This window comes from Quercus robur, chromosome 9, assembly GCF_932294415.1.
Source record: "Quercus robur chromosome 9, dhQueRobu3.1, whole genome shotgun sequence".
NCBI lineage: Eukaryota > Viridiplantae > Streptophyta > Magnoliopsida > Fagales > Fagaceae > Quercus > Quercus robur.
In genome coordinates this window covers 25,387,343-25,521,190 of record NC_065542.1, presented here as the reverse complement: position 1 = coordinate 25,521,190, position 133,848 = coordinate 25,387,343, and the positions used below count along the sequence as shown (strand labels likewise).

Sequence of the window (133,848 nt, the reverse complement as noted above, 5' to 3'; positions counted from 1 at the left end):
TTTAATAAATTTTTATTTTGTTTAATTAATTTAATTCTTTAAATTTATTCTTTAAATTTTATTTTTCTGAAGTGTATTTTTTGGCCTGTTAATCATTGACGTGGCCAATAAAATTTAGACATATCAACATTTTATTTAATCTTTTAATATTAAATGTGTCAATTGTGCAATCCGTTTGCCATATAAGCATTTTCTATTAGAAGTTAATGATAGGCACCAAATTGATTACAAGTTGAAAATAACATGGACTAAATTGATTATTACCAAAATGTAGGGACCAAAGTGATTATGACTTCAAAATGTAGGGATCAAAATAGTATTTTTGCCTATTTCATTTTTTTGAGAAGAAAACGAGTACATTTTATTGAATAAGAAAACAAAATTAGCCAAATTGGTTAGGAGAACAAAATTAACATATGGTGGAACACCCTTCATCTACACCATTAAATTTTAATAATACTTAGATACGTAGAAGATTGTTTTGTTTTTTTTTTTTTTTAAAGTATGCCTTAATTTCAAAGCAAGAAAGTCTTGGCCTTAGAGCATCTCCAGCAGTCTCTCCAAATTTTTGCCTAATTTTTGCCTGTTTGGAAAATGAACAGTGACATTTAGTTTTTAGCTATTCACTTTTTTAAATACACTTTCCAACAGACTCTCTATCACATTCTCTATCTCATTTAAATATTATATCTTCATTCATTCTTTATCCTTTTTTTATCATCATTTATTCTTTCTATATTCATTACCAACAATTATATTTTTCAATGAAAAGTATTATATTCACAACATTTTTCACAATATTTTCACAAGAATCACATCAAAATCTTATGTGAAAAGTTGTTACTAGTTCTAATTTGAACCCACTATTTAAATTATTTTTTTACTCACCAATATCAACTAATAATAATCTGACACTTAAAATTTATTGTGAAAATACCGTAGTAATGTTACTCAATTTTGATTTCTTTTATTCCTTATATTATTTTCCTTTCTTTCATACTTTTTTTTATCATCCATACATTTTTTTTTCTTTTCCTTTTTCTTGTTTTTTCTCCTCCACACACGTCCACCTACCCCCAATATCTATCTTCACTCTTTGTTTGACCTTTTGTCTTTCTAGTTATCTCCAGAACATTTCTCCCTTCTCCCTCTCTGTTTTGTTCTCTTTCTCTTACACACACACACAAATTTCTCTCCCTCAATCTCACACAAACAAACTCTCTTTCAAACACGAATAGATCACCGGCAGAGAACAAAGATTAGAGTCCTCCCCACTTCTAAGAACATGCAGCTTAATCACCATATTGGTTAGATCGGCGTTCTACATGGTTTTCTTTTTTCTTTTTTCTTTTTTTTTTGGTTCTGGTTTGATTAGTTTTATTTTATTGTTCAGATTTCATTAGACTTATGAGAAAGATTGCTTTTGTGTTTCAAATCTTTCGATTGGGTTTTGGTTTTGATTGTGGTATGTTTTAGATTGTAGTCGTTGAGATAGAGAAGCACAAGAGAGTGAAGATTAAAGAACGAAAGAGAAAAGGGATGAGAGAGAAAGAATTATTTTTTTATTCAACCAGGTATTATTTTAAGTGTGAATATTCTTTAGATATGCTACAGTGCTCTCCAGGCCTGGAGAGCTACTGTAGCAAATCTAAAAAAAAAAATGGAGATGCCGAGTCTGTTGGAGGAGTGATTTTGCGTGAACAGTGGCTTTTGCTCTCCAAATTTTAGAGAAGGCTAGCCTGTTGGAGATGCTCTTAGTTCTTTTGCATATATAGTTTGCACAAACTTAGGAAGGGTCCAATAATAAAGTTATTAGGAAGGGATCCCTTCCAATTACCACCAGTACTTTTGCACAGTTTGCCCTAACTTAGGAAGGATATAATAAATCTAAGCTAGAACCCCAACTATCACACATTCTTGATGTGATTATCACTCCATAGGTACAAAGTTTTTGTGGAGTGTAGGAGGGCAAGGTTCGGGGTTTAAGTCTCTAAGAGGGAACTTCATACATGCACACACACACATACATACATATATATATATATATATATATATATTTAGATTAGGTTAAAGTAGAATTTATATCTTGTATAAATAAATAAAAAGAACTCAAACATATTTTATTTTGTTATACTGTCAAGAAAATTATCTTAGCTTGTAATATTCAGATGGATTTAATACACTAAGCATGTAGAGATGGATTTTCAATTCAGGCGGAGAGGGAACAGCTATTAAAAATTCCCTCCTCCTCTTGCAATTTTCATGAAAAAAAGAGAATATATATTTATATATAAAAGCTTAAATTAATCATTTCTCTCTTCTAAGTTCTAACTTTAAATATCATTCTAAAAAAAAAAGTTCTAACTTAAATATAATTAATTTTAAAACGGGGCGCCCAAAATAAAAATTCTGCTCCTGCCGGTAAACCTTAAATAAGTCTGCACCTAACAAATTTGTGAAATGTAGTTGTGAGTCGTAAGCGAAAATTTTAGACTAAAGAATCCAGTTATGGTTGCAGACTTGCAGTTGCCTACATTTGGTACTCATAGATAGACGAGGGAGGGAATGGGCTGAAACACTTGCATCTTCTTAATTAATTTCTTTTATATCATATGTAAAGAGAGAAGAAATTATTAGCTTTAGCTATGTGATTATGAAAGCATATTATGTGTACTACTTTTTATTTTTTTTATCTTTTTTAATTACCAAAACCCAAAATTTATAATAAATTATTATAATGATTGAAAATAAATACGCGATTTCTTTTAAAATTCTTCAAATCTTTAGTAGTAAAATTTTATTCAGAAATATATTTTAAAATTTTTGAAAATAGTAATATAGTTTCATATAGTATAAATTATGTTAGTGATTTTTAATGCATTTACAATGAGTCACATGGTAGAAGCACGTTATACAATTTCTAATATTTATTTGGAGAAAACACAACATGCATGCCATGTGTAATGATTACACAAAATCACATAACATGAACACAAATTCAGGAATAATAAATATTTAATTTATTAGGTGTAATGCATATTTTTTTAAAAAAGAATATCATACTTATGGATAATTCATTTATTTGCACACGTAAATTGATTGTAATTATGTGTGTTTTCTTGATATTTATGAACTATTTGACTTTATTTTTTCAAATAAATAATATTTTTATTTAATGTAATATTGAATGCTAGTGTAAAATTCTATCTCAAATAAAATGAAAAACAAAAGTATCCATTCACATGATTGTAGTGTATGTGGTTCTTTGTTGACAAAAACATTTTCATTAAATGATGTTTTTATATATTTTGGAAAAAGAAAAAGGTTAAACAATGCATAAATATCACGAGGACGCGTAAAATAAATTTGTGCATATGAACTAATGAATTGTTGACAAACATATATATATATATATATAGATGTATATATAACTCATAATTATGTTATTTTAAAACCAGCCATCTTTTCTTTGTTTAATGTTTTTAACCTGTACTTTTAATCACACGTTAAGAAAACCTTTAAATAATAACCTAGATTAACCAAGATCTACCATTAATAGAAAGAAAGGAAACAAGGCAAGCGATCACAACTTCACAAGTCCCAATCAAACAGAAATTTGTGATTTCCTTCACGGTTCAGGTTATATATCTTTTAACCAAAAAAAAAAAAAAAACCATTCAAGGAAGAAAGAGGGAATCACGTAACTAACATATAATTTCATTTTCTATTTCGCACGTGGACTGCTATCCATGCATTTTAAAATTAAGTAATGCAAAAAAGTTCAGCCCCAGCTGTTTTAATTATATATATATATATATATAATTTTTTTTAGAGTACTCAATTAAGTTGTTACTTGGACGCTTCAATGGGATCCCCACATACGCAATTGATAGGGCAAGCATTAAAGTCTAATGGGGCCGGGTTAGAGTTCCATGTCATGGACAATTAGCAAATACCATTTAAAAAGCATGAATAATTGAACAAAAATGATGATGATAGCCTTAAGTATGATAAGCATGCTACCTCATACTATTATTATTGCTTATCTACACTAAGGATTGGCACTAATGTCCCACCCAATTATTCATTATATACACAAGTTGAAATATGTGCTACTTAGTGGTTAGCCCCCCACCCCTTTTGTTAGCTTAATAACAGTATGTGGAGCTTTTCTGATAGAGAAGATATCTCATGAGATGGGTTTTTACGAAACATCTCTCTCATAACATATGAAACTTACGTATCACTGAGAGAAATGTCTTAATTACAAAACCATCTCATAAAATAATTGTTCTTGTTGATCAACTTTTGTCCTTTACGAATCATGTATGATGCACATGGAGCACTGACTAAGAAAGCTAGAGGAGTTGGGAATTATTATTGGCCCACAAATATGCCAAATTAGCCCATTAATCATAAAATAGTCAATGTTTTATCTTGCTACGGCAAGTCTAAAACTTTATGGTCAAGAAATACCAAAGTATGACTGCTTTCGGTACCATGTGTTTGTTTTTTTTAGACCCCTTAAAACAAATTGTTTAACCTAATATATTAGCCAAGTGATTACTTAGGTTAATTATGAGACCTAGTTTAAACAAGGAGAGATCATATCATGCACAGCAGCAGTAAAATAAAGAACACAATGATATGATCACCTAGGAAAATTAATGAAACGAACCATCTCAAGGTAAAAACCTGGGGAGGATTTGACCTAACTATCCTCAAGGTAAAAAAACAAATTCACTATAAGAGAATTGAAGTTTTTACAATAAGATTTAACCCTAAATCTATTGCTACCTCCAGTAGTAACTTACTTTCATGACCACGTGCAAGCTCCGAATCCACGGACTCCTTCTCTCTTGGATTTGCAGAACACAAACTCCCATGTTTGTGACTTTGAGAACCTACTCAAAGATTTCAGGTCACGGCTTGTTGATCTTGCAGCAACTAGATTCTTCCAGCACTTGATTGTAGATCTTATTTCGGTAGACATATGTAGAGTTAGAAGATACAGAACCTCTCAGATCTCACAGGAGTAACTCACAAGTTTACCAACTGTCTTCAAAATATAGCTAGGGTTTTCCTTTTATACTTAGGAGTGTTGGATTGAAACCCTAAATGTTTTCGCAAGTTGGACCTGTTTTAAAATTTTGTAGAATTTTTGTTTCTACGATACTTGATCGGTCAAGCTTCATTCTTGATCGGTCGAGCTTCACAGAATTTTGATTCTTTTTTTTTTATTTTTTTTTATTTTTTTTATTTTTTTACAGCTTATGTATTCTTGAGTCTTGACTTGAACCACTTTGAGCAATGTCTAGCACCTATCCTAGACAAATTGAGTCTCTAAACATTTATACAAATTGAGTCTCTAAACATTTAATCCTAAATCTTTAGAACCTAACAATCTCCCCCTTTGGCAATCCGTGGCAAAACACACTTTGAGCAATGTCTAACACCTATCCTAGACATGTTTTTGTTCTTGGTTTGTCAACATATACAAATTGAGTCTCTAAACATTTAATCCTAAATCTTTAGAACCTAACAATCTCCCCCTTTGGCAATCCGTGACAAAACACACATATATATGAATTGCTCAACTCAAGAATTAGCCCAACTTACAAATTGATGCCTAAATACAATTCCATCACAATCCACTAACTATTAGTTGCTAGAATAGATAGCAGATGAGAAAGAATTAACTTGTAAATTCCTAAAACACTCAAAACAAACCACAAAAGCATGAGTGGAAATTACAGTATAAATTCAAAATTTAAAAACTGAATTTGAATTCACAAAATATAAAAGATAGACAAAATATCAAATGAATAATCATTAAATAAACCATCATAGTCAATCATAAACCATCAATGTTTGTGAAACAAGAACAATAGAAGAGAATATACATCAAAATTGAGAAAATATACATCAAAAACTCTCATCATCAACTAAACTAATCCCCCTAAATATAAAAACTCTCTAACTCTCCCCCTAAGTACAAGAGTAACACATCTAAACCAACTCCCCCTTTTTGTTACGCATTGCCAAAGGCAAGATCAACGATCAGAGGGTGGAGGAGGTGGAAATGCACTCCTATACTCAGCAAAGTTAGCTCTCTGGGCAGCAATCTCAAAAAGTAGCTCATCAATGAGTTGTCCATGAGCTGCCTAGGTGTCTTGCTTTTGTGGAGCTTGAAATTCAGCATCCATAGTTTCACACCACTTAGGGTATTGAAAGGCAATTTTGTAAGTTGGAGGTTTTGTGTAAGAATAGTCAATAACAACCTTGTAGCACATTTTTGGTTTGGTAATACCACTTTTAGATCTAGTCTGCATAGGATGCTGATTGTGGATTGTGCTAGTGGAAGAGGAAATAGGAATGAGATCAGTGATAGAAGTAGAAGCAGGCACTATAGAATTGGGGACTGTAGAAACAAGAATTGTAGAATTGGGGATTGTAGAATCTGTTACTACAAAATTTGATGCAGTAGGAGTGGAAGTGTTATGTGGAAGAGAGTTAGGGAGAGGAACAATGGGAAGCTTAGTGATGGTAGGAGTGAGATTAGATTGGTTAGAGGTAGTATGTGGAGTATAAGACCCTAAAAGGGAAGGTTGATTAGTGGAATGGAGATAAAGGATGATAGGCCAAGAATGTATTGATCCATTGTGATGAATTAATTGATTAATTAGTTAAGTTTATTAATTAATCGAATTAACATGCAAGATCCATGGTAGCACAAACAAATCACCAATTAAACTAAATATGCAGTAGAAAATAAATTGACATGGTGATTTGTTTACGAATGGGGAAAATCTACATGGCAAAAACCCCATCGGGTGATTTTAAGGTCACTACTCCCAAGAATCCACTATTATCAAAACAAGCAGTTACAAGTAAATGAATTCCAGTACCTTATACCAATCTATAGTTGAACCCTTACCCCAATACCCAATTGGACTTGTTCTGTAGTGACAATCTTTCCTTTTCAATACGCAGCTTCCAGTATGTGACTAACCAATTGCGTGGATTTCAGTACGCGACTTAATCACCAACTTGAGAAAGATGTTGGTTGCAAAGTTCTTTAGTTCATCACACGATGAAGATCAAGAAGCTCCTTGGTCATAAAACCCTAAGGTCTACAAACACAGCAGCTTCTTCAAAAGAAAGATGAATTAGGGCAAATTCTGTCTCCGGTCACAATTTGTATGAACAAAACTTTGCTTCACATTTGTGCAACTATGCAACCTTTTACGACCCTCAAAATAATCCTTATATATGTTTATGGTTATGAGAAAAGAAGGCCTAAACATGTACTCACGGATTGGATGAAAAATCAGCTTGAAAAACTGAATTTCATAAACCTCGACAGATAGGGTATCTATCGAGCTAGTTGTCGAGCTTCGAGCTTCACAGCTTTTTAAACCTCAATAGATGCTAGCTGTCGAGATTTAAAATCCTGCACTTTTCTCACTTGATTCTTGGACAGAGTTGCATGGCTTTAACACTTGAACTTGAAACTTTGTTTCTTGAAGCATTAAACACATCCTAGATCTACCCAATTACAAGTAAAGCGCATTTTGTCAAAGGATTAGCCAATTACATAAAATATTGACATATGTTCCTAACATTGAATTGCATATGTCCTAACAATCTCCCCCTTTGGCAATTCGTGACAAAATCACAACAAACAAATGAACATCTAAGAGAAGTTATAAATCACTCAACTCATATTCACTTGTTGAATACAATAAAATCTATCCTAATACAAACTCTTGAAAAACTTTGCAAGAAGAGAGTTTATGGCAAGAAGACTTTTACAACCTGTATTTCTGAAACACTTTAAACAAAACTCATCAAGGCATCTTAGTGTGAAACAGAAATATAAGATTGCATAAAAGATATAAGAAACATGTGTATAAAGAAAGAAAAGAAACAACACATGGAGAGATAGGTGAATAACATACATCAATATATAAACCAAATATAAGTACAATGTATGTCAAGTGGTCACATGACCAATATACAAAGAAATAATATATCTAAAATAAAAAGAAAAGAAAAGATACAAGAATTCTCACTACATCCCTCAAAGAATATGAACACCCCCCCTAACAAAAATCTCCTATACTAACCCTCCCCTTATGAGTATGAATACTCTCATCTCAAAACTACTTCCCTTTTTTGTCACAAGTGACAAAGGGTAAGTATATCAAGTAGACATCTCATCATCACTGGGTGAGCTAGCATCCCCTTCCTCATCATCATCATCATTGTTGGAGTCATCGTCATCGTCCTCGTATGCCTTGGGAGAAGGAGAGGGAGACGCCATGAAGCCACCAAGGCGAGCCTGTTGTCTGGCAATACGACCGACATGGGTGTTCACCTGACATAACTCATTACTGAGTGTGTCAAGGCGAGCATCCATGCACTGTAGCCTCGCCATGACCGCCTCGAGGGTCACACCACTCGCTGAGGAAGAAGTTGCGGATGTTGAAGGAGTAGAAGAAGTGGGAGGAGTTGCTTCTGTCTAGGGCTGCCGCAATCTGAGCTTTGCCTCGCTCCATTGAAAGGTAGCAGCATTTATGGCACCCATCACGGAAAAATGAGGAGAAACGGAAAAGGGAATGGAAAAATGGCGAAGAATCAACATGATAGTCGAAGGAAAAATGAGCTTATCACGGGTGACCGTATCCCTATAGACATCTATGAGGGATAGGATGAAGTGAAAAGGAAAGTCAATAGAGATATCCTCTAAGAGGGATAGCAAAAATCGAGCACAAGGCTTCGTAATAGAGTTATAGTGAGACAAAGGATGAAGAATGAATGTCATCACCATGTTAAGAAATCTCAGACCTTTTGCAAAGTCCGAGCAAAGGGTGTTTTGACGTTTACCCCAAGATGAAGGTGTCTCACAAAAGCGAGATGAGAGTTTATCTTTGGACACTGTCCTTAGATGCTCACAGCCAGGGTAGTTAGGATACGCTACCCTAGAGACGTGTAGTACCTCGAGGACAATCTCCGGAGTAATTACAATGCGTGTACCTCGAACACGAGAGAAGAAATGAGGTACAGAAGTATCGATTCTGTGCATATTGGAGTAAAACTCCTGTATGATCACGGAGGGACAAGTGACCGGAATGCCATAAAGTGACTCCCAACCCCTATTGTGAATGATAGTGAGTAGGTTAGTGTCAAAAAAATCTGACAGAACGACATGGCGTTCAGAATGAATGCCTCGTCTACAAAAGTTCTCCGAGAAGTCCTTATGGGCGTTCTCATCACGGAATCGAACAGAATAAGGAGTAGGGTCAGAGGAAGAAGATGCCCCAAAATGCAAAGGGTTCTGGGATGGAGTAGATTTGCATTTAGGTTCCATAAAAGCAGACTAACGCAAGAAAGAGAGAGAGAGAGAGCCAATCAGAAAAGCACCCACAATAGTATATCACAATATAAAGAATTGAAGGTACGTATGCATAAAAATGCATGAGCATGTAACATGCAAATTTAAATGCATCATGGGCTTAGCCCAATCCAAACCTACCAACACACAACATAACAACAAAGTAAACACACATCTAAATGCATGAAACATTGCTATAATATGAGTGTGATGCAATGCATGAGGTTTTAAACTCATTTAAGCAATACCCATCCCAAAAATTGCACAAAACCTTCATTAATTTTGAAAAAAAAAAGTTTATCAAAAACCCAAAACCTAAATCTAAATGCATGAAATGCGTGAAGAATGAGAGATAAAGAGATCATACCAAGTGATTAGAGACAAGAAAGGGCCGAAAATCACTTGGAGTGAAGGTTTTGAGAGAGAAGAGTGTGTTTGGGAGGTGAAAAGGCTTAAAACAATCGAGAGAGATCAAGGAGAAGTGAGGAAAAATCGCACGGAAGCCTTATATAGGAACTTCATAAATCTCGACAGATTGAGATGTGTCGAGAGGTGTCGAGATTTAAAATGCATGTTTTAGCTGTCGAAAGGCTGTCTAGGATCTATCGAGAGGTGTCCACAATGAAGGAAGCTCGATGGATAGCCTAGATCGAAATAGCTATCGAAGAGCTATCGAGCAACTAGAAGGTTTCTTGATGGATCGAAGTAGCTGTTGAGAGGTATCGAGAATGCGATTAAAAGCAACTGAAGAGTCTTGATAGATAGCCTAGCCGTCGAGAGGTGTCCAGCAACTGTCAAGATTGCTTAAAAACAGTTTTTCAAGAAGAGAAAAACATATATATGAATGCAATCAAGCATGCTATACAACTAATGATCCAAACAACATTTTAAGCTCTCAAAATCATCTCTCAACAAGAAAAAAAATGTTAAGCACATAGATCCAAAACACACATACACACACACACACACACTAAACACGTCTAACCAATTTTATATTTCAAAAACAAGTTAAAACAATTTAGTGAGTATACATTTACATGTGCAGGTATAATGGCCAAATCACATTGTACCTGCACATGTATCAAGAGTAGCAAAGAATATTGCATGTTGTGTGTGAAAAATATCGCAAGATTGCATAAGAGGCTACATGTTATGACAATTTGAGATATGATAAAATCACTTTAACTCACACACAATCATAACTGTTTGATGGGGACTATCACCTTCGAGGTACATCCTATAACTCCCACATCTCCTAGAATACATGTTTGTAATCATATATAAAGCATATAAGAGAGAGAAAAGAAATACCCAATGATGTTAAGCATTTGACATTCCACTTTTGCTATGTCGAAGCATACAAATGTCATTTCATAATTGGTAGGCAACAGTGGTGAGATGGTTATTTATGCCTTTCTCTTAGAATTTTCTAGTCTTTCTCGTAAAAAAGAGTGATACGAGTGTTAAGTACAATAAATTACTTAATCTTACTCATCACAAACATGAACTACAAAGCTCACTTGCCTAGTTGTGCATAGAGATGCTCATTTAAGTTACAAATGATACAAAGTTTAGAAAATTTTGTTTCAATGGCCATCCAAGGTACACAAGTACCAATGTACACAAACACACTGTTTTTGTATTTTTCTGATTTTTCAATTTTTTTATTTTTTATTTTTATATGAAAAACAAAATAAAACAAAAATGAAAAGTAACCAAACAAAAACATGTTAAACAAGACAAAGCAATGCATGAAACTAGACTGACTTAAAACATGAAAGCAAAACACACAAGTAATGCAAAAACAAAAACACGAAGGGGAGAGAGAGAGAGAGAGAGAGAGAGAATAAGTGACAGAATCACTTGGAGCCCTTTTCCTTCCACACCTTGGAAGAACATTTCTGTTTAGTAAACCCTTAATTTGGTGGTGAGGGGAAAGAATTAAATCCATTCAAGTTCAAAAGGAATATGAGGGCTTTGAAAAGATCTCCAAGAGAAGCAAAGAAGGATGGAAGCTGATTTTGGTTTCCCGACGCGATCATGCTGTTGCTCTGTTGAGTGACTAACCACTTATAGCAATTAGGTCGAGTATGACTATCTGCACCATAGTGATGACAAAAATACTGCTTTTTTTGTTTAGGCTTTTGAGTATTTCCTTTCTTAGCCCTAGGGTTTTTAATCTCTTTCTTATCTGTAAAGTTGTAATTTACAACTATGTTTTTGTTGGCTTTTATTCCGTGTTAAATTTGATTGTAATTATGTTCAATCTTATATACCCTGTATTTCATGTGGGTTTTATTTGTAAGGGTTGTGTGTGAGAGAAAGTGTGTGAAGACTCAAGGCTAATTGAAGACTGAAGCTGTTTTCATGGGTATCTCGCGAGTAAGCTTCCTTCGAAGTGATGCATGTGCCTTGCACATGATTGGAATGTGAAAAGTCAGGACAGGATGGAGACAGCTGGTTTTCGCGAGTGTTTCGCTGGTAAAGCCTTCCCACGAGACACCCGCGAAACATTCTGTTTTGCTGAACTGTCATTTCTGATACACACTATCTGTACCCATACAATATATACCCACATTACCCACAAATGTTTAAGAGTGCTTCTGAGAGAAAACCCTAGCCACAAACACTGAGAGTTAGAGATTGTAATACCCACAATTCTCTACACAATTACTTGTGGATTTTCCTCACTCCTACCTCTCCATTTCCATACCATTGAAAGGTTGATAGCCCAAACACTTACCACACCCTTTTAAAGTGTCAAGTGAGGTTTTGGTGCTGCTGGGAAGCATTGGAAGAAGCCAAGTTTTGGCGGATGCAATCGGACATATTGCGGGATCCGGAGAGCTGGACAAAACATGGTTCCGAGAAGCCTTGTTGGAATAAGAGTTTGGAGGGCTCAGGTGCATTGGGTAAACTAGGCTTGGAGGGTCTTTTGCTATTCATGTATCCCAACTGATTGCCTAGTGAATCGATTACTGCTTGGAGGGCGGCAGAGAGGTTTTACGCCGAGTATTTCGATTTCCTCTTCGATAACACATCGGCATGTTATCTTGTGTTTGCATTCTGCTTCCCTACTCTTTTACCTTTCATTTTCTAGCTGTGTTATAATGATTATGGGTTAGAGTAGTGTGTTTGTTTATCCGCTCGCATTTACTCTTTTCCACACTTTGTATAAGTTAAAGTAAAATTAAGCGAGCTGTAATCATTAATTTGGAGGTCTAAACAGCTCTTGTGTTTTTAACACATTTTCAAGCTGTCATTATCAAGCATAGGGGATACTTCTAAGATAGATTTACCCTTGTTTATGTTCTCATTAGCTAATTCATTTTTAACATTATTGTTCTTAGATTCAATATTATTAGCAAGAGGAACAAAAACAGTAGTACTAGTAGAAGCAACACTAGGAGAAGAGAAATCATATCCTAAACCAGTTCGATTGGAAGCATATTTCTAAAGACTGAGCATCTCATCGAGCTTAGCACTTGAAATTCTTTCCAACTGAGCTCTAGCTTGGAACAGTTCTGCCTCAAGCTTCTTAGTCTTCTTAGCCAAGAAATTATTCTCAAATCTCAGTGCTCCAATAGTCTGATTGGCTTCATCAAACTTTGTAGAGATTTCTTCTCGCTCAAGCTCCACATCACTAAGCTTCTTGGTGGCCAACCTATACAACTTCTCATGCTTTTTGGAGACCTTGTATAACTTTGCATAGGCTGTGTGGATGTCATCTTGTTCATCTATCTTCTCAAACTTAGACTTCACCAATTCCTCTTCTTCATCCACATCTTCAAGAATCCCCTCAGTAGGATTTACAGTGGCAAAGAAGGTATTTAAGATTCCATCATCCTTATTATCGGAGTCATCCTTAGGCTTAATGTCGCTTAAGGTAGTAGCAAGTGCCTTGCTCTTCCCAATGGTCTTGAGATACGAGGGGCACTCTTGTTTCATATGGCCGAAACCTTGACACCCAAAGCACTTTGGTCCTGAGGGAATAGTGTACTGACTACCATCCCTAGCATCCTTCTTCCCTTTGTCTTGGCTTTTGAATTGTGAAGAACTGGATTGCTTTTGGTTCTTGTCAAATCCTTTCTCGTTGTCATTCTTCATAAACTTCTTGAATTGCCTCGTAATATAGGATTTTATCTTAGAATTTTTATTGTCTGAAGACTCATCAGTGTCACTGCTCTTGGCTTTCAAAGCCATGCTCTTGCTCTTGCTTGATTTCCCTATCCTCGTCAAACCCAACTCATAGGTCTGCAGATTTTCAACCAGCTTAGTCAAAGGAATTTTGTTGATGTCCTTTGATTCCTCAATGGTAGTGATCTTGGCATGGAATCTCTCGGGTAGAGATCTGAGCACCTTTCTCACAATCTTGGGTTCAGGAATGGTTTTCCCAAGATTAAAGGCTGAGTTCACTATGTCTTTGAGCTTGGCATAGAACTCATCAAACGACTCATCCTCCTCCATCTTGATCTCTTTAAAGGTTGTATTGAGCCTCTGAAGTTTTGAATCCTTGACAGCCTTGGTTCCTTCATAGGTTGTCTGGAGAATGGTCCATGCTTCCTTAGCAGTTTCAGTAGAAGATATTTTCTTGAATTCCTCATTAGTGACTGTACTGAATAGAGCATTTAGTGCCCTGCTGTTAAAGTTTGCCGCCTTGATCTTAGCATCATCCCAGTCGGCCGACGCTTCTGTAAGCTTAGTCCAGCCTATCTCTACAACTTATCACACTTTGTCATTTAAAGACTACAAGAAAGCTTTCATGTGTATTTTCCATTATGCATAGTTAGTGCTATCAAATAAAGGAGGTATAATAAGAGGCTGTCCTCTATCCATGACAACAAGGGTCAATGGATCACACAGCAAAGATTAACACCTAATCAGAGTGTGCTTGCTCTATACCACTTAATAGGCCAAGAATGTATTGACCCCTTGTGATGAATTAATTAATTAATTAGCCAAATTTATTAATTAATCAAATTAACATGCAAGATACGTGATAGCACAAACAAATCATCAATTAAACTAAATATGCAATGGAAAATAAATAGACACGATAATTTATTTACAAAGGAGAAAACTTATATGACAAAAATCCCACCGGGTGATTTTAAGGTCACCACTCTTGAGAATCCACTATTATCAAAACAAGCGGTTACAAGTAAAGGAATCCCAGTACCTTATACTAACCTACAGTTGAACCCTTACCCCAATACCCAATTAGACTTGTTCTGTAATGACAATCTCTCCTTTTCAATTGACGACTCCCAGTACGTGACTAACCAATTGCGTGGATTCCAGTACGTGACTTAATCACCAACTTGAGAAAGATGTTGGTTGCAAAGTTCTTCAGTTTATCACATGATGAAGATCAAGAAGCTCCTTGATCACAAAACCCTAAGGTGTACAAACACAGCAGCTTCTTCAAGAGAAAGATGAACTAGGGCAAATTTTATCTTCGATCACAATTTGCATGAACAAAACTTTGCTTCACACTTGTGCAACTGTGCAACCTTTTATGGCCCTCAAAATAATCTTTATATTTGTTTAGGGTTATGAGAAAAGAAGGCCTAAACATATAGTCACGGATTGGATGAAAAATTAACTTGAAAAACTGAATTTCATAAACCTCGACAAATAAGGTATATATCGAGCTAACTGTCGAGCTTCAGGCTTCACAGCTTTTTAAACCTCTATTGATGCTAGGTGTTGAGTTTTAAAATCTTGCACTTTCTCACTTGATTCTTGGATAGACTTGCATGGTTTTAACACTTGAATTTGAAACATTGTTTCTTGAAACATTAAACACATCATAGATTTACCAAATTACAATTAAAGTACGTTTTGTCAAAGGATTAGCCAATTATATAAAATATTGACATATGTTCCTAACATTGAATCACATATGTCCTAACAAAGGAGATTAGATAACTACAAGGGATCAGAAGTCGATAATGATGAAGAGGAAGACACAAAATTGGTGGAAGGAGTGGTGGAAAAAGGAAATTTGGACTCATTAAAGACAACTGTTAGGTTCTAAAGACTTAGAATTTTATGTATTTAGAACTCTAATTTGTATTGTTGGCAAACCATGATCAAAATAATGTGTTTAGAAGTGTTTTAGTCTAGCTCAAAGTTGTGCATTTATGTAAAGTTGGAATCGAGTTAAAGCAGGAAAGCATTGTGCCTTTCGGCTTGGCTCGATCGATCGAAGCTCGGGCAGAATGATTTTCTGCAGATTTTTCCAACTCAGCCCTAGGTGTTTTAAAACTTTTTTAGGGTTTCTTATTTGTCTTAAGTATAAAAGGCGAACCCTAACCACGTTTTAGTGTTGCTCATATTGCGGTTTGTGTAAATCTCTTGTGAGATCTAGAGGAGCTTTCCTTTACACAAACTTAGGGTTTTAAAGGAGAAGATTTATCTACACCTTGGTGAGCAACTCAGTTGCTGCCATTGAAGCTTAAAGAAAACACAAGTGGGTGTGCTTGTATCTGGTGGTGAATCCAAGAAAGAAGGAGTCCGTAGATTCGGAGCTTGCACGTGGTCGTGTCAGTAAGTTCTACTGGTTGGTAGCAATAAGAAGTCGAGGGTGGGGGCTTGTAAGTCTTATTGTATGAACTTCGATTCTTTCAAGATAGTGGATTCATGTTTACCTTGAGGATAGTTAGGTCAAATCCTCCCTAGGTTTTTACCGGTTTGGTTTCCTGGGTGATCATATCTTGTGTTATTTATTTTCCGCTACTTTGCATGATTTGATCTTTGTTATTGTGATAACCTATACTTGTTTAATTGAACTAAGTAACAACTTGGCTAATTACCTAGGTTAATTCAATTGTTTTAAGGGGTCTAAAAACTATCAACAACATGTCTAGAAGTGTATACCTGCTTAGTAATAAGGTCAAGATAGAGATAACCTTTAGAGATTGTGGAATAACCTAGAAAGAGGCATTCTTTAGATCTAGGTCCTAATTTATGGGAAGTATAGGACCTGAGACAAGGATAACATGCATAACCAATGACCTTGAGTTGAGATAGATCAGGTTAGGAGTTATACAATTTATGCCAAGGGGACTAAAAATTTAGGACAGAAGTGGGAAGTAAATTGATTAAGGAGACTTTTGTTTGAACAGCAAAAGACCAATAGGTAGTTGAAATGGAAGCATGAGATAGAAATGTGATTGTAGTCTCAATAAGATGCTTATGCTTTCTTTCAACTAAGCCATTTTTATGGAAAGTGTATGAACATGAAATCTGATGTATGATACCATTATGAGATAGGTAAGATTTGAAAGTGGTAGATGTGAATTCCCCACCTCCATCAGACTTGAAGGTCTTAATTTTGGTAGAGAACTGATTTTCAATAATATTTTTTGTTAAGACATATGTGAATCATGTTAGAAACATATGTCAATATAGAATTGGCTAATCCTTTGACAAAGTGCACTTTACTTGTAATTGGATAGATCTAGGATGTGTTTAATGCTTCAAGGAACAAGGTTTCAAGTCTAAGTGTTAAAACCATGCAAGTCTGTCTAAGAATTAAGTGAATAAGTGCTGGATTTTAAATCTTGACAGCTAGTATCTATTGAGGTTTAAAAGGTTGTTTAAGCCCGATGCTCAACAACTGCTCGATAGATAGGGTATCTATCGAGATTTAAGAAAATCAGTTTTTCAGATCTGATTTCACTCCAATCCATGTATAGATGTTTGGGCTTTCTTTTCTCACAACCCTAAACATATATAAGGATTGTTTCAAGTGCAGTCAGAGCTGATGCACATTAATGCAAAAGTTTTTCACAAGCATAGTGTGTATTGGAGACATATGCCTTAATTCATCTTTCTTTTGAAGAAGCTGCTGTGTTTGTACACCGTAGGGTTTTGTAACCAAGGAGCTTCGTGATCTTCATCGTGTGATGAACTGAAGAACTTTGTAGCTAACATCCTTCTCAAGTTGGTGTGTAAGTTGCGTACTGGGATCCGCGCATGAATTGGTTAGTCAAGTACTGGAAGCCGTGTATTGAAAGGAGAGATTGTCATTACAGAACAAGTCTAATTAGGTATAGGGGTAAGGGTTCAACTGTAGGTTGATATAAGGTATTGAGATTCCTTTACTTGTAACCGCTTGTTGTGATAATAGTGGATTTTCGGGGGTGGTGACCTTAAAATCACCCGATGAGGTTTTTGTCGTGTAGATTTTCCCCATTCGTAAATAAATCATCGTGTTAATTTATTTTCCGCTACATTTTAACTTAGTTGGTGATTTGTTTGTGCTTCCACGTATGTTGCATGCTAATTGAATTAATTAATTAACTTAGCTAATTAATTTGTTAATTCATTGTAAGGTTGAATTTATTCAACCATCTAATTGGCTTTATTCCGTGCCAAATTTGCTTGTAATTCAGCATTTAGTAACCCTGTATTTAGGTGGGATTGTTGTAAGGGTAGTGAGTGAGATAGTGTGAAGATTGCTCAAGAGTGTGCAAGAAAACAGAGTGTCGCGGCTGGGACTCGCGGCTTCAACCCGCCAGAAGATGCACACGTGCCAAGCATGCTGGAAGATGAACAGTCATGCTAGCTGGAGCACTACAGGACAAAACAGGACAACTGGCCATACGGTTAACTCGCGACTGGAACTCGCGACTTAGTCAAGCCGCGAGGTCAAGCCGCGAGCCACCCCTGTTTTGGAAAAACCTGACGTTTCGCATTCCTCTTCACTCCAGTATAAATACCCTTTTAACCCATGATTGAAAGAGAGCTTCCAGAGAGAATTTTGAGAGAGAAACCCTAAAGAAAAACCAGATTGTTTCACCCACAATCTCTACCTTAGAGTCTCATCAAAATCCCTCACTCTCTTCCTCTCCATTGTCAAATCCTTGAGAGGCTTTATACCAAACCTGGTTTTCACCAGTATCATCTCTGTGAGACAGACGTTTGGAGTTCTGGGAAGCAGTTAGGAAGGAGCCAATATTCATTGGTTGATGCTACGGTGTAGTAGCGGAATCCGGAAAGCTAGAAAAGAAAAAGGTTCGGCGCAACCTCGTTAGAGCAAGAAGCTTGGAAGGCTTAGGTGCATTGGGTAGATTAGGCTTGGAGGGTCTATTGCTGTCCTTGTATCCCAACTGTATTTTCTAGTGGATTGATTACCGCTTGGAGGGCGGCGGAGAGGTTTTTCGCAGAGGTCTTCGGTTTCCTCTTCGATAACATATCTGGTGTTATCGCTGTGTTTGCATCTTCCTTCCTCTCTATCTCTGCCTTTACATTATCTGCTGTGGTTTATTTTGTTGTGGCTTAGATAGTTGTTTAATCAATTCCATGTTATAGCATATGTTAAGTTTCCGCACACAAGTTGTTTAACATATTGCGTGTGTTGATTAAATTGGTTTTTGGGGGTCTAAACGTTCAAAAGTGTTTTTGTACACGTTTTTGAACTTTCAATTGGTATCAGAGCGGGTACACAGCTGTTTGGTTTCATTACCATTTGTGTGATCCTAGACCCCTGAGTTGTGGTTGTTGTTTTTGTTTATACCATGCTGAATTGTAACTCAAGTGTTTGTGAAAATGTCTCTATGCATATGACTGAAAGGTGTCTTACTGATGACCTTGTAGAGTTATTAAAAACTAAGAAACATGCTAGAGTTTTTGTTCACATGCTGAAATTTCTTGAGAATCAGAATCTTGTCTTACACAGTAGCATATCTGAATCAAAATCATTGATTAAGAAATATAAAAGAAAAAATAGAATGTTGTGTGAGATGATTGAGAATCTGAAAATGAAAAATCAATCTAAAAGTAGCATGAAACCTGATGATGAGTTTGTGTTTGAAGGTCAAGATTGTCTGTCACATGTGAACCTATTTGTGCATACCTCATTAAAGGTGTTTAATGCATGTTTGTGGTATCTTGATAGTGGGTGTTCTCGCCATATGACAGGGGATAAGTCATTGTTTAAGTCACTCAAAGAAAAGGTGGGTGACTATGTGACCTTTGGGGATGGAAGCCATGCTCAAGTCCTAGGCAAAGGAACCATCGAGATACCCGGTTTGCCTCTGTTGAAAGATGTGCTGTTCATAAAAGGGCTGAAGGCGAATTTGCTGAGCATCACTCAAATTTGTGATGACGACTTCCTGGTACAATTCTCCAAGAAAGGATGTTTGATCATCAATAAAGAGGGGATTCAGGTTTTGGAAGGAAATCGGACTACGGATAACTGTTATGGAATAGTTCCCACGGCACCAATATCATGTAGAAGTGCTCGGGTGGATATGTTGGAGCTGTGGCATCACAGATTTGGGCATGCCAACTTCAAACAAGTAGCCAAAGTCTCCAAACTTGAAGCAGTCGAGGGACTTCCTAAGTTTGGAAAAGTAAAGAAGACCATTTGTGGTGCATGTCAAATGGGGAAGCAAACTAAGGCAAGTCATCACAAGGTAAATGTGATAGCCACCTCTCGTTGTTTGGAGTTACTTCATGTTGATCTGATGGGGCCCACCAGAACTGAAAGCCTAGGGGGAAAAAGATATATTATGGTCATTGTGGACGACTACTTAAGATACACTTGGGTTGAATTCCTTAGAGAAAAATCAGAAGCTTGTGAGAGGCTGGAGATTCTGTGCAAGAAACTACAAAATGAAAAGGGGATTCCGATAGCTAAAGTTAGAAGTGATCATGGGAGAGAATTTGAGAATGCAAGATTCGAGTCCTTCTGTGAGAAGAATGGTATTAAAAGAGAGTTTTCAGCTCCCAAAACTCCACAACAAAATGGAGTGGTAGAGAGAAAAAATCGTGTGATTCAGGAGATGGCAAGAGTCATGTTGCTTAATAAGCAAATACCTCAAAATTTTTGGGGAGAAGCTGTCAACACCTCGTGTCATATTGGCAATAGGATTTTCTTTCGAGCTGGTACAAAGAAGACTGCATATGAGATATGGAATGAGAAGAAGCCTAAAGTGAAGTATTTTCGGGTATTTGGAAGTAAATGTTATATCTTAAATGATCGAGAGAATCTTGGGAAGTTTGATGCAAGAAGTGATGAGGGTATTTTTCTTGGCTACTCTACTACAAGTCGAGCATATAGAGTGTTCAACAAGAGAACAAAGACTGTGATGGAATCCATAAATGTCAAGATTGATGATGCCTTACCTAAGGTGGAAATGATTGATGATGTAGAAGGGCCGAGCACCGAAGAGCCTGATGTTGAGGTAGAAGCTTTGGATATAGAAGGTGAAGAACCTATACCAGAAGTAGAATCGACTCCCATCAACCCAAGAAGGGAAACGAGATCGATGTCTAGAACTTCAAGTCCTCTTACTCCTCCAGAAGTTCATCCTCCTATCTCTCGTAGTGATGAAGTTTCCACTTCAAAAAGGCCTTCCTCAAGAATTCTCAAGAATCATCCGGAAAGTAATATCATAGGATCACTTGATGACGGTCTTCGCCTCAGGAAATGAAATATTCTGCTAGCCAATCATGTAACATATCACTGTTATCTTGCACAGTTTGAACCAAAGAGGGTTGAAGAGGCTCTTCTAGATGAGAATTGGGTTGAATCAATGCATGACGAGCTGAATCAGTTTGTGAGGAATGACGTGTGGGAACTTGCTCCACGGCCTGAGAACGTTCATGTTATAGGCACAAAGTGGATTTTTAAAAACAAAACTGATGAAGATGGAGAGATAATTCGAAACAAGTCTCGGTTGGTGGCTCAAGGCTACACACAAGTAGAAGGGGTGGATTTTGATGAATCATTTGCTCCGGTGGCAAGACTCGAATCCATTCGAATCCTCATGTCCATTGCGTGCACTTTGAAGTTCAAACTTTATCAAATGGATGTTAAGTGTGCTTTTCTGAATGGATATCTAAATGAAGAGGTTTTTGTTGAGCAACCAAAAGGATTTGAGGATCCTCATTTTCCAGATCATGTATTAAGATTGAAGAAAGCACTGTATGGTTTAAAACAAGTGCCTAGAGCCTGGTACGATCGTCTTACACATTATCTTCTAGATAGAGGTTTCAAGAGAGGGTATGCTGATCGAACTCTATTTGTCAAAAATGATGAAGATTATCTCCTTGTGGCATAAGTCTATGTTGATGACATAGTGTTTGGAGCAACTATCGAAGATCGTGCTACTGAATTTTCTGAGGAGATGAAGAAGGAGTTTGAGATGAGCATGGTGGGGGAGCTCACATTCTTTTTGGGTCTTCAAGTCAAACAACAGAAGGAGGGTATATTTGTATCTCAAGAGAAGTATGCCAGAAATATTGTCAAGAAGTTTGGCCTAGACTCCAAAAAACATGCCTCCACTCCCATGAGCTCTGCCACTAAACTGAATGTGGATTCATCAGGAGTTGAAGTAAGTCCCACATTGTATAGGAGCATCATTGGAAGTTTGCTCTACCTTACAGCAAGTAGACCGGACATTGCTTTCAGTGTGGGCGTTTGTGCCAGGTACCAAGCTAATCCGAAGGAATCTCATCTGATTGCTGCTAAACGAATCATTCGATATGTGAATGGTACTGCAAACTATGGTCTGTGGTATTCAAAAGACTCAAATGCGTGTCTTGCTGGGTATTCGGATGCTGACTGGGCTGGCAGTGTAGACGATCGGAAAAGCACTTCAGGCGGCTGTTTTTATCTTGGTAACAATCTTGTTTCATAGATGAGCAAGAAGCAGAATTCAGTGTCTCTATCTACTGCAGAAGCAGAGTACATCGCTGCTGGAAGTTGCTGCACTCAGCTTCTTTGGATGAAGAAATTACTTCATGACTATGGAATTCCTCAAGAAACAATGTGTGTCTTCTGTGACAACACCAGTGCCATCAATCTTTCCAAAAATCCTGTTCAGCATTCAAAATCCAAACACATAGAGATACGTTAACATTTCATTCGGGATTTGGTAGAGGAAAGAGTTGTGTGTCTTGAGTTCATACACACTGACAATCAAAAGGCGGATATCTTCACCAAGCCTCTCGATGGTCCACGGTTTGAATCACTCCGTAAGACCATTGGTGTCGGTACAATTCCTTGACTCTCTTGTGTGTTGTGTGCTTCATTTTTTTTTATATCTGTCTGTGTTGGAGCACACACTTCTTTTTGCAACTTGTTTCTTGTTTGCTTGTTCTTTTGTGTTTGCTGCTGGTTATGTTTGTGTTTGATTCATTCTTTTTGTTTCTTGAGTCAAAAATCCAAAAATTACATAAAAATTTGAAAATCAAAAAGCTTGATTGACTTTGTTGAGTTTTTGTCTTAAAACTCGTTTTGCCTTGTACCTTTGTGCTAATGGCTTTGTGCATTTTCGAGCATTGCTTGTTTTCATGCACTCATATCACTATGGGAAAAATCTTGAAATCTATTTGATTGTTGTAAATAGATCTTCAAACTTGTCATGAATGATTAGTGAATGGTTATGTTGATCTTGAAACATGCATAGACTTGTGTCTATATCTCTTCCCACTTTTTATTCTTTTGCTAAAAAGAGCTCACCAAATGTAAATCTCCAAATGAAAAGAGATATTGAGCTGCAAAAGCCTGTCGCACATTCTAGTATTTGACTAGGAAAAAGGGTAAGCGACCTTATATTAAAAGTGAAATTTCTTTCAAAAAGGCCAAAGGCCTGTTCTTCAAAGAAAAATGTTGTCTATCCCTCTCACAATGAGAGATGATTGCCTCAAAAGATCAAATGTTAAGGCTGAAAGTGGAGTCAAATGAAAAGCTCCAAGTTATGTTATCAAGTTGTGTGGGAGGTCATATATTCATATTTCTATAATTGAGATTGGTCACATGATCTAGTGCTAATTGTGTATGCCTTGGTTGAATTGATCATTGAAGCTTCACATTAGACAAATGACTATCTCAGTGTTGATATCCACACACAACACACAAGTTTATGTTCAATAAATGCCATATTCATTTGTGTGATTGTACTTGATAAAATGTGTTTTCACATGCTCAATCTTTGTTAATTCAAGCACAAAAAGATTTTTGAGTGTTTTAGGTGTTTTTGGAAAGTATTTTGTTGGAAAAATCTGAAAATTTCAAAAATATTGTTTTGCCCTGTTTTGGCGGCTCAGTCGCGGGTATGTCAAGTTGCGAGCCTCAGTCGCATCTTCGCTGGTCAGTTTTGGCGACTTGTTCGCGAGTGGAAGGTCCAGTCGCGAGATTCACTCAGAGATTTTCGCGGCTTAGCTCGCGACTCACTCGTGGGTAGACCTTCCAGTCGCGAAAAACACTTAGAAAATTTTTTTTTCAAAATTTTGTTCTTGAGTGATTTGGCGGCTTGATCTGGCGACTATGTGGCGACTTACTCCAGTCGCGAAAATCGCGTGTTTTGGACATACAGGGGCAGTTTTTAAAATTTTCTGTTTTCCCTCGATCTTTTTGTGACTGTTCATTGTTTTTTTTTCTTCTGCACTTTCCCTTTCACACCGTGCCTCCATTGTCGATCTCCATTGTTTGCTTCTTCTCAGCTAAAAATCGTCGACTAACAGGTATGGTTCTCTGTCTTGAACTCTAATTTTCCTATTGTCATGGTTTGTCCTCTGGATTAGTCACGTTTGAGTGTGGGTTTTGTGATGGGTTTTGTTGTCATCGTTGTCCTTTCTTAGCTTATGGTAACCTGTGCTTCTGGTTTTGAGCTAATTTATTTTGTTGGCTGTGTTCTTCATCATGTGCTTAGCTAGGGTTAGCTAATTTTTGTCTGATCTGATGTTGCTATCATGTTTCACTTTGATCTTGTGTGGTATCTTGTTGATGTGGTGTTGATTTTGGTCCTTTTACAGCTGTTTATGTGGTTATATTTGATCTCTCTACTGTGTAGTTCTAATTTGGGCCTTTGGTGTCCCTCATTGTTACTTTCTGACCATACTCATCGAGCTGTTAGGGTTTCTTCATTGTTCCTACATTTTCACTAACCCACTGCTGATATAGTCTGTTGGATTGTGTTTTGTCATTTCCCTTGTTTATAATACAGACTGGTCATGTCTCCATTCAAAAAGGCTGCTGTGAAAGGAGGTTCTTCCAAAGGGAAGGAACCCGTAATTGATGTTGATGAAGACACACCTCTCCCGAAAGTGACTCGCTCTTCATCACAGCGATTCGATCCCAATAAGTTCAGATCCTATTCAGCATATCAGTCATATGAGAATTTCTTTCTTCATGCCACACCACTACTAGAGAGAGTTGTGGATCTGCCTTCACTTCATAACACTGACATTCCGATATGTTTTGCTCACAAGGATTGGAATTACCTTCTCTCGGATCCGGATATCGTGTATGAAGAGTTGGTTAAAGAATTTTATGCTAATGCAATTGTGGAAGGAGATGAACTTAAGTGCTGGGTTCGGCAAAAGAGCTTTTCTGTCTCTCCTACATACCTGGCAGAAATTCTTCACATCAACAGACCCATTTTTCGTCATTCACCGGTCTATGATGATCTATGTCCTGATGAGGAGCTTCTCAAACAAAGTCTTGGTCAAGACTTGGAATTCTCACCCAATGGAAAATCCATCAGTGTTTCCTCCCTTTCTCCGAAACTGCGAGTGCTTACAATTGTGATGTTTCACAATTTGTACCCTTTATCTAGTACTGGGTATATGAATCTCGGACGTGCTTTGTTTCTTCATGATCTGGTCTCTGATGAAGAAATTGACATTTGTGCTCACATCTTTCATGTTCTGCGCAAAACGGTTCTTCGCAGTGAGTCTCGGATATGCATTCCTTTCTGTAGTCTCATTTCACGGATCTTGAAGCTCAAGGGAATTTATCCAACGGCTGATGAGTCTCCTATCCCCAAACCAAGTCCGATCAACATGCGCACATACAATGCAAGTGTTGGACATAGTCGGAAGAGAGCCAAACCAGAAACTTCTGCACCTCACAGTGACTCTCAGTTCAGCAATCTCTCCCTCGATGAGAAACTTGATTGCATTGTCTCCTCTGTCCACGAGTTGAATACAAAGATGTCTGGACTCACTGCTTCTCTACACCATCAAAGCAACCGATGGGATATGAAGTTTACTTCTCTTCAGACTCAGTTGGATCAAATTCAGAGAAAACTAGAAGAAGATGACTAGCCTATTCCATGACAAAAAGGGGGAGTGATAGGCATAATCAGAGGGGGAGGATATTACCCTAAGGGTGAGTGTCTTTATTTTTTTTGTTTCCTTCTTCTCTTTAAGTTGATATATTATGTTTTGTAAAACTGTTATTCAGGTATTTGTTGGTTTGTACCCATATGCTTTTGTAAGCTTTCAGGGTTATTGTTTTATGCATAGTTTGTAGGCCTTGTGGTATGTACCATGCTTAAGTGCAGCCTTTATGCTATGTTGAAATCAGTACTTTAATCTAAATGTTCTGCATTTTGGTTTATGTACTGTCACTCTTGTGCCCTTGTAGGATTGTTCCTAGATGCATATGCCTTGTGTGCTATGCATTGGTTGAGTGTTGAGCATACAAGTGTCTTGCCTTGTGCTTGTTAACTTGTATGTCCTTGTGTTCATTCCAAGTGTGAATGAGCACTGTGATCACTACCTTGTGGTGTTCACTTGGTTGATCAAGCCATGGTTTGTTTATTAACTCCATTTTTGCTTGATCTCATGTTGCCTGTTTCATATGCATTTATAATTTTCTGCTTACAATGATCATGGTGTATTGTTGTGTTTCAGGAGTTTATGTTCATATGATTCAAGTGCTTCACAGCTTCTAGAGTTAGGTGTGAGTGAGTTTTGATCAACTGTTCCCAACTCACATGTTAAGTCTAGAGTCTGTTTTAGGGTTTTGTCACGGAATAGCCAAAGGGGGAGATTGTAAGGTTGAATTTATTCAACCATCTAATTGGCTTTATTCCGTGCCAAATTTGCTTGTAATTCAGCATTTAGTAACCCTGTATTTAGGTGGGATTGTTGTAAGGGTAGTGAGTGAGATAGTGTGAAGATTGCTCAAGAGTGTGCAAGAAAACAGAGTGTCGCGGCTGGGACTCGCGGGTGGACTCGCGGCTTCAACCCGCCAGAAGATGCACACGTGCCAAGCATGCTGGAAGATGAACAGTCATGCTAGCTGGAGCACTACAGGACAAAACAGGACAACTGGCCATACGGTTAACTCGCGACTGGAACTCGCGACTTAGTCAAGCCGCGAGGTCAAGCCGCGAGTCACCCCTGTTTTGGAAAAACCTGACGTTTCGCATTCCTCTTCACTCCAGTATAAATACCCTTTTAACCCACGATTGAAAGAGAGCTTCCAGAGAGAATTTTGAGAGAGAAACCCTAAAGAAAAACCAGATTGTTTCACCCACAATCTCTACCTTAGAGTCTCATCAAAATCCCTCACTCTCTTCCTCTCCATTGTCAAATCCTTGAGAGGCTTTATACCAAACCTGGTTTTCACCAGTATCATCTCTGTGAGACAGACGTTTGGAGTTCTGGGAAGCAGTTAGGAAGGAGCCAACATTCATTGGTTGATGCTACGGTGTAGTAGCGGAATCCGGAAAGCTAGAAAAGAAAAAGGTTCGGCGCAACCTCGTTGGAGCAAGAAGCTTGGAGGGCTTAGGTGCATTGGGTAGATTAGGCTTGGAGGGTCTATTGCTGTCCTTGTATCCCAACTGTATTTTCTAGTGGATTGATTACCGCTTGGAGGGCGGCGGAGAGGTTTTTCGCCGAGGTCTTCGGTTTCCTCTTCGATAACATATCTGGTGTTATCGCTGTGTTTGCATCTTCCTTCCTCTCTATCTCTGCCTTTACATTATCTGCTGTGGTTTATTTTGTTGTGGCTTAGATAGTTGTTTAATCAATTCCATGTTATAGCATATGTTAAGTTTCCGCACACTAGTTGTTTAACATATTGCGTGTGTTGATTAAATTGGTTTTTGGGGGTCTAAACGTTCAAAAGTGTTTTTGTACACGTTTTTGAACTTTCATTCATCACAAGGGGTCAATACATTCTTGGCCTATCATTTTTGAAATGAACAAACTTATCAAAGACTTGAGGTTTACTTTGCAACAAATAAATCCAGGTGAATCTAGTAAAATGATCAATGAAAAGAACATAATATTCAAAGCCATTCATTGATGTAACAGGAGCTGGACCCTATAAATCAGAATGAACAAGTTCGAAAGGACTCGATGCAGTAAATTGAGACTTGGGAAAAGGAAGTTTATGCATTTTTCCATATAAGCAATGTGTACAAGAGTAATCAGAATTAGTACACTTATTTGATACATATTTGAACTTTGGAAAAAGAACATGAAGAACTTGATCATGTGGGTGACCTAGTCTCATGTGCCAAAGAGTTTTATTGAAAACAGAAGACAAAGCAACATTGTTGCAGAGTTTGGAAGTAAGGGAAAGCTTTGAAGCTTTGTGAGGATATATAGATGGGATAGACACCACCTTCACTCTTGCCCTGGTAGAGAACATTCCCCTTGGCCAAAGCCTGAATAGAAAGGATGTTTTCATCAAAATAACACTAGCAATTATTGTCATGTCAAACTTTATGCTCAAATGCAAGACTAGAAGCAATGGAAGGAACCCCGAGGACATTTTTTAAGATGAAGAGCAAAATAAGATGAAGGAATAGTGGTATTACCAACATGAGTGATAGGCAGATTTTGACCATTGCCAACTATGAGATGACCTTGACCATTGTAGGGCTTAGGAAAGCTTAGATGATTAAGACTTGAGGTCACATGATCTGTGGCTGCATTGTCAGCAAGCCAAGGTTGTTCTCGAGCAAGACATGCATTCGAGGCAGTAGCCATAGCAGCAAGTTTTGTAGGTGGATGCTTTCCATGATAAGCATAGTCCATCCTATGATAGCAATCAATAGCCTAATGTCCAAGTTTACCACAGATTTTGCAAGTTGGCCTCTTTGATTTAGTACCAGAAAACTGATTTTGTGAGAACTGATTGAACTGATTCTGTGGAGTGTTAGAGTTTCTTCCCCCTCGAGCTCCTCTATTGTTGTAGTTGCCTCTACCCCTTCCTCTATTGTTGTAAGACTGATTGTAGGACTGATTATAGCCATTATTGTTGTTTGGCCTTGAGTTGAAAGTAGCTGCCATAGCAAAGACAGGATCTTTAACTTCCAAACCTTCATTCAAGTACTCTTCTTTTGCATTGAACATTGTAGCAAGCTCATCAAAGCTAAGTTAAGTGCTTCTAGTATTTTATAGCAGATCTAAAAGCATTATAGTTCTTAGGTATCCCCTTGATTGCTATATGAAGCAATTCTTCATCATCAACAATTACACCAACAGCTAAAAGCTTGTCTCTAACCACTTTGATTTTCTGTAGATAAATGTCCATAGAATCAGTGCCTTTCTTAATGTTATGCAACTCTTCTTCGAGATTCATTACATGAGACCTAGAAATAGATGAAAACCTATTCTCTAGAACCTTCCACACCTCCATTGCAGTGGTACACTCAACTGTTAAAGCCAAAATAGGGGGAGAAAGTGTGGAACTCATAAAGGTGAGCAAAGCCTTTTCTTTTGACCTCCAATTCACATAATCTGGATTCAGAATTTCTGTGAACGAACTAGAAAGATCCTTAAGATACTTCTCTGGAATCAATTAAGGTTCCTCCAAGAGTTCAAACATCGAGTAAGTTTCTAAGACCATAGTGATCTGGTGCTTCCAAACTATGTAGTTTGTGTTGTCTAGCTTAATAGTCACCAGGTTAGCCACATTAGATAACAACAGCAGAGGTTGATTCATTACACTTACAGTGGAACTTGAAGGAGCTGTAGAGGAAGAAGCCATAGCTGAGCTTATGCTGCCATGGTTGAGCTATATTTGCAGAGATCGAAGGCTCTGACACCATGAAGAAATTCTAACAGAGAAAATCTAACAATGTTTAGCAAGATTGAAGAGCAACAAACAATTACAAGAGAGAAGGAAAGAAAGAAAGAGAGAGAGATATCAAAGAGAAATTGTATTTGATCTTGCTTAATTTATACTGTGCTGCTAGATATAGTATTTAGACAGGTAGACCTCCCTAACTGAATAAAACAGAACTCCTGTAAATACGAAATAGATCCGTAAAAGGTGGAGAAGGTTGATCAAATCTGCCTAACTGAAAAGCCTGCCAATACCAACTAATTCTTGAATCTTCAATATGACACCGTTTGAGCAAAACCAATACAGAAGCCATTTGCTTTAATAAAACGGTGTGTTTTAGTCTATAGGTTTGATGAAACGATGCGTTTGACTGGCTTTGGTCTTCAAGCTTAATGAAACGGAACGTTTTGCTTTATCATCTTCAACATGGTGCACATATATAGTTCTAAATTTCTAATTTTTATTAGAACTTTTGATTCATGGTAGGTAGGTTGCTCATTTAAAAAGTCTTACTTATGTAATGATACAAAAACTCACTACTCAATAGGATTGTTATTTCCGAAAAGTTGTTTTTGATTGAAGAACTTTAATTTTGAATGCCTGCGTTTTTGGAGCTTTGATCTAACACTAAGTAACTATTTTTCTGAAGCCTTTTGTTGTTCTAATTTGCTCTTGCTAGTTTGTCGCTAGTTTCACAGATCTAACTTTTTTGGATCTATGAAATTCCTTTTCCCCTGAATAACTATTTTTCTAAAGAGGATCATATATCAACTATTATTTGATAACATATTAAAAAAATAAAAAAAGATTTAACCAATGCACAAAGCTCTCACTTTTGCATAGAGTCAGAGAGAGATCATGATAGGCAGCCTTACCTCCAATTTCTTGGAGAGTTTGATACCTGGACTCGAGCCTGAAATTTGTTGCTTTGATAGCATATGCTACAAATAATTGTCAAGACTTGTCGACCTTTGAACTAAGGTCAAACATGGTGCTTTAACCCACAACTTGGGTTTGACCTTTCTTTGTTATTTGAAATATGACTTTTTAGTGTTATAGTTCTTCTTTCAACAACTAGCAACTAAATATTTGCTTTTCAATTATAGAGGCCACATTTGAATATCAGAGGATTAGTATGTTTAAAATGTGTTGAAAAAACTGCCTTACCAGACCACATTCACAGAAATGATTTAAGACGGGGAAAGAAATCCATCAGGAAAATAGTATTATATGGTTAGTCAAAGTGTTTTTCCAGATATAGGAATCATCAAATTAGTTTGGTTCTAGCACTCCTACATGGTTTAAAAGAAAAAGGAAGACATATATATGGTTAAAATTTCTAGACAGGATGCAACAAATAACAATTGTGGTTTCAAGGCCCTGTCATGAATATTTGATGAGAGCACAAGAGCAATTATGTAGATTGAGTAGTCAATATTTTTTTAAAAGTTAGACTGACCCACAGATCTTATAATGTTTTTTCTTGAATATTCGGAAAATGAGATGACTGCAAATATTGTTTGGAATTTCCTTATGACATGTCATTTGGGTTCAGTCTCTTTTGTATTTGTTGGCTCATAGCCTGCTTACCTTTATGAGGATGAGTTACTAATTTCTGCTTTATAATAGAATACAGTGAACACAAATTTTCTTTTTTGAGAAACAATGGTGAAAAAGGATGTTGGTCTGTAAGTTTTTTATTGCTTTAATAAAATCTTATGGAAGATGTATCAGGCAGGATTGAGAAAGTTCCAGTGGAATAACAGACTTTAGTCCTCTTAATGGGGGAAAAAGTTTTATCTGATTCTTCCTCTTTGTTTAGAAGTCCTACTTCTCATGATTGGAGCACCTTCAGTGTTAAATGTGCTAAGGATTCATGATATGATCTACTACTTCGAATTATGTACACCTATTGGCTGCAGGCAAAATTAAGGGTCCACCTACTTGAATCCAAAAGCTTTTTGATCTTACATAAATGACTGCTCAACTTTCATTACTATTAACTGAGCAATCCCTTGTTGGCCTTCTAATTCTTCTACAGAAGAACTTTTTTGAGATGTGGAACAATGGTCCTTTACTAAGTCATCTTGTCCAGATTCTTTTTGGTGGCTAATTTAGACATTACAAAGATTAACAAATATATATATATATATATATATATATTTCATATCTTGATTTGGACTGGGTCATGTTGCTTTATGGACTATCCTCTCTACGTTTAAGTTTTGATAAATTGATCATGATCTGGTTTCACAATGAACAGTCTTGATTTAAAAATTGAGGTGTTTGAATAAATCAACCTATCCAAAAACAATCAACTATCACATACCAACTTTGGCTGTTCATTCCTGAACTCTGATCTTATGGTGCAAGTTGCAGTCTGTTATCCCTTAGTGTGGCAACATTATGGAATGATTTAGTGTTCTACATTTCCTTTATCAGCCATTGAACAGTGTCATTCTCCTATTTGACAGACTGTAACAAATTCATCTTTTAAGGCGGAGCTACCAGATTGTTCTTTGGAGTTAGAAGCTGTTCTGTCCTGTCCTTTGGAATTAAGGATTTCCTTTCCTTCATATCATTAAAGACCTCTTGTCTTCATTTGTCCTGCCAGTTGTTGGAAAACGAAATGCTAAACAATCTACTTCAACCTGAACGACCAGTACTTGTAACAAAACTATTTCAGGATATATAACTTAGAGCTGTTCATCTCATGGACGACTGCAAAGGAACATATGGAACTCAAAAAGAGGGACAAATCAAGGCTAATAGTATTTTAACCGAATAAAAAATTTCACACCACACTGTGAAGCACAAAGTATTTTCTTTTTCTATACCCCAAAGAAATTTCTCTATTCCCCCTTTTTTTCTTCTTTAGGAGAAGTTGGTAACTTTTTACACAAATATTGTAAAATAACTCCAATATGTCAATTATTGGGATAGAAAGATCTCTTATGTAACACTATCCATTGGGATGAAAGACGGCTTCCTTTTTCCTTCAACAGTTTTCTTACACAACTATGTGGTCAGAGTGGTAGAACATTAAAGTATAAACAGAATAAGGCATTAGGCAGAACAAGTAATGTACCTAAATAAGCACAAGTAAGGCATTAAAGTTCATCTGGCTTTAAAAATATAGTCACCCCCGTACCATATAATTGAAGGATAAGTAGGCTCTAGTTCTAACCTTATCATCATAAAAATGATAACTAACCTGGTGGCATTGTAGAAAGAAGTGACGTTTGAGCTAGAGCTCATTGGCTCATATGGGTTTGTTTTACGAATAAGTTTTTTCAATCTAATTATTACTAGTCTGGGGCTGCAGCCACAAGCAATTTTGTAGCTTATGAATGTGTTCTGTCTTTTCTTTCTTGCTTCAGAAATGTTTGGATGACCTAGAAATTTTTTTTTGGGATAAGTAAATGATATTAAAACTATATAACAATCACACATCTTGCATATTGTTACTAATCATTTATGGTATTTCTAATTTGTTTAATCTATTCTGGTTCTTAATTAAATGAATCTATTAGATCATATATTACCTTCTTTGTAAATTGAATATAATTTCTGATGGAAACTTGACTTAATTTGGAGGCACTGTGGTCATTTTTCACTATACCTTGAAGCTGTAGCAATCTTACCGCAATTGGTATTAAGGTCAAGGAACGTTGACATCTTAACGGGGGGACTACGTATTTCTTCTTGGGTATGCCACCTTTATTCTTTCTTAGAAGCTGGACTACATTTTTTCTGTCTTGTTAGGATATATGTGAGAATTGTTAGAGACATGTTATGTATATTGGCTAATCTTTTGACAAAACGCACTTTACTTGTAATTGGGTAGATCTAGGATGAGTTTAGTACTTCAAGGAATGAACAAGAGTTCAAGTTTAGTATTGAAGCCATGCAAATTTGTCCAAGAAACAAGTGAAGAAACTGCGTGAGTATACATTAACACATGTATTCCTTGTGATGGCCAAATTACATTGTACCTGCACATGTATCAAAAGTAGCAAAGAATATTGCGTGTTGTGTGTGAAAAACATCGCAAGGTTGCATTAGTGTCTACATGTTATGACGATTTGAGATATGAGAAAATCACTTTAACTCACACACAATCATAACTGTTTGATGGGGACTATCACATTCGAGGTACATCCTATAATTCCCACATCTCCTAGAAGACACGCTTGCAATCATATATAAAGCATTTTGATTCTTTTTGCTTTTATTTTTCTTTGCATATTTTCTTTTAATCATATCATGCATGGGCGTATAAGAGAGAGAAAAGAAATGTCCAATTATGTTAAGTTTTTGACGTTGCACTTTTACTATGCCGAAGCATACAGATGTCATTTCATGATTGGCGGGCAACAGTGGTGAGTTGGTTATTTATGCCTTTCTCTTAGGATTTTCTAGTCCTTATCATCAAAAAGAGTTATACGAGTGTTAAGTACAAGAGATTACTTAATCTTACTCATCACAAACACGAGCCAGAAAGCTCACTTGCTTAGTTATGTATTGAGATGCTCATCTAAGGTACAAATGACACAAAGTTTAGACAATTTTGTTTCAATGGCCATTCAAGGTACACAAGTACCAATGTACACAAACACACACAGTTTTTGTATTTTTTTGATTTTTTCAAAATTTTTTTTTAAATTTTTGAAAAACAAAGTAAAGCAAAACTGAAAACAAACAAATAAAAACATGTTAAACAAAGCAAAGCATAAAACTAGACTGACTCAAAAACAATAAAGTAAAAACACACAAGTAACACATACTCAAAAACAAGAAAGGGAGAGAGAGAAAAAGTGACTAAATCACTTAGAGCCTTTTTCCTTCCACACCTTGGAAGAACCTTTCCGTTTAGCAAACCCTTGATTCGGCGGTGAGGGGGAAGAATTGAAACCGTTCAAGTTTGAAAGAAACATGAAGGCTTTGAGTAGATCTCCAAGAGGAGCAAGAGAGGATGAAAATTGATTCTGGTTTCCCGATGAGATCATACTGTTGCTCTGTTGAGTGACTATCCACTTATAGCAATTAGGTGGAGCATGTCCAGTTGCTCCACAGTAATGATAGAGATGCTGCTTCTTATGTTTAGAATTTTGAGTATTGCCCTTCTTAGCCCTAGGGTTTTTAGTTTGTTTTTTATCAAGTTTAGGGGGTGCTCCTAAGATAGATTTACCCTTGTCTATGTTCTCACTAGGTAAAACATTTTTCACATCATTGTTCTCAAAATCAACATTATTAGCAGGAGAAACGAACACAGTAGTACTAGAAGAAGTAATATTAGAGGAAGAGAAATCATACCCCAAACCAATTTGATCAGAAGCAGATTTTTGAAAGCTGAGCATCTCATCAAGTTTTGCACTTGAAGTCCTCTCCAGCTGAGCTCTGACTTGAAACAGCTTCGCTTCAAGCTTCTTGGTCTTCTCAGCCAAGAAATTATTCTAAAATCTCAGTGCTCTAATGGTCTGATTGGCTTCATTAAACTTCGTGGACATTTCTTCTTGTTCAAGCTCCACATCACTGAGCTTCTTGGTGGCCAACCTATACAACTTCTCATGCTTTTCCGAGACTTTGTATAATTTTGCATAGGCTGTGTGGATGTCATCTTGCTCATCCATCTTTTCAAACTTAGACTTCACCAAGTCCTCTTTTTCATCCACATCTTCAACAATCCTCTTAGTAGGATTTACAGTGGCAATGAAGGCATTTAGGATTCCATCATCCTCATTGTCTGAGTAATCCTTAGGTTCAGTGTCACTCAAGGTAGCAGTAAGAGTCTTGCTCTTCCCAATGGTCTTGAGATAAGTTGGGCACTTTTGTTTCATGTGTCTGAAGCCTTGACACCCAAAGCACTTTGGTCCAGAGCGAACAGTGTACTGACCACCATCCCTAGCATCCTTCTTTCTTTTGTCTTGGCTCTTGAATTGAGACGAACTAGACTGTTTGCGGTTTTTGTCAAATCCTTTAGCATTGGCATTCTTCATAAACTTTTTGAATTGCCTTGTAATGTAGGATTTCACTTTAGAATCTTTATCGTCTGAAGACTCATCAATGTCACTGCTCTTGGCCTTCAGTGCCATACTCTTTCCCTTACTTGATTTCCCAATCCTTGTCAACCCCAACCCATAGGTTTGTAGATTGCCAACCAGCCCTGTCAAAGGAATTTTGTTAATGTCCTTTGATTCCTCAATTGCGGTGATCTTGGCATGAAATCTCTCGGGTAGAGATCGAAGCACCTTTCCAACAATCTTGGGTTCGGGAATGGTTTCCCCAAGATTAAAGGCTGAGTTCACTATGTCCTTGAACTTGGCATAGAATTCATCGAACGACTCATCCTCCTTCATCTTGATTTCTTCAAAGCTTGTAGTAAGCCTTTGAAGCTTCGAATCCTTGACAGCCTTGGTTCCTTTATAGGTTGTTTGGAGGATGGACTATGCTTCCTTGGTAGTTTTGGTAGAGGATATCTTTTTAAACTCCTCATTCATGACCGCACTAAATAAAACATTCAATGCCCTGCTGTTGAAGTTAGTCGCCTTGATCTTAGCATCATCCCAATCAGCCGGTGCTTCCTTTGGCTTGGAATAGCCTATCTCTATAGCTTGCCACATTTTTTCGTCTAATGATTGCAAAAATGCTCTCATGCGTACTTTCCAGTATGCGTAGTTAATGCCATCAAATAAAGAAGGTATAATCAACGATTGTCCTCTATCAATGACAACAGGGGTCAATGGATCATACAACAAAGATTAACCCTAATCAGAGTGTGCCTGCTTTGATACCACTTGATAGGCCAAGAATGTATTGACCCCTTATGATGAATTAACCAATCAATTAGCCAAGTTAATTAATTAATTTGATTAACATGCAATACGTGTGGTAGCATAAACAAATCACCAACTAATTTAATATATAGTGGAAAATAAAGTTGACATGGTGATTTGTTTACGAATGGGGAAAACCTCCAATGCAAAAACCCCATCGGGTGATTTTAAGATCACCACTCCCGAGAATCCACTATTATCATAACAAGCAGTTACAAGTAAAGGAATACCAATACCTTCTACCAACCTACAATTGAACTCTTACCCCAATACCTAATTAGACTTGTTTTGTATTGATAATTTCTCATTTTCAATGCACGGCTCCCAGTACATGACTAACCAATCGATGCACAGATCCAAGTATGTGACTAAACATCAACTTGAGAAGGATGATGGCTGCAAAGTTCTTCAGTTCATCAACACGATGAGGATCACAAAGCTCATTGGTTACAAAACCCTATGGCGTACAAACGCAACAACTTCTTCAAGAGAAAGATGAACTAGGGCATATGTCTCTGGTCACAATATGCTTGTGAAAAACTTTTGCATTAAGTTGTAATCGCTTGCATTAGCTGTGACGGCCCTTAAAATAATCCTTATATATGTTTAAGGTTGTGAGAAAAGAAAGCCTAACCAAATATACACGGATTAGTGTGAAATCAGATCTAAAAAACTGATTTTTGTAAATCTCGATAAATAGGTTATCTATCGAGCAGCTATTGAGTATCAGGCTAAGTTTTTCCTTTTAAACCTCGATAAATGCTATCTGTCGAGCTTTAAAATGTAGCACTTCTTCACTTGTTTCTTGAACAGATTTGCATGGCTTTAATACTTGGACTTGAACTCTTGTTCCTTGAAGTATTAAACACATCCTAGATCTACCCAAATACAAGTAAAGTGCGTTTTGTCAAAGGATTAGCCAATTCTAGATGACATATGTTCCTGACATGATTCACATATGTCCTAACACATCTCATTAAGACAACAATCACCTTGCTGTCTCAAGCTTCCATTCCTACTACCTATTGGCCTTATGCTGTCCAAATAGCAATTTCTCTTATTAATCTTCTTCCTACTTATCTCTTAAACTTCAATTCTCCTTGGTACACATTATATCACTCTCATCCTGATCTATCTCAGCTCAAAGTCTTTGGTTGTGCTTGTTATCCACATCTTAGACCTCACAATACTCACAAGTTATAGTCTAGAATTGAAGAGTATCTTTCTAGGTTATTCCACTATCTCTAAGGGCTATCTGTGTCTTGATCTTTCAACTAAACATGTTTACACTTCTAGACATGTTCTCTTTAATGAGTTCAAATTTCCTTACTCTCTTCTTGCTCCCGTCAAACCTACTTCTTCCAATATGTCTCCCTTTTCTTCATCTAATGCATTTTGGCTTTCCAATTTGCTTTATCTTCATTCTACAAATCAGCCTTCCATCTTAGGTTCCTCTCCATCTACTCAATCTGATTATCGTTCTCCGCCTATTGTTAGACCTACCATTATTCCCACTACTACTCCAGATACATCATCTCTAACAACCCCATTACTACTATTTCCTATTTTGCAGCTCCCATTGTTGTTACTTCTAATTCTACAGCTCCCATTGCTACTTCTGCAGCTCCCACTACTGCTGTTTCCAATTCTGAAGCTCCCATACCTGTTTCACTTCCTCATTCTCATACTTCTACTTAAATCCAACATCTTATAAGGACTAGATCCAAAAATGGCATCACTAAACCTAAATTGTGTTACAAGGTAGTTGTTGATTACACATACACTGAGCCTCCTACCTATAAAATTGCTTCTCAATACGCCAAATGGTGTGAAGCTATAGATGTATAATTCCAAGCTTTACAGAAGCAAGAAACTTGGACTTTGGTTCCTTCACCTCCTAATGTAAACCTTGTGGGCTGCAAGTAGGTCTTCAAACTTAAGCTGAATAATGATGGATCCATAGCAAGGTACAAAGCTAGATTAGTGGCAAAGGGCTTTCATCGACAGGCAAGACTGGATTATACAGAAATCTTTAGTCCTGTAATCAAACTTGCTATTGTGAGGTTGGTTTTGGCAATTGTAGTTAGCTCCAACTAGCCTTTGAGACAACTTGATGTTTCCAATGCCTTTTTACATGGCTTCCTCAAAGAAGAGGTTTATATGTAGCAACCTCTAAGTTATGTTGATTCCAAACATCCCAATTATGTATGCAAGTTGAAGAAGTCCCTTTATGGTTTAAAATAGGCTCCAAGAGCTTGGTTTGAGACGTTTACCTTTCACCTTCTCCATTTGGGTTTTACTGCCTCTTTGGCTAGTAGCCCTCTCTTTATTTTCCAATCCACCAAGACTATTATCTATCTACTATTGTATTGTAGGTGTATAATATCATTATCACAGGCAATAGTTCTCTTCAAATCAGTCATCTAATTATTGCTCTAAGTAACGCTTTTGAGTTTAAAGACTTGGGTCCTCTCTTTTACTTTCTAGGCATACAAATTCAACTTACTAAGTTTGGCCTTACATTGACACAGACCAAATATGCCTCAGATGTTCTTCATAGGCTTCACACGGAGAATGCCAAGCCTACCAAATCACCTTGTTGTCCTTTTGTCAGGTTAATGCCTAATAAAAGGACTACTCTCTCTCTCTCTCTGACCTTACTAAGTATAGACGTATGGTTGGTGCCTTGCAATATTTGACCTTCACATGCCCTGATTTGGCTTTCAGTGTACACCAACTCTCTCAGTTTATGCATCACCCTAATTCAACCCATTTTGAGGCTGCTAAGCATGTCCTTTGATATGTCAAAGGCACTCTTCATCATGATATACATTTCTCACCAGGTCCTTTGACTTTCTTAGCCTTTACTGATGCTGACTTGGCAGGAGATCCCTCTGATCGTCATTCTACCACTGGCTTCTTGGTTTTTCTTGGCTCTAGTCCTATTTCCTAGTCCTCCAAGAAGCAAACTATTGTTTCACGCTCCGCCATTGAAGCTGAATATAGAGCCTTGGCTACCGCAATTGCTGAGTTGGCCTAGTTGCGCATTCTTTTCAAAGAGCTTTGCTTGTTTCTTTTTCATGTTCCAGTGCTCTGGTGTGACAATGTCTCTGCCATTGCTCTCTCTCCTAATCCTGTTTTCCACTCTCGCACTAAGCATATTGAGGTGGATTTCCACTATGTTTGTGAAAAGGTTCTTTGCAAAGACTTATGTGTTAGATTTGTTTCTAGAAAGGACAATTTGGCCGATATCTTCACAAAACCATTAACATCTCCTCTATTTCTTCTTCAAAGTTCCAAACTTATGGTGGATTCCTCTCCCATTCATTGGAGTGGGGATGTTGAAGACAGGCAAAATGACATCGTGCGTTTAAAACAGAGTGGTAATTCAGTAAATCAAAATGCATAGTTTCATTAAACAAAGCTTCAAACGCACTGTTATTGTTTAGCTAGAGCAACGGGCACACATGAGTTACAAACGGTGTCATATTGCTTAGTCATAAAACAGTTGCAAAAGGCAGGGAATTCTGTTTCTCTAATCTAGTTGTTCATCTTATTTTTCACAGATCAATTGCGTATTTGCAGGGATTGTAATTATTATTGTTAAGATGATTTTCTTGTATATATACTAATGTAGTGTTCCTATTGTTAATTAAGCAAAGATCAATGAAATTCTTCTAGATTTTTCTCTCTTCCCTCTCTCTCTCTCTCTCTCTCTCTCTCTCTCTCTCTCTCTCTCTCTCTCTCTCTCTCTCTCTCTCTCTCTCTCTCTCTCATCTTTGCTGTGTACTCATACTATTCTTTGATTTTTACCTCATATTGAAGAATTATCGTAGATTGAGTTTTTCATCAAAAACTAGTATCATGAATGGTTAGAAAATGACACTTGAAATTTATACTGGGACAAAAATGTTTATGCTTCTAGCTATAAGTCCCTGGCAATTATCTCAAGCATCTAAATAGGTGTTAGTATGTAGATTACCTGTTTGTTCGTTTAGACCCCTTAAACCAGATTGTTTAACCTAATTAATTAACCAAGTTGATTATTAGGTTTATTATTCAGATCTAGATTAAACAAGCGTAAATCATATCATACATAAAAGCGGAAAAGTAAATAATACCATGATATGACGACCCAAGAAAATCAATGAAACGAACCATTTCAAAGTAAAAACCTAGGGAGGATTTGACCTAGCTATCCTCAAGGTAAAGTAAATCTACTATAAGAGAATTGAAATTTTTACAAAAAATTTAACCCTAAATTTATTGCTACCTCATGTAGTAACTTATTGACACGACCACGTGCAAACTCCAAATCCAAGATTAGTCCTTATAATCAAAAGAATGTGACTTCAAAATCAAGAGCATGTATTTCAAAACCATAAACAACTCACACAATATAAGCACTACATAGCACAAACTAGCAAAGTGCAGAAAAATAAAGCTCATCAAAGCTAAACAAGGTACACAGTCATGAAATGTCAATTTCATAGGCCAACCTTAATTACACATCTTGAAGATGCATAATACAAAAACCCTTTTTCTGATTTTTAATTTTTTTTTTATTATTTAAAAAAAGGGAAAAACATCAACAAAAAAAAAAAAAAAAAACTTAGAATGAAATGCAAATGCAAACCCTAAAAAAAAAAAAAAAAAAAAAAAAAAAAAAAAAAAAAAAAACAGTTTTGGTCATAAGAGATTGAAAGAATTAACACAAGGACCATGTCAGACAGACTCACTGAGGCTGAGTTTTTTGCATCTAGACTCTCTTAGATGCAAACTTGGAGTTGGGATTTCTATTTGAATTGGCTCTATTTTCAGCTCTGGTATTGGCATAAAGGTTAAGAACCTTTACCAGTTCATGGATGAGTGCCATAGGATCTTGTGCTTTTGACACATGCATTTTTTGTTTGGATGCATGTTTTGAAGCTTGCAACTTAAAGCAATTTGGCCTAGTATGCCCAACCCCACCACAAAAGTGATAAAACCACTAAGGTTTGTGGTGTTTCTTGCTTCCAGATTGATTGGGATTCCTAGGTTTAGACTCACTTAGATCTACCCTAATTCTTCTAGAAGCTAGAACTTCTTCCTTATGTACCTTAACTTCAGACACAGATGGATGAACAACAGAAGAGGATGTAGCATGTACAAATTTGGGAGGATGAACAACAAAAGAAGATCCCTTCTCAATAAACCCTAAACTTGTCTTATCAGAAACAGATTTTTGAATATTTAGCATATCATCTAGTTTAGAAGTAGAAGTCCTATCTATTTGTTCTTTAGCAACAAATAATTCTAATTTTGGACTTTTAACTTTTTCAAGCAAAGTCATGTTCTCAATGTTAACAGAATTCAAGAGTTCATTGGCATCAAACAGTTTTAACAGCAAATTTTTCTATTCTTGTTCAAGAGTGTTTATCTTTTTCAACCATAACTCAACACTTATAGCATCTTTGGCTGCAATCTTGCATAGCTTGTTATAAGCCTCTTGCAACTTAGCATTCTCAGAGAGTTCTCCATCAGAAGGGTTCTCATTAGCAGTCTCAATTTCACTTATTACAGCAGTAGCAGTGAAAGTCATAAAGTTTCTTTCTTGATCACTTTCAAACTTATGATCAAAAACTTCATCATCACTCAGAGTGACAACCATAGCTTTGCCTTTAGATCTCAAAAATGTTGGACACTTAGATTTTAGATGACCATAACCCTGACAACTATTGAAAGACTGGCCTACTTTTACTTTTGATTTTTCAAAATTGTTATTTTTGGCAGTGTCATTCTTCTTCACATTCTTAAGGTCAACATTGTTTCTATTTCTTGCCCTTCTATTATTATTTCTCAAAAAATTTCTAAAATTCTTGGCAAGATAAGCAATCTCAATAGATGAGAGTTCATCATTAAATCCACATTTGATGTAAAATTGAATGTAGAATTGACAATATCATTCAACTTAGTATAGAATTCATCAAAAGACTCATGCTTAGATATTCTAATACTTTCAAATCTAGAGGTTAACTGCTACAATTTATTAATTTTTATTGTCTTAGTGCCTTCATGCACTGTTTATAAGATGTTCCATATAGTGTGAGCAATCTCCACATTTGAGATTCTCTAAAATTCTTCCATAGAAATAGCATTGAATATAGCATTCATAGCCTTACCGTTGAAGCTAGCTACTTCCTTTTGGGCAGTGGTCCATTCACCTATAGCAATGGTTGGTCTTTCCCAACCGTTTTCTACAAATAACCATACTCTCTCATCAATAGATTTCAAAAAGGCTTTCATCCTAACCTTCCAATAAGCATAGTTATTCCCGATAAAGTATGGAGGGATTACAAGAGAGTGACCGTGTTCCATGACAACAGGGTCAATGATCAACTCTAGGTTAAGAAACCTATAAACAAGAGCTAACTCGCTTTGATACCACTTGTTTGTTCATTTAGACCCCTTAAACCAGATTGTTTAACCTAATTAATTAACCAACTTGATTATTAGGTTTATTATTCAGATCTAGGTTAAACAAGCATATATCATGTCATGCATAAAAGCAGAAAAATAAATTACACCACGATATGATAACCTAGGAAAACCGATAAAACGAATCATTTCAAGGTAAAAGCCTAGGGAGGATTTGACCTAGCTATCCTCAGGATAAAGTAAATACATTATAAGAGAAACAAAATTTTTACAAAAGATTTAACCCTAAATCTATTGCTACCTCATGTAGTAACTTACTAACACGACCATGTGCAAACTCCGAATCCACGGACTCCTTCTCTTCTTGGATTTACAGCAACGCAAGCACCCTTACTTGTGACTTTGAGATCTCACTCAAAGGTTTCAAATCACTAGCAGTAATGATCTTGTAGCAACAACTAGGTTCTACCACCGCTTGATTGTAGATCTTGCTCTGGTAGATTCTTGTGTAATTAGAATGTACAAAACCTATGACATCCCAGTCAGTCAGTAACACAAAAAAAAAAGGTCAAGATCAGATTTTTGGGTTCCCACATGCCTCACCTAACCCCACTACCCACCACACAATTCACTCCATCTTATCTCTTCTTTGGCCGGCTCACTCTCTACCTTTCTTTCATTTCATTTTTGTTTTCTTTCATACACTCTCTACTCTTATATCCTCTCTACCCGGTACTTCCACACCACCACCACCATTTCTACCATCATTTTCCTGCAAGATCACCGGAAAATTCTTGGGAACCCATAAACACCTTCACATCTTTTTTTTGAGGTAAAAATTTCTCATCTTTTTGGTGGGTTTTGCACTTTTGCTTGAGGTTATTTTTATCTAAGTTTTAATAATGATACCCATGTGATTTACGAGCATTGTAAGTGATATTTATGTGTTTTTAGGTATGGGTTTTGTATTGGTGGAATTATTTGATGAGTGGGTATATAATTTGTGCTATTGATGACTACTTAAGGTTTATGTATGGTGGAAAATTTAGGGGTTTTAAGTTATAACATGTGATGGTTGGTAAATTTAATTTTTCCATTGCCATTGTGTTTATTTGGAGTTAGTTGAAGTTCTAAGTTTCTTGTCTTGGAGGATATATTGATTTTGCTTTCATGGATCTCTTAATGATGTAGTGTAAATTTTATGGAAGCTAGTCATAATGTTGGAGATGATATTAAATGGGTTAACTTTATAAATTGTAGTTTATGCTTTGTGAATCATTTTGTTGAGAAACTATGGAAGTGGAATATATTATTATTGATGAGGTTATATATTAGGCTTACCTAATTAAGTGATTATTTGGCAATTCCTAAATTGTGGCTAGATGCAATTTCAAGCTCTATACTTATTGTGATAGGTTTACTTGATATTGTTTAGGTTCTAGCTAATCTCTTTGGAGCTTGGAGAATTAGGATTTTGTGATTACGAGGTAAGTAGCTTTTTAATGGGATTTTTTGAAAATAACCATGTTTTATAAATGTTATTTTTGGGTCAAACACATTTTAGAAAATTATATATAGATATATGTTTTCTTAAAAGCATTGTGTTGTGACCCTATTATTTATTATTATATTTGGTATAGCATTTGCGGAAATGCATGAATTGTTGATATGGAAAAATGAGCATCTTTTGTTTAATCTTTAATAAGGAAATCATGAACTTTATGGTATATTAGAAAATTCAAAGATGCTTATCTTGTCTTGTATTATTTGGGAAATTGATAGAAATCTCTTGACAAGAATGAAGTTGAAAACTTTACAAACTTTGTAGAAGTTAGATTATTTAAGGTTTTTCTGAAACTACCTGAATATGAACTATGTGTTTCAAAGTAATGTAACCTGTGAGCTTATGTGGTTTTAACACCATGCCATGTGTGATTTCCCGGTGATCACTCGATTTGGTTTCTGAAGTCTTTGTGACAATGGAATCAAATCCAGGTCAGTGCCCTTTCACTTTGGATGACGCGTTCTTCCCTGCTGCCCATGGGGGGAAGAGGTTCCTTGATTATGTGTGGGTGAGGCTACTGCCCATGGGCCTAAGAGACCACATGTAAGAGAGGTCCTATTTGACGTACTCTCTCTACTGCCCATGGGAGGAGAGAAAAATCTTGAGGGTATGGGTGAGGCTGCTGTCCATAGGGTCAAGAGTCTGCATACTAGAGAGGACAATATCATGCCAGTTGTGAATGGGTGGATCCCTTGACTGGTCTATGTAGTAGTGTGGTATATTTGTGATAATTTATCTTATGTTAGATATTATGGCTTTGGAAATTACATTATTGATGCTCATAGATTATACTGTATAGTTTCAAAGTATTTACTTTGAAAAACTTTGTATTTCATTATTTAATCATTCTTGTCATATTATTATTTTGAAGATGAAACTTGCATTTCCCCCATCCCCATTAAATATGCTACTTATTGGGCTCTGTCTCATTCCATTATTTTATAAACTTTTCAAAGTAGGTAACAATCTTTTGAGACAGCTTTTTAGTGGCTAATAGTAGTTAGACTAACTACTGATAGAGGCTGAACTTTTGTAATGGATATATTAGATGTTGTACATCTTAGAGTAGGCTTGACTCATTCTTTTGTGTATTATAGTGGTTGTGACTTTATTCCCACTAATGGGAAAAGCTGTTGATATGTAATTATTTATTCAGACTTCTATTCTTTTGTGGCCATTGGTCCTTGTAATTATTGCTTAAAACTCTGACTTACTCTGAGAGTATATTCAATGGAATCATTATGATAATTCTTAATGTTGGTATTGGATATGATTTATGTGGATTGGATTGTCAAAGAAAAAAAAAATCTACAAGTACTTTGGGATGTCTTTCTTATGCTTTGGACCCTTTGGGGTTTGGGGCGTGACAAAACCTTTCAGATCTCACAAAGAATAACACACAAGTCTTCCAAAAGCCTCCAAAACGTAACTAGGGTTTCCCTTTTATATGTGGACAAGTTAGAATGAAACCTTAAACGTTTTCACGGGCTTGGGCCTTATTTAAAACTTCTACAGAATCTAATTTTTGCGATTTTTGATCGGTCGAGCTTGACAGAAATTGACTCCCTTTTTCTGCAGTTAGTTGAACTTGAAGCTTGAAACCTACACTTTTAAGCATTGCTTAACATATAGACTAGACATGTTTTGTTCTTGGTTTGCCAACACAAATAAAATATGATTTTAAATATCTATTTCTAAATCTTCAGAACCTAACATTACCTTTATATGCTAGAACCTAATAACATATACAAGAAATATCTTTAATTTTAATCTTCTTTGCTTACAGCTATGGAAAATAAGGACTTTCGCTACTACTGCTGCTATTCCAATGCTTTTTAGTCTATAGAAGATTGATTCACTAGTTTCTTGCACACACAACATGTTCTGATGGAGTCAAAGTTGCATGCATCCCCAAGCATGCTATTTGTGGTCATAACTATAAGTCATAACTTTTTTTATTCGGACGAAAGAGCCTTATGGAACTCTATTTTGCTAACTTCCATAGCGTGGCAAAATAAATATTCCACATAGCTACATGGCTGTTGGTGGATTAATACGACTTTGAATGATCAGTTATGGACTTAAAAAAAATTTTAATTTTTTTTAGGAAATAGAGAAAGCTATTAAATTCATTTTGAGAATCTCAATGTGGTACAGATTTCATTGCCCTCATATGCCATGCTGTCACTCCCATGATTTTGATCAACCATTTCTATAGAAAGTAAATTAATTTGTTGCATCTGACTTGGCATTTCCAAAGTATTTGGTAGCATAGTACAGATGTACCATTGAATTAGTCCAAACTTAGTATGTTGTATGCGAATATTTAGTTTTTTGAAAGATGGAGGGACTGCTAAATAAATGAAGCTATATGACTTTTGGCAGAAGTTTTATGTCACATATTAACTGAATTATCTTTGATTTGAAAGTAGTAAATATGGCTTGCTTTATGTTTGATTGCCATGCATATGGTTTTGTTTGGTAATATTTGTGTCCCATAATCTTTTTTTTTTTTTTTTGATACAAGATAGAATTCTACTCTAGCCTAATCTAAGTGTATATGTGTGTGAAACTCCCTCCTGGAGACTTGAACCCCGGCCCTTGCCCCCCACACTCCACAAGCACTTATACTTGTGGAGTGACCATCACACCAAGGGAGTGCGGTGGTTGTGTCCCATAATCTTGCAGTGTTTACCGAGTTTTATATCTCCTCAGTTGGGTTTACCGCTTCTTTATGGAGATTCACCAAATACGCTGGATACGTAAGTTTGGCTTTGCTTGCATTTTAATTATAGTCCAGCTCATTTTATAGTAATATTTTCTTAATGAGCTCTTGTCAAATGCTAAACACAGCTTGGGTTTCGGGCTTGATTCATACAGCTCTTTATGCCGACTTTTTCTACTACTAGTACTATATCAAGAGGTACTTTCCATTCCGCTGATGTTAAATAAGTTTGTAACACTAAATAATATTTCTTTTCCTTCCTGCTGGGAAATAACTCGGTAACAGTTACATAGAAACAAACTTGGAAAAACTGGCTTCTGCAGGTTGCTTTCTTACTAACTTATATGATTTGTGTTCAGCTGGAAGAACCGTGAGAAGCTGAAGTTGATCTTTCTTGGCCTATTGAGAGAATTTTACTGAGAAGAACAAAGTTACTTCAGGGTGTTAACTTACAGGCTTTCATTTCTTTCCTTTTTTTCTTTTTGATGAATATTTTCTTGTTTCTGGACAGCTTTTATACTTGCTACAAAAATGTTCTTTGAAGAATCACCAGCTTAGTTATAGTTGAATTCCTGTCCTGGTTACATTAATGATAATAATAATAATAATAAAACTGTACCAGTTAATTAATGGATGGTGTAATTTGTAAACTGCTGCTAGTAGCACCGCTGGCTTGGTAGAATTCTGCTTCTTCAGCCTGTAAACATATCTTGTTCCATCATCTCTGCAAGGTGAAATTATTTAGTGCATTGGGTACATTACGCCTTCCTCTCATCTAAGTCTCACCTGTAGATTCCGCACGAGCCTCATCACCCCTTATTTGTGAGCGAGGCAATGAGGCATATTATTTACACCGAGTGTACAAAATAATTTTTCCTTGGAAGATGCCTTTGTAATATGGGATTTTGAAAGGACAAATCTTGTATGAGCACAGACTAGATTCATCTTTTGAAAATTCCAACCGTGAAGGTCCCAAAACGGTCAAATTATACGCTCAGTGCATTCTTGCACTGTACCAAGTTGCAGTTTGCAGGTCACATACATAATGGGCCTAGGCCTTTAGAATTTTAAAGGGCTGTGATTTTGTGGGCTATTTGGATGGATTCCGATACTTAGTACTTTTTATTTTTTTATAATTTGATAGTTGGAAGTGAAAAAATTGAATATTGGATATCTCTGTTAGAAACACCCGAAAGTGTTAATTAGTTGAACTATAAAACTCTTAGCATTCGACCCTTATTGGAATCATCCGATGGGTTTGGACTCTTTTCATGTAAGAATAGTCCACCCTTCACTATAACAAATTATTTTATAAGAATATAATATAAAATTTGTAGGCTAAATAGTGAAAGTGTTTTTTAAAAGGATTTTCTATTTTTATAAGTTTTATGTAATAGAATATATGATGTATTTTGCATTCAACAATAGCACATAATGATATATATATATATATATATATATATACACATAATGTAATTTAAGTCTTTTATTTAAATTACATAATAATTATAATATATTTTTTTATCTAAATGAAGAAGATGTTATTAAAACGACTTTTTTTTTTTGGGTTAAATATATCATAATCAGTTGATTAATTTGAAAATATCTAGAAACATGGGAAAAAAAAAGTAATATTAAGTTTAAATTATTAGATAAGTTTAGAATTGTAGCATTTTTTATTATTATTTCTAAATATAGGTATAGTGTCAATATTATTGAAAATTGTATTTTAAGGTAATCTTTTGGATATTTATCAACATATCTCTAATTTCTAATGCCTATTGGTTTGTATTTTTTACCAAAAAACTAAAGAGTTTGTCCCAAATAGAATCAAATTTCACACTTTTATAACTTTTTAACTAAAAAATTAAGGAAAAAAAGAAGAATCAAAACTAGAAAGGCAACTTACAAAAAAGAATCAATATATGGCCTAGTTAGCCCAAAATGGACTGAATCAGACCAAAATGTACCGAATTGAACCAAAGTGGACTGAAGTAAATCAAATGGAATGAAATGTTATGTTAATGTGGCTCAAAAAGATCTTTTAAATAATACATCTTATGAATGTTTTCATTTAATTTTTTTAATAGTAAAAAATAACATTCAAATTAAATTATTATATAAGTTTAGAATTGTAGCATTTTTTTTTCCTTTCAAAATATAATTATAATGGCTATACTATTGAAATTTAAATTTTATAGTAATTTGTTGAATATTTATCATATTTATTTCTTTTGTAAGGCCATATCTATAATTTCTAATGTCCAATTTGTTTGTATTTTTTTTTTTTTGGCACAAAACAAAAAAGTTTGACTCAAGTAGGTTAAAATTTCATAATTTTCAACCCAAATTAAAAAAAAAATGGAGCCCAAAATTGAAAAGGAAACATACAAAAATAATTAGCCTAAGGTCCAATTAGCCCAAAATAGACCGAAACAGATTGAGTGGACCAAAGTAGACTGAAATATTGAAGTGAACCAAATGGACTGAATTGGAACAAATGGACCAAAATGCTAAGTTGAAGAGGCTCAAAAAGATCTTTTAAATAATGCATCTTATGAATGTTTTCATTTAAATTACTCATAGTAAAACCGAACATTTAAGCGATATCATTTACGAACTAAAAAATTTACAAATGACATGATTGGTTAGTTTCACATCAATAACATAAGAAAAAAATTCTTAATTATTTTTTAGTGATATTATAGTTAGTACAAATTTTACTACATATAAGTCTTATAAATCTATATAATATCTAAAAATTAAAGCGTAGCATTTATAGTTATTTAACATTTTCTTTACAGTTGTCAAACTTGAAAGGGAAAAAGAACAAGATCAAATATCAATAATTGAGAAGACTTTGATGCCAAATTTGATGGAACCTGTGTGTGGAAGGGGAAATGGATAACTACTTCCGTTCTTAGGATATATGATTATAGCACCATGAATAGTTGCTTGCCACCATTCATTGTGACCATGCCGGCGTAAGGTTTCTTCTTCTGTAGAAAATATATTCTTTTGGCTAAAACTATCACCTTATTTGTATTGGAAACTATATGATATATCCAGAACCATCCGACCATGAATTTCTCAGCTGTTTTACATGTGCCATGCCTTCAAAATTATAAGTAATGTCATATAAGATATATATTATATGGTATAGTACAGTTATTTCTTTCATCATTCTGCCTCTCTCACACATACAAACATAGCTGGCTAGGCATGTACGTAGTAGGCACACACATCAGTACACATACAGAACAAAAATGCACACGTCGTTATACTGAATAGTTATGTTAATTATAATGGCCCTTGTGTTGGGAAAAATTCTATATTACTGTGAATAAATTTTAGCAAGTACAGCGGAAGTACAACCACACAAAAACACAAAGATTTACGTGGAAACCCTTTCTTCTTGAAGGGAAAAACCACGGGACAAACTCCGAATAATTTCACTATATAAAATAGAGATTACAACACTTAGAGATACAACTTGAGTAAAAAAAAACTCTCTTTTTCTTTTCACTCACTGCTCTCTTACTCACTGTGTATTTTCTCTTACTCTCTCTATTTTTCTCTTCTCTCTTGCTTGCTCTCACTCACGCAGCTCTTCAAGACTGCACTAGTCCTCACACTTTGGGACTTTCACTTCTTTTCTTCACCTCTGCACTGGCCGAATGGCCTCTCTATTTATTTCTTCATCTTTTCCTTCTTTTCTTCCTTTCACACTCTTCACATCAAGTCACAATAAGTGCAAGCCACTTACTTTGACTTTGCTTCAACCAAAATCTCTTTCTTTAGCTCTCATTGGCCGAATGGCCTTGCTTGTTTCTTTCCTTTTTCCTTTCAGCTCTGCCATACCCGAATGACCATGCCTTTTACTTCTTTCTTTTCTTTCTTCAGCACGTTGGACACAAGTTTAACATCAAATAATCATTTATGTGGCTTGACTTTTGTACATCCCTTCATAAATGTTGATGAACTTTTGTACATAATTATAGAGGAAAAGATGAACCCAATTTCTTCTCTTTCGGACAAGCTACTCCAGCAAGTTCAATTTACTTTGCTGACTTCTTGCCAATTTTTCTACAAGCTCATTTAATGAGCTAAGACAAAGTGTGGGCTGGAACATGGTGCAGCGCACCCAACACCTTGTTATGAACATCAACAATGAATCAAATATGACGTAACAGTCTTTTCTTCCCCAATGGTGTCTATTAATTGTTTCTATTTTAACTGATTATATTACTTTCAATTATCCAGAGACCATGGCCCAACGGCAGAGCCTGGAAGGACCGAGGGAATAGCCCTCTTCCAGTATAACAATTAACAAAGAACCATGTGTCCCCCCACCCCAGCCCATGCATGTATGCTTTGTTATTTGGTCCACAGATTTTAAGCATATAACTTAAACATATATGAATATATTTTCTTTCCATTTTTCAATGAATTGATTTCCCCTTTTAGTTCTATTGAAAAACCCAACTTCTTTTTTAAGGCTTATTATGCTTCCAGAGTAACCGTGGTGGCAAATTTTCCTTTATTTATGGATTATTTAGAAAAGCCGTGGTGGAAATTTAAAACCCGATTAGTCATTGAAAGAACATAAATAAAGAGCACATTAATTAATGTTAATGGATATAAGTCTATTGGGCTCTAGGGCTGGTCACTTTCTTATTTTGCACTACACATATACTTTAACAAAACATATATTTGTAATACAATTTATTTGCATGAAATACAGAATTTAAAAAAAAAAAAAATGATGTGAAGAAATTTCGAGTTTAAACCTTAACTCTGAAGACATTTGACCAGTTCAAATTAATTGGAAAAAAGTTTGTGAATTTGGTAAGGATGGAGTGTAAAATCCATGTTTTACACAATCCAATAAGAGATTGCTAAATCAGCATTTTTCTTAAAATTCAATACATCCTATTACACCTAGTAACATCTCAATAAACTTCCAACTTAATTGGATTTATATATGGGTATTAAAATTGATTGGATGTTGTTTTTATTCTTAAATATGTGATAAGATAATGTAACATGTTGGGATTCGAGTAGTAAAATATAAGTTTTACACTACGTCCTTATAGAATTTAATCTCTTAATTAAGATGTAGTTACCTTTTAATGTATCTAATGCAATTAATTTCTTCTTTTGATAATTAAAGTATTAAGATTCTTTTAATTTGTGTCTTGATCGAAATCTTATTGTACTTTTTTTTAGGGAAATTTTATTGTACTTAGATTTATTAGTTGCGCGCACAAGTTGTTGTTGTTGTTGTTGTTATCAATTAATCGTGGCATGTCAGAATTATTCAAGTGAATCTATCAATAATTTCAGTTAATTATAATGTCTGTATATTACATGCATGTACATATTTTTTGACTATTGGAAAGCGAGTAAAAAGTAAAAAAAAATTACATACTTTTATCTCTTACAGAGCAAATCATTTTAAATTTATTGATTCTTCTTTGATAAGTAGTACTTCACTCACAGTGATGAAATAGATACATTGGGAAAAAAATAGAGACATTAAAAAGTAAATTTTTAGCGATGTCAATTAAAAAAAGAAAAGAAAATATAAAATCCTAGTAATCTTTTTTTTTTTTTTTTTTTTTATGAGAAATCTTAGTAATTTGATCTCTAAACCCTACATTTGGTTCATTGTAAATGAAAAATTCAATAAAATATATAGTCATCGAGGACTTTTCACTAGATTTGCAATTCATTAAAAAAAAAAATCAAGAGCTTTTCCAAGTTAACACGTGAACCTTAATATTTGCGCCACGGTAGATAACCTCCAAAATTCAAATTGCAGTCACAATACATCAACCTCAACCCTGACATCTCACCCAACGCCAACTGAAAAGAATCCTTGCCATAAATGGAGAGAAAGTCTTAAGTCTTAACTTACTACAGTCTCACAGCAGTCTTGTCTGAAATTGGAAATCTAGAATGAAAAGTCAGTTACTTCTCATGAAATGAAAAGAATTTGATTCCGACTCAATTATTTATTGGTTTCCTTGTAGTGCAGCAACGAGACAACTTAGGAGGAATACTTGTTCTACACGTACCGGCTTGGATTGTTAACCACGAATTGCTATACTAACCGACATCAATTCACACACCCATGCTGTAGTTCTTAGCTATATTTCTTGGGGTATATATGCTAACTATGAGTGGGAGAATTTTTTTTTTTTTTTTTTTGGGACAGAAAAATATATATTGATATAGTAAAAAAACAGATTGATTTTGTATTATGACTGTAATCGCTCTAATTTTTTATTGAAATTTATTTTCATTACCACCTGTAGATGTAGGCTTAGCTTAGAATCAAATTATATATATAAATCTTTGATATTCTTCTCTTTGTTTGTAATTGAGTCTTTTTTTTTTTTTTTTTTTTTTTTTTAATTTTGTTCTGTTTCATATTATTTGTTGGTGATGTAGGCTTAAGGTCAAACTAGAAAATCTTCTCAAAATATCAAACTATAAAAGTCATAGTTGTATTGAGATTTCAAGTAATCAATTAATTAAGCTCAATCCCCTTCAACCATTATGTTTAACTATCCCATTAAGGGAGTCCAAATTTTTACAGATTGTAATTTTATCCATAGGACTAATACGACTATTTTGTTACCAATTCATTGGCTAACCCACTCTTCTGCATTCCTTCATTCCAATTATTTTGTTTTTAAGTTTGGAAAGAGAAGAGAAGATATAACTGGGAAGTATGAGGAGAGGAGAGAAGAGGAAATGGGTGGAGAGAAGGGAAGATATCCCTCCTTTATTTTGACATATGAAAGATTGTAATGGATGAGAAGGAAGTAGATACTAGATATCTCTTCCTCTATTTAATTAAGAGTGATGATAGGAATTAATTAGTACCATACATTTTATTATATATTTAACCTTTACAAATTGATGTGTGACCAATCAGTCAACCACTAAAAAATAATTTTGGGCTTCATTTGTTACATTGGTGAAGTGACATCAATTATATTATTGTTAGACAAAATGGGCTTCTGCCCTTTTCAAGCAAATTAATTAGTTTTTTTCCCTTCTTCCCAAACTAAATAGGAAAATACCCCTCTTTTGAAAATCGAGTTTTTCAAAATCGATTTAGGCCCTATAGTGACGTTTTCAAGGACCTATAGTGACGTTTATAAAGACCTATAGTGGCGTTTTGTAACTTGATATCCATGAAATCGAGTTATAGGCAATTTTATTGCATATAACTCGATTTTATGGATATCAAGTTATAAAACGTCATTATAGGTTCTTAAAATATCACTATAGGTCCTTAAAAACGTCACTATAGGGCTCTAGAATTTTTTTTTTTTTAACTCGATTTTGAGAAACTCGATTTTCAAAAGAGGGGCATTTCCCTATTTAGTTTAGGAAGAAGGGCAAAAGGCTAATTATTTTGCCCAAAAAGGGCAGAAGCCCATTTTGTCCTATTATTGTTACATCCGTTTGTAAACATTAATTATATAATAAAATTTGTAATAACTTTAACATTTCCCTTTAACTAGTTATGGGGTGAAAATGAAAGAAAATAATAATGTATAAATAACTTTAACATTTTCCTTTCTCCTCTCCTTGTTCATTTTGATTGATGTTCTCCTCCTCTTTTTTATTTTTTAATCTTCTTTGTTCTCTCCACCTACCACATGAAAGCTTGGCCTTTTGTTTTTCATTAGGTTTTTTCTTTTAAGTGTCAAAATTAACATCACATGAGTTGCTTACTTAGAAGTTAACTTCTTTCTATCTCTCTTGTGTGTATATTCATTTATCAAAAAAGAAAAGAAAAAAATTCTCCATTTTTGCTTCACATGTATGTTTTTTCCCCTTCTCCTCACACACACACACACACACACACACATATATATATATATATATATATATTTTTATTTATTTATTTATATTGGGAAGATAGTGTGGAAGATTGCTCAAGTTGATTAACAAAATTACAAAGCAATATCAATAATATATCAATAAAACAAGATATGTTCAGATTAATTTATAAATAAAATAGACGAGTGTAAAAACGTATAAAATTAAGAATTAAGTAAAACTTATCGCTGAGGCACAAAACTAAATTCGCTGTTCTTAAGAAGCAATTTTGCCCCTACTGGAATGAATCCACTTGTGCAAATAGCTCAGGTGGTTGCTCTCCAAGATACAACGACAATTCTATTAATGTGTACTCACAAACAAATTTTTGAACCCGTCACAAATGCCCAAGAGAAAATTTTTGATATAGAAATAAAGAAGAAAATATCAATGTCGTTTCTCTTTTTTCTTTTTGGAATCAATTTTATATATAAACTAGAATACGCACTTGGAATAAATAAGCTTAAGGTGGTGAAAGATGAAATTGGAGGAATTTGTTTTTCAATCGGTGCCGTGAGTCAAAGTGTATTTTCTTAAAAAGAAGGAAAGATGCTGCATACCTATTGCTAAGGAAAGAAGAGATAATTGTGGGATTTGTTTGCTGCCAATAATACCCACGCAAGCTAAGGAAGATTCAAGTTGTAGATAGTTTGGCCCTTTTCCAACTAAAAGAATTAATGGGCATAATTTATAAAACATACCCGACAAAGAATTAATGGGCTTAATTCTATATATAATATTTTTTTTTTGGAGGAAAAAAATTGCAAATTCCATTAAAGAAAAGTTAAATCAGCTTGAATTGCAGCGTTGAAATTTGAAGGAACATGTTTCATCTAAATCAAAATACCTGTGACATGCTTATCATACTAATTAGGGATAGTAGTAAATTTTCTATTGGGGCCAATATATTGGATAAAGAATATGGGTTTGCATTATCAAAATCTCTTAAATAAAATATGTGGGCAACTTTTAAAAAAATTATATATAGAGATCAGAGAGAATTCAATCTTGATGAATCATACAAATATCTAGCCAATAATAATATTTTATTTATTTCTACGTATTGCTTAATCACACAGCTTTATTTAATTCCATATACAATGTATACCATATACTATGAGAACAAATAAATTACTTCTTCCACAACAATTTCATTATTTTCCTCCACAAATTGTTGTGGAAGCAACAGTGATTGTCATGGTAATAAATCCACAAATTATAATTATAAACAATAGTACTACAGACATACTAAACAAATTAAGAGCACAGTGAAAACAAACAAATGAATGGACTGGCCCATTTCATAAATGCTTATGTCTCCCCTATCATTTGATGTAACTACTCATGAGGAATGAACCAACATGGTGTTTGGAGCTTGCACTAACTTCAACAGGGTGGCATGTCTGGTGGTGGTGGTAAAATATGTGCTTTTCGACCTTTCCCATTTTTCACTACAAATGCCATGTCCATGCCCCATGTCATATGCCGATCAAAATGGCAGTGCAGAAACCAAACTCCTATCATCACAAAACATAAACAACAACATTATCATCATTTTAGTATTAAGTGTGAGGGGCAAAGGTTGCATTCTGAGCATTGGACAGAATACAAGACTGACATGTGGTCAGATATGTATTATATCTAATACTCTAATGTACTGGACACAATTTAAACCTTAATATCCCGAATACTTAACGGAATCCAAAATTGACACGTGTTCAATTTTGAACACGTTCACATTTAGTGTTCCAATGCATTGGACACAAATTGAACCTTAAATGCAAGTTATTTAAAAAGACAAAAAAAAAAAAAGAAAAAAAAAAGTTTTAGTAGTTTGACCAACCAGGATTGTTGGCCCTGAATCTAATGGCAGTCCAGCCATCTAAGGGAACAGCAATGGTGTTCATAAAAGGAGGGTCAACAAGATTATATCTCAATGGGTCCTTCTCCTTGTCAAAGTTTCCAAGACCCATTCCAACCACATAGAAACTATATCCATGGAGATGCATTGGATGATCATTCCCGCCCACCAAAGTCGTGCCTTGAAAGACAAGTTCCACAGTTGTGTTAAACTTCAGTATCTTAACCTTGGTCCCATGTCTAGGTGTCTCTAGGTACAATGGCAGGTCCTCAGCAGTGAAATTAAATAAATATGGTGGGAAATCTGGAAAATTAGTCCCAAATACCCCATTGACATGACCATAATAAGCTTGTAATATATCAATGTATGGGTTCACAAAGCTTATGTTATTGACACTAGTGGCTAGTCGGGTCCCATTAGGACCTGCACATGAATTGTTAGGACATGGGAACGTGTTGATTGAGATTACAAAAAATAAATGTTTGGTTATGTTTATTGGGACACTGACTGGATGATTTTTATTGGCTAAGCTTTTGAGGCTACTTGTGAAACTAACTGAGGCATTGGTATTATTAAAGTAAGGAAGATTATTAGGTAGGGAAGGAGGTGAAGATGGGGTATAGTTTCCATTGTATTCGAGAATAGCAGTGGTGGTTGTGTTATCATAAGCAACACCGGGTGCAGCAGAGTATGCTCTAGCAGCCATGTAATAGTGGTCAGATTTCTGGTTCGCTTTCAGCAAAACATCGATGGTTTGGCCAGGGGATATTGTGACATAACTTGATTCCAATGGCTTGGTGTAACTACCATCTGTTCCCACAACAGTGACATTGTGTTTGGCAATGGCGAAAAAGAGAATATCCATCACGGCAGAGTTGATAAGGCGGAGGAGATAAGTCTTGCCATGATCAACCTTTAGCTTGAATGTGTCTGCAAGTGGTAAATCGTATTAGTAGACTAACACTTTAGCCAAAAAGAGAAAACAGAAGAAGAGAGTTTATGGACACAATTTTTATACCATAATCTTTTTTACTACTTAAAAAAGGTAATTGTGATCATGATATATGGAATAATATTAAGGTATATGTGAAAGTAACTATTCACTATTCACAATTGACCAGTTGTAATAAAAATTGTGATAAATAGTATAGTCCTAAAAAATTTGATAAAAAAGAGAGAATCATTTGATAAAAACTTTTAGTAACTTGACAATTGATTATTGCCTTTCTAAGAAGGATGAATTTTTTTTTCTTTCTTAGGGCTAAGACGATGACTTTATTATTATAATCATCTTTAAGTATTACCGCCACTTGCATCTTATTGGGTTACAGTTAACTGACATTTACCAATTGCAAGTAATTTCCTCAATAAGTCTAAGTATCGTATCAAATGTTATTATTTATCAATTTAAAATATATGGATCATAAATCAATGAGCCTTAATCCTTGAAAAATGTTAATCATTTTTCATAAAAAAAGTTACTCACATTTAAATTAACTAAGTGGCACTAATACTAAGACGCCTTAATTTTGAATAAAAAAAACTACTCAATATTAAATCAAATCCGTGCTATTTTTTGTTGTTGTTTTTTTTACTGAATGATCAACTACTCCATGCTTTAGGTGCTAAAAAAATTTACTAAGAAAAAACCATACTGGGGTTTGAACAATAATGGATAAGAAATATGATGATAAGTATTAGAAAATTGTTAAATAATTAAATTCATATTTTTCCTAACCATTTAAATTTTTAAGTCAATTGATAATTTATCATTTGCAATCAAAACATGATTAAGAGTTTGTTTGGGAGTACTTTAGGCCAAGGTCAACATAACTTGACTTGAATCTTTTATTTTATAGGTTTTTAACTTTGAAATTAATTAAGCCACTTACTTAACCTTAATTATAATTTAGGTGAAGAGGTTTGGACCTAAGGACGAATTGATAGAGGTTCAAAAATCAAAATTCCAGTCATTATGCTTATTAATTCATGTATAAAAGGAAATAAAGTTAATCAAGAGCAAGCTTAAGCCTATATGAAAAACTAATAAACCAAACCCCCATTATATGGGCCAGGTCTAGCTTGCTGGTGATAAGACCATGCTTTAATAAAAACTGATCACCGTGTACATTTTAATGTTCAACCCCTTGGACTAGGATATATACTGTCAAAGACATCGTTTCCTACTTCATTTTTTTTCCTTGGAAGTTGGGACACTGTTTTCTATGGGATTAGCAGTGTGTTTATCGTCTTACCGGTACTCTTCAATCTTCCTCCCTTTTCATTCTAATTAGTAACGTCAATCTTAGAAGCATTTGGTAGAAAATAAATGATTATAAACATTTTATACATATAAAACTTAAGGAATCTTTGACCTGGTTTTGAGCACGGATAAAGAACACCAGGTTGTCCATTGATAGTGTAAGCATCAGAAACATTAGGGGCTCCTCCAGTAAAAATAGCTTCATTATAAATTGCCAATATTTCTTGCTTCCACCACTCTCCTGCATAATCAAAGATTTCCAGTCATTTCAAAAATATTTTTCTGGTCAAATTGTTTAACATTTTCTTTACTTTAAAGTTGCACATACAGCTTGATTCTTCAAATTTGAAAGACGGAAAAAAAAAAAAAAAAGTCCCCATTATTGAGAAGGCTAATTTTATAATACCAAATATGATTGGAACCTCTGCATGAGTATGAGGGAAAGGATATTTGGTTCCCTTCTTGGGATGAATGATTATAGCACCATGAACCGTTGCTCGCCACCACTCACTATGAGCATGCCACCATAGGGTCCCTACTTCTGTGGAAAATATAATTTTTTGCCTAAACCTTCCACCCGGTTGTATGGGGCATTGTGTAATATATTCAGGGCCATCTGACCATGGATATCTCGGTTGTTTTACTCCATGCCTATAAAATTGTAAATTAATATTTCGATTAGCAATTCCTTATATATTTCGATTTCTTCTGTCAAAACAAAAGTGCACGGATCATAATGATACCAATGAATAGTTATGTTAAAATTTCCTTGGTTATGGACATCAACAAAGATAGTATCTCCTTGGTGAACATGTAGTGCTGGTCCTGGAAACTGGCCATTTACTGTCAAGATGTTCTTTGTGCTGCACAGTCTCGTGTATGGAGTTTCTTTTACCTACAATCCAAAGTTTACACATATAGATGCTATAACTCATAACAAAGCATGTGTACATGTTAATAGGTATACAACTACGTACATGCATGCAGTGTGTGTACGTACATATATCTCTATTCATGATGTAGAAAATCAAACAATTGCATTTCATGAAATGAATAGTGAAATTTTATCGTATTAGTTACTTACCACAAAAGTATGATGAACATAAGCTTGGCAATGAATGGCAACGACAATTAAGACTAGCCAACTCAAAAAATTTAGGTTCAACCACATTTTTTTTTTTTTGGGGAGCGGTGGGAGGGGTGATGGAAACCTTTTTATCTTTCTTTTCAGTCTTGGAGTTTTTTAGTGAATTCCTTAGCTAGGTGCCGTTTATATAGAGACATGAGGCTAACAAGAAACATGATTAACTTTACTGGTGAAGGTGGCATGGGACCATTTAGATGCTTAACTAATTGTACACTTCAAAAATTTTAGAAATACAACTAAATCTATATTCATTTTCACAGCTATATTTGATATGATTTATTGTGAATGGTAGAAAAAAAAAATGGTTGATCAATATGAATGTAGTAAATAGCCCATCACAGTTTGCCATATGTATAGGATAGTTGTGAAAATAAGTATGAAATTGGTTGTGATTTTAGAATAACGTTAAGAGAAGCAAACATCTTTTCAATTTCAATTTATCACACAGAGTATGACATATAGCTGTCTTTTCTTCTCAATTGTTTGTTTTTAGTTTAACTTATTGTATAACTTAAATTATTCTAGCTTTCAATTATGTCCAGGGCCGGCTGAATGGTGGAGTAAAAGATGTGGTCGCCTAAGGCCCCAAGTAAAAAAAAGGTCCCCAAATTTTAGACAATAGAGTTATTTATAATCAATAAATAAAATAATTTTTTTTTTACCAAAATAAAAAAAAATAAAAAATAGAGAAAAATACAACGTCCATAATATTTTTCACAACACTTTTACAACTAATGCTAAGTAATAGGTTGTTATAGCCTATTATTGATGGCAAAAAAATATTTATAGTGATATTTTCAAATAGAAAACAAAAAGCAACTTAAAACCTAGGATTTGTTGTAAAAAATATTGTGAATGTTGCACTTCTAAAAAAAAAAAAAATAATAATAAGAGTTTAGTTAGCAAACTTGTACCAGTTTTCATCTAAGTTTACCACTAATACCACTCTTTTACTTACCAACTTACCACTATCAATCTACCACATCAATAAGTATGAAAAATTTTGTCAAATTTTTTGTCTATAAAATTTCTAAAAAAAAAGAAAAAATTCAACGTAGTTCATGTTAATTAGTAGTAATTTTGCAACTAAAATAAAATAATTAATTTTTACCTTAGGCCCCAAAATACATCAAGCCGCCCCTGATTATGTCTAGGTTCTCAGCCCCAAAAATAATCGAACTATGATAGGGTAACGGTACAGGTTGATGATAACTTGTATTTTCCCATGAGATAGATTTTCGTTCTCTTCAAGGTCAAGTTAAAGATATATAATACTGTTGACAACAACATAACGAGTATTTTTTTTTTCTTTAATGTTATCGCATCTTCTAAAAGAATTTCTTTTAATAGAAATATCTTGATTTAATTTCAAGTTGATTTTAGAATTGGCAAACTAATTAATATTATAACTTTGCTTCTAGCTTTTAAATTATGTTTTTTTATATCGATTGACGTTGTCATGCTCCACATGCAATGCATATTGCTCAAAAGTTAGAAGTCATCTGGCACGTGGAATAGTTTTGTTACTCAAAAATCAAAAGTGAATCATTTGGAATGTTCTATCTGTTTGAAGTTTGGCCTTTCGAAAGTCGAATGGGTTGGTGAGTTCCTAAGAAAATCAATCCACGTGCATAGAATAGAATAATCAATTACTTGGGAGGATGACCTTTTTACTCTTATCCTTTAGTTGAGAAGTATGATATAATTATTAGCTTAAGCTATGTGATTCTGAAAGCATATTATGTGTACTGCTTTTTTTATTATTTTTATTATCAAAACCAAAAATTTATAATAAATTATTATAATGATTGAAAATAAATATGCGATTTCTTTTAAAATTCTTCAAATCGTTTGTAGTAAAATTTTATTCAGAAATATATTTTAAAATTTTTAAAAAATAGTAATATAGTTTCATATAGTATAAATTATGTTAGTGATTTTAATGCATTTACAATGAGTCACATAGTAGAAGCACGTTATACAATTTCTAATATTTATATGGAGAAAACACAACATGCATGCCATGTGTAATGATTACACAAAATCACATAACATGAACACAAATTCAGGAATAATAAATATTTAATTTATTAGGTGTAATGCATATATATTTTTTTTAAAGAATATCATACTTATGGATAATTCATTTATTTGCACACGTAAATTGATTGTAATTATGTGTGTTTTCTTGATATTTATGAACCGTTTGGCATTATTTTTTCAAAAAATAATATTTTTATTTAATGTAATATTGAATGCTAGAGTAAAATTCTATCTCAGATAAAACGAAAAACAAAAGTACCCACTCATACGATTGTAGCACATGTGATTATTTGTTGACAAATACATTTTCATTAAATGATGTTTTTATATATTTTGGAAAAAGAAAAAGGTCAAACAATGCATAAATATCACGAGGACATGTAAAATAAATTTGTGCATGTGAACTAATGAATTATTGACAAACATATATATATATATATAACTCATACTTCTGTTATTTTAAAACCTGCCCTCTTTTCTTTTGTTTAATGTTTTTAACCTGTACTTTTAATCACACGTTAAGAAGACCTTTAAATAATAACCTAGATTAACCAAGACCTACCATTAATAGAAAAGAAAGGAAACAAGGCAAGCGATCACAACTTCACAAGTCCCAATCAAACAGAAATTTATGACTTCCTTCATGGTTCAGGTTATATATCTTTTAACCATTGAAGGAAGAAAGAGGGCATCATGTAACTAGCTAACATATAATTTTATTTTCTATTTCGCATGTGGACTGCTATCCATGCATTTTTAAATTAAGTAATGTAAAAAAGATCAGTCCCAGCTGTTTTAATTATATTTTTATTTTATAGTACTCAATTAAGTTTTTACTTAGACGCTTCAATGGGATCCCCACATATGCAATTGATAGGGCAAGCATTAAAGTCTAATGGGGATTAGAGTTCCACGTTGTGGACAATTAGCGAATACCACACAGCAGCCATTTGGTATTGACTATATTATGGAAGCTAGGGCTTAGACTACTATTTAAAAAACATGAATAATTGAACAAAAATGATGATGATAGCCTTAAATATGACAAGCATGCGACCTTATACTATTATTATTGCTTATCTACACTAAGGATTGGCACTAATGTCCCACCCAATTATTCATTATATACACAAGTTGAAATATGTGCTACTTATTGATTAGCCCCCCACCCCATTTGTTAGCTGAATAACAGTACATGGAGCCTTTTTGATCGAGAAGATATCTCATGAGACGGGTGTCGAGGACCATTTTGGCAAAAAGAAAAAACCTAACGGCAAGAAGAAGCCCAACAATATAAAAGGGGTGAAGAAAGACAAATTAGCAAAGTAAGAAAAACCATTAGGCCCGAATGACAGGAATAATGGTATAAAGGCCTACAAAATAGTAAAGGGCCCCAAAGAAAGCAAATGGGCCCAAGGGAGTCCCAAAGAAGGAAGTAGTAAGCCCGTGGGAATCATAAGAAGTAGAAAGCAAGCGAAGATGGGCCAGAGGAGCCCAAAGAAAGGAATTAGTAAATGAGATTGGTTCAAAGTTCAATAAACTTAAAAGTAAAGGATATGGTAATTGGGCCGGGAAAGCTCAAAAGATTTATCAAAAACTCATGGGAATGTAAGAAGTAGAAAAGAATGATATGGGCCAAGGAGGCCTAAAGGAATGAAACGGGCCGAGGATGCCCAAAGGAATAAAATTGGCCGAGGAAGCCCAAGATGATATGAGAACTGACCCAGCAGAAATACTGGGTAATGTAAACTGAGGGAAGGAATAATACATGGCCGGCCCAAAGGAAGCCTAGTGAATTCAAGTTAAATGATATCATGGCAGAAATAATGCAGTGGCGTGACAAGAATACCAGTCAGCCCACAAACTGGAAGTAAGGGGAGACGGGGGCTGAATTAAAGAAGAAAAGGCCTATGCCCAAGCAACACCCAGCCCAAAGAAGAAGCGTGAATCGAAGAATGAAGACCTAATGACTCACCCACGCCACAAAAGGTTAAACAAGCAGCAGAACACGCTGCAATACCAGATAGACACACAGGCAATAGCAAACGCATGAACACCAGACAAGCAATGGACTCATATGAGAGTAGAGCACGCATAAGACTCAAGCCCCACCAACTTGTACCTAGCCAATACAGGGTAGTGGGCCATGAGTCAGAGGTAAGAGAGGGTATAGTCTGATGGTGGGGAGAAAGGGGAAGCCTATTCTAGGGTTCCCACTTAATCTCTTTTGGGGGAAATGTCCTGCTGGGATGACATGCCACCTAAAAGAGGCAAAGATGAGCTGGAATCATTAGGTGTATGCTATAGGAGTTAGTAAGAGAGAATACCTAGCCCTTATTCGGATGGGAATGCCACAGAAAGCAAGAAAATAAGACAAAACTCCTTTTGTTTGTGAATGGAACGTGGCGTAGCCAGCACATGGTAGTGATGGTAGCTAGGCAGCCAATAGACCAGTGGGTAGTCTGAGAAGGACACCCACAACAGGCCAAAAGTAATTGAGGGGTAAACCCGTAAATCTTATCACGGCAAGCAATATAAAAAGGCCTTAGCCGTGCATAGTAAACAACAACAAGGAGGAACAGCAACAAACGTAGAAAAAACAGAGAAATAGAAAACAAAGGAAAAAGGAAAGATAAACAAAAAGAAAGAAAATAAGAGAGTAGAAAGTGAAGTGAGAAAATAAGAGTATGAGGAGCGATAGAGCATGCACCAATAGGCTACTCACTTCTCTCCCTCTCAATAGCCCACTCTCTACCAAGTTAAGAATCTAGAGATTAAGCCATTTAGGTCATTTTTCCAAAGTAGGTAATTTTTATGGTAGGATTTCCCTATGAGATTACCCATATTGGATATTGGTTCCCTTCTTGGACTTAAAACTGCTAAAGAGCTAAGTTTAGAAAACTAGTTCCCTTCCCTCTTTCATCACAATTGTTTAAATACTAACGTTATTTTTTTTCTTGTTACTGATTTATTTCTGCCATACTCATATTAGCATATTTTGCTGTTGCAAAATCATTTAAACATTATCTTTGGTACTTTAGTTAGAATATTTTAACTATCCTGTTGTATTATGTTTCTCTTGCCATAACGTTTTTATGACAGCATTCCCTGCCGTGGACATGTGACCAAGATCTTTGTTAGGGGTCCTAGTTTGTGCACAAGTTGGCTTAAGGTGAGTTTCAATTAAGCCAGTCTCAACTCTCCTACCCCAGAATCATTGGGCCATAGTACGGCAAGAGCAGTCCAGCCTAAGATGATGATGATGATGATAATAATAAAAAGGCCCACCACATTTAAATTGGTGACTCCACTGGGGCGTTTGGAAAAAGACAGCGAAGGTAGATATAGCCCTCACAAGTTATGCCCCCAAGATAAAAAACAATGCAAAATATGAGCACTGTGCCCTCGCAGGCAGAGTCAAGACCCGCAACGCCCCACCAACACCAACCTAACCAAACAAAAGGTATTAACGGAGTGGGAGCTAGACCACAGTGGTAGCAAAGAGCCCCTGCTAATAATGCCAACTTTTTCATCAAGGTGATGTAATCCGTACAACATTCCTAGCAACAGATGATGGAAGAGATTCGCCAGATGAAGGCAGACAAGACGAAAGAAAAAGGAAGCCAGCATGATCCAAAGCATGCGGCAGACAGGGAAGAAACCCCTATAAGGGGTGGTCCACAGAATGTGGAGCAGCGTTTCATTACCATGGCCGAAGTTGCAACGCTTCTAGAGTAAGAAAGGGCCAAAGCACCCAAGGAGAGATTTTATGCACAAAAGCCCCCTTATCCGTTGAGAATACTCAGCAAGCCATATCCTGAGAGATATGAACTGTGAACTTTCGCACAATATAATGGTAGAAGAGGAAGTGCTATCGAACATGTGAGCAAGTTTATTGATACCCTCGGTCCCTACATGGCAGATGAGGACTTGTGTCTTCGGGAGTTTTCCCAATCCCTGTGTGACCACGCGTACACTTGGTACACTGGTTTGAAATCGGGGCCAATCTTGACATGGAACGACATGGTGGACATGTTTTGCACTAAATACTTTCATAAAGAAGAGATAGTAATGCTTGCAACTTTGCAGGCAACCAAGCAAAGGGGCAGTGAAGACTTGATGGAATATATCAAGAAATTTAAAAACATAGCTCTTGAGTGCTATGATCATTGTGAGGAAAAGACATTAGTGGAAATGTGTATGGGTAACATGATTATGGAATATAGTGCTATTTTGGAAAACTTAGAAATCTCCCACTTCGCACAGTTGCTGCAGAAAGCTAGGAAGACTGCCCAATCAGTAAGGCCAAGCTCTGACAGGCCCAAAGAACGGAGGTCCACTTTGCAAGCTATGGCGGTACCTACTGGTGAAAGGAAAAGGAAGACAAATAGAAGGGAGTACGAGACCCCTCCACCATGTACACCGAAGGAGCTAGATCTACTCCTAGATAAATGGATTGCAAATGGGGTCTTCAAGCCCAACCAAGTTTCCAAGGAACCTATTGAAGAAAAGCGGAGAGACCGCGTTTCTGCCGTTTGTACAACTATATGCAACACTTTACCGCTAAATGTTAGGCGCTCCGTAGACTGGTGCATCACAAAATCAAAGAAGTAACTCTCGAATTATCTTAACTAGAAGTCCAAAGAAACTCACTCCCGAACCACAAGGGAAAAGAAGTAGCAGCAATCGATATTTGCGCAGATCTAGGGGAAGACGAAGAGGAAAGGCCAGCCTTGCCTACCGCAGCAATTACCACCTTATAGAAAAGTTCTAGGTTCAAGAATCTGTTTGATTAGTTGGAATTCATAGTAAATGAGCGGAGAATTGCCACGGAGGCTTTAGTGAGCATTTCCTCGGGGGTAGGAGTAGAATGCTTGTTAGCAGAAACCAGAGCTGACAAAGCCTTCTTACAGGACACCAACGAGATCACTTTTAGTGATGAAGACATGGAAGTAGGATATTCAGATCATAGGAGACCTCTTTATCTGGCGGCTTCCATAAATCAAATCCCCATCAAAAGGGCCTTGGTTGATACAGGCACCTCAATAAACCTTATTCCACTTGGCACGTTGCAAGCAACAGGAATTTTAGAAGGAGAAATTCAAGGATGCCTAATGGAGGTCATAGGATTTGGCAAAAGAGGTGAATATATCGCAAACCACATCCAATTATGGTTAAAAGTGGGACCAATAGCCTCCTCGGCATGTTTCCATGTAGTGAAGACAGAAGTCTCATACCACATATTATTAGGAAGGTTGTAGTTGCATAAACATCGATTGGTCCCATCTACCTACCACCAATGCGTAAAAGAAAGGCTGAACGGCAGAATGATACAGATAGCAGCAAACCTGTCACCCTTCGAGCAAGCAGAAGCTCATATAGTAAAAACCATGTTTTACGATGACTGGGCGCCATCAGGTGAAAGGTTGGTGTTCAAACCACAAGGCATCTTCGTCCCTAGATGGGAGGATATTCAGGATGACCTAGAGCCCAATCTGAGAGGTCTGCTAATGTGGCAAAAGGAAGAGGAAGCACCTGCTTTGAAGTCAAGTGACACACCACGATGCGTTAGGGTTTGGACCCTTGATGGAAGAATAGTCTACAATTTATGATGGTGCGCGGGGCCTACCTGCAATGTGCAAGGGGGTCCTAGACAAGGGCCATAACATAAAAGTTAGGTGTGCCGTGTAACCTAAGAAAATACTGAAGAAGAAAGCAATACGGAAAAAGAAGAGGAAATTACAGCAAAAAACTGGTACACAGGTAACGGCAAAAGAGAAGTTAGAGGAAGTTGATTTGGACATCGACCCATAGAAGCCAAGACCCATTTCGATAAGTTCGAAACTATTAGAGGAGGAAAAGTTAGAGCTAATACCATGGTTGAAAGATTTCAGGGATGTTTTCGCATGGGACTACAGCGAGATGCTTGGGCTGGACCCAGGATTGGTAATGCATACGTTCAATGTAGATCCCGAGGCTAAGATAGTGGCCTGCTAATAGACTCTACAACAGGGAACGCCATGTTTTCCTTTGGGTTGGAAGACTATGTGGACCCAGGATTGGTAATGCATACGTTCAGCAAATATGACTAGATTCGAACAGTACCAAGAGATGCAAAGACAACTGCTTTTAGAACACCCATAAGTAATTTCTACTACACTGTGATGCCCTTTGGGTTGAAAAATGCAGGCGTAACTTACCAACGCATGATGACTGCCATATTCCATGATATGATGTATCGTGAGCTGGAAGACTATGTGGATGACATGGTTGTAAAGTCAAGGAAGTGAGAAGACCATGGTAAAATATTAAGAAAGGTGTTTGAAAGATGCAGAGTTTTTAAGTTGAGAATGAATTCGCTCAAGTGTGCTTTTGGAGTATTTACCGAGATGAATCAGGAATACATTGGGGGATGGGCAATGCATCTGCCAGACACCATTTGGGCTTATCAAAGGTCGCCCAAATCTGCCACGGGATTTTCATCTTTCTCCTTAGTCTATGAAACGGAGGTAATGAGTCCAGCTGAAGTGATGACGCCCTCCTTAAAGGTCTTGCAGGCACAAAATAAAGAAAAGGAGAAAGGAGTTTTCACAGCATAAAGATGTGAAGACTTGGAAGGATTAGATGAGAAAAGAGAGGAGGCCCAAGAGCATAGCCGTAGATACAAACAAAAGATGACTGAAGCTTATGATAGGATAACCAAAGAAAGGGTGTTTGCAGAAGGATAGCTTATGTTGAAAACGGCGGACCACGTTAGGTGAGGTATGGCAAGACCATCTAAATTTTCACCAAATTGGGAAGGGCCCTTTGTAGTAAAGGAAGCATATGCAAATGGGTATTATCATTTGGCCTAGATGAATGGAAAAGATCTAATGGATCCTAATAATGGAAAATGGTTAAAGCAATATTATGCCTAAGAAACATTGTGTAGTTACTCATTTCTCTTGTTTATTTATTTATTTTTATTTTTTTTTTCATTTCCTCTAAGTGATCACCCTTACAAGGGATGATGTCACAAGAAAATATTGTAGTATGTTTTCAATTGTAAAAAGTAATGAAGACTATGTAGTATTAGCAAAAAACATATTAATAACCATAGCAGATATAGTAGCAGATGTAGCATAATAGATTACAAGCCCAGAATATATAAGTCATGTCAAACTTATCAAATAAGTGCTAGAGAAAATAAGGAAGTGTACTGGGTAGGATGAAAAGGGGGAAGAAGATAAACATAGGGGAACGAAATAAATAGGAAACTGCATAATGTAATAAGTCTCATCAAAGGCCTGAGATAAGGGTCTGATCTCCAAAGCGGCTAGGGCCAGCAACACTAGAAAGGAGGCGCTCACGACGTGCCACTAGGTCTACCACATCCTTCTTTTAAATCTCGATGCAAGTATTGATGGCATCCATAACAGGCTATACCTTCTTTGTAAAGAAGGATTGAGTAATCTCTTGTAGGATATCCAACAAGAACCCCACAGCAAACCCAACTCTGATAAACTCCTGAACTGCAGCCCTCCATTGTAGGATCCTCTCAGCAGACACAATGTCGATGAAGTTACGCTTGATGTCGTTCATTACGTTCCCCAATAGCTTGAGGAAGTGCTCCCTCATGGATTAGCCAAAAAGAAACCCCTGCATAAAGTCCCCACAACTGTTGTACACTACCTCCGAATAAGAGATGCACTCCCCAAGGACCCGAAAGCCATGGAAATCAACATAAGGGGACCTGGCACCCCAGAAATCCGCAGGATCAAGGTCGGTCTCGGGCTAGTCAAACCAGATGAAGAAGGCAGTAGCCTTACTCGTTGGATCAAGAACTGTGGCAGAATTGCTGCCAACCTTAAACCAAGAGGATGAAGCCACCTCAATAAGAGTCAGACCTGGGAAGAAACATGAAATATAGCATGAGGGATGGACAAAGTGAAGGAATGAATTTGTAATGAAGATTAAAGAAAACATGGGAGAAAGAAAAAAAATACCAAGACCCATGGGAATGGGGGCTACAGGTATGGCAGAAGTGGGGTCTGTAGGCATTGCAGTGTCTGCTGCAGTCTTGGGCTCCTTGGGAATATTTATGGCTAAGGAAAATTAATGTGTAAAACAATTAGAGAATCATACCAGGAAGTTACCAAAAAATTAAAAAAAAAAAAAAAGAAAAAAGAGAGAAGAGAGAGAAGATCTGAAAAGGGCAAAAGACATATACCCATGGCCTCAGTCTCACGCTTACCACCATCATCCTCGTTAGAATCAAAAACCCTCTTCTTCGTGACAAGCACGTCCTCAGAATCCTCAAAGACCTCCTCAGATCCCTCATTAGAAGACAAATCCCCATCAGGCCCACGGGTGGCAGAACTGGAAATAGATGGAGTGACCACCAAGGATGAGCCATCCTTTATGGCCTGAGAGAGGGCAACGAAGGGATCACTAGCAGAGATGACATGAGGAGTGGTAGGAGAAGCACTCCCAGTCTGAGATGCACCCGTAGGAGTGAGTCCTTTTTGAGAAGTAGGAATCTCGGCAAGAATAGGAACAGACTCACCAACCCTTTCGGTCTGGGTACTCTCCTCAATAGGACCAGGTTTAGGTGAAGGAATCGGGGTCTTAACAGGAGCTCCCTATGCAGTAGTAGAAGCAGTGGCCACGGTCTCAAACATAATGTCCACCCTATCAAAGAAACCTTTCATGGGTGTGCCCATGGTAGTAAATATCTCCTCACTCGTGAGGTGATAAATAGAAAAGGGCTCGGGGGTCAGCCAAAAAGCATAAAAGAAGAAAAAAGAGAAAGAAAAAAGGCGGATGTTAAGAAGAGATAAATAAGCATGCAAGAAAAAAAAATGATGAATGATGATGAAAAAGGAGGGAGAACACATGGTAACATGTGGCAATGAAAATGCAAGGGAAGGGGAGGAATGTACCTCCAACTCGAGCTCGTCAAGTAAGATGGGGTAGGTGGTAAAAGTATCCTCCTTATGTTTAGACTGTCAAGAAAAAAAAATTAAAAAAAAAGGGAGGTGAATAAGTGTGCATGTGGAGTTAGCCGCAAGAAGGCCCTATGAATAAGGAAAAATAAAGAAGAAGTAAGGTTAGAGATAACATACTTTCCTCTCAGTAGTGGCAGATGGAGGTAGTGGAAATGTCTTTCTCTTGTAGCCGTGGGTCCCGCTAGAAGGAGGAGCATCTGTGGATGGCTGTGGAATGGAAGGCTTGGGCATGCCTGTACTAGGCTGCCTGCTGGAACGAGTACGAATAGAAGGAGGAGAAGAACCCTTAAGAACTATGTCACCAATGGGAAGAAGATTGCCCTTATAGGGAATAATGTCGGAACAAGTCTCACAAGAATCATCACCACCTCTCTTAGTAGACTTGGGCTTGGCGGACCAAGACATTGAGCCCTTCTTCATAGGCGTAGGAAGGTTCACCACCTTCACCTTTTTCTCCCAACCTGTAGGGTACTCACCAGCATATAAATACCATCCTTTCTCCTTTGCCTACCACTCAAATATAGCAGACCGACTTTACTACCTAGCATATACCACCACAGACTTGGTAGGAAGCAATAACCACGGGTTAGCAGAAATGATGGCATGAAGACCATTAAAAGGAATGAGAGAAAACCCATGGCTACACAACAACTCCTTCTTAAATGAAGTCATCATAGCTTGCCAATACCAATGTATCACAGCTGTGCAAAGACCCTCTCTCTGTGAACCCAAAATAGTAACTACTGTGAAATGCCTGCCCCAAAATTTAAAAGCACTAGGCAGCAGGAATGGTCAGATAGAAGTAGCGGACTCTAGAATGGTAGAGAAATCATCAGGTATGTCTTGATCTAGCCAAAATTGCCTCCTCACTCTGTTGGCAGAATAGTGCACAAATCAGATGCCCTCATCAGCAAGGTAAGGCAGCCACCCAGCATTAGTGGCTGCTAAGTATGTAATCCCCCTCTCATCATAGGTGATAGGCCAAGAATATATTGACCTCTTGTGATAAATTAACCAATTAATTAGCCAAGTTAATTAATTAATTCAATTAACATACGATATGCATGGTAGCACAAACAAATCACCAATTAAGTTAATATGTAGCGGAAAATAAAGTTGACACGGTGATTTGTTTACGAATGGGGAAAACCATCGAGGCAAAACTCCACCAGGTGAATTTAAGGTCACCACTCCTGAGAATCCACTATTATCAAAACAAGTGGTTACAAGTAAAGGAATCACAGTACCTTATACCAACCTACAGTTGAACCCTTATCCCAATACTCAATTGGACTTGTTCTGTAGTGACAATCTCTCCTTTTAATGAACTGCTTCCAGTACGTGACTAACCAATCGATGCACGGATCCAAGTATGTGACTAACCACCAACTTGAGAAGGATGTTGGCTGTAAAGTTTTTTAGTTCATCAATATGATGAAGATCACGAAGCTCCTTAGTTACAAAACCTTACGGCGTACAAATGTAGCAGCTTCTTGAAGAGAAAGATGAACTAGGGCATATGTCTTCAGTCACAATATGCTTATGAAAAACTTTTGCATTCAGTTGCATCAGCTGTGACGGCCGTTAAAATAATCCTTATATATGTTTAGGGTTTTGAGAAAAGAAAGCCTAAACAAATATACACGGATTAGAGTGAAATTAGAACTGAAAATCTGATTTTTGTAAATCTCGATAGATAGCTTATCTATCAAACAGCTGTTGAGCATCAAGCTTACATAGCCTTTTAAACCTCGATAGATTCTATTTGTCAAGATAGCTGTCGAGCTTTAAAATCCAACACTTCTTCACTTGATTCTTGGACAGATTTGCATGGCTTTAACACTTGGACTTGAAACCTTGTTCCTTGAAGTATTAAACACGTCTTAGATCTACCCAATTACAAGTAAAGTGCGTTTTGTCAAAGGATTAGTCAATTCTACATTGACATATGTTCCTAACTTAATTCACATATGTCCTAGCAAAAGGCAATCAACAGGGTAGTGGTCCCAACAGTGTCAGTAAAGGGGTGCATAACCGAATCAGCACATGTAAAGCCAATACCTAAATTCCTATATGCTCTCCAACAAAAGCCAACTCCCTTATCAAAAAAACTCCACAGCAGGATGCCCAAACAGCTTCAACCCAACCCAGCCGTAAGCCGATGGAAAGTCAGATACAAAGCGATCACAAAAATCAGTAATAACCTTCAGACACGAATGATACTTCTCTTTGGTAAAACGGACGGACTTGCACTTAGCCAAATGTTTAGCACAATGCTCCCATAACAGATGCTGCAAAATGGCACTGCGGACAGAGGTAGTAACTATGTGGCAAGAGCCTACATGCTTCTCATCACTCTACAAAATATCTAATTGCACATACAGTTAACCCAAAAATATAAGGGCCAATGGCAGACTCACCCTAATAGAAATCTTTATGGCTAATCGGAAATAAAGAGGTTTTATAGCATAATGAGGATGAGAGCCAAAGATAAACTTACAGAGCTAGAATGCAACAAAGGCCACACGGTAGACTACATCTAAAGCCTTAGAGAAAGCCCCAATCCAATGCGACAACTTTGCGTTGCCTCTCATCCCTTTCTTTAACTTGGCCTCCACGGCCTCCTCCTCGGGAGAAAGTTCCATTTCACTCAGGTCCACATTGCCAAGAATGGGCAACAAAATTTGATTTGCCACATCCGCCAAGGTCACAGTGATCTCACCGCAAGAAAGGAAGAAGGTATGGGTAGCAACGCACCATCGGCGGACCAAATGACGAAGATTGAACAAGTCCCTATAGTTGGACAAGTAACACAATGAAACAATAGCCTTCAACACACCAGCCTACTATAACTCTGCCATGAAACCCGTATCAGACAACTCTTCATCTACCCATTCCTTCCAACCCAAAGAGGTACCCGACCCAAATTCGAAGAGAATGGGCATGGGGAGTAAAGTTCCTTAGCATATATCAAGATCGGGGATCGAGGAAACCAAAGTGGCCCAGGACACCTCCGTGTCACGGCGGCAAATGGAAAGCCATACACGACATGGTGGCGGAGTCAAGTAATCAGCGAGCACCACTAAGAAATGCATATAGGTGTCGTACCACAGATTGATGAAGGGAGTGGACTTGCTGTCTGGGCCGTAACTCCCTTCCTCCTCCTTGGAGCGTTCCGATTTGGAGAGGAGAGAATCTTCGCCTGTAGTTTTGGTGGCAGGATTGTCGGCAGCAATCTTGTTCCCCTTACAGCCTTTCGCCGGTGTCATGATAGGATATTTGATCGGAATAGATTGGTGAGAATTTTTTGAGGAAGAAGACATGGTGAAGGAAAAGGGAATGAAAAGACATTTTGAGAAAATGATGGGAAGGGAACAAGTTTAAGTATAAATGACAATAAAGATGACGTTAAATGATGCAACAGGTTAGCCATCAAAAGAAGCATCGTATTAATGAAGCAGAAGTTGTGTTTCTAAATAACTGCTAAACTGGGAAATTCAAAGAGACAACACTATTCACAGCATGGAAGAAAATAAGGTGGGTCCCAATGCAGACTATCCCTATGATGAGTCACCGTCTTTAGACATTGTCATGTCTTACATCACTGGGTCATCTATCCAGTGGGGTTCTGATCCTTGGATCACGTCCGCTGAGCTTATCGAGACAGTCTATCTCCTCTTTAGGATAGCGTGTCATTCCTTGTGGCCTATCTCTCACTTCCACACCATTCCTCTAGAGCGATGTGTGTTTTTGTACGCTTTTGTTTCTGGAGCGTCTATCAGTTTTCCTCACTTGTTCTTTTGTTCTTTGAACGAGGTTCATAGGAGTTCTGCCGTAGGGCATGCACTGATTCATCCTATTTTCATTCATAGGATTTTGCTCTACTTAGGTCTAGATGGTTTTCCATCTGGTGAGCCTGTTCATGAGATTGCTCCCATAGGTGCCACCTTTCTTCGTCAAAGGGCTGCTCAGTTGAGAGTTGCTCCTTCTCGTCCTAGAGGTGCGTCATCTAGTGGTGTTCCCCCTCCTTCCTCTTCTACAGGTACAGCTGCTGCTGAGACTTCAGGTGCTGTTGCTGATGCTGATGTTGATGTTCCTCCACCGACTGCTTCAGATGGTTCAGACATTTGTCGCACGTTGGATCATGTCTTGACCGTTTAGGCGGCTCAAGGACAGATTTTGGTGGACGTACTTGATGAGATTCGTGCCTTGCGTGTGGAGTTGGCGTAGTTTAGACCACCTCCCTTTTGATGATGGATATCTTCTTTGCCATTTAGCATTCCATCACAAAAAGGGGGAGTACTTTGTAGGTTCAGGGGGAGTTTATTTGTTTTTGGTTGGAGCTTGTGGAGTTTTAGATTGTATCTAGGTGCTTCACTTTGTATTTATGCATTTTTAGCTCTTACCTTGTTTTTGATGAGATATTCTTGTTAGGGGGAGTTTTATGTTTTGTTGGTACTTTATTTGTTTCTTGTTTCAAACTGCTTATTGATTTATATTTATGAGTTATTCATTGATATATGTCTTTATTTGTGTGTTGTTTGAAATCAAGAAGTTATTTTGTTTACTTGTATTGTTTCCACACATGCGGTTATGCATTTTGTTTAGTGTTTCAGGAAATATACAGGTTGATTCAATTGAGCTGCTGTCTACACTTGCAACTGATGGATAGTAGTTAGGATTGAATTTGGTTTATGAGCATTATTTTGTAAAGGGCTTTTTATTTTGTAAACTTTGAGCTTCTAAGTTGTGTTTTGTCACGGATTGCCAAAGGGGGAGTTTGTTAGGTTCTAAAGTTTAGGATTTTATGTATTTAGAACTCTAATTGTATTGTTGGCAAACCATGATCAAAACAATGTGTTTAGAAGTGTTTTAGTCTAGCTCAAAGTTGTGATTTTATGTAAAGTTGGAATCGAGTTAAAGCAGGAAGTATTGTGCCTTTCGGCCTGGCTCGATCGGTCGAGAGACAGGCTCGATCGGTCGAAACTCGGGCAGAATGCTTTTCTGCAGATTCGTTCAACTCAGCCCTAGTTGTTTTAAAACGTTTTTAGGATTTCTTATTTGTCCTAAGTATTAAAGGAAAACCCTAGCCACGTTTTAGTGCTGCTCATATTTGCGGTTTGTGTAAATCTCTTGTGAGATCTAGAAAAGCTTTCCTTTACACAAACTTAGGGTTTTCAAGGAGAAGATTTATCTACGCCTTGATGATCAATTCAGTTGCTGCCATTAAAGCTTAAAGAAAACACAAGCAAGTGTGCTTGTATCTGGTGGTGAATCCAAGAAAGAAAGAGTCTGTGGATTCGGAGCTTGCACGTGGTCGTGTCAGTAAGTTCTACTGGTTGGTAGCAATAAGAAGTCGAGCGTGGGGGCTTGTAAGTCTTATTGTATGAACTTCGATTCTTTCAAGATAGTAGATTCAAGTTTACCTTGAGGATAGCTAGGTCAAATCCTCCCCAGGTTTTTACCGGTTTGGTTTCCTGGGTGATCATATCTTGTGTTATTTATTTTCCGCTGCTTTCCATGATTTGATCTTTTATATTGTGATGACCTAGACTTGTTTAATTGGACTAAGCAACAACTTGGCTAATTACCTAGGTTAATCAATTGTTTAAGGGGTCTAAAAACTGTCAAGTGGTATCAGAGTGGGTAGCTCTTTTGTTGTTGATCCTTTGATCACTGAGCTGATCCTTGACCCCTATTGTCATGGAACACGGACACTCTCTAGTTATTCCTCCGCACTTTGATGGGAATAATTATGCTTAATGGAAAGTAAGGATGAAAGCATTCCTGAAATCCATTGATGAGAGGGTGTGGAACTCTGTTGAATACGGATGGGAGAAGCCCACTACTCCTGTTAGTGAATGGGAAACTTCTCAAAAAGAAGCAGCTTCGTTTAATAGCAAGGCTATGAACGCAATTTTTAACGCTATTTCTATGGAGGAATTTAAGAGAATCTCGAATGTTGAGATCGCTCATACTGCTTGGAATATCCTCCAGACTGTGCATGAAGGCACAAAAGCTGTCAAAATAAATAAATTGCAGCAATTGACTTCTAAGTTTGAAAGCATTAGGATGTCTGATGATGAATCTTTTGATGAATTCTATACTAAATTGAATGATATTGTTAATTCTGCTTTTAACTTGGGTGAAATCTATGATCAACCTAAAATTGTTAGGAAGATTCTTAGATCTTTGATTGAAAACTTTAGACCCAAGGTGACTGCCATTACTGAAAGCAAGGATGTGGACTCCATCCTTGTTGATGAACTTGTAGGATCTCTTCAATCCTATGAGTTGGATCTACCCAAAACTACCAAATTCAAATCAATGGCTCTTAAGTCAGTTGATGATGTTGAAGGTGGTGGATTTGATGATGAGCTCTCTACTACAGAGATTGCCTATCTTGCCAAGAATTTTAGAAACTTTCTCAGGAATAGCAATAGAAAGGCAAGAGGCACAAACACTGCTGAACCTAGAAATTTTAGGAAGCATGATCCCACTAAGGTTAACAACAATGATAAACCTAGAGAAAGGGTAGGTCAATCTTCCAATTATTCCTTGAGCTCTCAGTGTTTTGGATGTCAAGGGTATGGACACATGAAATCTGAATGTCCAACCTATTTGAAGTCTAAGGGTAAGGCTATGGCTGTAACCCTTAGTGATGGTGAAGTTTCTGATCATGAGTCTGATTGTGATGAGGATGGAAACTTCATTGCTTTCACTGCTACTGCTGTAGTTGTTGAGAGCATATCTGTTGAAGAGAACCCTTCTGATGGAGAACTCTCTGAAGATGCAGATCTTCAAGAGGCCTATAACAAACTTTGCAAAGTTGTTGCAAAGGATGCTATGAATGTTGAACATGGCCTGAAGAAAATTGAATCTCTTGAGCTTGAAAAGAAAAATTTGCTTGTTAAATTGTTTGATACTAATGATCTTTTGAACAATGTGAAAACTAAAAACATGCTTTTGCTTGATAAAGTTAAATCCTTGGAACTTGATTTATTTGTTGCTAAATCTGCTAGTTCTAAACTTGATCAAATGCTGAGTGTTCAAAAGTTGTCTTCTGATAAAACTGGATTAGGTTATGTTGATAGCATCTCTGTGTCCGCTCCCCATTCCACAAAGTTTGTTCCTTCATCTTCTTCTTCTGAACCTTTAGTGAGTGAGATAGTGAGTGAAACTGTTAAACCCCCTGTGAGTAAGGTTGTTAAACCCTTAGAAGGTTCATCATCTAAGAAGATTAGGGTTGATCTGAAAGAGTCTAAGCCTAAGAAGCCTACCCTATCTAAGGACAAGACACATGATAAACCTGCATGGGTTTGTCACTTTTGTGGAAAGTCTGGACACATCCGTCCAAATTGCTACAAGCTGCAAGCTGCTAAGAGAGCTAACAAACCAAAAGTACCTGTACCTCAAGCACTTGATCCTATGGTACTTATTGGTGATTTGGTAAAGGCTTTAAACCTTTATTCCAATCCTGGAGTTGGAAATCATTCTCAAGTGAATAAGAACTCCAATGCTCGTGGTGCATCTAAAAGGTTTTGGATGCAAAAGACTTGACCTAACTGAGTCTTTCTGACATGGTCCGTGTGCTTCATTTGCTCTATCCTTTGTGACCATTTATTTTTTATTTTTTTTTTTTTATATTTTTTTTTTTGTTTCTAGGATTTGCATAGCATAACATTCATGCATTTCATTCTAGGTTTTTTTTTTTTTTTAATAAAAAAAAAAAAAAAAGGAAGAAAAAGGAAGCACATTTTGTTTTGCACAATTCTTCTTGGTTTTTGATAACAAGGTTGGTCAATTTATTTTCACATAACATGTCTTTTGTACCTTATTTAGCTTTGATGAGCTTATTTATTGCACTTTACTAGTTGAAACTTTGTAGTGCATGTTGTGTGAGAAAGATGTTTATGGTTTTTAATTACTATGTCTTAATCTTGAAGTCACATGTTTTTAAATGTTGGACTTAAACTTTTAGAGAAAGGCATAAATAACCATCTCACCACTGTTCACTAGCCAATCATGAACACTTTAGTGCATATCATAAGATTTTGTGCTCAAGAAAGTGTAGCACATGCACAAAAAGAACATAAGGTGAAGTCTTGGGTTAAATTGCTTAATTCTTAAAATCAAAATTGGTGTGTACTATTAGGCTTGATGTCAAACTCACATAACTTAAAATTGGAATGTATATTATGAGGCATAATTACAAGAAACTTACATGATTGCAAGCTTATGATCTAGGAGATGTGGGAGTTATATGATGTAACTCTTTAGGTGATAGTCTCTTTTAAATTCTTTGTGATGAATTTTGTAGACTTTGTGATTAATTGCTATTCACATATCACCTCACATGTATCTCAAGTTTTTGCTAGTTGCACACACTACACAAGTTACTCTTTGCTAAACATTGTATATGTTATTGTGTGTGTTTATGGTCTGACCAACCACCTTTTTGCAATTACTTTGAATTATGTGAAAATTTAAATTGTTGCTTGAAAATTTGTGGGGAAAGCAAAAAATTTTGTTTTTTGGGAATTTTGGGCTTAAAATTATTAATTTGAAAATCATACCATCTCATATTCATGCATTTTTGTTCTTAAATTTCAATAATTTGAGTTAAATCAACTTGTTTTTCAAAAATTGTGTTTTTCCTTAAAAATATGGTAAGCCTCTGCCTAATTCGATCGGTCCATTCTGTTTTTTGACCGATTGAAATTTTTAAAATTTGAGAGAGGGAGTCTCTGTCTGTTTCGACCGGTCGAGGCTGATTTTCGACCGATCGAAACTCGTGAATTAGGTTTTTTAAAAGACAGAATTGGACTTTTACAAAGTTACTTTTCAAATAGTTCTTTGCTTTTCTCTCTCTCCGCATTGGCTCTAGGCTCCACCATCCATTTTTTTGTTGTTTTCCTTCAAGATTTTTGCAACGTTTTTGTCCTTGGAGGCCGGTAAGTCCCTTTTGCCCTTCTTTATCAAGTTTATTTCTTTATTTCATGCATTTTTCATGCATAATCATGGGCATTTTCGGCACTTTCAACATATTGGGGTTTTTGATGATTCGAACCTATTCTTGTGAAATTGATCAATGGGTTTTTGTGCTATGATGCTATAATGATATTCCTTATAGTTTAATTTGATCAATTTTGTGGTTTTTGAAAAATTGAAAATTCTAGGGTTTTGAATTTGATCCAAATTGGGGATTTTGTCAAATTGGCTTAAATTGATGAAATTGGCTTATCCAATTGATGTATTTGGTCATTATTTTTGTTATTATATCATGTGTAATGATCAATTCGTCAATATTTTTCAAATTGATCAACTGGTTTTCCAAATTTTGGGGTTTTTGTGTGAAACATCTTAATATTCAAGTCAATTTTGTAATTTGAACCTTTTGGAATTAATTCGCTGCATTAGAACATGCATCATGACATTTAAACTTGTTTATGCATCATATAGATTTTATTCTATATTCTGTTTTTGTGCTAACTTGCAGTCTATTCTTGGTTTTGATTTTGTGTTTTTGGTCTTTCGCTCTGTGTTTTGATCCTTATCGTAGCACCATGCCTAGGAAAACTAGAGCTCATAGGACCACTTCCACTTCCTCTGAATCTCCCACTAGGGTTGAGCTGTTTAAGAATGATAAGTGTAGAGAAGCCTATGACACTTTGAACTATAAGCGTAAGATCTGGTCTGAGTGAGCTGTTGTGTTAGATCAGCTTCGGCCATTAGGGCCAATTTTGAGTCTAGAAGTTGGTTGCCTCTCTTAGAGATAGATCATCCACCCCCGACCACCCTGATTAGAGAGTTCTTCTCGAACCTCTCTTGCCACGTCTATGATTCCAACACCCTAGTTAGGAGTTGGATACGAGGTGTAGAGTTCACCATTACCCCTCGGGTAGTGGCTGAGGCTCTTAGGGTGCCAGTTGTTCGGGATGCAGACTATCCCTATGATGAGTCACCCTCTTTAGACGTTGTCATGTCTTACATCACTGGGTCATCTATCTAGTGGGGTTCTGATCCTTGGATCACGTCCGCTGAGCTTATCGAGACGGCCTATCTCCTCTTTAGGATAGCGTGTCATTCCTTATGGCCTATCTCTCACTTCCACACCATCCCTCTAGAGCGATGTGTGTTTTTGTATGCTTTTGTTTCTGGAGCGTCTATCAGTTTTCCTCACTTGTTCCTTCGTTCTTTGAACGAGGTTCATAGGAGTTCTGCCGTAGGACATGCACTGATTCATCCTATTTTCATTCATAGGATTTTGCTCTACTTAGGTCTAGATGGTTTTCCGTCTGGTGAGCCTGTTCATGAGATTGCTCCCATAGGTGCCACCTTTCTTCGTCAGAGGGCTGCTCAGTTGAGAATTGCTCCTTCTCGTTCTAGAGGTGCGTCATCTAGTGGTGTTCCCCCTCCTTCCTCTTCTACAGGTACAGCTGCTGCTGAGACTTCAGGTGCTGCTGCTGATGCTGATGCTGATGTTCCTCCACCGACTGCTTCGGATGATTCAGACATTCGTCGCACGTTGGATCATGTCTTGACTGTTCAGGCGGCTCAAGGACAGATTTTGGTGGACGTACTTGATGAGATCCGTGCCTTGCATGTGGAGTTGGCGCAGTTTAGACCACCTCCCTTTTGATGATGGATATCTTCTTTGCCCTTTGGCATTCCGTCACAAAAAGGGGGAGTACTTTGTAGGTTCAGGGGGAGTTTATTTGTTTTTGGTTGGAGCTTGTGGAGTTTTAGATTGTATCTAGGTGCTTCACTTTGTATTTATGCATTTTTAGCTCTTACCTTGTTTTTGATGAGATATTCTTGTTACGGGGAGTTTTATGTTTTGTTGGTACTTTATTTGTTTCTTGTTTCAAACTGCTTGTTGATTTATATTTATGAGTTATTCATTGATATATGTCTTTATTTGTGTGTTGTTTGAAATCAAGAAGTTATTTTGTTTACTTGTATTGTTTCTACACATGCGGTTATGCATTTTGTTTAGTGTTTCAGGAAATATACAGGTTGATTCAATTGAGCTGCTGTCTACACTTGCAATTGATGGATAGTAGTTAGGATTGAATTTGGTTTATGAGCATTATTTTGTAAAGGGCTTTTTATTTTGTAAACTTTGAACTTCTAAGTTGTGTTTTGTCACGGATTGCCAAAGGGGGAGTTTGTTAGGTTCCATTGCCATTGTGTTTATTTGGAGTTAGTTGAAGTTCTAAGAGATATATTGATTTTGCTTTCATAGGTCTCTTAATGATGTAGTGTAAATTTTATGGAAGTTAGTCATAATGTTGGAGATGATATAAAATGGGTTAACTTTATAAATTGTAGTTTATGCTTTGTGAATCATTTTGTTGAGAAACTATGGAAGTGGAATATATTATTATTGATGAGGTTAAATATTAGGCTTATCTAATTAAGTGATTATTTGGCAATTCCTAAATTGTGGCTAGATGCAATTTCAAACTCTATACTTATTGTGATAGGTTTACTTGATATTGTTTAGGTTCTAGCTAATCTCCTTAGAACTTGGAGAATTAGGATTATGTGATTGCGAGGTAAGTAGCTTTTTAATGGGATTTTTGGAAAATAACCATGTTTTATAAATATTGTTTTTGGGGTCAAACACATTTTGGAAAATTATATATAGATATATGTTTTCTTAAAAGCATTGTGTTGTGACCCTATTATATATTATTAAATTTGGTATAGCATTTGGGGAAATGCATGAATTGTTGATATGGAAAAATGAGCATCTTTTGTTTAATCTTTAATAAGGAAATCATGAACTTGTTGGTATATTAGAAAATTCAAATATGCTTATCTTGTCTTGTATTATTTGAGTTGAAAACCTTACAAACTTTGTAGAAGTTAGATTATTTAAGGTTTTTCTGAAACTACCTGGATATGAACTATGTGTTTCAAAGTAATGTAACCTATGAGCTTATATGATTTTAACACCATGCCATGTGTGATTTCCCGGTGATCACCTGATTTGGTTTCCGTAGTCTTTGTGACAATGGAATCAAATCTAGGTCAGTGCCCTTTCACTTTGGATGACGCATTCTTCCCTGCTGCATATGGGGGGGAGAGGTTCCTTAATTGTGTGTGGGTGAAGCTACTGCCCATGGGGCCAAGAGACCACATGCAAGAGAGCTCCTATTTGATGCACTCTCTCTACTGCCCATGGGGGGAGAGAAAAATCTTGAGGGTATAGGTGAGGCTGCTGTCCATGGGACCAAGAGTCTGCATACTAGAGAGGACAATATCATGCCAGTTGTGAATGGGTGGATCCCTTGACCGGTCTATGTGGTAGTGTGGTATATTTGTGATAATTTATCTTATGTTAGATATTATGGCTTTGGAAATTACATCATTGATGCTCACAGATTATAGTGTATAGTTCAAGGTATTTACTTTGAGAAACTTTGTATTTCATTATTTAATCATTCTTGTCATATTATTATTTTGAAGATGAAACTTGCATTTCCCCCATCCCCATCAAATATGCTACTTATTGGGCTCTGTCTCATTCCATTATTTTATAAACTTTTCAAAATAGGTAACAATCTTTTGAGACAGCTTTTTGGTGGCTAATAGTAGTTAAACTAACTACTGATGGAGACTGAACTTTTGTAATGGATATATTAGATGTTCTACATCTTCGAGTAGGCTTGACTCATTCTTTTGTGTATTATAGTGGTTGTGACTTTATTCCCGCTAATGGGACAAGCTGTTGATATGTAATTATTTATTCAGACCTCTATTCTTTTGTAGCCATTGGTCCTTGTAATTATTACTTAGAGCTCTGACTTACTCTGAGAGTATATTCAATGGAATCATTATGATAATTTTTAATGTTGGTATTGGATATAATTTATGTGGATTGGATTGTCAAAGAAAAAAAAATCTACAAGTACTTTGGGATGTCTTTCTTATGCTTTGGACCCTTTGGGGTTTGGGGCGTGACAAAACCTTTCAGATCTCACAAAGAATAACACACAAGTCTTCCAAAAGTCTCCAAAACGTAACTAGGGTTTCCCTTATATATGTGGACAAGTTAGAATGAAACCTTAAACATTTTCACGGGCTTGGGCCTTATTTAAAACTTCTACCGAATCTAATTTTTGCGATTTTTGATTGGTCGAGTCTAATTTCTTGATCGGTCGAGCTTGACAGAAATTGACTCCCTTTTTCTGCAGTCAGTTGAACTTGAAGCTTGAAACCTACACTTTTACGCATTGCTTAACATATAGACTAGACATGTTTTGTTCTCGGTTTGCCAACACAAATAAAATATGATTCTAAATATCTATTTCTAAATCTTCAGAACCTAACATTACCTTTATCTACTAGAACCTAATAACATATACAAGAAATATCTTTAATTTTAGTCTTCTTTGCTAACAACTATGGAAAATAAGGACTTTTGCTACTACTGCTACTATTCCAATGCTTTTTAGTCTATAGAAGATTGATTCACTAGTTTCTTACACACACAACATGTTCTGATGGAGTCAAAGTTGCATGCATCCCCAAGCATGCTATTTGTGGTCATAACCATAAGTCATAACTTTTTTTATTCGGACGAAAGAGCCTTATGGAACTCTATTTTGCTAACTTCCATAGCGTGGCAAAATAAATATTCCACATAGCCTTATGGAACTCTATTTTACTACAGTGTTTTCAGTTTTCAGTTTTCAGTTTCAGCAAAATAAGTTTTATCCAAACAGACCCTAAATACTATTTCTTTTCCTTCCTGCTGTGAAATAAGTCGGTAACAGTTACATAGAAACAAACTTGGAAAAACTGGCTTCTGCAGGTTGCTTTTTTACTAACTTATATGATTTGTGTTCAGCTGGAAGAACCGTGAGAAGCTGAAGTTGATCTTTCTTGGCCTATTGAGAGAATTTTACTGAGAAGAACAAAGTTACCTCAGGGTGTTAACTTACAGGATTTCACTTCTTTCCTTTTTTTCTTTTTGATGAATATTTTCTTGTTTCTGGACAGCTTTTATACTTGCTACAAAAATGTTCTCTGAAGAATCACCAGCTAGTTATAGTTGAATTCCTGTCCTGGTTACATTAATGATAATAATAATAATAAAACTGTACTAGTTAATGGATGGTGTAATTTGTAAACTACTGCTAGTAGCACCGCTGGCTTGGTAGAATTCTGCTTCTTCAGCCTGTAAACATATCTTGTTCCATCATCTCTGCAAGGTGAAATTATTTAGTGCATTGGGTACATTACGCCTTCCTCTCATCTAAGTCTCACCTGTAGATTCCGCACGAGCCTCACCCCTTATTTGTGAGCGAGGCAATGAGGCATATTATTTACACCGAGTTTACAAAATAATTTTTCCTTGGAAGATGCCTTTGTAATATGGGGTTTTGAAAGGACAAATCTTGTATGAGCACAGACTAGATTCATCTTTTGAAAATTCCAACTGTGAAGGTCCCAACTTAGTACTTTTTATTTTTTGATAATTTGATAATTGGAAGTGGAAAAATTGAACATTTGATATCTTAGTTGAAAACACCCGAAAGTGTCAATTAGTTAAATTATAAAGCTCTTAGCATTCGACCCTTATTGGAATCATCCGATGGGTTTGGACTCTTTTCATGTAAGAATAGTCCACCCTTCACTATAACAAATTATTTTATAAGAATATAATATAAAATTTATAGGCTAAATAGTGAACGTGTTATTTAAAAGGATTTTCTATTTTTATAAGTTTTATGTAATAGAAAATATGATGTATTTCGCATTCAACAATAGCACATAATGATATATATATATATATATATATATAATGTAATTTAAGTCTTTTATTTAAATTACATAATAATTATAATATTTTTTTTTTATCTAAATGGAGAAGATGTTATTAAAACGACTTTTTTTTTTTGGGTTAAATATACCATAATCAGTTGATTAATTTGAAAATATCTAGAAACATGGGAAAAAAAATGTAATATTAAGTTTAAATTATTAGATAAGTTTAGAATTGTAGCATTTTTTATTATTATTTCTAAATATAGGTATAGTGTCTATATTATTGAAACTTGAATTTTAAGGTAATCTTTTGGGTATTTATCAACATATCTCTAATTTCTAATGCCTATTTGTTTGTATTTTTTACCAAAAAACTAAAGAGTTTGTCCCAAATAGAATCAAATTTCACACTTTTATAACTTTTTAACTAAAAAATTAAGGAAAAAAAGAAGAATCAAAACTAGAAAGGCAACTTACAAAAAAGAATCAATATATGGAGTAGTTAGCCCAAAATGGACTGAATCAGACCAAAATGTACCGAATTGAACCAAAGTGGACTGAAGTAGACCAAATGGACTGAAATGTTATGTCAATGTGGCTCAAAAAGGTCTTTTAAATAATACATCTTATGAATGTTTTCATTTAATTTTTTTAATAGTAAAAAATAACATTCAAATTAAATTATTATATAAGTTTACAATTGTAGCATTTTTTTTCCTTTCAAAATATAAATATAATGCCTATACTATCGAAATTTAAATTTTATAGTAATTTGTTGAATATTTATCATATTTATTGCTTTTGTAAGGCCATATCTATAATTTCTAATGTCCATTTTGTTTGTATTTTTTTTTTTTTGGCACAAAACAAAAAAGTTTTGACTCAAGTAGGTTAAAATTTCATAATTTTCAACCCAAATTTAAAAAAAAAAAATGGAGCCGAAAATTGAAAAGGAAACATACAAAAAGAATTAGTATAAGGTCCAATTAGCCCAAAATAGACCGAAACAGATTGAGTTGACGAAAGTAGACTGAATTGGACTAAAGTGGACTGAAATATTGAAGAGAACCAAATGGACTAAATTGGAACAAATGGACCAAATTGGACCAAAATGCTAAGTTGAAGTGGCTCAAAAAGATCTTTTAAATAATGCATCTTATGAATGTTTTCATTTAAATTATTCATAGTAAAACCGAACATTTAAGCGATATCGTTTACGAACTAAAAAATTTACAAAGTGACATGATTGGTTAGTTTCACATCAATAACATAAGAAAAAAATTCCTAATTATTTTTTAGTGATACTATAGTTAGTACAAATTTTACTACATATAAGTCTTATAAATCTATATAATATCTAAAAATTAAAGCGTAGCATTTATAGCTATTTAACATTTTCTTTACAGTTGTCAAACTTGAAAGGGAAAAAGAAAAAAATCAAATATCAATAATTGAGAAGACTTTGATGCCAAATTTGATGGAACCTGTGTGTGGAAGGGGAAATGGATAACTAGTTCCGTTCTTAGGATATATGATTATAGCACCATGAATAGTTGCTTGCCACCATTCATTGTGAGCATGCTGGCGTAAGGTTTCTTCTTCTGTAGAAAATATATTCTTTTGGCTAAATTTATCACCTTATTTGTATTGGGAACTATATGATGTAGAAAATATATTCTTTTGGCTAAATTTATCACCTTATTTGTATTGGGAACTATATGATATATCCAGAACCATCCGACCATGAATTTCTCAGCTGTTTTACATGCCATGCCTTCAAAATTATAAGTAATGTCATATATGATATATATTATATGGTATAGTACAGTTATTTCTTTCATCATTCTGCCTCTCTCAGACATACAAACATAGCTGGCTAGGCATGTACGTAGTAGGCACACACATCAGTACACATACAGAACAAAAATGCACACGTCGTTACCAGTGAATACTGAATAGTTATGTTAATTATAATGGCCCTTGTTATGAACATCAACAATGAATCAAATATGACGTAACAGTCTTTTCTTCCCCAATGATGTCTATTAATTGTTTCTATTTTAACTGATTATATTACTTTCAATTATCCAGAGACCATGGCCCAACGGCAGAGCCAGGAAGGACCGAGGGAGTAGCCCTCTTCCAGTATAACAATTAACAAAGAACCATGTGTCCCCCCACCCCAGCCCATGCATGTATGCTTTGTTATTTGGTCCACAGATTTTAAGCATATAACTTAAAGATATATGAATATATTTTCTTTCCATTTTTCAATGAATTGATTTCCCCTTTTAGTTCTATTGAAAAACCCAACTTCTTTTTTAAGGCTTATTATGCTTCCAGAGTAACCGTGGTGGAAAATTTTCCTTTATTTATGGATTATTTAGAAAAGCCGTGGTGGAAATTTAAAACCCGATTAGTCATTGAAAGAACATAAATAAAGAGCACATTAATTAATGTTAATGGATATAAGTCTATTGGGCTCAGGGCTGGTCACTTTCTTATGTTGCACTACACATATACTTTAACAAAACATATATTTGTAATACAATTTATTTGCATGAAATACAGAATTTAAAAAAAAAAATGATGTGAAGAAATTTCGAGTTTAAACCTTAACTTTGAAGACATTTGACCCGTTCAAATTAATTGGAAAAAAGTTTGTGAATTTGGTAAGGATGGAGTGTAAAATCCATGTTTTACACAATTCAATAAAAGATTGCCAAATCAGCATTTTTCTTAAAATTCAATACATCTTATCACACCTAGTAACATCTCAATAAACTCCCAACTTGGTTGGATTTATATATGGGTATTAAAATTGATTGGATGTTGTTGTTTTTATTCTTAAATATGTGATAAGATAATATAGCATGTTAGGATTCAAGTAGTAAAATATAAGTTTTACACCACGTCCTTATAGAATTTAATCTCTTAATTAAGATGTAGTTACCTTTTGATGTATCTAATGCAATTAATTTCTTCTTTTGATAATTAAAGTATTAAGATTCTTTTAATTTGTTTCTTGATCGAAATCTTATTGTACTTTTTTTTAGGGTAATTTTATTGTACTTAGATTTATTAGTTGCGCGTACAAGTTGTTGTTGTTGTTGTTGTTGTTATTATTATCATCAATTAATCGTTGCATGTCAGAATTATTCAAGTGAATCTATCAATAATTTCAGTTAATTATAATGTCTGTATATTACATGCATGTACATATTTTTTGACTATTGGAAAAAACGAGTAAAAAAAATTACATACTTTTATCTCTTATAGAGCAAATCATTATAAATTTATTGATTCTTCTTTGATAAGTAGTATTTCACTCACAGTGATGAAATAGATATATTGGGAAAAAAAAATAGAGACATTAAAAAGTAAATTTTTAGCGATGTCAATTAAAAAAAGAAAAGAAATTATAAAATCTTAGTAATCTTCTTTTTTCTTTTTCTTTTTCTTTTTCTTTTTTTTTTTTTTTTTTTTTTTTTTTTTGATGAGAAATCTTAGTAATCTGATCTCTAAACCCTACATTTGGTTCATTGCAAATGAAAAATTCAATAAAATATATAGTCATCGAGGACTTTTCACTAGATTTGCAATTCATTAAAAAAAAATCAAGAGCTTTTCCAAATTAACACGTAAACCTTAATATTTGCGCCACGATAGATAACCTCCAAAATTCAAATTGCAGTCACAATACATCAACCTCAACCCTGACATCTCAACCAACGCCAACTGAAAAGAATCCTTGCCATAAATGGAGAGAAAGTCTTAAGTCTTAACTCACTACAGTCTCACAGCAGTCTTGTCTGAAATTGTAAATCTAGAATGGAAAGTCAGTTACTTCTCATGAAATTAAAAAAGAATTTGATTCCGACTCAATTATTTATTGGTTGTGCAGCAACGAGGCAACTTGTTCTACACGTACCGGCTTGGATTGTTAACCACGAATTGCAATACTAACCGACATCAATTCACACACCCATGCTGTAGTTCTTAGACACACAACTAATTTGGTTTTTTCGTAGGCTATATTTCTTGGGGTATATATGCTAACTATGAGTGGGAGGATTTTTTTTTTTTTGGGACAGAAAAATATATATTGATATAGTAAAAAAAAGAGATTGATTTTATATTATGTCTGTAATCGCTCTAATTTTTTATTGAAATTTATTTTCATTACCACCTGTAGATCATGATGTAGGCTTAGCTTAGAATCAAATTATATATATAAATCTTTGATATTCTTCTCTTTGTTTGTAATTGAGTCTTTTTTTTTTCTTTTTTTCTTTTTTTTTTTTAATAATTTTGTTCTGTTTCATATTATTTGTTTGTGAGGTAGGCTTAAGGTCAAACTATAAATTCTTCTCAAAATATCAAACTATAAAAGTCATAGTTGTATTGAGATTTCAAGTAATCAATTAATTAAGCTCAATCCCCTTCAACCATTATGTTTAACTATCCCATTAAGAGAGTCCAAATTTTTACAGATTGTAATTTTATCCATAGGACTAATACGACTATTTTGTTACCAATTCATTGGCTAACCCACTCTTCTGCATTCCTTCATTCCAATTATTTTGTTTTTAAGTTTGGAAAGAGAAGAGAAGATATAATAGGGAAGTATGAGGAGAGGAGAGAAGAGGAAATGGGTGGAGAGAAGGGAAGATATCCCTCCTTTATTTTGACATATGAAAATTGTAATGGATGAGAAGGAAGTAGATACTAGATATCTCTTCCTCTATTTAATTAAGAGTGATGATAGGAATTAATTAGTACCATACATTTTATTATATATTTAACCTTTACAAATTGACGTGTGACCAATCAGTCAACCACTAAAAAATAATTTTGGGCTTCATTTGTTGCATTGGTGAAGTGACATCAATTATATTATTGTTACATCCGTTTGTAAACATTAATTATATAATAAAATTTGTAATAACTTAAACATTTCCCTTTAACTAGTTATGAGGTCAATCGGTGCCGTGAGTCAAAGTGTATTTTCTTAAAAAGAAGGAAAGATGCAGCATACCTATTGCTAAGGAAAGAAGAGATAATTGTGGGATTTGTTTGCTGCCAATAATACCCACGCAAGCTAAGGAAGATTCAAGTTGTAGATTGTTTGGGCCTTTTCCAACTAAAAGAATTAATGGGCATAATTTATAAAACATACCCAACAAAGAATTAATGGGCTTAATTCTTTATATAAATTTTTTTTTTTTTGAGAAAAAAAATTGCAAATTCCATTAAAGAAAAGTTAAATCAGCTTGAATTGCAGCATTGAAATTTGAAGGAACATGTTTCATCTAAATCAAAATACCTGTGACATGCTTATCATACTAATTAGGGATAGTAGTAAATTTTCTATTGGGGCCAATATATTGGACAAAGAATATGGGTTTGCATTATCAAAATCTGTTAAATAAAATATGTGGGCAACTTTTTAAAAAATTATATATAGAGAGAGAATTCAATCTTGATGAATCATACAAATATCTAGCCAATAATAATATTTTATTTATTTCTATGTATTGCTTAATCACACAACTTTATTTAATTCCATATACAATGTATACCATATACTATGAGAACAAATAAATTACTTCTTCCACAACAATTTCATTATTTTCCTCCACAAATTGTTGTGGAAGCAACAATGATTGTCGTGGTGTTTAATCCACAAATTATAATTATAAACAATAGTACTACAGACATACTAAACAAATTAAGAGCACAGTGAAAATAAACAAACAAACAAATGAATGGACTGGCCCATTTCATAAATGCTTATGTCTCCCCTATCATTTGATGTAACTACTCATGAGGAATGAACCAACATGGTGTTTGGAGCTTGCACTAACTTCAACAGGGTGGCATGTCTGGTGGTGGTGGTAAAATATGTGCGTTTCGACCTTTCCCATTTTTCACTACGAATGCCATGTCCATGCCCCATGTTATATGCCGATCAAAATGGCAGTGCAGAAACCAAACTCCTATCATCACAAAACATAAACAACAACATCATCATCATTTTAGTATTAAGTGTGAGGGGCAAAGGTTGCATCCTGAGCATTGGACAAAATACAAGACTGACATATGGTCAGATATGTATTATATCTAATACTCTAATGTACTGGATACAAGTTAAACCTTAATATCCCGATTACTTAACGGAATCCAAAATTGACACGTGTTCAATTTTGAACACATTCACATTTAGTGTTCCAATGCATTGGACACAAATTGAACCTTAAATGCGAGTTATTAAAAAAGACATAAAAAAAAAAAAAAGTTTTAGTAGTTTGACAAACCAGGATTGTTGGCCCTGAATCTAATGGCAGTCCAGCCATCTAGGGGAACAGCAATGGTGTTCATAAAAGGAGGGTCAACAAGATTATATCTCAATGGGTCCTTATCCTTGTCAAAGTTTCCAAGACCCATTCCAACCACATAGAAACTATATCCATGGAGATGCATTGGATGATCATTCCCGCCCACCAAAGTCGTGCCTTGAAAGACAAGTTCCACAGTTATGTTAAACTTCAGTATCTTAACCTTGGTCCCATGTCTAGGTGTCTCTAGGTACAATGGCAGGTCCTCAGTAGTGAAATTAAATAAATATGGTGGGAAATCTGGAAAATTAGTCCCAAATACCCCATTGACATGACCATAATAAGCTTGTAATATATTAATGTGTGGGTTCACAAAGCTTATGTTATTGACACTAGTGGCTAGTCGGGTCCCATTAGGACCTGCACATGAATTGTTAGGACATGGGAACGTGTTGACTGAGATTACAAAAGATAAACATTTGGTTATGTTTATTGGAACACTGACTGGATGATTTTTATCGGCAAAGCTTTTGAGACTACTTGTGAAACTAACTGAGGCATTGGTATTATTAAAGTAAGGAAGATTATTAGGTAGGGAAGGAGGTGAAGATGGGGTATAGTTTCCATTGTATTCGAGAATAGCAGTGGTGGTTGTGTTATCATAAGCAACACCGGGTGCAGTAGAGTATGCTCTAGCAGCCATGTAATAGTGGTCAGATTTCTGGTTCGCTTTCAGCAAAACATCGATGGTTTGGCTAGGGGATATTGTGACATAACTTGATTCCAATGGCTTGGTGTAACTACCATCTGTTCCCACAACAGTGACATTGTGTTTGGCAATGGCAAAAAAGAGAATATCCATCACGGCAGAGTTGATAAGGCGGAGGAGATAAGTCTTGCCATGATCAACCTTTAGCTTGAATGTGTCTGCAAGTGGTAAATCGCATTAGTAGACTAACACTTTAGCCAAAAAGAGAAAAAACAGAAGAAGAGAGTTTATGGACACAACTTTTATACCATTGTATGAACCAAGTACGAGACTTCTGGGCCTTAAATTACTTGGGCTCACAATTTATTTGTAGTGGGTTTGAGGATTTCCTACTTTGGGTTGTTCTCGGCAGAGAGACTTAAAGTAACACTCAGTTTATTCTTTCTCACTTGATGGTTTTCTCTCAATTTTTCTGAACCCCTTCTTCTCCCCAATTTCTTCTATTTATAGCTAAGGTTAGTGCGGAGATTATGATTACAGCCACCGTTAGTGCTACTAAAGGTCCAATATTATCTGGTTAAAGTGGATGTTTAGGTGAGAGGGCGGTGCAGCATTTATGACCTTGGAACTTGGTTCCTGCTTGATGGATTATGTTCGGCAACTCAGTTTCCCGTGCATATCATGAGTTTCCCGTGCATATCATGACTTTCCCGGACACGGCTAATTCGCTTGCCCGGGAAAGTTAAACCGATCGTCTGTTGGAACTCAGACCCCAAAACTTGTTTTCACGTTAAGGCAGTTTCAAGAAGGGCGTAGGGTAACTGGACCTTTCCGCTGGGCCTGCATCCAAAACCGATATGGGCCTGGGCTCAGGACCTGTATAGGCTTGGGCTTAATGCCGGTATGGGCTTTGGGGTCTCTGTGCCGTACAACCATAATCTTTTTTACTACTTAAAAACGGTAATTGTGATCATGATATATGGAATAATATTAAGGTATATGTGAAAGTAACTATTCACTATTCACAATTGACAATTTGTAACAAAAATTGTGATAAATAGTATAGTCCTAAAAAAATTGATAAAAAAGAGAGAGTATCATTTGATAAAAAATTTTAGGGTATGTTTGGTAGACTGTAATAGGCGTTGTAATGTAATAATTATTCCTATGGTTTGGTTATTCTTTAGTTTGATTATGTTTTTATTACAAGGAATAACCATTCCTTATGAATAGCTATTCTTCAAAATGAGGAATAACTATTCCTCTTTAAAATGTTGTATTAGCTATTCCTTAGTAAGTACAATAATTTCAAAACTTAATATATTTCAAATAAACAAACTTTTCATATATGTCTAACAATTATAAAAATAAAAAATCATAAAAATAACACATATCTCTCTTAAATTTAAAAATAAAAATTTTTAAGGAGATATAATTATATGAGTAAGAAATTTCCTAAAATAAATGTTAAGTTTCATTTTAATGTTATAACTCACAACCAAACTAATGAATAGGTTTAGTTATTACATTACAACATATTTTATTTCTAATAATAAAGATTACATTTCTTATCGTAATCCTCATTCAGTGTACCAAACGTATCCTTAGTAACTTGACAATTGATTATTACCTTTCTAAGAATGATGAATTTTTTATTTTCTTTCTTAGGGCTAAGACGATGACTTTATTATTATAACCATCTTTAAGTATTACCGCCACTTGCATCTTATTGGGTTACAGTTAACCGAGTTTTGCTACTACTGTTTGAACTATGACATTTACCAATTGCAAGTAATTTCCTCAATAAGTCTAAGTATCGTATCAAATGTTATTATTTATCAATTTAAAATATATGGATCATAAATCAATGAGCCTTAATCCTTGAAAAAAGTTAATCATTTCTCATAAAAAAAGTTACTCACATTTAAATTAACTAAGTGGCACTAATACTAAGACGCCTTAATTTTGAATCAAAAAAACTACTCAATGTAATAAACCCCTCACACATTACAAACATATATTAAATCAAATCCGTGCTATTTTTTGTTGTTGTTTTTTTACTGAATGATCAACTACTCCATGCTTTAGGTGCTAAAAAAATTTACTAAGAAAAAACCATACTGGGGTTTGAACAATAATGGATAAGAAATATGATGATAAGTATTAGAAAATTGTTAAATAATTAAATTCATATTTTTCCTAACCATTTAAGTTTTTAAGTCAATTGATAATTTATCATTTGCAATCAAAACATGATTAAGAGTTTGTTTGGGAGTGCTTTAGGCCAAGGTCAACATAACTTGACTTGAATCTTTTATTTTATAGGTTTTTAACTTTGAAATTAATTAAGCCACTTACTTAACCTTAATTATAATTTAGGTGAAGAGGTTTGGACCTAAGGACGAATTCATAGAGGTTCAAAAATCAAAATTCCAGTCATTATGCTTATTAATTCATGTATAAAAGAAAATAAAGTTAATCAAGAGCAAGCTTAAGCCTATATGAAAAACTAATAAACCAAACCCCCATTATATGGTCCAGGTCTAGCTTGCTGGTGATAAGACCATGCTTTAATAAGAACTGATCACCGTGTACATTTTAATGTTCAACCCCTTGGACTAGGATATATACTGTCAAAGACATCGTTTCCTACTTCATTTTTTTTCCTTGGAAGTTGGGACACTGTTTTCTATGGGATTAGCAGTGTGTTTATCGTCTTACCGGTACTCTTCAATCTTCCTCCCTTTTCATTCTAATTAGTAACGTCAATCTTAGAAGCATTTGGTAGAAAATAAATGATTATAAATGTTAGAAATACTGAATGATTGTATTGTATTTCTTGAATGAAAGAATATACATCACTGCCTTTATATATGAGGCATATGTGTGCAGTACAAGTAGAGTGTAGTACAAGTACAAGTGCGCTATACAAGTAACCTAATTGGGCCTAAAGCCCATAACATAATACACGTTAACAGCCCCCCTCAAACTCAAGGTGGATGTGAGACCAACTTGAGGTTGTCAACCAAATCACGAGTGCGTCCCTTAGGAAGTGACTTGGTGAAGATATCTGCAAGTTGATCTTTGGAGGAGACGGAGAAAAGCTTAAGAGCACCATGGACAAGATGATAACGGATAAAATGACAATCAATCTCGATGTGTTTAGTCCGTTCCTGAAAGACATCATTATGAGCAATATGAATGGCACTCTAGTTGTCACAATAAAGGGGAGTAGCAGAGGAGGTGGACACACCCAAATCCTTAAGGAGCCATCGTAGCCAAAGGAGCTCAGATGTGGTATCAGCAAGAGCACGATATTCTGCTTCAGTACTGGAGCGGGCCACAAAAGTTTGTTTCTTGCTTCGCTAAGAAATCAAAGAAGAACCAAGGAGAAAACAGTAACCTGTAGTAGACCTGCGATCAGTAGGATCTCCTGCCCAATCAGCATCAGAGAATGCACGGAGTACAAGAGGAGACTGAGCTGAGTAGAAAAGGCCATGAAAGAGGGTGCCCTTCAAGTATCGAAGAATGCGCAGAACAGCAGCATAGTGAGTTGATCGTGGAGCAGACAGATACTGGCTCACCTGATGAACAGCATAGGAGATGTCTGGACGAGTAACTGTGAGATAAACTAGGCTGCCAACCAATCGTCTGTAAAGAGAGGGATTAGACAATGGTTTCCCCCCTGAGGGAGTCAGATGCGCATTAAGCTCAACTGGAGTGTCAACAGTCTTGCTATCAGTGAGTCCAGCTCGAGACAAGAGTTCAGAAGCATACTTAGCTTGAGTAAGATAAAGTCCATCAGTAGAATGAGTGATTTCAAGACCCAAGAAGTAGCTGAGATGTCCAAGATCTTTCATCTCAAATTGCTGACTGAGAAAATCCTTGAGTTCTTGAATGCCACTGAGGTCATCACCAGTTATGATCATATCATCCACATACAGGAGAAGTAAAATAGTGCCTTTGTCAGTGCGACGAAGAAATAAGGCAGAATCATAATGACTGGCCATGTAACCCAAATGAGAGATGGTAGAGCTGAATTTGGCAAACCAAGCTCGTGGAGCTTGTTTAAGGCCATAAAGTGCACGTCGAAGGTAACAAACCTTGTTTGAGTCAACAGAGAGACCAGGAGGAGGTTGCATATAAACTTCTTCATGTAAATCCCCATTAAGGAATGCATTTTTGACATCCATCTGAAAAAGGTCCCATTTACGGGCAGCAGCAACAGCTAAAAGGGCACGGACAGATGAGATACGAGCAACCGGAGCAAAGGTCTCTTCATAATCAATCCCATACTCTTGTGTAAAACCTTTTGCAACAAGACGAGCTTTGTAGCGCTCAATGGACCCATCAGAGCGAGTCTTAATCTTGTAGATCCACTTACAACCAACCACAGATTTCCCGGGAGGGAGTGTCACCAAATCCCAAGTATGATTTTTAGATAATGCATCAAGTTCCTCTTTCATTGCAATCTGCCATAAAGGGTCAGTGGAAGCCTCACGATAGGTGTGAGGCTCATGTAATGTAGCAAGAGCAGTGTAACAATGATAGTCAAGTAAATGTGTAGGAATAGATCTTACTCGGGTTAAGTGACGAGGTGGAATGTCGTGTGCAAGATCTTCAGGCGGAGCAGGAGCAGGGGACCCAAGCTCAGGGTTGGGGTTGGGTAGCTCGTCTTCAACCTGTTCATCTTCCATCTGTTCATTAAAGGGTGAACTAGGAAAGGGATCAGTGATATCTGGTGGTTGGACAGAGAAGTCTACAAGAGAATCAGGAGCAACTACAGGAGGATCAGGAGCAGCTACAGAAGGAATATGTGCCTCATCTGGAAAAAGATCTAAAACAGAAGAGGAAGATAGGGAGGCACGAAAGTGAGAGAGCTCGACAAAGAGGCGATGTTCCCAAAAGACAACATTGCGAGAAATACGAAGACGATGAGAGACAGGGTCATAACACCGATACCCCTTTTGAGTTTCGCCATAGCCAAGAAAACAACAAAACCTTGACCGAGGCTCAAGTTTGTTATGCTCATGTGGCTGAAGAAGAACGAAACAAGCAGAACCAAAGGAGCGAAGGTGGTGATAGTCTGGACATGACCCAAAAAGGCGCTCATATGGAGTTTGATTTTGGATAACCGGACTCGAAATGCGATTAATAGTATGAACAGCATGAAGAGCAGCTTCGCCCCAAAAAGGAGCAGGAACTTTGGTAGAGAGAAGAAGAGCACGAACAGTGTCAAGAATATGACGAAGTTTCCGTTCGGCTCTACCATTTTGCTGAGAGGTACCTGGACAAGTTAGTTGATGAACAGTGCCATAGGAATGCAAAACAGCTTGGAAAGCATATTGAGTATATTCAAGAGCATTATCAGATCGAAAAATTTTGATGCGTTTGGAAAACTGAGTTTCAACCATTTTTGCAAAATTAGAATATACTTGCAATAATTCAGAACGATGTTTCATATTAAAAATCCAGCTATAGCGAGAGTAATCATCAACAAAGACAACAAAATATCGAGACCCACCAATACTAGAGACAGAAGAAGGGCCCCAAACATCAGAATGAATAAGGTCAAAGATATCAGTGGATATTGATTCACTAGAATTGAAAGGCAAAACTGGTTGTTTTCCTAATTGGCACGAAACACAATCAAAATTTTTTGTAGACACTGAACCTAACAAACCTCTAGAAGCTAATTGTTGTACCCGAGAGGAAGATGCATGACCAAGGCGAGCATGCCAAAGTGCAAGGGAAGGAATTGAAGAAGCTGTAGCAGGTGCAGCAACAGAAACTGGAGCAACAAGTGGAAGACGAAGGTTGTCCACGGGAAACATACGCCCAACTCTGGGACCAGTCCCAAGCTCCTGTCCCGTCCTCGGATCCTGCACAATACACCCAGAATAATCAAAGATAATGCGATAACCCAACTCAGCTAATTGTCCAATAGAAAATAAATTATAAGAAAGGTCAGGAACATTAAAGACTCCAGGAACCGAGAGATTGGAGGTCGCAACGGAACCTATACTATGACCAGACATTGTGGAACCATTTGCTGTGCGAATATTAAGAGGGTGCGGTGCAGGTTTAAGGTCAGAAAATAAGGACGAGTGAGGTGTCATGTGATTGCAACAAGCAGAATCCATAAGCCAAGAGGTAGGAGACATACCAGATAAAACTAAGAGAGAAGAGGAATAAGATGCATTACCAACCATACGAATGACATTGGCGATGATATTTATAAGGTCATCTCTGGAAATGGTGAAAGTGGATCCAGAAGACTGAGACTTTGCAGAGACGGGAGCCATAGGTTGGATACTCTCAGTGTTAGCAACAGTAGCAGCAGAAATGGAAACAGCTGATTTGTTGCGTTGATAGCAAGTCTCAATATTATGGCCAAAACGTTTGCAAAAATTGCAAAAACGTTTGTTGGATTGTCGGCGACGATTGTTGCAAAAGGAAGAAGACTTGTCCTTATTCTTCATTTTGAAGCAAAATATGCAAAAATAGACTACAAAAATGAAATCTACGCGAAAAACTGGGTAAGGAGCACCTGTACTGTAAAAAGTCAACTCTGCAGAAAGTCAACGGTCAACGGTCAAGTCAACGGTCAACTCCAGTGATGACGTCAGCTAGGGCTGACGTAGATGATGACGTGGCAGAGATGACGTCAGCGATGACGTCAGCAGATGACCCAGCGGCGCGTGAGGCGCGTGAGCGCGTGGTCCAATCTTCGCCGAAACTTCTGTCGGCGCGTGAGGGCGCGTGGCACGCCTGATGATGCTGATTCTTCGCCGGTGATGTAGATCGGAGCAAAACGAATCCGATGACTGCGGCGGTGAGATGATCGGAGCAACACAGATGGCGCGTGGAAAAGCGGCAGAATCTTTGACCGGCGCGTGGCGGCGCGTGAGAGGTCAGATGATGATGATTCCGGTGGCTATGTGTAGATCGGTTGAAAATCTATACGTTGATATTTCTTATGTCTTAATCGGAGGTCTGATGTGGAAGACCTGACGGAGGCAGTGATCTTGGTGGCGGTGATCGAGCTTCTGACGGTGAAGATTCAACCTTGGCACCTCTGAGGGCACAAAAGAAAAGGTTTACTGACCGAAGAAGTCGAGGCAGCGGAAAACACCAACAAAGACAGGACTGCAAGACACAAGAAGGTTAGAGCAATGGTTCTGATACCATGTTAGAAATACTGAATGATTGTATTGTATTTCTTGAATGAAAGAATATACATCACTGCCTTTATATATGAGGCATATGTGTGCAGTACAAGTAGAGTGTAGTACAAGTAGAGTGTAGTACAAGTACAAGTGCGCTATACAAGTAACCTAATTGGGCCTAAAGCCCATAACATAATACACGTTAACAATAAACATTTTATACATATAAAACTTAAGGAATCTTTGACCTGGTTTTGAGCACGGATAAAGAACACCAGGTTGTCCATTGATAGTGTAAGCATCAGAAACATTAGGGGCTCCTCCAGTAAAAATAGCTTCATTATAAATTGCCAATATTTCTTGCTTCCACCACTCTCCTGCATAATCAAAGATTTCCAGTCATTTCAAAAATATTTTTCTGGTCAAATTGTTTAACATTTTCTTTACTTTAAAGTTGCACATACAGCTTGATTCTTCAAATTTGAAAGACGAAAAAAAAAAAAAAAAAAGTCCCCATTATTGAGAAGGCTAATTTTATAATACCAAATATGATTGGAACCTCTGCATGAGTATGAGGGAAAGGATATTTGGTTCCCTTCTTGGGATGAATGATTATAGCACCATGAACCGTTGCTTGCCACCACTCACTATGAGCATGCCACCATAGGGTCCCTACTTCTGTGGAAAATATAATTTTTTGCCTAAACCTTCCACCCGGTTGTATGGGGCATTGTGTAATATATTCAAGGCCATCTGACCATGGATCTCTCGGTTGTTTTACTCCATGCCTATAAAATTGTAAATTAATATTTCGATTAGCAATTCCTTATATATTTCGATTTCTTCTGTCAAAACAAAAGTGCACGGATCATAATGATACCAATGAATAGTTATGTTAAAATTTCCTTGGTTATGGACATCAACAAAGATAGTATCTCCTTGGTGAACATGTAGTGCTGGTCCTGGAAACTGGCCATTTACTGTCAAGATGTTCTTTGTGCTGCACAGTCTCGTGTATGGAGTTTCTTTTACCTACAATCCAAAGTTTACACACATAGATGCTATAACTCATAACAAAGCATGTGTACATGTTAATAGGTATACAACTACGTACATGCATGCAGTGTGTGTACGTACATATATCTCTATTCATGATGTAGAAAATCAAACAATTGCATTTCATGAAATGAATAGTGAAATTTTATCGTATTAGTTACTTACCACAAAAGTATGATGAACATAAGCTTGGCAATGAATGGCAACGACAATTAAGACTAGCCAACTCAAAAATTTTAGGTTCAACCACATTTTTTTTTTTGGGAGCGGTGGGAGGGGTGATGGAAACCTTTTTATCTTTCTTTACAGTATTGTAGTTTTTTAGTGAATTAATTCCTTAGCTAGGTGCCGTTTATATAGAGACATGAGGCTAACAGGAAACGTGATTAACTTTACTGGTGAAGGTGGCATGGGACCATTTAGGTGATTAACTTTACTGGTGAAGATGGCATGGTAGAAAAAAAAAATGGTTGATCAATATGAATGTAATAAATAGACCATCACAGTTTGCCATATGTATAGGATAGTTGTGAAAATAAGTATGAAATTGGTTGTGATTTTAGAATAACGTTAAGAGAAGCAAACATCTTCTCAATTTCAATTTATCACACAGGGTATGACATATAGCCGTCTTTTCTTCTCAATTGTTTCTTTTTAGTTTAACTTATTGTATAACTTAAATTATTCTAGCTTTCAATTATGTCTAGGTTCTCAGCCCCAAAAATAATCGAACTATGATAGGGTAACGGTACAGGTTGATGATAACTTGTATTTTCCCATGAGATAGATTTTCATTCTCTTCAAGATCAAGTTAAAGATATATAATGCTGTTGACAACGACATAACGAGTATTTTTTTTTCTTTAATGTTATCGCATCTTCTAAAAGAAATTTTTTTAATAGAAATATCTTGATTTAATTTCAAGTTGATTTTAGAATTGGCAAACTAATTAATACTAGTCGCCACATTCACCTTTATTGGTACAATCATTTGAAAACAATTCTAACTAATACCCAAATATAAGAGACACATTAACTTACTATTTAAAGTAGCCTTTTGAAGAATTTACACATATTGTGCAACTGAGCCTTAATTTCTCATCAACAGTTAGAAATATAAACTGCAAATATATAAATAAAGACCATGACTTGAGAAGGACGCATTAAACTTCAAATTAGAGTAGTAATGTTACTTTCTCAATCTTTGCTTAGCTGTAATAATAATATAGAGGAAATTCAAAACATGGAAAGAAAAAAAAATTACAACAATTAATTCCATTATCTTTCATGCTATACTTTGTAATTGTACGGAATTAAGTCAACTCAATTTAAGTAGTTATAATAAAATTGGCTTCTACTATTCTCTATTCTATAGAGATATGAACTTATTGGATTTCTCAAACCCGGTATTGCAATAAAATGATTTATTATTGAAAATAAGAAACAATTAAGCTCATCCCTTAAAGATTTACCTCTTGTACTTGGTAATTTCCATTCAAACTTACCTGCATGACCTTCAAAGCAAAAAAGCTTTCTTCTAGTCAAAAACAAAACTCGTCAAGAGGAGTAAGAGAGAAAGAAATTACTCAATGAAAAACCATAGTGAATGGAGAAAAGATTTTTGAACTTACAAAGATCCACACAAATTTTAGCCATAGGTGCAAAACGCCAAGTTAAGAAATATAAATATTGATCTACAGGTGCAATTTTTAAATAGAAAATAGCAATTTCATGAACAAAAACCCTAGCTGATTTAGTCCATAAGAGTGGCCCTGAGTAATTGCTGATGGCAAGTGCCAAAGATAGTAAGTAAATCAAATCAAAGAAGGAGAGAGTATAAATTATTTCACGAAATCAAAGATCTCTTTACATCTCATAAAATTTAAAATAAAGAAGAAAATCTCTCTATAGCTTAAGAAACACAATATAATAAAATTAAAGAGAGAAAATTTTTGGATGACAAAATATTATAGATAATTTAAAAGAATTTTAGTTTAATTCCTGAACACCGCAACTCCATAAAATTCATACTAATAATTGCACAGACTATTTTTTTAGAGTGGTTGATCTCAACATTGGCGTGCATTTACTCTTTCACTAAAAGCAAAGGTAAGTAGATCATGTGCATACATCTTTATGAGCAATTTAAAAGAATTTTGGTTTAATTCCTGAACACCACAACTGCATAAAATTCATACTAATAATAATATTTTATGATAGCGCAGTTAGAATTTTGGGGTTTAATTCTTGAACACTGAATTGGAAATTGATTATATGAGTATTCAATGGTGAACAAAGTACTATGTCTTAATTAATATATAAACAAAACTAACCTTACAAAAGCTGAACTTTATAAGCTAAAATCTATACCGTACGTTGTAGATCTTGAATGCTATACCATGCGTTAGGTGTGTGTGCATGCAGTTGTATGCGAAGAACATTTTCTGTCCACACCTGTTTAATTGAACTCACCAATTTTGATTGATATATAAGTTAGTGCAAAAATATTTAAGAAGCAGGCTGGATTGAGCAGCACTTACAACAACTCATGTGAAGGACAAGTGCATGCAAGACATTCATGATGTGCCTTCCAGTGTAGGAGCAGTCGTCTGGAGCTGCACTTAGGATATGATGAGCCATCTTGTTAATTAGTACATCACATGTAAAATATTTCAGTATCCACGGCGAGGAACAGTGTGGATTCTCCAGCATTAAATCATTCTATGGCTTTATATTTCTTCACTTGAGAGAGGGGTAAGGTTGCTAGGGTTTTAAAGAGTTATAATGTTTTTATTTTTATTTTTTATTTTTTAAATATTGTGCTGGCGTGGAAAATTATGGGCTTTATAGTTCTTCACTTGAGAGAGGGGTAAGGTTGCTAGGGTTTTGAGGAGTTATAATATTTTTGTTTTTATTTATATTTTTTTAAATATTGTGCTGACTTGAAAAATTGTGGTACCAGTAAAGGTTTCGGTTTTATATATATATATATATATATATAGATTATAACTCTGCTTCTAGCTTTAAAATTATGTTTTTTTTTTAATATCGATTGACGTTGTCATGCTCCACATGCAATGCATGTTGCTCAAAAGTTAGAAGTCACTTGGCACGTGGAATAGTTTTGTTACTCAAAAATCAAAAGTGAATCATTTGGAATGTTCTATCTGTTTGAAGTTTGGCCTGTCGAAAGTCGAATGGGTTAGAGATATATAATAAACATATTAGCCTAATGTAATACAGGAGGTTATTGTACTTCACACTCTTGTACATAATAAAGATGTAGCTCTTAAGGGATTTTTCCGTGGATGTAAGCCGTCAAGGCTGAACCACGTAACCCTCGTGTTCTCGGTGTTCCTATTCTATGTTTCCTCTTCCGCATCCACTCTAGCATACACAACATGATATAACACATCGCGTTATTAATAATTATATTCAACAGTTCCTAAGAAAATCAATCCACGTGCATAGAATAGAATAATCAATTGCTTGGGAGGATGACCATTTTACTCTTATCCTTTAGTTTAGAAGTATGATATAATTAATTAATTATCAGTGGTGGCAGACGGGCACTTACTCCACCAAGATCTCATAAGAGAATTCCTTTATTTTAATTGCTCAAAGGGTGTCATAAGAGACTCATAAATCATGTGTCATATAATATCTTTGCATCTTCGTGGGGTCCTTTTAAGTTCGCATGAAGTAAAATCACATTGAATGCCAAATTTTGGATTTTTTTTTTCTTTTTTTCTTTTTGAATTGTCCCACACACAAAAGATGATAATACAAAAGATAACAGACATTTTTCGTATTCCACCGAGAAGTCTTTTCTAACCTCCCAAAAGTTATCCCTATGCCTCTCAATTTAACCCTTCAATTCTTTCCATTTTTTTTTTTAAACCCAATATTAGAATTTTGGTACATTATATTTTCTATGAATATATATAGTAGAATATATAACTTTATATATCAACACAATCAAAATAAATACTTAATACTATATATATATATATATATATATAAAATAAAATTTAATTACAAATTTGGATGAAGTTTTATGTATCCTTATTATATGCATTAGATATGACTGTCATTTTTCAATTGTGAATTGAAGTTTAAAGCTCCAATATATATATATATATATATATAGAGAGAGAGAGAGAGAGAGAGAGAGAGAGAGAGAGAGAGAGAGAGAGAGAGAGAGAGAGAGAGAGAGAGGAACAAATCATCGTATCATAGATATCTATTATCATAATTATTTGTAAAATATATATATAATTAGTATATATTTAGACCAATAAAAAAAAAAACCTGTGTATTTAAGAAAGAAAATTTGTGTTAAACTTTTTTGTAAATTGCATGAGCTACCAACTATATATATCAAATTCTGTCAAGAATCTTGTAGTTTAATTGACATTTTTTTTCATGCACAAAGTACTTGAAGATCTAAGAAAAAATAATTCGAGTTGAAAAATTAGCAACATATTGTAACTATTTTTAGAATAAAAAAATTATATCATGTTCCAAAACAATCACAACACACCAAGGAAGTATCAATTTGAGTGAAAAATTTAAACATAAAAAGTAACAATTTCAATAAAAGTACAAAACCCATCACCCATGCTAGCCTATAAGCCTTCCTTCTTCTTCATTTTAAATTGAGGACGTCCTCAATTTCAAATCAAAATCTACCTACACAAAAAGTCTTGGCCTCCCTTCGAATTATGGTCCCTAATAAGTAATAAGTCCACCAGCACAAAAGTCTTGGCAGTGGTGGCTTCAGAAATTTTTTCTAGGGTGGTCATTAAGAAATTTAAATTATACAATATTTAATAAAAAGATAACTATATCTCATTATCAAAGCTGCAAGCTATATCACTTTCAAAATTTTAGTTAAATAAATTTTTTTTTTAATTTTTCTTTTTGTTTGTAAAAGCCCAATATATTGTTAAAAAGACCAAAGTTTGACTACAAACTTATTGTAGCCTAAGACTACAACTTTCACTAAATAAATTGATAGGCCAAGAATGTATTGACCCCTTTTAGTAAATTAATCAATTAATTATACAAGTGAATTAATTAGATTCAATTACATGCAATGAGCGTGGTAGCACAAACTGAAAGTTCAAAAACGTGTACAAAACACCTTTGAACGTTTAGACCCCCAAATAACAACTTAACCAATACAAGCAATATGTCAAACAACTAGTGTGCGGAAACTTAACACATGCTATAATAAAAAATTGGTTAAAGACTATCTAAACCATAACAAAATAAAACCACAGCAGATAATAAAAGGGCAAAGATAAAGAGGAAGGAAGATGCAAACACAAAGACAACACGCGATGTGTTATCGAAGAGGAAACCGAAGTCCTCGGCGAAAAACCTCTCCGCCGCCCTCCAAGCGGTAAACAATCCACTAGAAAATACAGTTGGGATACAAGGACAGCAATAGACCCTCCAAGCCTAATCTACCCAGTGCACCTAAGCCCTCCAAGCTTCTTGCTCCAACGAGGTTGCGCCGACCCTTTTTCTTTTCTAGCTTCTCGGATTCCGCTACTAGACCGTAGCATCAACCAATGAAAATTGGTTCCTTCCTAACTGCTTCCCAGAAATCCAAACAACTGTCTCACAGTGATGATGATGGTGAGAACCAGGTTTGGTATAATGCCTCTCAAGGATTATTTGACAATGGAGAGGAAAAGAGTTGAGGAATTTGAAGAGACTCTAAGGTAGAGATTGTGGGTGAAACAATCTGGTTTTTCTTTAGGGTTTCTCTCTCAAAATTCTCTCTGGAAGCTCTCTTTCAATCGTGGGTAAAAGGAGTATTTATACTGGAGTGGGAGAGGAATGTGAAACGTCAGGTTTTACAAAACAGGGGTGGCTCGCGGCTTGACCTCGCGGCTTGACTAAGTCGCGAGATCCAGTCGCTAGTTAACCGTATGGCCAGTTGTCATGTTTTGTCCTGTAGTGCTCCAGCTAGCATGACTGTTCATCTTCCAGCATGCTTGGCACGTGTGCTGCTTCTGGCGGCTTGCAGCCGCGAGTCTCCCGCGAGTCCCAGCCGCGAGTCTCTGTTTTCTTGCACACTTTTGAGCAAACTTCACTCTATCTCACTCACTACCCTTACAACAAACCCACCTAAATACAGGGTTACTAAATGCTGAATTACAAGCAAATTTGGCACGGAATAAAGCCAATTAGATGGTTGAATAAATTCAACATTACAATCTCCCCCTTTGGCTATTCCTTGACAAAACCTTAAAACAAACTCTAGACTTAACATGTGAGTTGGGAACAGTTGAACAAAACTCACTCACACCTAACTCTAGAAGCTGTGAAGCACTTGAATCATATGAACATAATACTCCTGAAACACAACAATACACCATGATCATTGTAAGCAGAAAATTATAAATGCATATGAAACAGGCAATATGTGATCAAGCAAAGATGGAGTTAATAAACAAACCATGGCTTGATCAACCAAGTGAACACCACAAGGTAGTGATCACAGTGCTCATTCACACTTGGAATGAACACAAGGACATACAAGTTAACAAGCACAAGGCAAGACACTTGTATGCTCAACACTCAACCAATGCATAACACACAAGGCATATGCATCTAGGAACAATCCTATAAGGGCACAAGAGTGACAGTACATAAACCAAAATGCAGAACATTTAGATTAAAGTACTGATTTCAACATAGCATAAAGGCTGCATTAAGCAAGGTACATACCATAAAGCCTACAAACTATGCATAAAACATTAACCCTAAAAGCTTACAAAAGCACATGGGTACAAACACAAAAAAAACATCCTGAATAACAGTTTACAAAACACAATATATCAACTTAAAGAGAAAATTGAAACTGAAGAAGAATGTAAAGACACTCCCCCTTAGGTAATATCCTCCCCCTCTGATCATGCCTATCACTCCCCCTTTTTGTCATGGAATAGGCTAGTCATTCTCTTCCAGCTTTCTCTGAATTTGATCCAATTGAGTTTGAAGAGAAGTAAACTTCATATCCCATCGAGTGCTTTGATGGTGTAGAGAAGCTGTGAGTCCAGACATCTTTGTATTCAACTCGTGGACAGAGGATACAATGCGATCAAGTTTCTCATCTAGGGAGAGAGTGCTAAACTGAGAGTCACTGTGAGATGCAGAAGTTTCTGGTTTGGCTCTCTTCCGACTATGTCCAATGCTTGCATTGAATGTACGCATGTTGATTGGACTTGGTTTGGAGATAGGAGATTCATCAGCCATTGGATAAATTCCCTTGAGCTTCAAGATCCGTGAAATGAGACTACAGAAAGGAACGCATATCCGAGACTCAGTTCGAAGAACCGTTTTGCGCAGAACATGAAAGATATGAGCACAGATGTCTATTTCCACATCAGAGATTAGATCATGAAGAAACAAAGCACGTCCGAGGTTCATATACCTAGTGCTTGATAAAGGGTACAAATTGTGAAACATCACAATTGTAAGCACTCTCAGTTTTGGAGAAAGAGAGGAAACACTGATGGATTTGCCATTGGATGAGAACTCCAAGTCTTGACCAAGACTTTCTTTGAGAAGCTCCTCATCAGGACAGAGATCATCATAAACCGGTGAATGTCGGAAAATGGGTCTGTTGATGTGAAGAATTTCTGCCAGATATGTAGGAGAGACAGAAAAGCTCTTTTTCCGAACCCAGCACTTAAGTTCATCTCCTTCCACAATTGCGTTAGCATAAAATTCTTTTACCAACTCTTCATACACGTCATCCGGATCAGAGAGAAGGTAATTCCAATCCTTGTGAGCAAACCATTTCGGAATGTCAGTGTCATGAAGTGAGGACTGATCCAAAGCTCTTTCTAGTAATGGTGTGGCATGTAGAAAGAAATTCTCATAAGACTGATAGGCTGCATATGATCTGAACTTGTTGGGATCGAATCTCTTTGATGAAGAGCGAGTCCCTTTTGGTTGAGGTGGGTAATCATCAACATCAATTACTGGTTCCTTCCCTTTGGAACTACCTCCTTTCACAGCAGCTTTCTTGAATGGTGACATGACCAGTCTGCATTATGAACAAGGGAAATGACAGAACACAATCCAACAGACTATATTAGCAGTGGGTTAGTGGAATTTTAGGGACAATGAAGAAACCCTAATAGCTGGATGAAAATGGTCAGAAAATAGCAATGAGGGACACAAGTGGCCCAAATTGAACTACACAGTATAGGGAGTCCAAATAGAACCACATAATCAGCTGAAAAAGGATCCACATTCAACAACACATCAACAGGATACCACACAGGATCATAGTGAAACACGACATCAACAGCAGATCAGACAAAAATAGCTAACCCTAGCTAAGCACATGATGAAGAACACAACCACCAAAATAAACTAGCTCAAAAACAGAAACACAAGCTTCCATAAGCTAAGCATGGACAAAGAGTAATAGTTGAGCTAAAAACCCATCACAAAATCACAATCAAATGTGAATAATCCAAAGGGAAAACCATAACAACAAGTAAAATAGAGTTCAAGACAGAAAACCATACCTGTTAGTCGACGATTTTGAGCTGAAAAGAGGCAAATAATAGAGATCGAAAATGGAGGCACGGTGTGAATGGGTAAGAGCAGATGAGAAAGACAATGAACAGTCACAAAAAGATCGAGGGAAAAATAAAAAGTTTAAAAACTGCCCTTGTATGTCCAAAACACGCGATTTTCGCGACTAAAACGAGTCGCCAAAAAGTCGCCAGACCAAGCCGCCAAAACACTCAAGGACAAAAATTTGAAAAATTTTTCTAAGTGTTTTTCGCGATTGGAAAGTCTACCCGCGAGTGAGTCGCGAGCTGAGCCGCGAAAATCTCTGAGTGAACCTCGCGACTGGACCTTCCACTCGCGAACAAGTCGCCAAAAATGACCAGCGAAGATGCGACTGAGGCACGCGACTTGACATACCCGCGACTGAGCCGCCAAAACAGGATTTTTGAAATTTTTTTTCAGATTTTTCAAACAAAAGACTTTCCAAAAATACCTAAAACACTCAAAAATCTTTTTGTGCTTGAATTAACACAGATTGAGCATGTGAAAACACATTTCATCAAGTACAATCACACAAATGAATATGGCATTTATTGAACATAAACTTGTGTGTTGTGTGTGGATATCAACAATGAGATAGTCCTTCGTCTAATGTGAAGTTTCAATGATCAATTCAACCAAGGCATACACAATTAGCACAAGATTATGTGACCCATCTCAATTATAGAAATATGTATATATGACCTCCCACACAACTTGATAACATAACTTGGAGCTTATCATTTGACTCCACTTTCAATCATAACATTTGATCTTTTTGATCTTTTGAGGCAATCATCTCTCATTGTGAGAGTGATATATGACATTTCACTTTAAAGAACAGGCCTTTAGCCTTTTTGAATAAACATTCACTTTAATATAAGGTCGCTTACCCTTTTTCCTAGTCAAATACTAGAATGTGCGACAGGCTTTTGCAGCTCAATATCTCTTTTCATTTGGAGATTTACATTTGGTGAGCTCTTTATAGCAAAACAAAAATAAAGAGTGGGAAGATATATAGACACAAGTCTATGCATGTCTCAAGATCAACAAAACCATTCACTAATCATTCATGACAAGTTTGAAAATCTATTTACAACAATCACAAAGATTTCAAGATTTCGCCCACAGAGATATGAGTGCAAAGAAACAAGCAATGCTCGAAAATGTACAAAACCATTAGCACAAAGGTACAAGGCAAAACAAGTTTTGAGACAAAAACTCAACAATGTCAATCAAGCTTTCTGATTTTCTAATTTTTATGTGATTTTTGGATTTTTTGACACAAAGGAAGAAAATGATTGAACAAACATAAAAAGAAGCAACAGTATTCACAAATGGACAAACAAACAATAAACATGTTGCACAAAGAGCTAATCAAAGAGGTGTGTGCCCCAACACAAACAGACTTATCATATTATAAATATGTGAAGCACACAACACACAAGAGAGTCAAGGAATTGTACCAACACCAATGGTCTTACGGAGTGATTCAAACCGTGGACCATCGAGAGGCTTGGTGAAGATATCTGCCTTTTGATTGTCGGTGTGTATGAACTCAAGACACACAACTCTTTCCTCTACCAAATCCCGAATGAAATGGTAACGTATCTCTATGTGTTTGGATTTTGAATGTTGGACAGGATTCTTGGAAAGATTGATGGCACTGGTGTTGTCACAGAAGACACACATCGTTTCTTGAGGAATTCCATAGTCATGAAGTAATTTCTTCATCCAAAGAAGCTGAGTGCAGCAACTTCCAGCAGCGATGTATTCTGCTTCTGCAGTAGATAGAGACACTGAATTCTGCTTCTTGCTCATCCACGAGACAAGATTGTTACCAAGATAAAAACAGCCGCCTGAAGTGCTTTTCCGATCGTCTACACTGCCAGCCCAGTCAGCATCTGAATACCCAGCAAGACAAGCATTTGAGTCTTTTGAATACCACAGACCATAGTTTGCAGTACCATTCACATATCGAATGATTCGCTTAGCAGCAGTCAGATGAGATTCCTTTGGATTAGCTTGGTACCTGGCACAAACGCCCACACTGAAAGCAATGTCCGGTCTACTGGCTGTAAGGTAGAGCAAACTTCCTATGATGCTCCTATACAATGTAGGACTTACTTCGACTCCCGACGAATCCACATTCAGTTTAGTGGAAGAGCTCATGGAAGTGGAGGCATGTTTTTTGGAGTCTAGTCCAAACTTCTTGACAATGTTTCTGACATACTTCTCTTGAGATACAAATATACCCTCCTTCTGTTGTTTGACTTGAAGACCCAAAAAAAAATGTGAGCTCCCCCACCATACTCATCTCAAACTCCTTCTTCATCTCCTCAGAAAATTCAGTAGCACGATCTTCGATGGTTGCCCCAAACACTATGTCATCAACATAGACTTGTGCCACAAGGAGATAATCTTCATCATTTTTGACAAACAGAGTTCGATCGGCATACCCTCTCTTGAAACCTCTGTCTAGAAGATAATGTGTAAGACGATCGTACCAGGCTCTAGGCGCTTGTTTTAAGCCATAAAGGGCTTTCTTCAATCTTAATACATGATCTGGAAAATGAGGATCCTCAAATCCTTTTGGTTGCTCAACAAATACTTCTTCATTTAGATATCCATTCAGAAATGCGCACTTTACATCCATTTGATAAAGTTTGAAATTCAAAGTGCACGCAATGGACATGAGGATTCGAATGGATTCGAGTCTTGCCACCGGAGCGAATGATTCATCAAAATCCACTCCTTCTACTTGAGTGTATCCTTGAGCTACTAACCGAGATTTGTTTCGAATTATCTCTCCATCTTCATCAGTTTTGTTTTTAAAAATCCACTTTGTGCCTATAACATGAACGTTCTCAGGCCGTGGAGCAAGTTCCCACACATCATTCCTCACAAACTGATTCAGCTCTTCATGCATTGACTCAACCCAATTCTCATCTTGAAGAGCCTCTTCAACCCTTTTTGGTTCAAACTGTGCAAGATAACAGTGATATGTTACATGATTGGCTAGCAGAATGTTTCCTTTCCTGAGGCGAAGACCGTCATCAAGAGATCCTATGATATTACTTTCCGGATGATTCTTGATAACTCTTGAAGATGGCCTTTTTGAAGTGGAAACTTCATCACTACGAGAGATGGGAGGATGAACTTCTGGAGGAGTAAGAGGACTTAAAGTTCTAGACATCGATCTCGTTTCCATTCTTGGGTTGATGGGAGTCGATTCTACTTCTGGTATAGGTTCTTCACCTTCTATATCCAAAGCTTCTACCTCAACATCGGGCTCTTTGGTGCTCGGCCCTTCTACATCATCAATCATTTCCACCTTAGGTAAGGCATCATCAATCTTGACATTTATGGACTCCATCACAGCCTTTGTTCTCTTGTTAAACACTCTATACGCTCGACTTGTAGTAGAGTAGCCAAGAAAAATACCCTCATCACTTCTCGCATCAAACTTCCCAAGATTCTCTCGATCATTTAAGATATAGCATTTACTTCCAAATACCCGGAAATACTTCACTTTAGGCTTCTTCCCATTCCATATCTCATAGGCAGTCTTCTTTGTACCAACTCGAAAGAAAATCCTATTGCCAATGTGACACGAGGTGTTGACAGCTTCTCCCCAAAATTTTTGAGGTATTTGCTTGTTAAGCAACATGACTCTTGCCATCTCCTGAATCACACAATTTTTTCTCTCTACCACTCCATTTTGTTGTGGAGTTTTGGGAGCTGAAAACTCTCTTTTAATTCCATTCTTCTCACAGAAGGACTCAAATCTTGCATTCTCAAATTCCCTCCCATGATCACTTCTAACTTTGGCTATCGGAATCCCTTTTTCGTTTTGTAGTTTCTTGCACAGAATCTCCAACCTCTCACAAGCTTCTGATTTTTCTCTAAGGAATTCAACCCAAGTGTATCTTAAGTAGTCGTCCACAATGACCATAATGTATCTCTTCCCCCCTAGGCTTTCAGTTCTGGTAGGCCCCATTAGATCAACATGAAGTAACTCCAAGCACCGAGAGGTGGCTATCACATTCACCTTGTGATGACTTGCCTTAGTTTGCTTCCCCATTTGACATGCACCACAAACGGTCTTCTTCACTTTCCCAAACTTAGGAAGTCCCTCGACTGCTTCAAGTTTGGAGACTTTTGCTACTTGTTTGAAGTTGGCATGCCCAAATCTGTGATGCCACAGCTCCAACATATCCACACGAGCACTTCTACACGATATTGGTGCCGTGGGAACTATTCCATAACAATTATCTGTAGTCCGATTTCCTTCCAAAACCTGAATCCCCTCTTCATTGATGATCAAACATCCTTTCTTAGAGAATTGTACCAGGAAATCATCATCACAAATTTGAGTGATGCTCAGCAAATTCGCCTTCAGCCCTTTTATGAACAGCACATCTTTCAACAAAGGCAAACCAGGTATCTCAATGGTTCCTTTGCCTAGGACTTGAGCATGACTTCCATCACCAAAGGTCACATAGTCACCAACCTTTTCTTTGAGTGTCTTAAACAGTGACTTATCCCCTGTCATATGGCGAGAACACCCACTGTCAAGATACCACAAACACGCATTAAACACCTTCAATGAGGTATGCACAAATAGGTTCACATGTGACAGACATTCTTGACCTTCAAACACAAACTCATCATCAGTTTTCATGCTTCTTTCAGATTGATTTTTCATTTTCAGATTCTCAATCATCTCACACAACATTCTATTCTTTCTTTTATATTTCTTAATCAATGATTTAGATTCAGATATGCTACTGTGTAAGACAAGATTCTGATTTTCAAGATATTCCAGCATGTGAACAAATACTCTAGCATGTTTCTTAGCTTTTAACAACTCTACAAGATCATCAGTAAGACACCTTTCAGACATATGCATAAAGTCATTTTCACAAACACTTAAGCTACAATTCAGCATGGTATATTCCAAAACAACAACCACAACACAGGGGTCTAGGATCACACTTAGGTAATAAAACCACAACAAGTGTACCTGCTCTGATACCAATTGAAAGTTCAAAAACATGTACAAAACACCTTTGAACGTTTAGACCCCCAAATAACAACTTAACCAATACAAGCAATATGTCAAACAACTAGTGTGCGGAAACTTAACACATGCTATAATACGAAATTGGTTAAAGACTATCTAAGCCATAACAAAATAAAACCACAGCAGATAATAAAAGGGCAAAGATAGAGAGGAAGGAAGATGCAAACACAAAGACAACACGCGATATGTTATCGAAGAGGAAACCGAAGTCCTTGGCGAAAAACCTCTCCGCCGCCCTCCAAGCGGTAAACAATCCACTAGAAAATACAGTTGGGATACAAGGACAGCAATAGACCCTCCAAGCCTAATCTACCCAGTGCACCTAAGCCCTCCAAGCTTCTTGCTCCAACGAGGTTGCGCCGAACCTTTTTCTTTTCTAGCTTCCCGGATTTCGCTACTAGACCGTAGCATCAACCAATGAAGATTGGTTCCTTCCTAACTGCTTCCCAGAAATCCAAACAACTGTCTCACAGTGATGATGATGGTGAGAACTAGGTTTGGTATAATACCTCTCAAGGATTTGACAATGGAGAGGAAGAGAGTTGAGGAATTTGAAGAGACTCTAAGGTAGAGATTGTGGGTGAAACAATCTGGTTTTTCTTTAGGGTTTCTCTCTCAAAATTCTCTCTGGAAGCTCTCTTTCAATCGTGGGTAAAAGGAGTATTTATACTGAAGTGGGAGAGGAATGTGAAACGTCAGGTTTTACAAAACAGGGGTGGCTCGCGGCTTGACCTCGCGGCTAGTCGCGAGTTAACCGTATGGCCAGTTGTCCTGTTTTGTCCTGTAGTGCTCCAGCTAGCATGACTGTTCATCTTCCAGCATGCTTGGCACGTGTGCTGCTTCTGGCGGCTTGCAGCCGCGAGTCACCCGCGAGTCACCCGCGAGTCCCAGCCGCAAGTCTCTGTTTTCTTGCACACTCTTGAGCAAACTTCACTCTATCTCACTCACTACCCTTACAAAAAACCCACCTAAATACAGGGTTACTAAATGCTGAATTACAAGCAAATTTGGCACGGAATAAAGCCAATTAGATGGTTGAATAAATTCAACCTTACACAAACAAATCACCAACTAAGTTAAATGCAGCGGAAAATAAATTTGACATAGATGATTTGTTTACAAATGGGGAAAACTACCGAGGCAAAACCCCATTGAATGAATTTAAAGTAACCACTCTCGAGAATCTACTATTATCAAAACAAGCGATTACAAGTAAAAGGAACCTCAGTACCTAATACCAACCTACAGTTAAACCCTTACTCCAATACCCAATTGGACTTGTGATTTTGCAGCAATCTCTCCTTTTAATGTACGAATCCCAGTACATGAATAACCAATGATGCACGAAACCCAGTACATGACTAACACACCAACTTGAGGAAGATGTTGGCTACAAAATTCTTCAGTTCATCCAACAATGAAGATCAAGAAGCTCCTTGGTTTTGGTGCAAAGATGTAGTAGCTTCTAGAGAGAATATGATGAACTAGGGAAAAAATGTCTCTGGCCACAATATGCATGTATTATTACTTTGCATCACTTGAGATGGCCCTTAAATAATCCTTATATATATATATATCTAGGGTTGTGAGAAAAGAAACCCTACATAAATACTCATGGATATGCATGAAATCAGATCTGGAAATTCTAATTTCGTAATTCTCAACAGATACAGCTTCTGTCAAGCTTCAACATTAATCCTCGATAGATATAATTCTGTCAAGACATCTGTCGAGCTTTAATGAACATCACTTCTTCACTTATTTCTTAGTCAGACTTGCATGACTTCAATACTAAATTTGAACACTTGTTTCTTGAAGTACTAAACCCATCCTAGATCTACCCAATTACAAGTAAAGTGTGTTTTGTCAAAGGATTAACCAATTACATCAAATATGCTCTTAAATCACATATCAAGTTTTATGTCAATCGGATGTTATTTACTATTTGATCTATAAATTTTTTTTGCATATAATTTTAGACTACAAAAACTCAAAAATTAAACATTTGATTGATGACATAAGCTATTTATTTTTTATCTTCTTGAAATTTTGCAAGTACGGAGGATATAAGAAAAAAAAAATGTAATGAAATTGTAGAATTGTTAAAATTCATATCCAATAAAAAAAATTAAGTGGAGTTGTAGCCTTAATCTACAACTAAGATTGTTGCTAAATTTTGTCTAAAGTTTAATTATATTGAACCTAAAAAAAATTTAGGGTGGTCACAAATTTTTTTTAAGGTAAGAAAAATCATAAAATTTTTAAATTTTATATATAATAATGATTTTTTTTTCCAAGCCAAGGTGGTCCTGTGACCACCCTAACTCTAACGTGGAGCCGCCAGTGTGTGTTGAAAATCCGTTACACTATCTGAGAAGACGAAAAAAATTTTGCCACAAATTTCAAAGAGAGATAAGAAAAAAAACATAGACCAAAGAAGTCAAACTAATTGAAGCCACATTTTGGCTACTTTTTTTTTTTTTTTTTTTTTTTTTTGGGGATGGAAAGCACACACATTTACAATGACATGCCAGCTCCAAAACTGCTAGTGGCAGTTAGAGTCGTGGAGCCATTGATAAACACACACACTAGTACTTTTGCATAGTTTGCCCAAACTTACTTCTTTTCAAAAAAAAAAAAAATCGTTGAATATTACTTAATATGAAATTAAAAGGAAAATATTCTTATAACAAAATGCAAAACCAAAAACAAAACTACGAAAGTAGGATATAGATTATAGACCTTTTCTTGTTGGGTAAGAGACAAGTCATCTTGGAATGTCTTGGTAGCCAAAGTGCAAACAGATTATGATCGACAATAGCAATTCTAAGATTTTCTCAGGGTACTTATCACAATGTTGATTAATGTTAGGTTTATAACGTTTTTAAAATATTTTTCTGATAAATTATAAGTGGTAAGTTGCTATTGATTCTTACCTGGACTTACTACTTACATCCAAGGTTTTCAGACCCGGACCGTTCATTGAACCGTAAAAGGGAGAGGTTCAAGGTTTTTGAGGTCGAACCGAGGTCAAACTGGGGTCGAACCATGATAACGTCATAATTAATTTAATAATTATTTTAAATATATATAAAAATATTAAATTAGTAAAAAATAGAAAAATTAACTAAAATAGTCCAATTAAAACTATAAATCCATATTTTAACTATGTCTAATATATCCATCTATAGCCCAAATATGAAATATCTCCCCAATAATAATAATAATCATTTTTTTATAAAAAGAAAATTAAAAGCATCAGATTGTCTTTCCAAGTTCCACTTTCCAATGCTCACGTGACCAGCTGTCTAGCTCACATTCACAAACCTAAAAAAGCACTAGAAACAAAAGTGAATGAAATTAAAGGAAGAGATAAAAAAGCAATACAAACAAAAGCATATGAAGAAAGAATTGTGATGTTATATCCACAATATTTTTTCGCAATATTTTTACAAGAATCACATCAAAATCTTATGTGGAAAGTTGTTACTAGTTCTAATTTGAATCCATCACTAAAATTATTTTTTTACTCACCAATATTAGCTAATAACAATCTATTACTTAAAATTTATTGTGAAAATATTGTAGTAGTATTTCTTAATTAAGATTTTTTATTCTTTATATTATTTCTCTTTCTTTCATTTCATTCTCCTCCACACATGTGTCCACTGTCTAGTGATCTCTATCCCTCTTCTTTTATTTACTTTTTCTCCTCAAGAACCTTAGAACATTCCAGCAACCTCATTTTCTTCACATCAGAGAAGAGAGAGAGAGAGAGAGAGGAGAGAAAAAAAGCTGGGTCAGATCGCCGAAAGGATAAGCCGGTGGAGATCAGCGTTCACCATGCCCACTGCTGCCTCACCGTTGTTCATCCTCCTCCCCACCACCAGACTGAGTCAGATCGCCGAAAGGACAAACCTGTGGAGATCGGCGTTCACCATGTCCACTGCTGCCCCACCGCCGTTCATCCTTCTCCCCACCACCAGACTAGGTCAAATCGACTTGTTCTTCTAATTTATTTATTTATTTTCCATATTTGCTTGTTCTGATTCAACGTTATTGTAAGAATTGGATTTTGTTTTGTGTTTTGTGTTTGGATTATGTGAGACGTTTTTTGAGAGTGAAGCAAAGAGACTGAAACACTGAAGCAAAGAGACGTTTTTTGATCCCAGCAGTTTTGTTTCTTTTTCTTTCTTTTTTTCTTTTTTTTTTAATTTTTTTTTTTAGGTTCAGATTCAAAGGGAACTGTGAGAAGCGGTCTGATCACGGTACTCAGAACCGTGTAGTTGAACCGCGGTTCAAATGGTTCCTTGCTTTTTTGGCACTAGACCGGTTCTTAAGCTTAAAAGAACCGTGATTGTGAGAGGTTCACGGTTTTCCTGGTTGGACCGTACGGTCCCGTCCGGGTTTCAAAACCTTGCTTATATCGCTTTTTTACTTATTAGTAATAATTTGCTATTTAAGATTTGTTAAGAAATTATTATAAAAATATTATGATGTTGCATTACTCATACTAAAATAGACTTTACAATCTCAGCCAAATAAATAAAATATATTGACGTTGATAATATTGTATTCAACTATCCATGTCGAGATATAGACAAAATGATGTTATTATACGGCAATCCATCTAGTAGGTTTGAAAAAGCTCAACGTTATTGGTACTAAGTACTATCATTATTTTCATCAAAAAAAAAAAAAAAAACTATCATTATTATTACTGTTATTATTATCACGATCATCATTTTAATTGGTTCTTTTGAGTATTTTTATAAATGATAACTTGCCACAAGATATGTAACGGACTCCCTAATTTTTATATTATAAATTTATAATACTAGGAATTTGTTGTGGAAAATTATTGATCTTAGTTTCTATTCAGATGAATTTATTAATAGAAGGGGACATATTAGATAACGTGTTGATTAATGTATTTGAAAGTTATATTTCAAAATTTGTATTTTTTTTTAATTATTAATTTGTTGTATATCTTTTCATGCATCTAAACTTAGCTTTGAATCTCCTTCAATCGGTTTTCTTCTAAGACTAATTGAAGAGCTCATGGTATAGCAGTTGCATTAGCTATCAATTAGGGGTGGCAAAATAAGCCTAAACCCATTTGTCCACCCAAATCCACCCACTCTAATTAAACCCAAACCCACCCAATTATTAGTTGGGTTAAATGGGTATCAACCCAATTAGACCCAATAATTATTGGGTTTTAACTAAAAACCCATTCAACCCCATTTAACCCAAAATCAATACAGCCCAAATTCAACCTAGCCCTTCCCAAAAAAAAAAAAAAAACCCAGCCCTCAGGTTTCACGAGGGTTTTCATTTTCCCTCATTTTCTCGGCTTCCAATCACATCAAAACTCTTCAAAGCTTCAACAGATTTTTGAGTTGTTTGCCAGAATATTCACGCTATCTCTTTCCGATCACTCCAACACTCATCGGTAAGCTTCGAATCTCGGATTTGGTTCCTCTCTTTAGTTACTCAAAAGTCTTCTTTTGCTTTCCTTCGTTTTCTCCGTTACCAAACAGTTTACATCTTCTAATTTTGTTTGATTTTATCTTTTCTAATTTCGATCGCTTGAACTTTTTTTTTGGTAATTTAAATCTGTGAAAGTAGTTAGTATTTGCATTTCGAAAGGTACTGGGTTAAGAATAGAGTAATGCAGAGAAATGCTGTTCGCCCAAAGCTTTAACAATGTTGCCATCAGAAATTCTAGCCACAGTTGCAATGGTGGTGCTTAAGGGATTAAGAGTTGCATTAACATTATATTTTAATAATTAATTTTCTTTTAATAAGAAAACCAGTAGGTTTTATTGAATAAGAAAACAAAATTAGCCAAAATTGGCTAGGAGAATAGAATTAACATGTGGTGGAACACCCTCCATCTACACCATTAAATTTTAATAATACTTAGATACGTATAAGACTGGTTTTTTTAAGTATGCCTCAATTTCAAAGTAAGAAAGTCTTGGCCTCAATTCTTTTGCATATATAGTTTGCACAAACTTAGGAAGGGTCCAATAAACTTATTAGGAAGGGATCCCTTCTAATTACCACTAGTACTTTTGCAGTTTTGCACAGTTTGCCATAACTTAGGAAGGATCTAATAAATCTAAGCAAGAACCTCAACTATCACGCATTCTTGATGTGATAGTCACTCCACATGTACAAAGTTTTTGTGAAGTGTGGGAGGGTAAGGTTCGGAATTCAAGTCTCTAGGAATGAGCTTCACACATACATATATATTTAAATTAGATTAGAGTAGAATTTATATCTTGTATAAATAAACAAAAAGAACTCAAACATATTTTATTTTGTTATGCTGTCAAGAAAATGATCTTAGCTTGTAATATTTAGAAGGATTTAACACACTCAGCATGTAGAGATGGATTTTCAATTCAGGCGGAGAGGGGGACAGCTTTTAAAAAATTCCCTCCTCTTTCAATTTTCATGAAAAAAAAAAAAAATATATATATATATATATAAAGCTTAAATTAATAATTTCTCTCTTCCAAGTTCTAACTTAAATATAATTAATTTTAAAATGTGGCACCCAAAATAAAAATTCTGCTTCTGCCGGTAAACCTTAAATAAGTCAGCACCTAACAAATTTGTGAAATATAGTGTGTGTTTGGCAAAAATTAATGAGTCAGTTTATTTTACTATTCAACTTATTTTTCCTACTATTCACGGGCCTCACTGCACTTTTTGATACTATTCATTCGTCCTACTGTATTATTTCAGCTAACTTCTACATTTATCTATAGTACTTTCAACAAAAAGTTTTCAGTTTCAGCAAAATAAGTGGATCCCAAACAGACCTGTAGTGTGCGTTTGGCTCAGCTTAAAAAAGCTAGCTTATTTTACTATTCAACTTATTTTTGCTACTATTCATGGGCCCCACTACACTTTTTGTACTATTCATGGGTCCCACTGTAATATTTTAGCTAACTTTTACATTTATCTACAGTATTTTTAACAAAAAAAATTTTAGTTTTAACAAAATAAGCAAATCCTAAACAAGCCCTAAAGAATCCAGTTATGGTTGCAGACTTACATTTGCCTACATTTGGTACTCATAATTGGCTAGAACACTTGCATCTTCTTAATTAATTTCTTTTATATCATTTGAAAAGAGAGAAGAAATTATTAGCTTAAGCTATGTGATTATGAAAGCATATTATGTGTACTGCTTTTTTTATTTTTTTAATTATCAAAGCCAAAAATTTATAATAAATTATTATAATGATTGAAAATAAATATGCGATTTCTTTTAAAATTCTTCAAATCCTTTGTAGTAAAATTTTATTCAGAAATATATTTTAAAATTTTTAAAAATAGTAATATAGTTTCATATAGTATAAATTATGTTAGTGATTTTAATGCATTTACAATGAGTCACATAGTAGAAGCACGTTATACAATTTCTAATATTTATATGGAGAAAACACAACATGCATGCCATGTGTAATGATTACACAAAATCACATAACATGAACACAAATTCAGGAATAATAAATATTTAATTTATTAGGTGTAATGCATTTTTTTTTTAAAGAATATCATACTTATGGATAATTCATTTATTTGCACACATAAATTGATTGTAATTATGTGTGTTTTCTTGATATTTATGAACCGTTTGGCTTTATTTTTTCAAAAAATAATATTTTTATTTAATGTAATATTGAATGCTAGAGTAAAATTCTATCTCAGATAAAACGAAAAACAAAAGTACCCACTCATACGATTGTAGCGCACGTGATTATTTGTTGACAAAACCATTTTCATTAAATGATGTTTTTATATATTTTGGAAAAGGAAAAAGGTCAAACAATGCATAAATATCACGAGGACATGTAAAATAAATTTGTGCATGTGAACTAATGAATTATTGACAAACATATATATATATATAAAACTCATACTTCTGTTATTTTAAAACCTGCCCTCTTTTCTTTTGTTTAATGTTTTTAACCTGTACTTTTAATCACACGTTAAGAAGACCTTTAAATAATAACCTAGATTAACCAAGACCTACCATTAATAGAAAAGAAAGGAAACAAGGCAAGCGATCACAACTTCACAAGTCCCAATCAAACAGAAATTTATGACTTCCTTCATGGTTCAGGTTATATATCTTTTAACCATTGAAGGGAAGAAAGAGGGCATCATGTAACTAGCTAACATATAATTTTATTTTCTATTTCGCATGTGGACTGCTACCCATGCATTTTTAAATTAAGTAATGTAAAAAAGATCAGTCCCAGCTGTTTTAATTATAATTTTATTTTATAGTACTCAATTAAGTTTTTACTTAGACGCTTCAATGGGATCCCCACATATGCAATTGATAGGGCAAGCATTAAAGTCTAATGGGGATTAGAGTTCCACGTTGTGGACAATTAGCGAATACCACACAGCAGCCATGTGGTATTGACTATATTATGGAAGCTAAGGCTTAGACTACTATTTAAAAAGCATGAATAATTGAACAAAAATGATGATGATAGCCTTAAATATGACAAGCATGCTACCTTATACTATTATTATTGCTTATCTACACTAAGGATTGGCACTAATGTCCCACCCAATTATTCATTATATATACAAGTTGAAATATGTGCTACTTAGTGATTAGCCCCCCACCCCTTTTGTTAGCTGAATAACAGTACATGGAGCCTTTTTGATCAAGAAGATATCTCATGAGACGGGTGTTGAGGACCATTTTGGCAAAAAGAAAAAACCTAACGGCAAGAAGAAGCCCAACCATATAAAAGGGGCGAAGAAAGAAGAATTAGCAAAGTAAGAAAAACCATTAGGCCCGAATGGCAGGAATAATGGTATACAGGCCTACAAAATAGTAAAAGGGCCCCAAAGAAAGCAAATGGGCCCAAGGGAGTCCCAAAGAAGGAAGTAGTAAGCCCATGGGAATCATAAGAAGTAGAAAGCAAGCGAAGATGGGCCAGAGGAGTCCAAAGAAAGGAATTAGTAAATGGGATTGGTTCAAAGTCCACTAAACTTAAAAGTAAAGGATATGGTAATTGGGCTGGGAAAGCCCAAAAGATTTATCAAAAACTCATGGGAATGTAAGAAGTAGAAAAGAATGATATGGGCCAAGGAGGCCCAAAGGAATGAAACGGGCCGAGAATGCCCAAAGGAATGAAACAGGCCGAGAATGCCCAAAGGAATAAAAGGGGCCGAGGAAGCCCAAGATCATATGAGAACTGACCCAGCAGAAATACTGGGTAATGTAAACTGAGGGAAGGAATAATACATGGCCGGCCCAGAGGAAGCCTAGTGAATTCAAGTTAAACGATATCATGGCAGAAATAATGCAGTGGCATGACAAGAATACCAGTCAGCCCACAAACTGGAAGTAATAGGAGACAGGGGCTGAATTAAAGAAGAAAAGGTCCATGCCCAAGCAACACCCAGCCCAAAGAAGAAGCGAGATGCGAAGAATGAAGACCTAATGACTCACCCACGCCACAAAAGGTTAAACAAGCAACATAACATGCCGCAATACCAAACAGACACACAGGCAATAGCAAACGCATGAACACCAGACAAGCAATGGACTCATATGAGAGTAGAGCATGCACAAGACTCAGGCACCACCAACTTGTACCTAGCCAATACAGGGGTAGTGGGCCATGGGTCAGACGTAAGAGAGGGTATAGTCTAATGGTAGGGAGAAAGGGGAAGCCTATTCTGGGGTTCCCACTTAAGCTCTTTTGGGGGAAATGTCCTGCTGGGATGACATGCCACCCAAAAAAGGCGAAGATGAGTTGGAATCACTAGGTGCATGCTATAGGAGTTAGTTAGAGAGAATACCTAGCCCTTACCCGGATGGGAATGCCACGGAAAGCAATAAAATAAAACAAAACTCCTTTTGTTTGTGAATGGAACGTGGCGTAGCCAGCACAGGGTAGTGGTGGTAGCTAGGCAGCCAACAGACCAGTGGGTAGTCTGGGAAGGACACCCACAATGGGCCAAAAGTAATTGAGGGGTAAACCCATAAATCTTATCATGGCAATCAATATAAAAAGGCCTTAGCCGTGCACAGTAAACAACAACAAGGAGGAACAGCAACAAACGTAGAAAAAACAGAGAAATAGAAAACAAAGGAAAAAGGGAAGATAAACAAAAAGAAAGAAAATAAGAGAGTAGAAAGTGAAGTGAGAAAATAAGAGTATGAGGTGCGATAGAGCATGCACCAATAGGCTACTCACTTCTCTCCCTCTCAATAGCCCACTCTCTACCAAGTCAAGAATCTAGAGATTAAGCCATTTAGGTCATTTTTCCAAAGTAGGTAATTTTTATGGTAGGATTTCCCTATGAGATTACCCACATTGGATATTGGTTCCCTTCTTGGACTTAAAGCTGCTAAAGAGCCAAGTTTAGAAAACTAGTCCCCTTCCCTCTTTCATCACGATTGTTTAAATACTAACGTTATTTTTTTTCTTGTTACTGATTTATTACTGCCATACTCATATTAGCATATTTTGCTGTTGCAAAATCATTTAAACATTATCTTTGGTACTTTAGTTAGAATATTTTAACTATCCTGTTGTATTATGTTTCTCTTGCCATAACGTTTTTATGACAGCATTCCCTACCGTGGGCACATGACCAAGATCTTTGTTAGGGGTCCTAGTTTGTGCACAAGTTGGCTTAAGGTGAGTTTCAATTGAGCCAATCCCAACTCTCCTACCCCAGAATCATTGGGCCATAGTACGGCAGGAGCAGTCCAGTCTAAGATATAATAATAATAATAATAAAAAGGCCCACCACATTTAAATTGGTGACTCCATTGGGGCATTGGGAAAAAGACAGCGAAGGTAGATATAGCCCTCGCAAGTTATGCCCCCAAGATAAAAAACAATGCGAAATATGAGCACTGTGCCCTCGCAGGCAGAGTCAAGACCAGCAACACCCCACCAACACCAACCTAACCATACAGAAGGTGTTAACGGAGTGGGAGCTGGACCACAGTAGCAGCAAAGAGCCCCTACTAATAATGCCAACTTTTTCATCAAGGTGCTACAATCCGTACAACATTCCTAGCAACAGATAATGGAAGAGATTTGCTAGATGAAGGCAGACAGTACAAAAGAAAAAGGAAGCCAGCATGATCCAAAGCATGCAGCAGACAAGGAAGAAACCCCTATAGGGAGTGGTCCGCAGAATGCAGAGCAGTGTTTCATTACCATGGCCGAAGTTGCAACGCTTCTAGAGTAAGAAAGGGCCAAAGCACCAAAGGAGATATTTTATGCACGAAGGCCCCCTTATCCATTGAGAATACTCAGCAAGTCATATCCTGAGAGATATTAACCGTGAACTTTCGCACAATACAATGGCAGAAGGGGAAGTGCTATCGAACATGTGAGCAAGTTTATTGATACCCTCGGTCCCTACATGGCAGATGAGGACTTGTGTCTTCGGGAGTTTTCCAAATCCCTGTGTGACCACATGTACACTTGGTACACTGGTTTGAAACCAGGGCCAATCCTGACATGGAACGACATGGTGGACGTGTTTTGCACTAAATACTTTCATAAAGAAAAGATAGTAATGCTTGCAACTTTGCAGGCGACCAAGCAAAGGAGCAGCGAAGACTTGATGGAATATATCAAGAAATTCAGAGACATAGCTCTTGAGTGCTATGATCATTATGAGGAAAAGACATTAGTGGAAATGTGTATGGGTAACATGATTATGGAATATAGAGCTATTTTGGAGAACTTAGAAATCTCTCACTTCGCACAGTTGCTGCAGAAAGTTAGGAAGACTGCCCAATTAGTAAGGCCAAGCTCTGATAGGCCCAAAGAACGGAGGTCCACTTTGCAAGCCATAGCGGTACCTACTGGTGAAAGGAAAAGGAAGACAGATAGAAGGGAGTACGAGACCCCTCCGCCATTGCCATGTACACCGAAAGAGCTAGATCTACTCCTAGATAAATGGATTGCAGATGGGGTCTTCAAGCCCAACCAAGTTTCCATGGAACCTACTAAAGAAGAACGGAGAGACCCGCGTTTCTACCATTTGTACAACTATATGCAACACCCTACCACAGAATGTTGGGCGCTCCGTAGACTGGTGCATCACAAAATCAAAGAAGTAACTCTCGAGTTATCTCAACCAGAAGTCCAAAGAAACTCACTCCCAAACCACAAGGGAAAAGAAGTAGCAACAATCGATATTTGTGCAGATCCAGGGGAAGACGAAGAGGAAAGGCCAGCCCTGCCTACCGCAGCAATTACCACCTTATAGAAAAGTTCTAGGTTCAAGAATCTGTTTGATTAGTTGGAACTTACAGTAAACGAGCGGAAAATTGCCACGGAGGCTTTAGTGAGCATTGCCTCGGGGGTAGGAGTAGAATGCTTGTTAGCAAAAACCAGAGCTGACAAAGCCTTCTTACAGGACACCAACGAGATCACTTTTAGTGATGAAGACATGGAAGTAGGGTATTCAGATCATAAGAGATACAAGCGCCTCAATAAACCTTATTCCACTTGGCACGTTGCAAGCAACAGGAATTTCAGAAGGAAAAATTCAAGGATGCCTAATGGAGGCCATAGGATTTGGTGAAAGAGGTGAATATATTGCAAGCCACATCCAATTATGGTTGAAAGTGGGACCAATAGCCTCCTCGGCATGCTTCCATGTAATGAAGACAGAAGTCTCATACCACATATTATTAGGAAGGTCGTAGTTGCATAAACATCGATTGGTCCCGTCTAACTACCATCAATGCATAAAAGGAAGGCTGAACGACAGAATGATATAGATAGCAGCAAAACCATCACCCTTCAAGCAAGCAGAAGCTCATATAGTAGAAACCATGTTTTACGATGAGTGGGCGCCATAAGGTGAAAGCTTGGTGTTCAAACCACAAGGCATCTTCGTCCCTAGATGGGAGGATATTCAGGATGACCTAGAGCCTGATCTGAGAGGTCTGCTAATGTGGAAAAGGAAGAGGAAGCACCTGCTTCGAAGTCAAGTGACACACCACGATGCGTCAGGGTTTGGACCCCTGATGGAAGAATAGTTTACAATTTATGACAGTGCGCGGGGCCCACCTGCAATGTGTAAAGGGGTCCCAGATAAGGGCCATAACATAAAAGTTGGGTGTGCTATGTAACCTAAGAAAATTCGGAAGAAGAAAGCAATACGGAAAAGAAGAGGAAATTACAGCAAAAAACTGGTACACAAGTAATGGCAAAAGAGAAGTTAGAGGAAGTTGATTTGGGCACCGACCCACAGAAGCCAAGACCCATTTCGATAAGTTCGAAACTATTAAAGGAGGAAAAGTCAGAGCTAATACCATTGTTGAAAGATTTCGGGGATGTTTTCGCATGGGACTACAGCGAGATGCTTGGGCTGGACCCAGGATTGGTAATGCATACACTCAATGTAGATCCCGAGGCTAAGCCAGTGGCTTGCTAATAGACTCTACAACAGGGAATGCCATGTTCTCCTTTATGGATGGATTCAACAAATATAACCAAATTCAAATGGCGCTAAGAGATGCAGAGAAAACCACTTTCAGAACACCCATGAGTAATTTCTACTACACTATGATGCCTTTTAGGTTGAAAAATGCAAGCGTAACTTACCAACACACAATGACCGCCATATTCCATGATATGATGTATCGTGAGCTGGAAGACTATGTGGATGACATGGTTGTAAAGTCAAGGAAGCGAGAAGACCATGTTAAAATATTAAGAAAGGTGTTTGAAAGATGCAAAGGTTTTAAGTTGAGAATGAATTCGCTCAAGTGTGCTTTTAGAGTATTTACCAAGATGAATCAGGAATACACTGGGGGGTGGGCAATGCATCTGCCAGACACCATTTGGGCCTATCGAAGCTCGCCCAAATCTGCCACAGGATTTTCACCTTTCTCCTTGGTCTACGGAACGGAGGTAATGAGTCCAGCTGAAGTGATGACGCCCTCCTTAAGGGTCTTGCAAGCACGAAAGAAAGAAAAGGAGAAAGGAGATTTCACAGCATAAAGATGCGAAGACTTGGAAGGATTAGATGAGAAAAGAGAGGAGGCCCAAGAGCATAGCCATAGATACAAACAAAAGATGACTGAAACTTATGGCAGGATGACCAAAGAAAGGGTGTTCGCAGAAGGACAACTTATGCTGAAAACGGCGGACCACGTCAAGTGAGGTATGGCAAGACCATCTAAATTTTCACCAAAATGGGAAGGGCCCTTTATAGTAAGGGAAACATATGCAAGTGGGTATTATCGTTTGGCCTAGATGAATGGCAAAGATCTAATGGATCCTAATAATTGAAAATGGTTAAAGCAATATTATGCCTAAGAAACATTGTGTAGTTACTCCTTTCTCTTGTTTATTTATTTATTTTTATTTTTTTCATTTCCTCCAAGTGATCACCCTTACAAGGGATGATGTCACAAGAAAGTATTGTAGTATGTTTTCAATTGTAAAAAGTAATGAAGACTATGGAGTATTAGCAAAAAACATATTAATAACCATAGCAGATATAGTAGCAGATGTAGCATAATAGATTACAAGCCTAGAATATATAAGTCATGTCAAACTTATCAAATAAGTGCTAGAGAAAATAAGGAAGTGTATTGGGTAGGATGAAAAGGGGGAAGAAGATAAACATAGGGGAAAGAAATAAATAGGAAACAACACAATGTAATAAGTCTCATCAAAGGCCTAAGATAAGGGTCTGATCTCCAAAGCGATTAAGGCCAGCAACACTAGAAAGGAGACGCTTACAACGTGCCACTAGGACTGCCACATCCTTCTTTTAAATCTCGATGCAAGTATTTATGGCGTCCACAACAGGCTAAACCTTCTTCGTAAAGAAGGATCAACTAATCTCTTGTAGGATATCCAGCAGGAACCCCACAGCAAACCCAACTCTAATCAACTCCTGAACTACGGCCCTCCATTATAGGATCCTTTCAGTAGACACAATGTCAATGAAGTTACGATCGATGTCGTTCATTACGCTCCCCAATAGCTTGAGGAAGTGCTCCCTCATGGATCAGCCAAAAAGAAACCCCTGTATGAAGTCCTCACAGCTGTTGTACACTACCTCCGAATAAGAGATGCACTCCTTAAGGACCCGAAAGCCATGGAAATCAACATAAGGGGGCCTAGCACCCCAGAAATCTGCAGGATCAAGGTCGGTCTCGGGCTAGTCAAACCAGATGAAGAAGGCAGCAACCTTACTCGTTAGATCAAGAACTGTGGCAGAATTGTTGCCAACCTTAAACCAAGAGGATGGAGCCACCTCAATAAGAGTCAGACCTGGGAAGAAACATGAAATATAGCAGGAGGGATGGACAAAGTGAAGGAATGAATTTGTAATGAAGATTAAAGAAAATATGGGAGAAAGAAAAAAATACCAAGACCTATGGGAATGGGGGCTACAGGTGTGGCAAAAGTGGGGGCTGTAGGCATTGCAGTGTCTATTGCAGTCTTGGACTCCTTGGGAATATCTGTGGCTAAGGAAAATTAATGTGCAAAACAATCAAAGAATTATACCAAGAAGTTACCAAAAAAATAAAAAAGAAAAAAAAAAGAAAGAAGAGAGAAGATCTGACAAGGGCAAAAGACATATACCTATGGCCTCAGTTTCACGCTTACCACCATCATCCTCGTTAGAATCAGAAACCCTCTTCTTTATGACAAGCACGTCCTCAGAATCCTCAAAGACCTTCTCAGGTCCCTCATCAAAAGACAAATCTGCATCAGGCCCACGGGTGGAAAAACTGGAAATAGATGGAGTGACCACCAAGGATGAGCCATCCTTTATGGCCTGAGAGAGAGCAACGAAGGGATCACTAGCAGAAATGACAGGAGGAGTGGTAGGAGAAATACTCTCAGTCTGAGATGCACCCTAGGAGTGAGTCCTTTCTGAGGAGTAGGAATCTCGGCAAGAATAGGAACAGACTTACCAACCCTCTCGGTCTGGGTACTCTCCTCAACAGGACCAGGTTTGGATGACGGAATCGGGGTCTCAACAGGAGCTCCCTGTGCAGTAGTAGAAGCAGTGACCATGGTCTTAGACATAATGTCCACCTCATCAAAGAAACCCTCCATGAGTGTGCCAATGGTAGTAAAGATCTCCTCACTCATGAGGTGATAAATAGAAAGGGGCTCGGGGGTCAGCCTAAAAGCATAAAAGAAGAAAAAAGAGAAAGAAAAAAGGCGGATATTAAGAAGAGATAAATAAGCATGCAAGAAAAAAAAAATGATGAATGATGATGAAAAAGGAGGGAGAACACATGGTAACATGTGGCAATGAAAATGCATAGGAAGGGAAGGAATGTACCTCCAACTCGAGCTCGTCAAGTAAGATGGGGTGGGTGGTAGAAGTATCCTCCTTATGCTTAGACTGCCGAGAAAAAAAAAATTTTTAAAAAAAAGGGAGGTGAATAAGTGTGCATGTGGAGTTGGCCGCAAGAAGGCCCTATGAATAAGAAAAAATAAAGAAGAAGTAAGGTTAGAGATAACATATTTTCCTCTCAGTAGTGGCAGATGGAGGTGGTGGAAATGTCTTTCTCTTGTAGCCGCAGGTCCTACTAGAAGGAGGAGCATCTGTGGATGGCCGTGGAGTGGAAGGCTTGGGCTTGCCTGTAGTAAGCCACCTGCTGGAACAAGTACGAGTAGAAGAAGAAGGAGAACCCTTAAGAACTATGTTACCAATGGGAGGAAGACCGCGCTCATAGGGAATAATGTCGGAACAAGTCTCAGAAGAATCATCACCACCTCTCTTGGTAGACTTGGGCTTGGTGGACCAAGACATCGAGCCCTTCTTCACAGGCGTAGGAAGGTTCACCACCTTCACCGTTTTCTCCCAACCCGTAGGGTACTCACTAGCATACAAATACCATCCTTTCTCCTTTGCCTGCCACTCAAATATAGCAAACCAACTTTGCTTCCTAGCATATGCCACCATAGACTTGGTGGGAAGCAATAACCACGGGTTAGCAAAAATAATGGCATGAACACCATCAGAAGAAATGAGAGAAAACCCATGACTGCACAACAACTCCTTCTCAAATGAAGTCATCATAGCTTGCCAATACTTATGCATCACAGCTGTGCAAAGACCCTCTCTCTGTGAACCCGAAATAGTAACTGCTGTGAAAGCCCTGCCCCAAAATTTAAAAGCACTAGGTTGCAGGAATGGTCGGATAGAAGTAGCGGACTCTAGAATGGCAGAGAAATCATCAGGTATGTCTTGATCTAGCCAAAACTGTCTCCTCACTCTGTTGGCAGAATAGTGAACAAATTAGATGCCCTCATCAGCAAGGTAAGGCAGCCACCCAGCATTAGTGGTTGCTAAGTATGTAATCCCCTCTCATCAAAGGTGATAGGCCAAAAATGTATTGACCCCTTGTGATAAATTAACCAATTAATTAGCCAAGTTAATTAATTAATTCAATTAACATGCAATACGCATGATAGCACAAGCAAATCACCAACTAAGTTAATATGTAGCGGAAAATAAAGTTGACACGATGATTCGTTTACGAATGGGGAAAACCATCGAGACAAAATCCCACCGGGTGAATTTAAGGTCACCACTCCCGAAAATCCACTATTATTAAAACAAGTGGTTACAAGTAAAGGAATCACAGTACCTTATACCAACCTACAGTTGAACCCTTACCCTAATACTCAACTGGACTTGTTCTGTAGTGACAATCTCTCCTTTTAATGAACGGCTCCCAGTACGTGACTAACCAATCGATGCACGGATCCAAGTATGTGACTAACAACTAACTTGAGAAGGATGTTGGCTGCAAAGTTTTTCAGTTCATCAACATGATGAAGATCACGAAGCTCCTTAGTTACAAAACCTTACGGCGTACAAATGTAGCAGCTTCTTGAAGAGAAAGATGAACTAGGGCATATGTCTTCGGTCACAATATGCTTATGAAAAACTTTTGCATTCAGTTGCATCAGCTGTGACGGCCGTTAAAATAATCCTTATATATATTTAGGGTTATGAGAAAAGAAAGCCTAAACAAATATACACGGATTGGAGTGAAATCAGAACTGAAAATCTGATTTTCGTAAATCTCAATAGATAGCTTATCTATTGAACAACTGTTGAGCATCAGGCTTACATAGCCTTTTAAACCTCGATAGATTCTATCTGTCGAGATAGCTTTCGAGTTTTAAAATCCAGCACGTCTTCACTTGATTCTTGGACAAATTTGCATGGCTTTAACACTTGGACTTGAAACTTTGTTCCTTGAAGTATTAAACACGTCTTAGATCTACCCAATTACAAGTAAAGTGCGTTTTGTCAAAGGATTAGTCAATTCTACATTGACATATGTCCCTAACATGATTCACATATGTCCTAACAAGAGGCAATCAACGGGGTAGTGGTCCCAACAGTGTCAGTAAAAGGGCGCATAACTGAATCAGCACATGTAAAGCCAATACCTAAATTCTTATATGCTCTACAACAAAAGCCAACTCCCTTATCAAAAAATTCCACAGCAGGATGCCCAAACGGCTTCAACCCAACCCAGCCGTAAGCCAAAGGAAAGTCAGATACAAAGAGATCACAAAAATCAGTAATAACCTTCGGACACGAACGATACTTCTCTTTGGCAAAACGAACAGACTTGCACTTAGCCAAGTGTCTAGCACAATGCTCCCATAGCAGATGCTGAAAATGGCACTGTGGACAGAGGTAGTAATTATGTGGCAAGAGCCTACATGCTTCTCATCACTCTACAAAATATCTAATTACACATACAGATGACCCAAAAATATAGGGGCCAATGGCAGACTCACCCCAATAGAAACTTTATGGCTAATCAGAAAGAAAGAGGTTTTATAGCATAATAAGGATGAGAGCCTAAGATGAACTTACAGAGCTAGAATGCAACAAAGGCCGCATGGCAGACTACATCTAAAGCCTTAGAGAAAGCCCCAACCCAATGCGACAACTTTGCGTTGCCACTCATCCCTTTCTTCAACTTGGCCTCCATGGCCTCCTCCTCGAGAGAAAGTTCCATTTCACTCAAGTCCACATTGCCAAGAATGGGCAACAAAATTTGATTTGCCACATCCGCCAAGGTCACGGTGATCTCACCGCAAGAAAGGAAGAAG

The 133,848-nt window shown here is 36.4% G+C and overlaps 1 protein-coding gene and 3 long non-coding RNA genes across 8 annotated transcripts; 2 read left to right on the top strand and 2 right to left on the bottom strand.

The window, feature by feature from the left end:
- Positions 1 to 1,026: 1,026 nt before the first annotated feature.
- On the top strand, positions 1,027 to 1,570 carry LOC126700056 (uncharacterized). The gene is made up of 2 exons (XR_007646986.1): positions 1,027 to 1,307; positions 1,477 to 1,570. It is a non-coding gene; the product is annotated as an uncharacterized LOC126700056 (long non-coding RNA).
- A 25,951-nt stretch (positions 1,571 to 27,521) lies between these two features.
- On the bottom strand, positions 27,522 to 29,587 carry LOC126700058 (uncharacterized). Its single transcript, XR_007646988.1, has 2 exons — positions 27,976 to 29,587; positions 27,522 to 27,822 (listed from the first exon to the last, which is right to left on the bottom strand). It is a non-coding gene; the product is annotated as an uncharacterized LOC126700058 (long non-coding RNA).
- A 3,326-nt stretch (positions 29,588 to 32,913) lies between these two features.
- LOC126700055 (uncharacterized) lies at positions 32,914 to 47,396 on the top strand. 2 transcript variants are annotated; one of them, XR_007646985.1, is made up of 5 exons: positions 43,141 to 43,313; positions 43,917 to 43,968; positions 46,734 to 46,807; positions 46,899 to 46,968; positions 47,130 to 47,396. It is a non-coding gene; the product is annotated as an uncharacterized LOC126700055 (long non-coding RNA). The 2 variants fall into 2 exon arrangements; XR_007646984.1 differs by lacking the exons at positions 43,141 to 43,313; positions 43,917 to 43,968 and adding an exon at positions 32,914 to 32,937.
- Positions 47,397 to 55,686: 8,290 nt separating this feature from the next.
- On the bottom strand, positions 55,687 to 101,321 carry LOC126700051 (laccase-15-like). Of its 4 annotated transcripts, none has more exons than XM_050398034.1 (6): positions 101,192 to 101,312; positions 59,540 to 59,691; positions 59,203 to 59,447; positions 58,909 to 59,037; positions 56,516 to 57,463; positions 55,687 to 56,189 (listed from the first exon to the last, which is right to left on the bottom strand). In XM_050398034.1, exons 1-6 carry the CDS (start codon positions 101,276 to 101,278, stop codon positions 56,059 to 56,061), a joined length of 1,692 nt encoding a protein of 563 aa, XP_050253991.1. In that variant the 5' UTR covers positions 101,279 to 101,312; the 3' UTR covers positions 55,687 to 56,058. The 4 variants fall into 4 exon arrangements, with proteins under 4 accessions (XP_050253991.1, XP_050253989.1, XP_050253992.1 ...); XM_050398032.1 differs by lacking the exon at positions 101,192 to 101,312 and adding an exon at positions 59,881 to 60,043; XM_050398035.1 differs by lacking the exons at positions 55,687 to 56,189; positions 56,516 to 57,463; positions 58,909 to 59,037; positions 59,203 to 59,447; positions 59,540 to 59,691 and adding exons at positions 56,370 to 56,445; positions 92,010 to 93,019; positions 100,219 to 100,347; positions 100,514 to 100,758; positions 100,851 to 101,002 and having other exon boundaries at positions 101,192 to 101,321.
- Positions 101,322 to 133,848: the final 32,527 nt, after the last annotated feature.

Excerpts from the sequence above, each read along its gene's own strand:
- LOC126700051 (XM_050398033.1), bottom strand. The coding sequence starts at position 101,278 with ATGTGGTTGAACCTAAAATTTTTGAGTTGGCTAGTCTTAATTGTCGTT. Across the intron at positions 93,020-100,218 it reads TTATCCGTGCTCAAAACCAG|ACACATTCAAGCTAAAGGTT; the intron begins GTCAAAGATTCC and ends TACCACTTGCAG. Across the intron at positions 91,754-92,071 it reads ATTCAGGGCCAACAATCCTG|GAGTTTGGTTTCTGCACTGC; the intron begins GTTTGTCAAACT and ends TTGTGATGATAG.